This window comes from Rhinolophus ferrumequinum, chromosome 9, assembly GCF_004115265.2.
Source record: "Rhinolophus ferrumequinum isolate MPI-CBG mRhiFer1 chromosome 9, mRhiFer1_v1.p, whole genome shotgun sequence".
NCBI lineage: Eukaryota > Metazoa > Chordata > Mammalia > Chiroptera > Rhinolophidae > Rhinolophus > Rhinolophus ferrumequinum.
Genome location: NC_046292.1, coordinates 30,542,795 through 30,680,916, shown reverse-complemented (window position 1 = coordinate 30,680,916; position 138,122 = coordinate 30,542,795). Strand labels below are relative to the sequence as shown.

The 138,122-nt window shown below is 49.7% G+C and overlaps 7 protein-coding genes and 1 long non-coding RNA gene across 17 annotated transcripts; 4 read left to right on the top strand and 4 right to left on the bottom strand.

The window, feature by feature from the left end:
- Positions 1-7,186: 7,186 nt before the first annotated feature.
- HYI (hydroxypyruvate isomerase (putative)) lies at positions 7,187-13,082 on the top strand. Of its 3 annotated transcripts, none has more exons than XM_033114399.1 (8): positions 7,187-7,437; positions 7,515-7,626; positions 8,655-8,769; positions 8,980-9,058; positions 9,148-9,197; positions 9,300-9,369; positions 9,455-9,626; positions 13,030-13,082. In XM_033114399.1, the coding sequence occupies exons 1-7, from the start codon at positions 7,239-7,241 to the stop codon at positions 9,583-9,585; spliced, it is 756 nt and encodes a 251-aa protein (XP_032970290.1). In that variant the 5' UTR covers positions 7,187-7,238; the 3' UTR covers positions 9,586-9,626; positions 13,030-13,082. The 3 variants fall into 3 exon arrangements, with proteins under 3 accessions (XP_032970290.1, XP_032970289.1, XP_032970288.1); XM_033114398.1 differs by lacking the exon at positions 13,030-13,082 and adding an exon at positions 9,732-9,881 and having other exon boundaries at positions 7,188-7,437; XM_033114397.1 differs by lacking the exon at positions 13,030-13,082 and adding an exon at positions 9,732-9,888 and having other exon boundaries at positions 7,190-7,437; positions 9,492-9,626.
- SZT2 (SZT2 subunit of KICSTOR complex) lies at positions 10,581-59,998 on the bottom strand. 3 transcript variants are annotated; one of them, XM_033114390.1, is made up of 72 exons: positions 59,887-59,998; positions 50,996-51,121; positions 50,514-50,687; positions 50,046-50,216; positions 45,941-46,072; positions 45,069-45,210; positions 44,547-44,653; positions 40,706-40,916; positions 40,342-40,512; positions 39,666-39,900; positions 39,355-39,484; positions 38,434-38,576; positions 38,032-38,184; positions 37,775-37,889; positions 37,367-37,584; positions 37,051-37,266; positions 36,582-36,660; positions 36,246-36,340; positions 35,809-35,977; positions 35,513-35,627; positions 35,297-35,410; positions 34,909-35,079; positions 34,647-34,738; positions 34,284-34,407; positions 33,999-34,178; positions 33,454-33,658; positions 33,072-33,187; positions 32,723-32,969; positions 31,681-31,822; positions 31,435-31,527; positions 31,199-31,277; positions 30,804-31,097; positions 30,490-30,631; positions 30,215-30,322; positions 30,064-30,127; positions 29,638-29,823; positions 29,106-29,273; positions 28,931-29,018; positions 28,721-28,792; positions 28,337-28,538; positions 27,414-27,513; positions 26,565-26,694; positions 24,591-24,743; positions 24,408-24,510; positions 24,213-24,318; positions 24,013-24,124; positions 23,265-23,383; positions 22,988-23,152; positions 22,627-22,711; positions 22,312-22,476; positions 22,057-22,224; positions 21,542-21,681; positions 20,939-21,105; positions 20,729-20,826; positions 20,507-20,639; positions 20,255-20,385; positions 20,024-20,124; positions 19,774-19,950; positions 19,308-19,575; positions 19,142-19,221; positions 18,931-19,056; positions 18,605-18,804; positions 16,722-16,812; positions 16,406-16,486; positions 16,252-16,326; positions 13,776-13,989; positions 13,254-13,407; positions 12,991-13,113; positions 12,480-12,885; positions 12,236-12,352; positions 10,855-10,923; positions 10,581-10,757 (listed from the first exon to the last, which is right to left on the bottom strand). In XM_033114390.1, exons 1-72 carry the CDS (start codon positions 59,911-59,913, stop codon positions 10,614-10,616), a joined length of 10,317 nt encoding a protein of 3,438 aa, XP_032970281.1. In that variant the 5' UTR covers positions 59,914-59,998; the 3' UTR covers positions 10,581-10,613. The 3 variants fall into 3 exon arrangements, with proteins under 3 accessions (XP_032970281.1, XP_032970282.1, XP_032970283.1); XM_033114391.1 differs by lacking the exons at positions 50,046-50,216; positions 50,514-50,687; positions 50,996-51,121; positions 59,887-59,998 and adding an exon at positions 48,755-49,208 and having other exon boundaries at positions 10,614-10,757; XM_033114392.1 differs by lacking the exons at positions 40,706-40,916; positions 44,547-44,653; positions 45,069-45,210; ... (3 more) ...; positions 50,996-51,121; positions 59,887-59,998 and adding an exon at positions 39,987-40,056 and having other exon boundaries at positions 10,614-10,757; positions 40,342-40,356.
- A 24-nt stretch (positions 59,999-60,022) lies between these two features.
- On the top strand, positions 60,023-64,970 carry MED8 (mediator complex subunit 8). The gene is made up of 7 exons (XM_033114400.1): positions 60,023-60,123; positions 61,480-61,598; positions 62,277-62,421; positions 62,716-62,856; positions 63,049-63,130; positions 63,491-63,739; positions 64,590-64,970. Exons 1-7 carry the CDS (start codon positions 60,118-60,120, stop codon positions 64,652-64,654), a joined length of 807 nt encoding a protein of 268 aa, XP_032970291.1. The 5' UTR covers positions 60,023-60,117; the 3' UTR covers positions 64,655-64,970.
- Positions 64,971-76,963: 11,993 nt separating this feature from the next.
- On the top strand, positions 76,964-81,997 carry ELOVL1 (ELOVL fatty acid elongase 1). 2 transcript variants are annotated; one of them, XM_033114394.1, is made up of 8 exons: positions 76,964-77,096; positions 79,787-79,846; positions 80,027-80,217; positions 80,397-80,477; positions 80,613-80,669; positions 80,760-80,865; positions 80,953-81,089; positions 81,262-81,997. In XM_033114394.1, the coding sequence occupies exons 2-8, from the start codon at positions 79,801-79,803 to the stop codon at positions 81,481-81,483; spliced, it is 840 nt and encodes a 279-aa protein (XP_032970285.1). In that variant the 5' UTR covers positions 76,964-77,096; positions 79,787-79,800; the 3' UTR covers positions 81,484-81,997. The 2 variants fall into 2 exon arrangements, with proteins under 2 accessions (XP_032970285.1, XP_032970287.1); XM_033114396.1 differs by lacking the exon at positions 76,964-77,096 and adding an exon at positions 78,975-79,074 and having other exon boundaries at positions 81,262-81,483.
- Positions 81,998-82,172: 175 nt separating this feature from the next.
- Positions 82,173-86,168, bottom strand: CDC20 (cell division cycle 20). The gene is made up of 11 exons (XM_033114393.1): positions 86,034-86,168; positions 85,697-85,930; positions 85,434-85,582; positions 85,248-85,344; positions 84,938-85,066; positions 84,643-84,839; positions 84,445-84,539; positions 84,068-84,296; positions 83,779-83,904; positions 82,763-82,880; positions 82,173-82,424 (listed from the first exon to the last, which is right to left on the bottom strand). Exons 2-11 carry the CDS (start codon positions 85,875-85,877, stop codon positions 82,246-82,248), a joined length of 1,500 nt encoding a protein of 499 aa, XP_032970284.1. The 5' UTR covers positions 85,878-85,930; positions 86,034-86,168; the 3' UTR covers positions 82,173-82,245.
- Positions 86,169-91,001: 4,833 nt separating this feature from the next.
- On the bottom strand, positions 91,002-103,830 carry MPL (MPL proto-oncogene, thrombopoietin receptor). Of its 5 annotated transcripts, none has more exons than XM_033114736.1 (12): positions 103,709-103,830; positions 103,428-103,560; positions 102,961-103,139; positions 102,192-102,490; positions 101,641-101,803; positions 101,259-101,385; positions 97,249-97,430; positions 96,945-97,123; positions 94,399-94,558; positions 94,106-94,202; positions 91,752-91,839; positions 91,002-91,543 (listed from the first exon to the last, which is right to left on the bottom strand). In XM_033114736.1, the coding sequence occupies exons 1-12, from the start codon at positions 103,785-103,787 to the stop codon at positions 91,256-91,258; spliced, it is 1,974 nt and encodes a 657-aa protein (XP_032970627.1). In that variant the 5' UTR covers positions 103,788-103,830; the 3' UTR covers positions 91,002-91,255. The 5 variants fall into 5 exon arrangements, with proteins under 5 accessions (XP_032970627.1, XP_032970629.1, XP_032970626.1 ...); XM_033114738.1 differs by having other exon boundaries at positions 96,945-97,087; XM_033114735.1 differs by having other exon boundaries at positions 103,428-103,593; positions 103,709-103,798.
- Positions 94,347-133,835, top strand: LOC117027228 (uncharacterized). The gene is made up of 3 exons (XR_004423885.1): positions 94,347-94,456; positions 95,447-95,506; positions 133,606-133,835. It is a non-coding gene; the product is annotated as an uncharacterized LOC117027228 (long non-coding RNA).
- On the bottom strand, positions 115,037-132,871 carry TIE1 (tyrosine kinase with immunoglobulin like and EGF like domains 1). Its single transcript, XM_033114734.1, has 23 exons — positions 132,723-132,871; positions 129,741-130,058; positions 129,514-129,624; positions 127,944-128,099; positions 127,650-127,781; positions 127,353-127,493; positions 127,003-127,131; positions 126,056-126,201; positions 125,668-125,812; positions 124,381-124,536; positions 124,063-124,200; positions 123,569-123,865; positions 122,812-123,102; positions 122,290-122,480; positions 119,847-120,057; positions 119,585-119,695; positions 119,184-119,374; positions 118,063-118,176; positions 117,887-117,957; positions 116,838-116,878; positions 116,656-116,752; positions 116,473-116,572; positions 115,037-115,507 (listed from the first exon to the last, which is right to left on the bottom strand). The coding sequence occupies exons 1-23, from the start codon at positions 132,778-132,780 to the stop codon at positions 115,436-115,438; spliced, it is 3,417 nt and encodes a 1,138-aa protein (XP_032970625.1). The 5' UTR covers positions 132,781-132,871; the 3' UTR covers positions 115,037-115,435.
- Positions 133,836-138,122: the final 4,287 nt, after the last annotated feature.

Genomic DNA, 138,122 nt, shown 5'->3' with positions numbered 1-138,122 from the left:
TTCTGTAGTCAGGTTTACTGAAATTTTTCAAAATTCCAAATGTAAAAATAAAAAGTTTGAATATTCACACGCTCACCCTTTGAGTTATACATACACCGGTTGTATTTAACTAAGTTTAAAGTTTGCATGTGGATGGGTGTGTAATTAGTTAACACTCCATTAGTTAAGACTGCAAGAGCCTTCTTGTGTCACTAACAGCATGCCTATATAAGGAAGGGGCACAAGAAGAGTTTCTGGATGCCATCCAACCACTCAGTAATAGAATAGAAACTAAAGATAAAGTGCCAGTTCTAGGCACCTCCTTTTAAAGATAAGGGTGTATTACACAGAACGGCAAATATTATATTCTTCCAAGAATGTAGATGATCGCTCATGCAAGCACAAATTTCGTAAAGTGATTCAGTACTGTTTGGTATAATGATGTTATTCAATATACTGTACGTGTGAAATGATTCTGTTTAAATGTGCTGAAATTTTAGTTACAGAGTGTTAATGTAGATGTATCACAGATATTCCTTTATACATGCTTGAATACAATAGAAACCTATGAAAGAAAAGTTTCACCAAAGATTCAGTTTCCTTTTTGGCACAGTTACGAGCTCTCATGAATCCATGTGATATGGACTATTACTGGTAAAACTGAGTAAAGTAGGAAAGTTAAATTCTGAAGCCTTAGAAATGCAGGCTCAATGGCTCAAAAAAAAAAAAAGATAGAGTGACACCTGAATGTTGATATTCTTAAATCGAGGCAGCTGTAACTGAACACATGGTTGGACGTGAAAATATATAACATGATATATAAAATCTGATTTGAACATGCTGTACAAAAGTGATAAAAAGACCGGTAGCTCAAAAAAGAAAGTTAAATAGAAATGAAGATGCTCTTGTATTAGAACAAGGTAGGAAAGACTTAATGAAAATTGGATGAAATAAAAAACATCAGCATAAACTCATGACTTTAAAACATAAAGATTCCCTCTTAGACACTGAAATCCCTAAGTTGCTGTGGGGTCATCCAGCATATCATTACAAGCTAGATGAAATTATATAAATTCATGAAATGATATAAGTACATAGCCCCAGTGCCCAGGGTTCAGTTTTCTAAATTGTATTTTTACCAAGAGAACCAAGCGTTTCTTGAAATGTGCATAATGCTGGATCTTGGAATGGGAAAAGCAAGTTAGTTCTGGGACATCTTATTTTTGGAACAAGTTAAGATGAAGCAAGGAAGGCCAGCTGGTTGGTTCCCTTACGGAAGTTCCAAGGGCTGAACACAATGCTTCTCTCGGTTTTCTTTGCCACTGCATTCGTACATTAGTTTTATTCTCTCTGGCTGACTGTCCCCACGAGGTATGGTTCTATTAAGAAGGAGAAGAGGGAAGAGATGTTGGGTAGGGAACTTACAATATCTATAACAGGTACCATAGTTGGTCCAGCTTGAGTCACGTGCCCACTCCTTGACCAATCACTGGCTCCGAAGAGACAATCTTATAAAATGGCAGCACTCATTTATACCTTATTAAGGTGAAGAAGTGGTGAAAGTGATATAGTTTCCCCAAACAAGGGAAATGTTTCCAGGAAAAGAGACCCTCTATTACTTATCTATTGCTGCTAACAAATTACCGCAAAACTCGGTAGCTTGAAACAACAAACATTTACTATTGAAGAGTTTCTATAGGTCAGGAATCTGGGTGTGGCTTAGCTGTTTCTGACTCAAACCTTGTCTGTCACAAGGCTGCAATCCAGGTGCTGGCCAGGGTACAATCATCTTGAGATTGAATAGGAGTACATCTGCTTCCAGGCTCACTGACATGGCTGCTGGCGAGCCGCAGGTCCTTGCTGGCTGTTGGCCAGAAACATCAGCTCCTTGACACGTAGGTCTTAGAACAGGGCAGGCAGCTCACAATATGGCAGTTGGTTTTTCTCAGAGCAAGTGAGTGAAAGAGTGAGAGAGGGCACCCAAGAGAGAAGCCACAACATTTCTGTAGCCTAATCTCTGAGGTGACATTGTATCACTTTTGCTGTATTCTATTTGTGAGAAGTGAGTCACTAGGTCCAGTTGACATTCGAAGGGAGGGGGCATGAAAAGCAGGAGGTAGAGGTCATTGGGGACCATTTTACAGGCTGCCTACCATAGGTTCTGAGCAGGTAATATAACAAAAGATCGCTACACTGAGCAGGAACGCGTGGAATCTAAAAAGTGGTAATTACAGCTTAATACAAACAAGCTGAGTCTGTAGAAAATCCTTGAGATTATGATGATACTACAATGAGGACGTTATAAAATGTGATAACAGGTGGTGGTAATGCATACAGAAGGTTAAAAAATTTTTATTTAATATGTAACAGATACAAAATATATGTTAATATATGTAAGATATAAAGAATAGTGATAAAATGAAAATACATGACCACACCAATTAGTGTAAGAGAAAGGGGAAGACCATTACTTTTGAAGTTTCCAATATTACCCCCATCTTTTCCCTTCCAGAGGTCACCATCATCCTGAATTTTGTGATCATCATTCACTTGCTCTTCTTCCTAGTTTTACCACAGATATTTGTATCTTTCAAACATCTTACACAAGATAGTTTGATTTTCCCTGCTTTTGACTTAATATAAGTGGAATCACACTGTATGTATTTCTCTGTGATTTGCTTCTTTCACTCTAGATTACGTTTCTGAGATTTATCCATTTGATGTGTTCACACTGATGTTTTCAATTTGATCCAAACTTCACTAAGCTCTTTGTATATTACTCTAATACAAGAGCAAACTCAATTTTATCATTTGAGCCACCAACTTTCTCTTCACTTTTATATAAAACGTATGGCTATACTCCAACTCATCTATATATAATTTGGGTTAGTTCCACATTTTTGTTATATAAATAGTGCTGCTATGAACATTGCCGAACCTTTTCCTGGTACACTTGTGCAAAAGTTTCTCCAGGGAATATACCTAGGAAAGGAACTGCTGGATCAAAGGTGTATGAATGTTCAACTTTTAAGAGAGAATGTCATATTGTTTTCCAAAGTGGTTGTAGTGATTTACACTTCTATCACCAATAAATAAATGTTCTAGTTGTTTCTAATCCTAAATTTGATATTGTCTGAGTTAAAAAATTTTGCCAATCTGGAATTTCACTGAGGTTTTGATTTGCATTTCACATGTGAGTTATTATTATTATTATTTTTTACCACATTGGCAAATGCAATCCAGTGATCAAATGAGACTCTGAACTCCACACTCACGTGGTAGCCATTATCCGAGTAACTATTTGCAAATTATTGCTACCTTAACTGTCATACTTGTACAGATTTTTTGGTTAAGAGTTAAATGCAAAGAATCAAGATTTGTAATAACCTAGTGTAACGCCTATGTTGCAAAGTGTCATAAGGTAGACAGTCAAATGGTAAGTAAAGAAAATAATTTTCATGGGCATTGTTCTCCTTTTGTATTTATTTTGATATATTAAGTGAAAGTATGGGAAGGGAATTAAGGGGAAAAGTGAATCATGCACATCTAGTTTATACACCCTCTCTCCTGCCCTAAAGGGTATACAAGTAAAGAAGGAGTGGACCATTGGGGGTCGGACAAATTTTGTTCATGGTACAAACCCCAGCAAATGGTGGTGCTTTTGAAGTTTTAAATAGAATTTGCATAGAGATTTACAGTGAAGTATTAAAGGAATTACTTCCCTTAGATGTTACTCTGTATGGTCAACATTGGATTGTAAACACGCTGAAGTTGGGATTGATTAAATTGTTAAATTTAGTAAGATCACATCCTGATTGGACGACATCCAAGAAACATGCTCTAGGACAAGTCAAAGTTCCAAGTATAATGCCAGCTGCAAACAGGCAAGAAATCAGGTGATCTATATGTAATAGCTGGTGGTGGCCTGTTCCTAGAGGCGGAGCTGGAGAAATAGGACATGCCAAGCACTTGGATAAACTATGAGGGCAGCCTGGCCCCCAGGTGTCTGAGTTTGCCTGCCTTGGGATGGAGGCTAGCAGTGACAACAGTGAAAGCTTGGGTGCTCCTGATGACGGAATTTGATCTTTCTTCTATCAAAGCTAGCACAGAAAATAGACCAAGATGAGTTCTATTCATGTATTATTGAAGTATAAACTTACAAGGTTTTTGAAAAGCAATTTAGTGCAGCCATGAAGAATTTAAACATGTTTCTATTTTTTGACCATGTAATTCCAACCTTAGGAATCTGCCCAATGAGGGGTGAGGGAGGGGAGTGAGAAATGGGACCGGACCAGGAGGAAAGAGAGAGAAAGAGAAATGGAGGAAAGGGAAGTGAGTTTGTGCACGTGTGCGCCCACATGCAAGGAGCGGTGTGGACGGGTGTGGGTAGGTGGCAGTGGTGGCAGCTGTGGTGGTGGGCTCCCATCCCACCTCCCCCTGAATCCCCCTCTTCCTCCACAGCCCTCTACACTCATTCTCTTGCCAACTCTAGCCCCAGCTTCAGGAGGGTGTGTGGGGGTGGACAGCATGCTGAACCGCCTCACATCACCAAGAGCTCGTAGTTAACTTCAACATTGTAGTTGGGTCTGACATTTTCTTTCAACATCGCGAACTAACTTGTTTATAATCCATTATAATCTTATGGGACCACTGTCATATATGTGGTCCCTCATTGACTAAACATCGTTATGTGGCACATGACTGTAACAGACCTTGAGCAGGCAAACACTGTAATGGACATCTCTACAAAAGGAACCGAAGAAACCGATGCAGAAATGGGATTGAGAGGTGCATTCAAGTGTTTTTGTTGTGCATCCACACACACTGAAAAAACCCTAATGTCCTTCAACACAGTAGTACGATAAGTTCTGGGCTGTCCAGGTGTGGAACAATAAGCAGCTAATGTAATGACTTTGAAGAATATTGAAGAACACAAGCATAAAAATTAAGGACACCTCGGCTAAAACTGGAGTCAGGAAGGCCTGTCGAGAAAACTCTCACCCCCTACCACTCATTGTCAATTATTCCAAATAGGAAAAGACATACCTTGCATCTCCAACAGGAAGGTGTATCTACGTTACTACCCTAGCAGGAGGAAGATTTTCTTCTTGCCCAGCAACAAGCCCAGCCAGTGAGAAATGCCACAACTCCGCCAATGAGAAGTCATGGCCACCCTGAACTCTTTCTTTCAATGAACTTTCATTTTTCTTTTGCTAGTGACTTTTGTCAACTGAAGGTCGTCATCACCAATTCAACACCAACAGGAGTCCCCAATTTGGGGTGTGGTAAGGGAAGAGAGTATTCAATGAAAACAGTTCAATCATGAAACAGCACAGCTCTGAGCTAGCTCAGGTGTTACAACTCTGGTGTTGCAACTCAACAGGGTAAAAAGCAACCTTCAAGGGAAACTGAAAGCATATTCCAGGGAAACAGAGGGGAAGATGGTTTATACAGAGAAGAGTTCCTGCCCCCAGACCCTGATTGGTCCGTTCCCATGGAAATGAGGACTCTAATTCCTCACCGTTTGATTGGTCCAAAAAGCAAGACCTGATTGAACAGAACAGAGCCATTCTGATTGGTCAGTAAAGATGCAAATGAGACTATAGCTACACAGCTCCAATTGGATGGAGAAAATCTCAGTTCTATTGGTTGAATTTCGATCCTAGGAGCTTTCTTATGAGGGTTGACTCATGTAGGAACATAGCGCAGGTTTCATAGTGGGGTCTGTGCAATTTCCCTGAGGTGCAGCGTGCTCTGCTTGTGAATTTGAGCCCAATTAGCTAAGAAGAGTCCTTTTTGGCAGGTATATTCTTCTTGGAGTCAACACTTCCTTGTCCCACCCTCTTTTCTATAAAAGCCTTCCATCTTGTAAAACTCCTCCGGGTATCTCTGCTTGCCAGATGAGATGTTGCCTGATTCATGAAACTTTTTTTTTTTTAATAAATTTTATTGGGGAACAGTGTGTTTCTCCAGGGTCCATCAGCTCCAAGTAGTTGTCCTTCAATCTAGTTGTGGAGGGCGCAGCTCAGCTCCAAGTCCAGTTGCCCTTTTCAATCTTTAGTCGCAGGGGGCACAGCCCACAATCCCATGCGGGGATTGAACTGGCAAAATTGCTGTTGAGAGCTTGTGCTCTAACCAACTGAGCCTTCTGGCTCCCCTACTGGCAGCTCATCGGCAGCTCACAGCAGCTCAGCAGTAGCTCGTGGTCTTCAAACTAGTTGTGGAGGACACAGCTCATGGGCCCATGTGGGAATAGAACCAGCAACCCTGTTGTTCAGAGCTCCTGCTCTAACCAACTGAGCCATCCAGGGCCCTCATGAATCTTTTAATAAAGCCAATTAGTTCCATATATATATATATATATATATATATATATATATATTTAGTTGAATTTTATGTTTTAGAACAGGGAAATGCTCACAAAATAATATGAAATGAAAAGCAGGCCATAAAACTGCATATACAGTATAATTAGAATTTTCTAAGAAAAAACCCTGCACATTTATTTGTTAATCTGTAAGGGAAAGTTAACGGGTGAATGGTGTGATAACTGTTGGTTTAAATGTTCTTTACTTGGTCATACAGCTTTCAAATATTCCATGATGAATGGGTGCTATTTTTATAAAAATACTAAGTATTTGTTAAAGTCCCATTCGTTCATTTTAACTGGGCCTTGGAGGCAGGCCAGCTCTTTCTTGCCACCCCAACCTCAGCCAAAAGCGTGCCTGGGCTCCCCACCTTCTTCCTGCTTACACCAGGGATAAACTGTCCTTGCTTGGCCCTCTCGCTTCTCCTGGAGCTTCCCTTTCTCCTCGTTTGAAATACAGAGGGTGCCAAAAAGATGTATACACATTTTAAGAAAGGAAAAAACTATTAAAATCATAATACTTAATATATACTGATAACAAAAGATGAATACAAGTGACCATTTGATGCCTGCAATTACAAGAGGTACTCAAAGTGGTTACCATCAATGTAATTTTAATAGTTTTTTCCTTTCTTAAAATGTGTATACATTTTTTGGCACTCTCTGTATTTCACTTTTCTGGACTGTCCACAGTTTTTACAACATGTTGCTTTTCTAACCAAAAAAGGCCCGCAGAGAGCTCCTGGCCTGACTCGCAGCCCCAGCGCGCCCCCAACCGGGGGACCCGGGCCTGGCTCCTCCGCAAGCGCCCCGCGCGCCCTCCCCGGCTCCCCGCCCGCTTCCGCCTTCCGGCCGCTTTGGACTCTGAACTCACCCTCGCTCTTACTGGGCCATGGCTCCGCTGCGCTTCTCGGCCAATGTGTCGTGGCTGTTCCCCGAACTCCCCGGCCTCCCCGCGCGGCTCCGGGCTGCGGGCAAGTCGGGCTTCAAGGCCGCCGAAATCGGCTGGCCTTACGCTGAGACGCCCGAGGCGCTAGCGCGCGCGGCGCGAGAAGCAGGGCTACAGCTGGTGCTGATCAATACGCCCCCCGGTGCGCCATGGGGGCCCGGCCAGGGAGCTGGGGAGCCAGGAGCCCTAGCCGGGGGCTGAGGTCCATTCTCTCCGCAGGAGACCGAGAGAAGGGGGAAAATGGGCTGGGGGCCGTTCCCGGGAAGCAGGCGGCCTTCCGAGAGGGGCTGGAGCAGGCTGTGCTGTACGCCAAGGCTCTGGACTGTCCCAGGTATCTTATTCTGTCCTCCTCCCCATCTATGACCCAAGACCCTGCCGCACGTGGTTTGGGGTCTGGGAGAAGAAGACACCAGGTGTTGAGAGGCTCAGTGTCTGAGCGCATTGGCCCTTCTTCACCCCTGCAGTCGCGGTCCTGGTGTATTTTGTGTTGTATGTTATTATCAGTTGGCAACTCTTTCATGCTCCTCTCCTGCTGGGAGCTCAGTCTGACCAGGGAGATAACAAAGTAAACATAAACGGTGGAGGGATCCATTTGAGGACCGGTCAATTCACTGTGGTGGTGGGAGCGGAGCAGGTACCTGTCTGGGATCGGAGACAGCTTCCTACAGGTGTACTGGTGTTGAACTGGGTTTTGAGGAGTGGACATTTGTTTGATGTAAGGAGCATTCCAGGCAGGGATGCAATGGCCAGAGGCAGGAAGAGGGTTGGTGTGTTCAGCAGAGATCATGAGACTGGAGAGGTAGCTTGTCCAGGTTGGATGTGGCCTGAGAAAGATCAGGTGGTGACGGCAGAAGGTGGAAGCTCAAAGTGGGGCTGATTGAATGTCAAATCCTGCAGAGCAAATAGACTGAGAAGGAACTGGCAACAAGCGGTCATTATTGGGGGGGTGGGGGGGCAGAAATCAGATGGGAAGAAGCTAAGACAGATATAAGAAGCAGAGACAAGCAGCATGGAATTCTTGAGAAGGGTAAAGGTCAAAATAATTTCTGAAAGGAGAGACAGGCATGTTTATCGGCTGAGGACTGGGGCCACGGGAAAGGAGAGGTTGCAAGTACAGGAGGGACTAAGTGAGGGACAGGTCTGTGAGGCAGGTGAGGTCTCAGAAGGGCTGTGGGAAAGGGCTTGGCCTCAGGCTGCCACACGGAGTGTCTGAGGGTGTTCGGGGGCCTGCGCGTCAGGGCCAGGTGGTATGGACTAGAGATCTGGGGGGTGGGAGGGCTGGCATGGTCGGAGGACAGCTGCAAGGAGGTGCTTCTGTGATGGACTCCACGGCCCACTCCAGTCCCATTTCCCCCACAGGATTCACCTGATGGCCGGCCGAGTACCCCAGGGTGCTGATCGAGCAGCAGTCAGGGGTGAAATGGAGACAGTTTTTCTGGATAACCTGAGACATGCAGCTGAGGTTTTGGCTCGGGTAAGATGGCAGTGAAAACACGCATACTGACACAAACGTGTGTCTGAGCGTGTGCAGAGGGGTTACACAGTGTGGAGAGCAGTGAGGCACAAGGCTGGCCTCTGGCCCAGGTCAGAGGGACTGGGGAGGGGCTTGACCAGTGGCTGAAAGGTGGGTGACAAACCTGGGGAGAAGAGCTCTGTTCTATTCATGGATCCAACCTGGTGCTAGGAGAACCTCGTGGGACTGCTGGAGCCCATCAACACCCGCATCACTGACCCCCAGTACTTCCTGGATACGCCCCGGCAGGGTAGGACCCTTGGCCTGGTGCCGCCTCCTGTCTCGTTGATTCTTGTGCTTTCCTTGAGTGTCACGGCCCCCTCCTGTTTTCCTTCCCAGCGGCGGCCATCTTACAGAAGGTTGGAAGACCCAACCTCCAGTTACAAATGGTAAGTGGAAGAAAGGGAGTGCCTCCCAGAGGGCCCTTGTTCTCCAAACCTGGGAAGAATGGTGGGGCCTGAGGGTTCTCTGACTAGTAATCTCTGTCCCAGGACATATACCACTGGCAGATCATGGATGGGAACCTGACAGGAAACATCCGGGAGTTCCTGCCCCTCGTTGGTGAGGGTCCCTTTCTTTGCTCCTTCCTTGTCTGCTGTCCTCCCACTCTTCCAACCCCCTACATCTGTCCCTCCGGCCTTCGCAGGAGCCTGGGCCCCACATCTGCCCATATCTGTCCCCAGGGCATGTGCAGGTGGCACAGGTGCCAGGCCGGGGGGATCCTGGCAGCCCTGGGGAGCTCAACTTCCCCTATCTATTCCAACTGCTGGAAGATGAAGGCTACAAAGGCTTCGTAGGCTGCGAGTACCAGCCTCAAGGTGAGGGGTGGGCCCTGGGCGGAGGGAGCACTGGAGGGGCAGGTATCGGACAGGAGCTGTTTTCCTCCTCATGGGTTGAGATGCCACTGCCTCCCTCCCCCTCAGGAGACACAGTGGAGAGCTTGAGTTGGCTACGCTCCTACTGGGATAGGCGGGGCCACCCACAGGCTGGCCAGTGAGGTCCTGCCCTCCGTCCACGTGCTTTTTGGGGAGTGAGTTGAGCATCCCGAGTCTCTGAATTAAAGACAACCTCTTAACATTTTCCTATGTGTATGTTATTGGGAGAGGGGTGACACACAGTGTCTAACACTTCAGTTTCTCTGGGTCACTTCCCTCCTGTTGAGAAGGGACACCGCTCATGCTCAAGTCCTCCAGTTTGTGTCAGTGTTGCTATGGAGATGGGAGAGCTTTCAGCCCACCTCCTCATGTATAAATGAGACACCAGGGGTCCGAGAATAAAGGGATTTGCCCATTGTCACTGGTGCTGCAAAGGTAGAGCTGGGATTGGAACCAAGGTATCTTAGCTCAGTGGCAATGTCCAGCAGTGATGTCCCAGTGGGAAATGAAGACCAGAGAGCTCAACATGGGAGGCGGGTGGCTGACAGCAATCAAAGACTTGGAGGCAGGATTCAGGCACAGGAACTCTCGGGTGAGTGCTTGCCGCCTCGTGCGAATTGCTGGGACTCCATTAGGTGAGTGGGAAGGAGGAGTCCCCTTCTGGAAAGGTCCAGGATCCTAAGAGGAGATGGGCACCTCAGCGAGTTCACCTCACCCCCTGGAGCTCTGGGTTGGTCAGAAGCTGTGAGTGTTTTGGGAGGGCGGCCCCTACTGCCAGGCTAGGGCTACAGAGCCCCCATCCCAGATATATTCACAAAGCTTCTGTGTGTGGGTTTGCACTGGGGCACAGGAAGGCTGGTCAGTCTGCTTCAAGTGGGCAGTCTTAGAGGTCCATGATTCGAGGAACAGTCACATTCAGTAGTCCATTCCTCAGAGGAGACGGGTCCAGAGGGTGAAACAGGCTGTGTTGATGACGGACTCAAGGTGGTGGTAGGTGGACACCAGCTGGGCAGGGGGGCTCTCGCTGTCCTGGGGCTGTACTGGGAAGGGCTCTCGGAAAACCACTGTCAGAGACTGGGGGGAATATAGTCGGGGTACAGTGGTAAGAGGTGGAGCATTTGGGGTACAGCCCCCCACTGATACAAAGCCCCTCACCTCACCCAGTTCTTACCGTCTTTCCCAAGTGGGAATCCAAAAACACAAGAACAAAACAGTCAGTGAACTTCTGATTCAGCACAACCTGTGCAAAAGACAAAAGTGAGATGGGGAGTGAGGTGTGTGTGACCTAAGGAGGCAAAGACCCTCCCTGACAGCATCCTGGAAGTGGGACCAGTCTGAGGAAGGCCTGCTTCCATCACCACACCTGACCTCACCTGCTCTCGTCACCCAGAACCTCATCTCCAAATTGAACCTCGGTTCTCATCCTCCCCGGCAGCCAGTCGAGCCTCGTCAGAATGAAGCTGGGGGGCTCGACTGGAAGGTTCCTGAAGTCATCTATGTAGAGGCTCCGCACAAAGCTGGCACTGAAGCCCAGCAATGAAGGGGAGTTCTCATCCTCGACACGACCCCTCTTTGCTTCCTCTCCTGTCCAGATCTTGTATCTCTCTGACCTCCCCTGGGACCGTGCTCTCATGTTTGTCCCTAACACTCAGCTTTGCAATCTATCCCTTGGGTGATTTTCACTGGCGGGGCCGCAGTGACCCACCTATTCATATAGATACACCTCTCTCCTGAGTGCCAATCCCCAGTGTCCACGTAAACGTAGACTGTGGTCCTAGAAGGTCCTTATGGTCTCAGACTTACCACCCTTCCCAAGCCCACACGTGCTTCAGCCTTCCCACCAGCTCTTGGAGGCCCCATCTGCTCACAGTCCACTCTACTGCAGCCTTACCCTCAAGAACCTCCACTTGTCTGGACAACCCGTCTGAACACCTTGAAACTAATCTTCCCCACAAGCACTAGGCTGCAGGACAACTATTTCTTCTGAAGTCTTCTCTTGAATGTCTCCTTTCCTGGACCACTACTCTCACTGGGCCCATTTCTCTAGTCTCTTAATCCCCATGTATGGGCCCACCCCCATAGTTTTCTCTCTACCTGTCCTTCCGAGCTGTGCTTTCAACTACTAATGCGTACACCAGTCACCTGGGGATCTGGCTCTGAGTCAGGGGGTCTGGAGTGGGGCCTGAGAGTGCATTTCGGTGCTGCTGGTGTGAGGGCCACACTTTGGGTAACGAGGCTTGAAAGCCCAAGAGGTCCTTTCTGGGGCTGCAGCCTCCAAGACCAACCATTGATGAGGTTCCAGAGCTTGGCCCTCAGGGTCTCTAGCCAAAGCCGCTGAAGGCAGAGCTCTGGGTTGTCCTTAGGGAATCACATGCGTGGCTCGACGCTCAGGGCTCACAGGGTTTTATGTGTATCTGCATCCCATCCAATCTAGGCCTCTCCCAGAGCAGAGCTTGTTTGGTCAGGCTGGAGCTCCTTGAGGGGACACCTGTCGCTCTCTGATGAGGATTTCCGCTAAGTCTACCCTTTCTGAGGAGGGTCAGGGGACTTACCAGGTACTGAGTTCCCAAATCTGGGCTCTGGAAATGGCGACAGCTCTGAGGAAAGCGGCTTAGGAGAACCTTGATCAGACTCTGATACCAGGAGACGGTCATAGACAGGAAGCAGTCCTGGGGGAGGGTTGACAGGCCTGCATCTGCTGTCCCAGAGCCACTTCTGAGACCCTTGCACCCTTCACCTGGCTGCCCATGGAATTCCTAACAACATCCCAGCCTCTCTTGGAATCCACAGCCTTACCAGCTGCGGGTCGATGTCCCCAATTGACTTGGCATGGACTGCTTCTAGGAGCTCTTCCAGCTCGGCCAGGGCCAGGCGCCCCCCAAGCCGCAGCCGATCAGGCCCTGGTGGCTCCAGTAAGAAGAGGCGCTTCCACAGGGTGTCCCGGCGGCAGTGACCTCCCGCTAGCCGTACCAGTTGAGCCAGCCGTGCCCGGGCCACGCCCACCTCTGCAGCCAGCGGGGGGAACAGAGGAGTTGGTCCGGGGGCCACACCAATCCCCGAAGCCTCCCTAGGGCTACCAGCTGAGCTCCCAGGAGCCTCTGGCTCAGGGGACAGTCTGGGCGGCTTCCGGAACCGGCGCAGGTCAGCAGTGAGTCTGGGGAAGAGCTCTCGTTGGCTGGTAAGCACCACGAAGAACTGCAGCCTGCGGTGGGGAGGGGACAAGAGTGTGGTGGCTGCAGGAGGAGACACACAGCAAGGGCAGGGGCCAGGGGGCAACAGGCACGTTCAAGGTGGGGGATGTGCTGACCGTAGAATATGCCGCTCTGCCTCTCCTTGTTCTTCAAAGGGTGCAGCACAGTGACAGACAAGCAGAGACACATCAAAGTCATCCTGGTGACGAAGGCCCTCAGAGTCCAGGTAGGAGCCCGAGCTGTGTGGTGGGGATGAGATGTCAACCCTGAGATGCTAATAAAGCCAACCTCACCCAAGAAAACACGGGTCTCCCTACTGCGAGGACAGCGCTGACCACAGTTACATCAGGGTGCGTGCAGATGTCCCCGTCCGCCTTACCTGTGCCAGGCCGACACCAGGGCGTATTCATTATGTTCTGGGCCCCCTGGCCGGGCCATCCGCAATGGCTTCATGTGGTAGGAGCTGGCATGGTCAGCCACGTAGTTGTACAGCTGGTGGGCAGCAATGAGTGGTGTGGGGAGCTCCAGTGTCCCTAAGGGGCAAGTTACAGGAGACAATGAGCCTGGGATAGGCACACTTATCTGGGGGGTTGAGCGGTGAAGAGTCCTGAAGGCTCTGCCTTTCTGGGGAGCTCCTGAGATCCTGTGGAACATTGAGATGGGACAAAGTGGCTCAGGACAGACAGAGGGCAGGGTACACAAAATCTAAACTGATATGAAACAGACTGTGAAGAAGTTAAGACAGAGACATGGGGACAGGGTCCAAATGCTATGAGGCGATTAACAATATTGGATGGAGAGACGAGGTCTGGCCCTGGGAAGTGGTCCCAGTGGCCATGGCCTGGAGACAGCTTGTGGCCTGTTCTTTTTCAGGTTCACTGGCTTGCCCTTGGGCACTGACCTTGGTAAATGTGATTGCGGCCGAAGTGGGGCCCATCAGGGTGGTGAGCCAAGAAGTGCCGCAGGAAGGTGGTGAGGTGATAGCCGTGCCTCAGCACCAGATGGGCGCCCAGCACGTGTTGGTGCACGAGACGCAGGTGGAAGTCATAGCTGAATGAATGCACGTGCATCAGGTCCCGCACCTTGTCACACTCCTCCGTGAACAGCATGGACAGCTGGGGAGGCGGAGAGGCTGAGTTAGGAGGTGCTGGTACAGGCTGCCCAGCACTCCCATTTCCCTCCCTCTCGCATGGGAAAAGACAGCTCAAAATTCACCCTGTTGCTGGGGCCTCCCCTCTGCCAGACGAGCCTCTGGGAAGCCCTCCTCACTATCTTCTCTTTTTTATACTGTACTGTAACTCTGTTTACATGAAACTGACCCCTTGAGAAGATGGGCCTTTTTACTCCGTATTCCAGATTCCACTAAAGTCTGGCACAGATTCACTGATGCAACAAGTCCTTGAGTGCCTGCCTGGTACTGTTCTAGGTGCTGGGGATATATATATCCTTCCCTCAAGGAGCTTACATCCAAGTAGTGGGGAGATGAGACAATAAACATTAGGTAGTACATAAGGACAGAGCATGCAAGAAGTGGTGTTATGGAAAAATCCAGTAGTAAAGCAGTTGCTGTTTTAAACAGGTGGTCGGGGTAGGCAGATGTGTATTTACTATCAGGAAGTTTTTCCTTGCCCCTTCCCTTCTCTCCAGCTTTATTTTCCCATCAAACTGCGTGCTCTTCCCACGTACATCACATGTTCTCTCTACACTTTTGTACGTCCTATTTCTTTGCCTGGGATGCTGTGCTCCCTGATCCCCAAACCTGGCTAACTCCTCGTTCATAAAGCTTCATCTGGGACATTCTGCCAAGGTTAGGCCAGGGTGCGCCTCCTCTAACTGATCTGCGAATGAATGGATAAATGAACCGTTGATGCAGGAAGAAAGGAAGGAACAGATGGAGCTGATGCTTCTCTTGGTGAAAATCACCATTACTGAAAGTGTGTTAACAACTGGATCTGTGGTGCTAGAATGGCAGAATCTACATGACCATTTCCTGGGGGACATTGGGCCTAGGAGTTAATAGGAAAGGAAATAAAACTGTAGAAGAAGCGATAGCCTAGGAGTCCGAGTAGCTGCATGACCTTGGGTAAGTCACTCTCTGATTCAGTTTCCTTATCTAACATGGAGATGAAGTAAAGATCTTCATAAAGTTAGAGGCAGGGTAATAAACTGCAGTAACCAAGGATGAGCCTCAGAGTCAGAGAGCCAGTACTGGCCCCCCGAATAGCTGTGTGTCCTGAGGCAAATTCCTGATCGGCGAGGCACCTGTTTCCTGATCTGTACAGCAGGAGTAAAACTCCTCTTCACTTAGTGTATACACTAAGCACTTCATAAACAACAGCAGTAATACAGCAATCCAGAATTCTAAGTAGGGTTAGAGATTAGGTAAGTAGGAGCAGAGAGAGCCAAGCTGGATGGGGATCAGGGGGAAGAGAAGCCAAAAGGACTTCAGAAAGCTCAAAAGAATAATGGGGGTAGGTCCTTCCTGCAAATGCTACAGCCACGCATGGAAAAAGGACCTGCCTATCCATAGCTCCCTTCTGAACACTCTGGCCCGAGGAGGTTCCTGCATATAGTCACCCAGCTTTTCTGGATCACATTCTCCTGTGATGACTGGATTAGGTGTCCATACCCAAGTCAAAGACAACCAGCTGACCAGACATGAGAGGAGTCTGCTGTCTGGACTGGATGGCGACAGACAAGGCCCAGGCAGATCCTGGTCTCTCAGAAACTACGTGTGAGGCACAAAGAGGTGACAGACCCTCACATGACGCGTGCGACAACCTGACGGAGCTGAACTCACTCAAGTACAGCGGGCTTCAGGTCCCTGACCTCACTCGACCCTCTCACTCATTCTGAGCATCCGGAGTGCCTGGCCCTCACGGGGTACAGAGGCATAAATAACGACTAAGGGACAGGTACGCCACGTGGGTGGGAACTCTAGTCCACGTTCTAAGTGTTAGTGACTACACTGACAATGCCAGGCTGTCTCCAGCTCTAGATTAGGCCAGGAATGCCCATGGCACCGACGTACCCATGTGTCAGATTACCCGCTATGCTCAGATGTCCTCACTATCTAACCATCTATGGTTCTGGATGGACCACAGTGCTAGGCTACTCTCAGTACCAGAATGACCCCAGGCCAGACCAGCCACTTGTGATGGGTGGGCTGCCTTCTGCTCTCTTGCTACAGCTGAATACAGCTCTGGACCACCTGCAGAGAGACTGGTGGATGGTCCAGTCACCAGAATGACCCCTGACCTAGCCAGCCACAGCACCAGCTCGCCCCTGGGCCAGATTGCCTATGCACTGCTTTTACTGGTCACAGCACCCTGGGGATGGACTTACTATGCCTGAGAGCCCACATTCCTTTCACATACCTGAGAGTTGACGGCTTGCCCCATGGGGATCCGGGAACACTCCAGAGCAAACTGCTTGACACAGAAGTAACAGCCCTGGAGAGAGGGTGAAAATGAGGGCAGGAGTGCACTGACAGGGTACTGGCTGTCCGCACTCAGTACCCCTCCTGCTCACCTGGAAAGTCAGCTCCATGAGGATGATGCCCCCGGGCAGTGCCCGCTGCAGGTGGTATGTGGTGACTGGAGAGCCAGTGCTCTGAAGAAAGGAAAAAGATGGGTTCAGAGGCAAGGGTTGGGGGTTCCCCGGCCTCGGGCCAGCAGGGAAGTCCCTTGGGTCATTGACTTTAATGGTGTCAGGCTGGGATCAACAACGTCAGTCAACACCCAGGCTCACTGACCTCAGGAGCTGGGGAAGTAATTCAGGCTTAATGACACTGGTGTCTGGGGCATCATTGAATCACTGTCGGGGAAGGTACATGATGACGTGTTACCTTGGGGCTCCCATCAGTCTTGGTTTTAGGGCAGGAGAAGGAGCCCCGACCCTCTGTTCCAAGGATAGCCATGGCCCGCAGCCGGCTGGTGCTGCAGGAAAGGAAGAGGGACAAGAGGATGAGGCAGGCCAGTGGGATGAAGGATTATGGCGATCAGACTCACCATCTGTTTCACGTGGAATTGTTTTGGAGGAGACAGGACTGGAGAGGGCAAGAACCTGCCCGGGGTACCACACTGCAGGCCAGGCCTAGACTGCGGGGCAGGGCTTTCTATACAGCAGCTGCTGCTCTAAGGGGACGTGGGAGCAGTGCTCAGTGGGGAGGCCTCTCTCTACCATGAGAGCATGAGGGTAGGGCCAGAGAGGCTGCTGAAACTATGGGGGACACCCATGAGGGGATGGAGGTGTTGGCTTACAGGGGGGCAGCAGGAGAGGGTGAGAGGAGAGAGGGTGATGTATGTCTGAGGTTTCATTAGGAAAGTTCAAGGACATGCTTGATTCCCTGGTTAGGGACTTTTCTCTGAAAGGGAAAGGAGGTTCTCTCCTGACTGGGGAACGGCACTTTCAGCATTCCACAGGCCTCCTGGTTCATTTCTCAACTCAGAGGCAAGGAGAGAAGAGAAGCAGCGAAGGTACCGTGAACAGGACAAAACAAAGGGCCAGCGGGAACAACTCGTTACACTTAGGGGGTATAACCCGCCAGGACTCTTGCTGGAGGGGGTCTAAGCCTCTGGTGAGACAAAATGTCCCATTTACTCCTCAATGAAATAGGGGTAAGACCTAACTAGTGATTGGTGATGGTTAAAGACTGGTGACAGAGAAAGGCCTGACTTTAAATTTTGCTCTAGAGACATGTTTTAATCTAAGGTGTTTTTTGTTTTAAAAAGAATTCAGATTTCTGAGAAGACCATAACTGAATGGAAAGTAAGCAAACGAAAGTCTCTGAGAAAAGCTCCGACAGCTGGGACCTGGCTGCCATGGGCAGCAAGCGGGGCAGCTCCTCGGGATGGGGGTACAGGCCTGTCCTCTCTTCCTGAGGCCTGGAAAAGATGGAGAGGCCTGCGCGGTGCAGAGCTGGCCACGAAAACACTAAGGAATCAGAATTGGCTTTCTGGGCCAAGGTGTTGTCTTGAGTAAGGAAGTACAATTACATTTACTAGCTTAAAAAGGCATCAAACTAAAAATAGAGAGAAGGGAGAAAATAAACTCACAAATCCAGAGACATGAAAGGAACTCTGTGTAACGTGAACAGATACTTTCCCATCAGGCATTGGGAAGAGGCTGGGAACACAGAATCTGGAGGCTCATATTTGAGAAGAGAGTAGAGCAGGGCCACACAACTGAGAATTTGAGATTTGATACAGGAGGAAAAGGTGGTTGTGGACTTGTCACTGAGCTCTGGGGAGATGGAAGGTGGTGACAGAGGGGCTGCCTACTTTCCAAGACTCAGACCTGTCACTACTGGCCAGTGAGTGAACATGACCAAGAGGCCAGAGGACAGTGATGCAAGTAGGCCCAGTGCAGGGCTCCTTGGCGAGAAAGACACCTAACCTCAGCGAGGAAAAGACTTCCTGGGCCAGGAACCGTGTCAAATCTCAGGAGGGGTCAGTGGGGTGATCAGGACAGCAATGATAAAGAGCCAGGGCCAGAGGCTTGGGTGTGTGTACCAGATCCACGTGTGGACTGTGGATGTAAGACGTACGTGGGCACGAGCTCTGTGAGAAGGGACACAGATCTGTGAGTTCCACAAGATGTGCGTGAAGGCTGCACGGAAGTGTCTAAGATCCTCACGTGTGTGTGCTGGCCTAGTGGGATGAACGTGCCCAAGGCCTGAGCTGTCCACGTGGGACCCATGTGAAGACAGGAAGGGCAGTGGGGCCTCACCTGCGGGCGGGCGAGGGCGGCCGCAGTGGCACCAGCGCAAAGCCCATGCTCTGCAGATACTGCACGTACTGCTGCAGGAAAGCCAGGCTCAGCTCCTTCAGCCAGGGCTCCTCACGGGCACCTGGCGGAGGCACATCCAGCGACTCACAGCTTGTGGGGGCCTCCCGGCTCCCAGACCCTGACTCAGGGCGATGGCGCCGCTGTGGGAGTGGAGAATAAGGCAGGCTCTACCCACTGTCAACCACCCGACTGGGGGTGGAGGAACTGAGGTCACTGTGGGGTAAAGGGAAGCCCCAGGGGAGACACCCAGGAGTCCTGGGCCTCACCTGCCCCTCAGGCGGCCCACAGGTCTCCGGGGGCCCATGCAGCCAGGCAGCTGGGTCGAAGAGCAGGGCTGTGGCACAGTAATGCACCAGGCGGGATGACTGCTTCAGGGTCTCCAGCTCCCCAGCCTGGGGAAACGGGGCGGTGAACACTAGAGCTGCTCAGGGAAGGGTCCCAGGACACCCCTGGAGGGTGCAGGTTTGGGCCACTCACACTGACGGGCATGCTGGCTGGGGCGGAACGCTGCTGCCAGGTCACAAACAGGTTCTCCATCTTCATCTGGCGCTCCAGCTCTGGGGTTAGAGGCATTAGCAGTGGCCCCCACGACCTGCCAGACTCACAGATCGCCCCTGCCCACTGTCCGGCCCAGTGTCCTCACCTCTGCGCTCTGTCATCTTGATCTCCAGGAACTGCTGTCCATGGTAGGTGACGGGATCGGGAGGTCTGGGCACAGGGCCGAGTGAGGAGCTGGGACGGGCAGCTGTGATATCCCTCAGGGCCTCATCGAAGGGGAAGGTGTCCAGGGGAAGGGGACCCCCACCCCGAGAAGACCCACTCAACCGGCCTTGCTCACGGCTCAGAGGGGGGCTGGCACTCCGGATGAGGGTCTCTGCTTCCATGGTTGGCAGCAGAAATGGGTTTGGCTCCTGAGAGAGATGGAGCCTCACAATGGGTTCATGGCCTTTGCCCTCAGATCTGTCCCACCCCATGGCCTCCTCTTAGACTCTCCCTCCCCACTACCTCTGCCCTCAGTCTGTCCCCTCTTCCCTGCTTCAGGGCTGGTACTTCCTTAAACTGACCCCTCAGCAGCCAGAATTAGAGGAGGGATCCTGAGCAGCAGGCACCTTTTCATCCCGCACTGGGAAGTCCAACTGGCCATAATGATGGAAGAGTCCAAGCTTCTGGCTGAGGAGGCAGAAGATGAGATGGGCGCGTGCGTTCTGCCACTGCACGAGGCGAACCAGTGCTCGGCCCAATGCTGCCCCCAGGTCTGGAGCCCAGTTGTAAGTCAGCAGCTGTAGCTAGGAGTCAGGGGTCAGGGTCAGTGAGATCACAGAACCCCTTCTCCCACCCAGCCTCTGGCCCCACATCTACCTTCTTGTCCACGACCTCTAACAGCAAGAACCTCTGCCGTGAAGCATTTCGCCCTGAGCTCCCGTCACCTCCTGGCTCGAAGCGCTGCAGGGCTTTGGCAGCTACAGGGTGGGGGACAGGAACAATGGGGTCTAGAGGCAGATTCCCCCTCAATTCCACCCTGGCCTTGCAGCGTCAGAGGCTATCCCATCAGTCCCTCTAAACCCAGCCTTCCCTAGGCCATGCCCTCACCCTGCTGGGTTGGTCTCCTCCACTGCAAGAAGTTCCTTCCCAGAAGCAGCAGATGCCGCTCAGCTGCTGGGCGGGGAGTTGGGCCCAGTTGTCCAAGTGAACAAGGACTGAAGATGTCTGGCTCTGCACCCCTAGCGGGAGGGAGGGACACACAGAAAGCACACTATCTATGGCCCCATCCACTGGCCATCACTTCCCTGGGTCTAAGCCTCCACCGCTACTAGCTCAGCCTTCACGAGACCCCAAACTCACAAATGCTGCTCAAAGATGCGGACACTAGTGTCTCCAGCCATTGAGGTGACCAGATTGGTGAACTCAGACAAGATGGATGGAAGGAGGAAGCGGGACACCACGTAGGTGGAGCTCCTGGACACGGAGGCACACCCTGGATCCAGGGCAGAGAAGTCACAGTGAGGCTCCGGGATGGGGCCCAGGCCACGGGGTTCGTGATGGGAGATGGGGGCTGGGTCTCACCAATTTGAATCATGAACTCCATCCAGCACTGAATAACGTGAGCAAATACAGGCTGCAGGGTCCCCACCTCGCCCTCCTCTAGCTGCATGGTCCGGCGTCTGAAGACACAGCAGCAGTAAGAACCTTGCATCCATACATGTGTGTTTACACAAACTCAATACCCATCCGTGACTTCACACCTCACCTCCATGACACAGTACACATACATACCTTTGTCTCTGGGCTCCAGAATCTGGGCCTGGTACCCGCTCAGTTCCACCAGGAGTCCGAACATTCTCAGTTTTGTGACGCCTCCGGCCCCGAGTGTCTTCTGGCCGATCCAAGACAATGTCATCAGTTGTTTTGGGGGAACCCAAGTCCCCAGATTCTGTTTTACTCTGGGGGCAATGCAATGAGTGAGAAGGGGTTATTGGAAAGGGGGAGGGGGTAGAGGATGGAGGCATCATGGAAGGGTAAGAAGAGTCCAGAGGACTGGGAAGCCCGGGTTCAGGCCCTGGCTTCACGGGGGGCTTAGCAGCCTTGCGCAGGCTACTCAACGTTCCTGAGCCCCGGATGCCTCCCTGGTAAAAGCCCTGCTTGTCCTGCAGGCTGTGAGGATCTGACAAGAAAAGTGGAGGTGAAGGCACTTATACGCTGAGGCTCTCTCTGTATCACTGAGAACTTGCCACCTTCTGCAAATACCTACCCAAGGGACAGAGTAGTTTTACTTAACAGGTGATCTGAGGCAAGGCCTATCGGGGAGTTTAGGGGGAGCTGGGAGGCAGGCAAGAAAGTAGATGTCAGCTTCACCACTTCCTCCCGTTCTCCCATTACCAGCATATCCCAGAAGCTACGCCGGCCAGCTTTGCTGGGGGGAGTCACAGGCTCCCCAGGGCCAAGGCCAGGGCCAGGGGGAAAGGTGCTGGCGCGGCCTGCAGGGCTCTTGGTTTCCAATGACCCGCTCCTGAGACTTCCTGTGGGCCAGACATTACAGACTCCCGTCACTAGCCATCAATCCCCATTCCAGACAACCTAGCCCAATGCTGCTATGGCAGTGACTTACCACTTACTTCTCCTGTTAGTGAATGACGGTATACGTCAGTGATAGTACATGGCTGCTTGTGTTTGTGTGAAGTGAGTTCCTGATGAGAGTCCCCTCTCTAAGCAGGTAACCCTAAGCATGCATACGCTTCTGCCAGTGTATCTATCACCTTGCTGATGCAGGCAAGGGAATGGACACTGTGAGTGTGTATTTCAGATAGGGCCTCTGTGAGGTCTTCCCCCATATTGCACCCTTACCTGAAACACCATCTTGCCTGGATCTGTGATGTTCTCTGGCCCCCACATACCTGGGGACGTGTCCTCTGTGCATAACGAGGCTGGCAGCAGCCGCAGCTCCATGATGGCATCAGCCAGGGCCTGACGAGCTGCTCCTCGGAGTTTCTCCTCCAGCTGCACAATACTGATGTTCCCCTTTTCCCACACATCCAGGCGAAGCCGTGGGGCTCCACTCTGAGCTGAAGGAAAGAAGGGGGGTCACTGGAGGGTGCCCCTAGTTCCCACAACACTAACTGAACCCCCTTCCTCTGACCAAGCTGCCCCACCTGAAAAACGGTCCGGCACGACTGAGCAGCGGGTGACCTGGGTCAGCTGTTCAAATTCTTCCTCTTGCGTTAGGTCTGGGGGCCCCGGATAAGAGGGGGACCATGATGCCAGTGAGATGGGGGCTCCTTCCTCATCCACAAAAGCTAGAGTGATGCAGGCAACTCCTGGGTAGAAATCCACAGGAAGACTCAGGTCTGGGACTTCCAGACACCCCCTTCCTCTCCCCCAGGTCCCCCTCAGCTGTAAGGCTGGGCAAGGCCGTTTCAGCCACGAGCCAGGAAAGGCACCAGCCCTCGCAGTGCCGTACACTGTACCTTTGCCCCCAGTGCCCTGTCCACCAGGCTTGTTATACAAGTAGATGTCCAAGTCGGGGAGGCTGCCCTGTGGTGGGAGTGGATGCTGGGAGAGAACAGCCACAGAGCATTAAGACGAGGCAAATGGAGAAAAGCCATCAGGGAACGGGTGTCCACAGTGGGGAATGGGGGACAGGCACACACAGGAACACAGCAAGACACAGGTAGGTAATAAAGGTGTGTGTGGAGGGCATGAGTGTACAGTGTGTGGGCAAAGGTACATATGGGGCATCTGCAGAAAACAGTTACACAGTAAGGGGGTGTGTGTGTGGAGCAGGGAGGCCGGGTGCACGTGGGTGTACAGAGGTAGGTGAAATCTCACCTGGAAGTGGTTCCGGCTGTTGCTGTCTGTGTATTTGGGAGAGTGCAGGAAGATGAGCAGGTTCTGCCGCAGGTACCAGGCCAGGGCAGGAAGCCAGGGCCTGCAGGAGGTGGGGAGGGCCAGATGCAGCACCTCTGAGGGCAGACTTCCGGGAGGCTGGATGAACTGCAGAGAGTGGGAAGGGGAGTCGGAGCTGAATGAGCAGGTCCTGTTTGAGACTGTCCCTACGCCTGTGGCTTTGCCATGGACGGATGCTGGAGTGTGGGAGGGAGCTGACCTCCACATCAGCTGGTGTCAGCTTGCAGTTCCGAACAAGCATGACCGTGATGACGTCCAGTGTGGCCTCATCCAGGCGCCGACGCAGAACCCGCACTAGTTCGTCTGTGATCTCGGGACCTCGACACAGACATGGTAGGAAGGTAGAGACACTGGCCAAGGATCCAGCTACCCCAAACCAGCCCTTAAACCCCAGGCTCAAACATTCTCTCACACACTAGAGCAGCCAGCACTGGGTTCTAGTTCTGCTAAACTGCTCACCGTGTGACTGTGGACAAGTGAATCTTACCTCTCAAAGCCGCAGTGCCCTCAGCCATAAAATGGGAATAACAGCAGCTGCCTCCTATGTAACAATCTTAGCCCAAGACCTAGTACACATTAACTGAGCCGTAAGTATCAGCTGGAAAATCCAGTTGCCTAACAGACACCTTACACTTAACCCATCTCAAATCGAACCTATCATCTTTACCCCAAACCCACCTCTGGTACCCAGCCAGTGGGACCACCATCTATGCACATACTCATCCAGGCTAGATACCTGAGTATCAACTTTAGTGACTTCTCTTCTCCAAGCTGCATTCCAATCAGCTATAGGCCTTACCCCCTGGGCGCGCCTTCCCACCCAGCTCCTACTTGAGGGAAGCCCAGAGCATAGCATGACCTGGAGTAGGAAGGCTCCAAGAGAAGTACCAGAGGATTCTGGAAACTCATCTGGTCACTCTCCTACCCCCGGCCCCTACAATCCTCACCTGCCTGCCCTACGCCATGCACCAGCAGCTGGATATGTCTGTCCACCTGGCCCACCGGGCGAGCAGCGTCTGAACTGCGGCTAGAAGCCATGTCCAGGGGAGAACGAGGACCCTGCAGGGAAACTGTGGTCAGGGCCCAACACCAGGGAGTGAAGTCTGAGGGAGTACGCACAGGCATCGGGGAGCAGGAGGATACATGCCGAGGCTTCCTCAGAGTAGATGGGCTCCTGGCTTCGGGACAGAGCTAGGGAGGGGGGCAGAGTATCGCCTTCCCATGGCCGCTCACTGCAGGATGTCTCCAGGAGCCTGCGAAAGAGTGGCAAGGTCTTTGGACGTACCTCCTCCCGGGCCATCCTTAACCCGAGCTTTATCCCGTCTTCCCTGGGCCCACATACCGAAGATAGTACACAGCCTTTGTGGCTCGCTCCTGGTAAACAAACATATTCTTCCGGTTCACCACGGAGAAGGCATTGAGCACAGAGCGCAGGGCCTGGATGGCTGCGGGAGCAATGAAGGCTCAGGAAACTTCCTTCTCCAGATCCCCCTCCACACTCCACCCGACTCGTGCCATCACACACCCCGAGAGACGCCCATGCTGGGCCCCATTTTGAGGCGTGAATGGACTCGAATCACGGTTCCCCACACAATGTCACAAGAGAAATGGCCAGGGACAAACTGCATTGTGGCTGCCAGGTACCCTCGGGGTGCACAGCTCTCATCAGCAGCATAATCTGATGGGGGAAGAGAGACAGCAGATCAGAAACAGGACACAGCCCTCTGCCCTCACGGACTTCTCACCTGTGAACTGGCCTACTCATCCTCATTCCCCTGGCTCCTCAGCCCTGCCTATTATCCTGTAGGGGAAAAACGGTCATTTTGGGTAACAAGGCAGGACCATGCTCTTGGAAGGCAAGTCGTAGCACAAGGTTTTCAGAACTATCTCTGAGATGTAGCAAAGGAACTAAGTAAGAATAAGTGTCAGGAAAGGCAAAGCATGAGAAAATCCTGAAGATATTGCCAAGACACTGATCCTGTCACAATATACATCATCATATATATACCCCATCTGTTGGGAGTTACAACAATAACCCCTTAAACCAAAAGGTATAACGGCTTACATGCACCCACTGTAGAGTGCGGAAACTACGTCCTGTGATTTGGAGGACAGCTATCCCAAAGAATCCAAAGGTAGCATGGCGGTATGCAAGCACCCACAGCCACACTCCAATGCCTTGGTCAACCCTTTCCAGGTGTACAGGTTGACAAGAAACCTTCCAGTTGTCTAACGGTGGCATTTTGGTTTCCCAGAGAAGCTGCTAACAGATGTGAGCAGCGTATAGGAAACCCAAGAGGCTGCAGAGTCTGGAATGGAATGCTGGTTGCTAAGGGTTTCAGTGAAAACACATGGAGACTAAAATGAGGAAGGGCTGTGTCTGGGTTCTGACTGGTCTTACATCTCAGGCTGCTGAAAGTCATTGTAAAGAAAAAGTGCCTGGCTGTCCTAGCTCATACTCAATTTGCAGAAGATGCCATCAAAACCCCAGAAGCCCACTAATTATGGGACTTCTGCTTTGATATGGAATACATCCCTGGATGTGCTGAGAGAGGCACTGTTTGGAGCTGTCAGGAACGTTCACCTACAGACTTGCTGAGAATGTTAAAATTAAGGAGTGGTCTGATTTTACTTTTAAACCAGAAGGGAGAACTGCAAAGGAATGGCATGATTTGGCTTTCCTCTATGAGTTGGGGTAAGAGGTCATCCGGGGTGAGAGAAGGGAGCAGAAGTGTGGGGACTTTAATTACCATCTCGAGGAGATCACCATGTTTCCTAACCATGACCAGAAATCTCAGAAATCCCAACGGGGTCCTCTGCCTGCCTGTCTGAAGAGACAGCCAATCACATGGCAAATCCTCCTAGTGGGCATCAGGTTCCCCTCTGGTCTTCTCTCACCTATGAACTGGCCTACTCGTCCACCCAGCTCCCCTTCGGGCCTGTCTATCACCCTGCAGAGGAAAGATGGTCACTTTGGAAAACAAGGCTGGGCCAGGCAGAGGCATGAGCTAAGGAAGACGGTCACAGCTGGTGCCCCTTCCATGACGTCTCCTATATTCTTCAACCTCTCCCTCTCTACTGGATCTTTCGATGTGGAACACAAATGTGCTCAAGTCTTACCTTATTTTACAATTCCTGCCTTGCCCTCCATTTCCTTTAGTTCCTGCCATATCTATTTTTGTCTCTCCCTTCACTGCCAAGCCACTAGAAAGAGCAGCTTTGCTCTGCCCCACCTATCTAACATCCTTTTACTTTTTAATTTCCTCTGACGTGCATTTCCATCTCTCCACTGAAAGTACGTTCACTAAAGTCACTGATGAAGTTGAAACAGCCAAATCCAATGATCCTTTTGTGTCCTCTCCTCTTTGCTTTCCCTGTATTACTTGCCACTGATGACAAAGTAATGGTGACTCTCCCCCCAGCTTCTCACCAGAGTCTTTGATAAAAGAAAGGGCAACAGCACCCCCTTGGTGAGGGAGGCTGCTGGGTGGGACCTCACCATCACTGGGCAGTGGTGCCCGCTGACGGGAGTGGAAGGGGGTCTCGCTGCGCCACAGATCTTCTTCACTCTCGGCCACGAGGAGAGAATTACACACGTGAGTGTCGTGAAGGTCCTGAAGGAGCAGCCGCTGGGAGAAGGAGGAGCAAGGTATCAGGGACCTGGAATATTTCCTCACAAATTGGTGGTGGTGGTGAGAGGCGATCAAAGGCCAGAGAGAATGCCCGTTATCACTGGGGTCAGAGGTCAAAAAGAGCCTCAGTAATCACTGGGAGGTCTGAGAGACCGTGTCTGACAGTCACTGGGCTCAGGGCTCTGAGCGGTGAACCACTTAGGAACTCTCGTCTCTCCTCTTTGCCAGAATCTGCTCACCATCCTTCAGGTCTCAGCTTAAAAATCACTTCTTCTAAGAAGCTCTCCCTGACACTTCAGGTGGTCAGATCCTGTTATATGCTCTCACAGCAGTCTCTACTTTTCCTCTGTAGAAGTCTTCACAATTGAAATCAAAATAATTTGCGTGATTTAGTTGTTTAATGTCTATCTCCTGCACTCGACACAAGCTCCAGAGTCAGGGTTTCCCTCTGTCTCGTTCACCATTATATACCTAATGCCAGCACAGTGCAATGAGAGGGAACACCTCATAGTTCCTGGGAAGGTATGAGAAGAACCCACAGTGCTGGGGGTGGGTTAGGGAGAATTCCCTAGTTTGTGGGGAGTGACAAATAATAGCATCCCAGTAACTTCAGGGTCAAAGAAAATGTAGAGGATGGAAATGTAGAGTTCCTAGAAACTCCTTCCTCATCTGGACTGTGCCCCATGCCTAGACAGCCCTGCCCTGCTGTCCCTTACCTGGTTGACCTCCCTGCAGATCTCCCCAACTCGCCGCACCAGGAGCTGTTGCAGATGGCGACACTCAGCGCCTGGCCCCCCGTCCTCTCGAATCAGGCTCCTAGGAAGGAGGAATAGATCAGATACAGAACTGCAGTGGGGAGGGAGTTGGAGGAGGTCATGAGAGCGGTAGCCAGGAGGAAGCATGGAAAGGAAGTAGGACTAGACAAAGGGGAGTAAATACGATGGGAAGTGGGAAAGAAGAAATTCTCAGTAGCAATTCTGGAAGCCTAGGCTCCATGCTTGGCTCTCCAGCCTCCATGTGGGCACTGCACTGAGGCTTCCATCATGCAGTTCACCTTTTTATTCTCAGATCTTCTTATCAGACTGGTGGTCTTCCCTTCTCTCAACCCCACCCCACCCCTGAGATAGAGCACTATTTAACCAGATGCCTGGGTATGAACCCCGGCTTTGCTACTTTCTAACTGTGACCTCGGCAAAGTACTTACCTTACCTGTGCCTGAGTTTCCTCATTCATCCCATAAGGATAATAATACTTTGTAGGGCAGTTATATCGATTACATGAGCTGATCCAGGTATAAGTGCCTGCCACCTATACGTAAGTATTTATTAAATAGTGCCCATTATTCCTTATTTTTATATATCAGCTTCTGAAGCGGCACTGAACTGCAGATGTCCTTAACGCTCAGCTAGACACCAAAAGCCCCATCAGCTTTTTAAGTCCTTTAGGTTAGTAGAGTGACATGCCTTGCTACAACCAGTGGGAAGTGTTCAGGAGCCCCCAACCTTAGAATACAAGTCAGACCCCAACCCAAACCTTCAGTCCCATGTTCTACTTTTTAATAACATTCAAGAAGGGTGTTGTGGAACAAGGGAAGCTAAGCTAACATCAGTCGGGATGCAGGGCCCTGGCTTCTACGTACCGTGCGTGTGCACACACTTCCACACGATCCTGCAGGATCCGTACGATGAGCCAGAAGTCAGGCAGGCAGGGTCTAGGGAGGCCTGGGAGCGAGGGCTGTGGAGGTGCCGGCCCAGGCGGGGTCCGCAATGTGAAGGGGGCCTTCTCACCCAGGGTCTCATTGGGACCTTCACTGTCTGAGCCACTGCTGCCACCATCATAACCTGTGTCAAATGTGCTGAAGTTCAACTCCGTCCTTAGGTTCATCTGAGCCTCCAAGTGCATCAGGGTCAATGGGCTCCTCCAGGTTAGTCCCTTCGGATGCCCCCTGCCCAGGCCTTTCGCTGTGCAGTACTAAGTACACTTCCCATCAGCTCAGAGTCCTTCACCCCTTGCCCCAATTTACCTAGGTGGTCTGAGTCCACACTGCCTTGACTGGACATGAGGCTTAGTCCCCGGCTGGGCCCAGGCTGGCTTCCTGGGAAGAGAAGAGAAATAAATGCCTGGAGTTTCTCTCATTCCCACTTAGGACCACCCTCCAAAAATGGAAGCAGGGCCAGGGATGTACAAGTCCCGGGTCTTGGCCCCAGACCTTGCTGCCCAAGTCCTCTCTTACCTCCTGGTGGCAGGCTGGGAAGACTGATGAGGGAGGGGCCCTCAGAATCCTCTGGGGAGCCAGGGGCTTGGGGGCTGGCTGTCAGGGCCTGAAGGGAGGAAGTCACGACTGAGTACAGGCCCCACACACCCACCACCACCCCTGCCATTTCCAGGTCAGCCCAGGAAAGACTCACCTCCCCTTCGGTGGCTTCAGCCCTGTCCTCATGACTGTGCCAAGCCCAGGCCGCTGAAGGGGGTACCTCATGGGACCCATCCGGCTGTTGGCCAACTGCCACAAAGAAGAAGCCACTGTCAGGGTCCTCCAGAAGTACATGGCCAGGGAGGTGAAGCCGGCGGAACTCCTGGGGAGCAGGAGCCAAGGTCACAATTTAGGCAGGAGCAGCTCTCCTTATTTGTGGGACCCCATACTCCCTCATCAGGCCCTATCAACTACCTCATAAAGCAGACCCCAGCATCCCCACTGCTGAGGTTTGGTAAGGTTCTGTGACTTGCCTAAGGTTCAACGGGCCAGTGGCAGGTCTGGGAACTGGGTCTCTTCCCACTTAGCTGGGCTGCCAGGCATGGCGTGAGGGACAATGTGCTGAAGAGCTGGGCAGGAGGATAATTTTAGGGACCCAAACCAAGAGAGGGCCTTCCAGTTCTGTATCTGGAGTCCAGGGAAGGATAGCCCCAAGAGGCCCAGGAAGTATTCTAAGAGAAGCATACCTCCTTGAACTGTGTGAGGGAACGCTCTGGCCCAAACACAAAACTCAGTGGCAGAGTTTGGCGAAGGCACGTGGAGCGTCCAGGAGAGCTGTGGATGTGGGCGGCCGCACGGTGCAGGGCAGGGCTCTGGGGGATGCCCCCTCTTCGGAGTGCCCCCACCATCTCGTCCTCCAGCAGCCAGCGGATCTACAGTCAGAGGGCAATCCAGGAAGTGGCAAAGGGCACTTCCATTGCTGACTGGGGCATCACCTCCCTGCTAGACTAGAAGATACTAGAAAATAGTAGGCCTCACAGACTCGGCCTCACAGGTCTCACTTCGATCTCAGAATAAAGGGGGTGCCGCCGTACCTCACTGATATGATGGAAAGGGTATCAGGTACAGTGTTGAGGGGCTGTCACTCAGATTGGGGTAGGGCAGGCCCTTACCTCACTCATGGTGGTCTCGATAGCCAGTCTGTGGGGTGTGGCCAAACTGGACAATCCTGGGTGCCTAATTGGAAGAAAGGTTTAGACACTGGTTTCCAGAAAATAAAACTGAGGTGGGGCAAGGAACTCTGACAGGGAGAAAAGAAAATACCTATCTTCTTCCGGGGGTGGCAGTGGGGGCCCCAGGCCATCATCCGACCTTAAAGATGATGGTTGCCCTGGAGATCTTGGGAATGAAGCACTGCTCTCAGATGTTGACCTGAATAGAGTAGAAGCAAAGGTCAGCTAACCTCCTGCTAAGACCTCCTCAGCACTCCTTTCTTAGAATACTTCAGGTGCCCTTAGTCCCAAAGTGCCCCTAGATTCCTTAATGGTCCCCCTACCCCAAAAAGGCCCCAGGTCCCCCCACCAAACTTGCTGCCACACCGGTGGTGCTGAGGGTCCGAGGTTGGGGGGAGCTCCACTTCCAGCGGCAAGGTCAGCACAAAGACATCCAAAGTGACACTGAGGTCCCTCAGGGGCACTCGGCCCCCAATGGGGGGGCCCTCCAGACTAGAAAGCACCTGGCCTGGGACAGGGGAAAAGTTAGGGGTTGCTGGAGGCCCCGGGACAAGCATAGATTCCAAGTTCTCAGTGCTAAAGAGTTACACACATAGACTCTCCCCCACCCCCAGACAGGTAGGCAGGCAGGCAGGCTGTACTGGGCCCTGTGGCCCTCCCCTGGGCACCCCCAAACTCACCCAGGCAGGTGGGCAGGCTGCACACAGGTACTGAGCTGTGCTGCCCACGCAGCCGCACAGAGCACGTGAGGTGCAGGAAGAGCGGCGGCAGGTCATGCACGAGGCTCTCAGGTCCCGTAGGGGAATCGCCCCCGAGGACACTGAAGGAGTCTTCGTCAGGGTTCACCGTGTCTGCGTCTGACAGCGAGGCAGAGTCCAGGCCCGCAGGCCCCATGTCTGGCTCACGGCTCTCTCGGTATTCCACCTCCAGCTCTGGGTCACTCTCAGTGACCACACAGCAGGCAGATGTGTCTCCTAGACACATGTGGCGTGGTCAGTGGGAGAGGTGGGCAGTAAAGGCTCCTGAATCCTGGCTTGAAGCAGCCTTCTCCACCTCTAGCCACTTGCCCACACACCTTCTTCTCCCATGAGCTCAGCCTCTGAAAACTCCAGGTCACTGACTTTTCTGTCTATTGTGTCCCGGGGGCCCTCATCCTGGGCAAAAAAAAAAGAGACAGCTTGATTCAAGGCAGGACAAGAGCCACATCCAAGCCTCAGGGAACCAAGAGTCAAGAGGATCCAGGTGGGCCAAGAGGGACCTCTAGGGCTACAGGTTGGGGGAAGGAGGGAGGAAAGGATAAAAGCCGCTCACCTCTCGCCTGCTGGATGGAGGGCAATAGAAGAAGTAGTGGGGATTGGAGGGCACTGTGCGGAAGTGGAGACCACTGATTTCCAGAAACTTCTCCTGTTTGGGGGTTAGAAGGAGGCTACGTCACTCACTCCTCAGAACACTGCTACCCTAGAATAGACATCTCTACATACCCTCAACCCAGGAGAGAATATTGCCCCCCTGTGCAGGCAGGACTCTACCCCCTTACACCCTCACCAAGCTTCTTACCTGGATGAGGCTATGAAGGACATCATGTGCCTCTCCTCTGAGCTGGCAGACGTCTGTCAGAGAGATCTCCAGGCCAGGGTCCGGGTTGCCAGGGACACGGGTGCTTTGAAACTCAGGTTCGCTTAGGTCTTCGGTCTCTATGCTGAGTTGTTGGGGAGTGGGGGTGTTGAAGTGTTACAAACCACTAAGTCCTAGAGGAGCCTGCTCCCCAACTGGGAGCAGCACACACCTGTCTGTCTTTGTCTCTAGGAAGGGTGCTTAGGACAGTGGAAGAGGCAAGGAGAACCAATCCACCCACTTGGGCTCGAACCTCCGTGTTTCTTAAGGCAGAACATTTTTGTGAAACAGAGGAAGGAGTAAGGTTGACTCCCAGTTTTCTGACTTGGACCACTGGGTGGAGGGTATCATTCACCGTGGATGGGGAACACAGGTGGAGAAACAAGACTGGGTGGGAAGAAAATGCATTCATTTGGGAGACATGAAAGGTGGGGGATTTAGAGCTCCAGAGAGGAAACTGGGCTGGAGTTTGGATCTGGGCATCATCAGCACTCAAATCTCTGCCTCTTCTGTTTCCCCAACGCCACATACTGCAGACACCAGACACACAGCTGTCTGCCTGCTTGCTTTCCTCCCTCCCTCCCGCAGCAGGGACATGCTGGGCCCTCAGGTGAGCTGGGGACTCTGCAGTGGGCAAAAGTACAGTTTTTGCCTCACATATTAGTTCGGGGGATCACTCCTATTACATGAATGTCCTCAGAACAAGCTTCTACTTTCACTGATGGCAAACGGCAACTCCCTACGCCAACCCAGCACAATACTTCATAGCAGAACAGAAGAGACGGGGAAAGCCAGGAGGGAGACAGCTCCCCATGCCAAATGAGAGAAAGAAGTCGGGGCAGGAGGCAGGAAGCCAGCCACAAAGCACTACTGCCCTCTCTGGTGCTCGGATGCTACCTTGCAGGGCCCTTCCCTGGGGTCAGACGACCCCCGTTTATGTGGACTCTGTGTGCCCCCTTCTGCGTTATTCCGGGACAATCCTAACCTGGACTCGGAAGCCAGGACAGCTCGTTCCCGAGGCTCGGGGCCCTCCTCAATGCTGCTGCTGAAGGGCCCAGGGCTGAGAGGACCCGGGCTTGGGGGTGCGTGAGGCAAACCCCGAATGTGTCCACACAGTGCGAGGAGAAAAGGGGTGATGTCTACTTCTTGCAGTAGCTCCTCACAGGCATCCACCGCCATCAGCAAGTCCTGGGAGGTCACGCTCTGTGCTTGCTGCAAACTCCGGAACAGGCCTGACAGAAGTGGAAAGGGCCACAAGGGTCAAGCTCTGGCACGGCCTCCCCATTCCCAGTCCCCAGGGTCCCCATGTCTCCTCCCTGTGGCCCCCCGCTCACCACGGACGTAGCATCGCTGAGCGTGCTCCTGCAGCAAGGCACAATGGTTGGCTGCCTCCTTGGACCTGGGCTCCCTCCAGGCTGAGGAGGGGGAGGGCTGGTCGAGGAACTGAGTCCTAGGAATGAGGGAGCTTGGCCACCTTCCCTGTGACACCTCACTCAACATCCACCCACAATCCAGTGGATTGTCCACAGGTCCCCACTGAATGTATTCACGGCCCAGCAAGCTCAGCTGATTTGCTGAAGGAAGCCCAGCAAGGAGCTGGCAGGACACGGCTACGCAGCTGAGTTCCTGCCATTGACCATCAACCTGTCTGTCCACACCCAAGTGTGTACCTGAGCCCTCGCTGGGGGACCCTGGGTCAACAATGAGGGAACTCACTGGAAGATGAGGTCTCGGGGCGCCTGAGGAGGCTGTATGCCAACCATTTGCTCCCTCAGCGCTTCCAGGGCACAGCTGTAGATGAAGACAGGACACCGGGTTCGGGGCCCATCTGCACCCTCTGTCTGTGGAGCCTGACGCCCAGTGTAAGCCTGTAAGTCCTGACGGAAGGGTGGGCTCAGCTCTCCAGGATTCTGGGCACTGTCTGTGGGAAGAGGTGTCACATGATCTTCAGGCCCTCTACAGGTTCTCATTCCCGCTTCTATGTAACTAAGAGTCAGAAGTTTTGGGGCGGCTGGATGGCTCAGTTGGTTAGAACACGATCTCTCAACAAGGGTGCCGGTTCAATTCCCACATGGGATGGTGGGCTACGCCCTCTGCAACTAAAGATTAAAAGCGGCGACTCGACTTGGAGCTGAGCTGTGCCCTCCACAACAAGACTGAAGGACAACGACTTGGAGCTGATTGGGCCCTGGAGAAACACATTGTTCCCCAATATTCCCTAATAAAATTAAAAAAAAAAAAAAAAGAATCAGCAGCCTTACCACCGGCTGGGGTGACACTGAGGATGGGGACCTGGGTCTTTGTAGCCCTGACCCCAGTTCCTCCCAGATCTTTCTGGCTGGAGGCCCCACTCCAATCTCCAAACTTAGGCTTTGTCCCCTCTTGAGAGGGTCCCTCTTGAGAGGGTCCCTCCAGGCCATAGACAGCCAGATGCTGGACATCTGAAGAGAAAAAGAAAGACATAAATCAGAGCTGCCTGGTGACCCAGTGAGGGAGCTCAGGGGTGCGTATCTGAAGGACTAATGAAGAAGGTCTGTGGTTGGTACCTGAGAAGGTGGCGGGGAGGAAAGTCAGAAACACATGCTGGGGGGTCATAAGCCTCGCATAGCAGCGCCACTGAATGGGCTGGCCCGAGATGAGAGGCTTGAGAGTTTCAGGAGGGCCTGCACTCTGTAAGAGAGAAGCACAATTAGAGCAATCAATCTATAAAGGACCATCCAACCCCTGCTCCCTTCCTCCACCCTAGAGGGTATATAGTTTGCAAGATCCAGAGCAAAAGGAAACAACAGTATTCTGTCTTTGGCAGATGGCCTTTAGCATCCCGTGATGGAAAAAGCTGGGGTATGAGTATGTGATGATGGAAGGAGGTCAGTATGAAAACGGACTCAAGGAGATGAATCAGTGCTGACCAAGGTAGGAAGAGCCGAGTCTCCAGTCGCCTGAGTGCTGACTGACTGATCCTTCAGGATCCCATGGACCTCCTCTGGTGGCCTCTCTGGACCTACAATGGGGGTAGAGATGGGTGGAAGAGGGCAGGGCCAGCAGAGAGGCAGGGCTCTGAGGTGAAGAGAGGGGGAGACCAAAACCCAAAGACAGAAACCACCCTGTGGGGAGGGGGTGAAAAGGGGCTGGGCTAGAATCTGGTGTTAGGAAAAGAGGTGGGGCGCTCACCTGGACTGTGGTAGGTCCGCCGCAGCACCTCACTCAAGAAGGTGGCCTGGTCGGCTGTGCTCAGCGGGATCTCCCGGTCACTCAGCTCCTGCCCCAGGCAGCTGTGCAGCAGGCACAGCACCATGTCGTTGGCGGGACAGGGCCCCTCGGCGAGAGGGGCGCCCTCTGGCTCTGCCCGACACACACTCCGCTCAGCACCGAGAGCCTCCTGCTGCCCAGTGCCTGGCTCAGCCCTGACCGCACAGCCCCTCCCTCCTTCAGCCGGCAAGCCTCTTCCACCCCCATCACTCCTTTGCTGGTGAGCTGACTCATCTGCTCTTGGCGCTCTAATATGCCTGGGCTCACTGGCCCTCTAGCTGTGGGGCAAGTGGGTACAAAGTTCACCCACCTCTGGAAAGCAGAAGGAAGAACATCTGGAGCTGCTGGCACTGAGGCAACAGTCCCATTAGGTCAAAATGGAAAGGGATCTCATGGACACAGGTGTCTCCTCGCCGGTCTAATCCTAGGAGAGAGGGAAGGAAGACAGGAAACCACTTTTCGGTCTGTGGCTGCCTTCTCACCCCCCACTCGCCTGCTCCATCCCAGGGAACATTTCCCCACTGACCATCAGAGACCCTCGGTTCCGGGGACAGGGGACCCCATTCTTTGCTTTGGCACAGCTGTATCAGGTATTCAAAGCTCAGCAGGGAGCCTATGCAGGCAGCATCCCGAGGGTGAAGCTAAGGGAGGAAAAGCAGAAGTCAAAGGTCAGCCCTTCCGAGCCGAGACGCTGGCCTCTGGCTCTCAAGGAAGCCCACACAGCCAGACATTCAGAGGGATCCGGCAGCCCACTGGCTGTGGTACTCCCCAAGGGATGGCACCCAGCCTGGTAAGGGGTGGGGGACTTCTGAGGTCACTCACAGCTCGAGGGATCTCAGAGTATGTCAAGTCCTGGAGGTGCTTCCAGCTCTCGGGGCCGGGTCCTACGCGCCCATACTGTGGCTCCACCCACACCTCGGTGACCAGATTGAGCTCCGAGTCTCCCTCCAGGGCCTCCACCTCCACGTCGTTGTCATCATCTGTTGAGAAGCTAAAGGAGGAATGGCCCTGAGCCTGGGAGAGAGGAGAGTCCAATCCACAACCTCATGGCAGGACTCAGTCCAAGGAAGCAGGAAGGCAGTGGACACCAAGGACAGCCACAAGCTGCACGTGGCCTTTCTAGACCTGTGCCTGCCTGAAGCATCTGAAAACACCGCCCCCGCGACTCCCTCGGGTATGGGAGACAAAACTTCAGGGGACAAGCAGGGAGAAGGGTGAACATGCAGAGAGATGGCTGTCCGAGAGGGGCCAGAGCTCACCTGTCCTTGGTGGAGGTGGAGTGTGGGGGGAAGAGGACATACTGCACAACGCACGTGTGCCTCTCTTCCACGGCAGCCTGCCCTGGAGGCTCGTTCTGAGGGGAGAGCAGGAGATCCTGGGCAACCCCAGCCCAGAAGGAGACCTGGCCCTGCCCAGCTCTGGCCCTCAGAGCTTTAGTCCCCTCGCCACACCGTCCTGGGACGGGCCTCAGGCCTCGGTTCCTGTGGCCACAGGGACCCTGTGAGGCAGTTTCCAATAGTCCCCACCCACCTCAGAGGCAAGTGTGCCTGGGATGATGGACCTTGGTAGGAGGTGTCACGAGGGATGGCACTTACCTGAATTGGAAGTTCCAGTACCATGTTGATGATTCCTTCCCCGCTGCAGGCGAAGTGGAACCCTTCAGAAAGTCGGACTCTGAAGCCCCATAAAGGTGGGAGAGGGGCAGAATGAGGTGGGGGAGAGACACTCAGAGCACACACCCTTGCCCTCCACGCCACTTCTGTACCCACCTTCCAGCAGCCATCCAGGCAGACCTGTGCCCTGATGGCCCTGCTCAGACTATTGGTCCCTCAGGTATAACAGGTCCAATTAGGACCAGAGGCCAAAATGAGTAAGGAAGAGGAGGAGGGGACGGTGGTGGCATGTGCTGCTGTGTTCTGGACACTTTGCATAACTACAGCAGCACAGAGACTGGGGCTTAGAGAGGGGCCATGTCTGGCTTGGGCTTTCTGCCAGTGTCCAAACCCAGAATCTACACTAGTTCTCTTCCTGCCCCAGGTTGCCCGGCGGGCTCAGGGGACATACTCAGTAAGGATGGAGAGCAGCTGGGCAATAGCGCTGAGTGGCAGTGCGGGGGCCAGTCCTGATGGGACACTCCAGAGCCAGCGTTGATGGTAGAGGTAGCGAGACAGCGACGCCAGGCTAGAAGAGGCTGAGCGGCCTGACACCAAGGGCAGTGGCCCTGGTGGCTCCAGTGTAAGCAAGAAAGGTGCCCGGTAGTCCAGGGGTAGCTTCTCATACCTGGGAAACAGGGGCGACTCCCAGTTGATTGCTACTCAAACCCAGCTAAGCCACAGGCCTCCCACGTGCTCCTGGCCCCAACCCCACCCTCTGTACCCACCTGATGAGTAGCTTGTCCAATGGCTTATGTAGGACCACAAGGCAGGGCCGGTCAGACAGGGCCTGTTGTGGCCCCAACATGGGGGGGGACTTGGAGGGAGAGTTGCCCCCACCAACACCCCCTAGCCCTTTTCGTTTCACTTTGGGTGTTAGCTCCTTGCTTTGTACTCGGTGGGGGAAACGCAGCCGCAGAATCTCTTCCCGCAAGTCCGACACAATCTGAGGGGAAAATGTGATCAGATCCCTCTACTACTATCTCCTACAGATCTGGAAGAACGGGCCCCCATACAAGGTTTCTTAATCTGGGAGCTCCTCTCTCTACTGGCCCTGGCCCTGTGGGTTTGGGGAGGAAGGAGCCCATCTATACTCCAGGCTCCCTGGGCTAGGAGTCAGTCAGGGCCCAGCTCACCTTGTGCCGAGCCTGTGCTGGCGTGCCAATGGGGAAACCCAGGCGAAGAACCATGCACGGGGCCTTGGAGATGATGCGGACCATGTAGAAGGAGGAGGGGGGCTGGTTTGGAGCACTGAGGAGAAATGGGAGTCAGTGCGCGGGCCTAGGTTGCAAGTCAGTGAGTTTAGGAGCAAGTAGGGACGAGGTCTGAGGTTAGAGGAGGAGACATGGGATGCGGTGGCAGGAAAGGAGTGAGGGGACACCACTTCACCCACCTGGACAGCAGCTTCACATAGGAATAGCCCTCCACTAGCACGAAGCTGCTCCAGTCCCGAAGCAGAGAGGTCAGCGAGGAGTGTGAGATCCTGCACTGGACAGTGCTGTAGCGCCCATTGCTACCCGGGGTGTGCAAGTGCTTGGGGATCGGTCTGGGAAGAGGGGTGCACGTTGAGGTCAGACCTCCCAGCCCCAATCTTGGGGGTATAGAACAGATTGCTACCTCTCATCTAGGCCCTGTCTGAGGATATGGGGATGAATGAGCAGGAAGACTAGGGAAGGGTCACAGGTTTTCTTGGCCAAGGTTGGTAAGGGCTCATCTGCTGCTCCCCTTCCCTACCACCCCCTGCCACCTCACCCCTGCTCCTCCATCACAACTGGGGCCCGAGAAGGATACCCACGTGTCGTGTTCCAGGATTAGCACGAGGCGATGCATGTGTAGCCAACGCTGCCATGAATTCGCATCCATGGACAGCACTGGCTTCCAGTAGGCAGCAAACTGGGCATGGGATGAGTCAGACCCACTGTGCTGAAGAGAGAGCACCTGGGGACAGGAGGTACAGGAGCATTTGTGGAGAACCAGGGTATCACCTCCAACAGCACACAGAACCACAGGGATCGGGGTCAGAGATGGCAGGGGTTTAAAGCTAAAGGAACTCACAGCCCAGCCTGGGACAGAGGCAAAAGCTGCCGCCAATACTAAAGCTAGATTAGGGTAAATGAGCCCAGGAACAGACGGTGTAGCCTTTTAAAGCTGAATCCAGGCAAAAGATGGGACTTGCCATGCTTCTATCACTGACTGTAGAAGTTAAGCTGCAGAGGGATGGCAGGACCTCAGATGAGGTCCCTGCTCATTAGCATAAGCTCCCTGCCTGGCAATGCTAGGCTGACAGGCGGGCGCCAAGTGTGAAGAAAGCACAGGACAAAGGAAGCTATGGTTTTCAGGAAGTGCACAGTTCACGGTGGTTGGCAGTGGTGGGAAATGGGTGAAGGTGTGGAGAGGGTGGCGGCCAGAGTATGCCAGGGGAGAGGGGGTGAGGGGTCTTGCAGGAGGCTGGGATACCACCTAGACATCCTGCAAGTCTTTACCTCTGACCCCTGTGGTCTGCTGAGCACAGCCACAGCCTCTCTCTACAGATCCTTCTCTTCCCCTGGGGGCTTGGAAGGAGGGCGGGGAATTGCTCTCAGAGCTCAAGAGTTCTAATTTAGGTGCCTCAGACTTGAGTGGGAAGGAAAAAGGTGGTGGTTCTGGGCTCCAGTGCCATGTCAGTCCAAGTCCGGGTGGGCATGGAATGCGGATAAGGAGCGTCAGAGCCACTCACCGGGGTGGTGGAGCCAGGAGGGATGTAGAAGAGTGGCACTCCGCTCTTGGTGCTATCCGGAAGCGTGAAATGTTCTGGGACTGAAGAGAAGGACTGAAGGTGGGCTAGCATCTGGTCCGTCTGGTTAATGCTGTGGGACAGAGCCAAACCCTGAGCCACACCTGACTCTGGTGGGTACAAGCCCCAAGGGGACAGGAGACCCTGGACATAAGCCTGGTCCTCAGAGTGACTCTCTCCAGCTCCCAGCTTCGCACATCTGTCCCTCCACACAATAAATGGGGCATCACTGACTGAGCGGTGACCTCACTCACCTCTGCAATGTGTTCCAGAACCGCCGGATAACGTGTGTACGATACAACGAGCGAATGGGTTGCCTTAGTGCACAGGACACATCGTGCAGGATGTCATAGCCACCTTCCATCGTCACTTCCACCCGTGTTCCTCGAGGGCCCTCCGGCTCCAGGGGCCAGGGTGCCACAGCCACATATTCGATACGCATGTTGTGTTTCCACAGCAGCACCAGCTTCACCTCCAGCTGGGACCCTCCTTCAGGGGAAGCAGGAGGGCTAGTTAGGGAAACAGGCAGAGGACTCCGGGCCTGGGACTGAGTCCTATCCGAATCCCCCACCTACCTCATGGAACTCTAGCCTGGCCAAAGGTTCCAAGCATGGTTCCATAGATTTCAGGCCCACAGCCTGCCAACTGACACAAACAGAATTTTGCAGTAATCTGAAACAAAGCCAAGTAGTTCAGGACCCCAACAGCACCCTCAGGGAACTCACTTTGGGCAAAAGGAGATGGAATCGAGCAGCGAACCGCTAAGAAAGCTAAGCCCTGAAGGCAACTCAGAACCTGCTTGTTTCAAATGACAAGGAGAATCTTTCACTGTGACACTTGCGTGTGTGTCCTCTGCTTTGTTCCACTGCGTGTGTCCACACGCAAAGTCTGAGAGACCTGTGGGATACAGCAGAGCCTAGTGACCCTTACCTTTGGCCAGCGTGACCTCTCGGACGCTGTAGCCCTCTCGAAGCCGCACAGACACGGTGCTGACCAAGTCGGCTGGCACCTCCTTCTCCGTGTGCTTCTTCCGTCGCAGAGCCAAGGCAGGGTTGCTGCTGGCGGAGACCAAGTGCTCGTTAAACAGGCGGTGCTGAGAGCCTAGTGAGGGTGGGGGAGGGGACATGGTTACCTGTTAGCTGACAGAGACACAGGGGAAGGGGCCACACTGAAATCATGGGGACAGAACAGTGCCAGAGTGTCAGCCCGTTATACTTGCAGTCCCCCCAGGGACCCAAACCCTAGCCCATTCTACACTGCCCAGTTCCCACAACCACCCCAGTCTGCCTCTCACCACAATAATATTCAGGGTTCAAGGCTTCCCCACTGCGCAGGAAGGAGTAGAGGAGAAATGCCCGGTGGTAGACGGTCAGACCCAGGTTGCCTGGCTCGGGCTCGGGACAAGTGGACAGGTAGGAGCCAAATGTTGCCATTGCGATGAACTTCATCAATTCCACATTGGGCACGTGGCCAAAACTGCAGTCATAAGAGTACACTCCTCCCACCTGGAGAAAGGGAGCAATTGGAGACCTCACTCCCAAAGTGGCATGGGAGAAGGGAGTACAAAGAGAGGAAGAGACTGGGTAGCCCCTGCACCACAGAGTGGGAAGTGGGCCAGCGTTCTCCCAGGACAGACCACTGCTCTACAACTTTCCTTCCCTACCTCTTCTGTCTGAAGCCTGTGCCATCTGGTCACATCCTTCTTCCTCAACATCAAACACCAGCTTGTTCCCGTTCACTAAAGATTTTGGCAACTGGTTCACTGGCTTCCTATCGTCATCCTGACAGCCTTCAGTGTCTCTTTAACAAAGTGCTTCTCAAATTTAGGGTGCATACAAAACACCCAGGGATTTTGTTAAAATGCAGTAGGCCTGGGGTGGGGCCTGAGATTCTGCATTTCTACCAAGTGCCCTGGTGATGCTAATGCTGGTCTCTGGACCATATTTTGAACACCAAGCTGTAGATCAGAGATTGGCAAACTATATATAACCTGTAGGCCAAATTTAGCCCATCAGCTATTTTTATAAATAAAGTTTTATTGGAACACAGCCATGCTCATTTATTTTCATATTATCTATGGCTGCTTTCACACTACAAGAGCAGAGCTGAGTAGCTGTGACAACCATATGGCCCACAAAGCTTAAAAAACTCTCTAGCTGGCCCTTTACAGAAAATGTTTGCAGACCTACTCTAGATGATTCATTCAATTCTCTGGTTCCTTAACCCTCATCTCTAGAAACTTGCTCTATTCCACTCACCTGCCTGCTGGCTACATGCTGGCCCTTGGCTCTGCCTGGAACTACAGTATTCCCCTTGTCCGTGGTTTTACTTTCCATGGTTAAAGTTACTCATGATCAATCATGGCCCGAAAATATTAAATGGAATATTCCAGAAATAAATTATTCTGAAGTTTTAAAATTGCGTGCCATTCTGAGTAGAGTGATGAAATATGGGCACCATCTTGCTCCATCCCGCCCAGGACGTGAATCATCCCTTTGTCCAGTGTCTCCATGCTACATATACTCCCTCCCGTGAGTCACTTAGTAGCTGTCTTGGTTATCAGATCAATTGTCACAGTATCACAGTGCTTGGTTCGAGTAACCCTTATTTTATTTAATAATGGCCCCAAAGTGCGAGAGTAGTGATGCTGGCAATTCGGACATGGCCAAGAGAGGCTGTACAGTGCTTCCTTTAAGTGAAAAGGTATATATGTGTATGCACAGAAAAAAATAGTATATATAGGGTTCAGTTCTGTCTACGGTTTCAGTTATCCATTGGGGATCTTGGAATGTATCCCCTGCAGATAAAGGGGAACTGCTATACTTCACCTTTGCAATTTAAATGGCCACATCCCACTGATTACATACAATCTTATCGCTTTAGGTTCTTTCCATCCTCCTTCTCCTGCTGCTCCTGACCTTATTAAGACTGCCAGGCCTTCAACCTCTGCTCTCTCCAAGTCTACCAGCAGTCTCCTCACTGTCCTTTCTCAACCCAGCCTGGGCCCTGTATTCAAGCAACTTCATAAACATCATTCTCAACTCCCTGGCCCTCTTCACTTTTCCCTGCTTCCACCTCAAAACCCCAACTAGGATGACAACCTTTACACCTGGTTCCCAATGAGATCCCATTGGACCTCAAATAGAGAAAACTGCACAGTTGGGTACATTGGTACTACATACGCCACCCAACCCAACTCGTCCTTCAATGCTATCCTCAATCCTGTGCCTTCCTCCCAACTCTGTCCTGCCTCCCTTACAGGACTCATCCTCACCTTTTCCTTCAAAGAGAAATCACAGGCCCTTGGTAGAATGTGTCTACCTCTTCACTTCTATCCTTCTAGTCTCAAAGAAAGATGTGACACTATCCTGTTCCAAAGAGTCCCTCAATCTGTTTCTTAAGCTAACACCCTCCTGTCAATTTAGGGACTTTATTCCATCAGGCTTCCTTTTCTTTCCCCTGTTTTCAAACTGTGCTTCACCATGGCTCCTTAGAACCATGCTTAAGTCTGTCTCCAGCTTAAGGAACAAAACAGAAAAACACCCCTCTCCTTCCACCCTGTATTTCCCTTCGGCTACCATTCTCTCTCGCTCCCTACTTGATCTGAACAGCCAAATTCCTTGTGTCAACACTTCTCTCTACTTCCTTCTCGTCTATCCACTCGTCGGTCCATTGCAATCTTTCCCCTCACCACCTCTTCACCAACATGGCCTGAAAAAGATCCCCGTGACCTCCTAATCACCAAATCCAAAGGGCACTTTTCATTCCTCATTTCACATAATCCTTCTGCTACATCTCACACTGTTAACTCCTCCTTTCTTCCCAAAACTCTGAATTCTCTGACACCAGAATCTCTTGGTTCTTGTCTGATTATTTCCCTTCATTCTATGCTGGGCCCTCTTCACAGGAGACCTTTAAACATTAGTGTTCCCCAGGGTTCTTCAGCGACCCTCATCTCTTCTCATTTACCATCTGTAGGCTGACAAATCCTAACTCTCTCTCAACTATGCTGTCTCCTGAGTATCAGATATGCATATCCAACTGCCAACTGCTATGAACAGCAGCCATTTATCAAGTAATTATGCACTGCGTTAAGCACATTAAATGCATCCTCTCACCTAGTAAGGTAGATACTACCATAATCTCCATCTACATATGAATCCAACCAAGAAGTGATGTGCCGTGTCACACAGCTAATAAGCTGGAGCCAGGATTCAGGCTAGGCAAGCCTGACTCCAAAGGCAATGTTCTTAACTGCTATCCTGTTGACCCATCAACCACAACACGCATACACCTAGATTCGTCATCGGGTCCTCGCTATGCTCATCCCAAGTGCTTCTCTTCCTGTTTGCTCTGCCAGCTACTCAGTCAGCACTGAGGTCAGAAACCTGGACACATCCTGAACTCTTCTTTCTTCCTCACCCCTCACACCCTGCTAATCATAAGTCATGTTGACTCTACCTCTTCATTTTCTCAATCCTAGCCCCTTCTCTTTTACCCTAAATCTCCTAATTTAAGCACTAATCCTCTCACCAGACCACTGCAATTAATAGCCTCCCTGCCTTCATTCCTGCCCTTTACTCAGCATCGAGTGGCCTTTATAAAACATAAACCCAACTAGCGACTTTCCTTCTATTTATCCTCATCACCCACAGAATTATGCTGCAACTCCTTAATAGAGCAGAACCAGCTTTTCATGCTCTGGCCTATGGCCAGCCTTGTTTCCCACAGCTCTTTGCCTTCTACCCTGCAGTCCATCACTCCAAATTGGCTGTGGTTACCTGAATATGCCACTTCCCTACTTTGCATAAGCTAGTTTGAACTGGGTTTACAAACGAAACATTAATAACTAATCTAACGAGGGAGGTGGGATTTGAACTGACTGCCAGATTTCCAATTCTGCATTCTTTTTTACTATAACACACTGTCTCCCACCTCGTAAGGAAAGGACAAAGACGAGAGTGCTGTCTTCTCACTGCCACCTACCCTATTCTAGACATGACACCTCTCCCACCACATACATATTATTCTGCTATTGGTTTTTCCTGGGAAATCATTGCCTCAAGAAAATAACTAGCCCTACCCACCTTGTGAGATGCCGCACTTCCCTCTCCCCCTTCCTAAAAAGTCCTCACCTGCACAAAGGAACAGGCCACAGTGCCACTGCGAAGCTGGTTCAGCAGGGTCTCACAGACAGCAACATCAGGGACACTGGTCACCCCATCCGTAATCACAATGATACCTGGAGCAGGAAACATCAGACTCACACCCAGGGACACTGACCGGTCAAAGCACAGGGAGGCACTCAGTTATGGGGCCCCGAAGACCTCAGTGTCTGCCCACCAAGGTGCTTTATAAGCCTCAAGCACCTCTCCGCTCCCCTTCCCTCCTGCTTCTTCCTCTTGCGGGCTGGATCCATCTCCTCCTAAGTGATGGCCTTAGCGCTCTACTCCTTCCCACTAGGGCCCTTGATGATTGTCAGAGCTGGGGGTACTTGACATACACACTTACCTCTTACAAACAAGGAAACAGATCCTCTTCCCTGGGGACCACTGACCCCCTGGAGCCTCTATCGTTGCTGATAATGGCCCCACAACAACCCCCTGCCCCCCAAGTCCTCCTATTTCCCCAATCCCACCAACAGTCCTTCTACTGACCTGCACTAGAGTTTGAGGGGAGCAACTGCAGCGCCAAGATGCCCTGACGAATCATACTGACCAGCCCAAGATCAGCTGTCACCATGGAGACTCCCACTTTCCGGCCTGGAGGCTCCCCCAAGTCTGGGGACTGATCCTCTGCCTGGCACAAGTTACAGAAAAGACAGAATGGGACAGATGACATTGCCCAATCCACAGCAAAGCAGGAATTCACAGCCTAGCAATGCCAAGGCCAGACAGGCCTAATCCTGTGAGGACCCCAGCCCCCTGACTACGCAGCCGAACACCGCCTGTGCTCTGTCCCCCAGTGTGTGTTCAGACACTGACCCTCCGACAGGCAGGAAGTCCGGTACCAGATGAAGCACTAGATTGTACTGGAGCAGGGCTTCCCTACCTTTTGCCAATAGCGCCCCTTTTCCAGATTTTTCCATTGCCATTATGATGTATTTTATACATCAATGAAATTATGTCTGCAGACATATAGAGCTGCCACTTGCTGGTACTTCCAGGGAATCGAAAAGCATGACAGGGTGTATCCTAGTGAACCCAAGCAGCTTTGTCCCTGATTGTATAAAATCCTGACTAGAGATCAAAACCACCCATGATCACCTTGCCAGATCCATTGGGGGAGAAGATCCAGGACTAAAATAACCACATGCAAATGGCCTTCACATTTTCTCCCAGCGAGACTCTGTGTCTTGAGGAGAGTGTCCGAACCCTTCCCCAACTAGCACTTCTACCCCTGGCTCACTCTGTCTCCTCTGGCTCTTAGCTCTTTTTCCTGCCCTTTCCCCCGTTTTCCCTCTGTATTGGGCTTGTCCCTTAAAAGCTTCTCTTTCTAAGTGGTCCTACCCACTTTCTCCCCCACGTACCTGGCTCTGGGGGTCCGACTGCTGCTGCAGCATGGTGGCCACTTTATCCTCAAAGAGACAGAGCTGCTCATATACCTGCTGCAGGAACACTTCCCGCTGGGAAGGGTCCAAAAGGCAGCCCTGGACCAGCACCTGAGAAGTACAAGGGAAAGAGCAAGACACGAAGGTCAGGGCGACACTGGGCAGTGCCCCTCTGCTCTCCGTTTATTCTCCACAGCTCCCTCTAGGTGATTCTCACTTCCTACCCACGCAGGACCTGAGGCTGGCCAATTCCACAGCCAGTTCCTCCCTCATCAGATCATCTACTTCATCCATCCTCAACCCAGGCCCACCGTACCCCTGCTCAGGGCCCCCAGGTCATCAGTCACCCTAATCTGGGTTCACAACCTTCCTCGGCTCATGGTCCTCCACACTGGGTTCCCCATGTGCCCACATGGGGGCGCCATCACGTCTTCCAGTTCCTTCCATCTTAGGCTACCAGTTGTCTATAAGCTGCCCGACCTCAGCCCGGCAAAGCCTTTTTCATTCTCATACGCTTTTCCTCTTGTTGATTTCTGAGCACTGCACTCAGAGGCTGTCTGGAACTTTTCTCTTTTTTAAGCTCAAAATCCTCTTACTCCTCCAGTGAATACTCCTTCCTTCCCTTTACTCTCAGTGATAACCCCCCTCCTCTTCACAGAGAAAGGAAACCAGTCAACAGGAACTCCCCGCTAACCCTAACCCTGCGGGTATACTACTCTCCAAACCACAGAAAACACCCTCAGTGTTTGCTCGATATTTAAATCTGTGTTCTTGTGCCTCCTCTGAGGCTCTGAAGAAAAGATTCCTCATCCTCCTCTTTTTCCCTAAAGCGAATCTCTCCTTCTAGTCTTGGACCTTTTGTCTCTAATATATTCATTCCCTCTCCATGGGATTCCTTTCCTTCTACTTCCACCATAAATAAGTGTCCCCATCCTAACAATGCTACACAGGCCTGGTGGCCCTTGTGGTGACCCTCGGGATCTCTCCTCTCTCTCTCTATCAGACTCGCACAACCTGTCGCACACGTCCACTTCTCTCTAACCCCCACCTCCTGTGCAACGCTACTTCTTCACTCCCTATTCAGAACTAGGGGAGGGGTGAGCACAGGCAGACGAGAGGTGGGGGGACTCTGTACCACTCTACAGGCTGGACCCTGAGAAGCAAGACAGAATCAGAGGAATAGTAGGGACTGAGGCTATAAAAAAAGAAAGACGTTCATAGCTGTATTGCTTTGTTTTTTTAATTAGTTTCAGGTGTACAAAACAATGCGATAGACATTTCCCCCCTCATAACTCCCCTCCCCCAATCTATTGCTCCTCTGACATCATATATATCGATTACAATTCCATTGACTCTATTCCCTATGCTATACTCCATATCCTGTGATTATATATATTACAGTTGACATACAGTATCATTCAGCTTCAGCTTCAGGTGTACAGTGCAGAGGTCAAGCATCTACACCGTCCATGAAGTGGTCTCCCTAGTAAGACATGTGCCCATCGGATACCCAACAAAATCTTTACAACATTATTGGTTATAGTCCCCACACTGCCTTTCATACCCCGCGGCAATAGTGTAGTTACCAATTCATGCTGTCTAATCCCTTCCCCTTCTCCCTCATCGACACCCCCCACCCTTCTAGCAACCACAGTTTTTCTTCTATATCTCTGAGACTATTTCTGTTTACTTTATAGCTGTATTGTTTAGAAGAGTAAAATTTGGTCAACCCAAGGGTTTAACAATAAGGGTTTGGCTAAAAACATAATAATAAAATGCGATAAAGTCAAGCAGCCATTAAAAGTCATGCTTGCAAAGAATATTTAGTGACATGAAAAACACCCATATTACACATTTAAAAAGCAGGAAGTAAAACTGTGTCTGGAATGAGTCTGATTTTTCTCCTCTTTTTGGATGAGTGATGGTAGTAAGGGAGGATAAACAGACTCAAAGACGAGAAGGAAATTCCATAAAATGTTAATAGTAGTTATTTCTGGGTGATATGCATATTATGGGTGAGTCTTTTTTTTCTTTTATGTATTTTCAAATCTCCTTCAATGGACATGTATTATAAATGTGATTTAACTGTTTTTTTTCTTTTAAAGAGCAGGAAGATACATCTTAAGGGAGCTATAGAGATAGCGAGGAAGCTGGCTCAGGGCTGACAAGTGGCCCTGGGGGCTTACCTAAGTCCTCTTCCCTCCACAGCTGCTGTCCTTCTTCAGACCTGTCTCCTCTCCTATGCTGTAATATTCTATTCTCCCTAATCTACAATTTATCCCCTAATCTATTGTCCTCAAAGGCCACAAACAAGTGTGAGCTTCCTAATGTACAAATCTGATCCTGTTACCATCCGCTTAAAACCTTCAAAGGTTTCCCTGCCACCTATGGCTAATAGCTCTCATAGCTAACATGTGCATTGTTTTCTATGTGGTAGGCACTGTTTTAAGTGCTTGACATGTATTAATTCAATCACCATATAATACTGCTACTGTTAATATCCCCATTTTGGAGAAAAGCACAGACATACAAAGACATTAAATAAATTGCGTAAGGGCACACTGCCAGTAAGTGATAAAGTAAACACAGACAATGTGATTCCAGATCCAGAGCTCTTCACCACAACACTAAACTCCCTGACAGAATAGAGTACAAGTTCTCAGCCATGACATTCAAGGCCTTTCATAATCCTGCCCCCACTTACCTCTCGAGTCTCTTCTTTATCACTCCCCCACCCCACCACATTCAAACTTGACTGTGTCAAACTGAATAACATGCAATTCCCTAGAATACCTGTGACTGAGCAGTTTCACAGCTCTGTCTTTGGATTTGCCAGCCCCTCTTCCTGGAAAGTCCGTTTCCCTGTCTTTGAATGGTTACCTTCAATTCTTCCTTCAAGACATAGTGCAAACCCCCTTTGTCACAAAGTCTTTCCTGTCTCTGCCCCAGGGGTGGCTACGCCCTCTCGGTGCTCCCACAGCACCTGAGTCATTAAGTTATCAGTGCCCTTATCATGTTCAACTGAAATTACCTCCTTCAGTATCAGTCTCCCCCATTAAACTCTCAACTCCTCCCATCAGTATAGGGACAGTGTCCGATTCATTTGTGTCTCCAGGATCTAGCCCAGGCCTGGCAGAGATCGGGCTCCAGTAAGTGTTTGCCAAACCAAACCAAGTGTTGAGTGATTACCTAATACCCACGCTTTCTCTGCCTTGGCTATCAGCACCTACAAAGCCTGGTCTCTGGGGACGGAGCCCACAGCCGGCAGTCCTCCCAGCTGCACTAGAAGAGCACTTTAATCCAGAGCAGAGGGCTGGGATCCAGGCGTGGGATCCAGAGTTGCCTTGTTGTGTATTTCAGACTCTCAGATGCTGTTCCTTGCATCCCTGTCTCTCAAAGTCAGTTTGATAGCCAAGGTGACAACGTAGCCATCAGGGACAGTTTCAGGGTGAAGCCCCTACCAATGAGTTGAGGGTGACTAAGAGCATGTGAGGGGAAACTGGGCCAGGCTTAGCTAAGCCAATAACAGATATTCCAGTAACAGACTTGGCCATTTTCCAAAAGGAGTGTCTTGTGATAGCCAGCTTGGGTGTTAGATAAGCCCTGTATCATCTGTACGGTCAGCATTATGCCTGACACTTCACAGGGCCCTCAGAGAAAATGACCCACCTCTGTCCTGGGAAGAAATTATGTTTCTGGGTATTTCTTATATTTTAAAATCATAAAACTATTCCTAGAGACCATCTTCGGGAGGTGGTACCAGGAGATAGGACACCAATAAACCTTCTGATGGAGGAGGGGCGAAACAGAGAAAGTAGACATTCAGTGGCCAGAACAAGAAACTTACAGGAGGGAGAGAGACATTTGTCCAATCAATGCTAACGGACCTACAGCATATGGGAAGGCTCTTTGAGACCAGAGGAACTGATTCTTTTCAAGAGGAAAGACACACAGAGATGACTGGGAAACAGTTTCAAGAAGCCAGCAAGCTGGGGACTTTGGGCACAGGCAGTAGAGATGGGATAGTCAGAGGACTATCAGAAATGAGGTCTTGGGGTACAAACCAGGAGAAAGGATACAATACCTGGTGGGACTGCAGACCGATGATTGAGGAGTAGGCCTGGATAGTTACGTAGATCTCAGGCTGGAAGTCGATGGAAGATCCAGGCACTCGGAAGGGCCGAAGCAGCCCGCCTAGGCAGCGGGAGAGGGCATGGAAAACTTCATCAAACAAGATCTCCCCTGTGGAATCATCCTGAGGGCAATGCAGACAAAGATCTCTTAAGGGTAAGCAAAGGCAGCCCTAAGCAGATGGCAGAAACAAGCAGCTTCCGTGGGTCAGTGGGACTCTTATCTTCAGGTTGATCACACCCCCAAATACAGTGCCATAGATGGAAAGGGACCTGTCTTAAAACACCCCTCATTCCTTTACAGCCTGTCTCCTTTTCTACAATGATAGACTGGAATCATTTTTCACGTCTTCCAGGCCTCTCCGTCTCCTCCTCACCCACACCACACCCTTTCTTCCCACCGTCTCGCCCCAGCCCCTTACCACAATGCCAGTAGACGGGCTAAGGTCCAGCTCAATGACAAACCGATACTGCCACGCCAGGAAGGTGACTCGGGTGGAAGGTACGAGGAGGAATGGCCTGGGGACCACTGGTTCATCTGGCTGCCACCCAGGGGGCAGGACACTAAGGACTTCCAACTCTTGCTCAGACTGAAGCTGACAATTAGGATGAAGAGAAAAGGAAAGGGTCAGGGAAGGGTCACCCTTTTCTTTCCAGGACCTGAACTTCTATCTCCAAAATGACACACCGTTGGCTCCACTTTCCGCAACCCAACCAAACACTCTTCTATCTGGAAAATCATTGAATCAAATTTCCCCTGTGGAATCACCTTTTGGGCCCAGTCACTTGCCCCTCCTAGAATCAGAGCCCTCAGACTCAGTCTCCCCTCCCGTCTCTTTCCAGTACCGTCTTAGGAAACAGATCTGAGCCAGCCCCTCGCATCCTGTATGTCTCTGGGCCTCACCAACATCTCCTGGGGTGTGGCCTGCACAGTTTGATGCAGGTGATTGAGGAACCAAGCCAGGCGAACATTTCGGGAGATTCGATAATCCTTTTTCATCAACAAGAACACCTGCCCAGCTTCTTCCACCTGGGGACAAAGAGGCATGAACAAATTTATAAAAATTCACTGAGTTCCTAGTACACATACATCGCTGTGCAAGCAACTTGACCAGGGAGCTCGCCATCCATAAGTAAGAGGCAAGGCAGCAGAGGTGAAACGGTTACCTCCACCTCCAAGCAAGGTGTTCCCCAGGATTCAATTCTCAGCTCCCTGCTCCTGTTCCCCCTGTAGATCTCTATGTAGATGTAGATGAAGTGGCCTTTACATATTATCAAACGTTTACGTGAGTTTACACATTATCAAGTGTTTATGTGAGTTTCTCCAATAAACTACAATAAGTTCCGTGAGGGCAAGGATTGTATCTTGTTCCATTTTTGTGTCCCTGTGCTTGGCACATTGTTTAAAATAGAGCAGACATCACTAATGCCAGAGTGCCTCCTAATCACCCTTGACAATGGCAGGACTAAAGGAATCTGCACTGGGTGAATGGCACACCTGCTGAATATCTCAAAGTCAAACTTCTGTGGGTTGTAATCTCCCACCCCCGCACTTGTCAGTTATCAACACTAGTTCTTTCCCTCCATTGCCTCATGGGCAGTCGGTTCAACAACGTCCTGACACATCAGCTCCCTTGCCCATGTCCCTGTCCTTCCACGACATTAAGCCCTGACGAATCTTAGCTCAGGGTGAGGTCGACATTCTCCCTTATTCATACACATAGCAAGCCAGCTGCACTTTGACAAAAAGAAACTTGCCACCTCTAGCAGGCCTTTACCAGTCCTTTTACTTCTCCCCGGCCAGCAACCTTTCCTATTCCCCTCAGAAGGTTTTCCAATCCCTCAACTCTCACAGCCCCAGCAGGTAAAAACACCTACTGTTTCACAGAGAAAATAAGGGTCAGCTGCTCTGAACTCCCCAATGTTTCTTCCTAAGTAATCCTTATCTGTAACATTCCTTTACTCCCTTATATTTGCCTCAGAGGAAAACATTACTCTCTTCCTGTTCTAGACAAATTGCAAATTTCTCCCCTGGTGTCCCTGACTAGTAAGGAGGAAAATGCCAGGCTGTGAGGATTGAAGACAGAGTGGTAGAAGAGAAACGAACAGAAGTCAATGACTGCCTGTTGAGAAACGTGGTGTTGAAAGGAAGTAAGTTTTCCCCCCCCCAAAGATGAGGAAATATGCATGGAGAACAGATTGAAATAGCCCTGGAAAAGCAATAATATAAGGTGCCTAATGTCAGAGAAGAATGAGGCGAGCAGAGATGCAATGACTGAAAATGAAGAAAGTCTTTCTTCTTCTCCAAAACAGAAGGTAAGCATAGAAAGATATAGAAACAGATACTGGGAAATGGCAGGGATGAAAGCAGAAGGCCAGAAGAGGAAAGGAACTCATATTTATTGAGCACCTAAAGTATATTCAATAGTACAAGTATATTCAAGGTTAAGTGCACGAATTTCAGAGTCAGAGCCTAAGTTGGAATCCCAATTTAGGCACTGGTTAGCTAGCTGTGAGATTGTAGAAAAGGCATTTAACCTCTTTAAACCTCAGTGTTCTCATCTGTAAAATGGAGATGATAATACCAATTTAATAGTGCTGTCATGTGGACTAAGTGAAATCATGCATATGAGGTGCTCAGCAGTGCCTGGCACTTAGTAAGAATACAATAAAATGTTACTGCTGGTTATTAGCAGACGCACAACACTGGGGTCTTTACATAGGTAGGCTCATTTATTCTTCACATAAAACATTTAACAGAAGAAAACCAAGGACCAAAAAGGTGAAGTGACTTAACATGATTAATAGGTATAGGGACAGAAGTCAAACCCAGGCCTGGTAAGCTGCAAAGCCCATTTACCGAGAGTGATAAATGGATAAAACTCGGGACTTGAGAACAGAAAAGATTGAAAGTGGTCACAGGAAGGAACATGATGGGAAGTTCACACGTAGAAAGGATACTCTGACATAATCAGAAAGACAAAGAAACAATTCACACAATGATATGATGTGGTTCAATATTATTGTGTTATGTCTCTACATCTTCAAAGATCACACTTTGGGAAATCCTAGTCTCTATTCTACTGCTTCCATTCACTGGGCTGAGGCAGGCAGGCCCTGGCTAGGATTTTAGCTTTTATCCTAAAAATTAGGTCTAGCTACTGAACTCTTTTTTTCTTTTTTTAGCAGTAATATGGCTACATTTTAAAAACTTCCCTCTGGCTACCATGTGATTCAGAAAGATCCCCTACTGACCAGGGGAAATGATAGTGGCCTAGACCAGACCTACTCTAAGTAGCTATTCTGTGAGCTATTTGAGACTGGTCCCCGACACGAGGAGTTGTGCTAGAACGTAAAACCACCACTTTCATTGAGAAAATCTTGTAATGAAGAAACAAACAAACAAACAAATGTCAGCTTGAACTAACCTTTAAGACAAGTGACCTTAGCTGCATTTTAAGTCACCTTTAGAATAAGACAGGTAAGAACTGGTGTTTAATTGGAAGTGAGGAGGAAAGTAACAAAAAGGTGTCAAGGACAACTAAGGTAGCATCGGAAGCCAGTTGTGGCAGAATGAGTTCCAGGTTAGCTAAAAAAAATTGATATAGTTATTTACCATCATTTCTAACCACCAACCACCAACCCCCTCCAAAGTTCCCATAAAATTATAGTCTTATTGTCAAGCTCCTAAAAACAGAAAAGGAGTCTATTGGCAAAGAAGGAAAGGGCAGCAATTACTTGCCATTTCTCTGGTCCAGGGTCTCAGGGTGGGATACTCATAAACCAGGCAACCTCTCCCTCGGGACTGACTGAGCTGGTGTGGGTGGGATATTAGTGACCGCTCTTATCTGTGAGCTGACTATGCTGGATCCCTAGCAAGGTTCTTATCTAAAAAAGGATAGGTTGGGGCTCAGAGTATTATCAGAACAGGAAGGATATCCCAATTTAGCAGTCCTTTCTGGTTTTCACTCTATCCCTGGCGCCTAGTGCGGTGCCTGACACATAGGATACTCAATACAATTTTAACAAACACCGTGTTTCCCCGAAAATAAGACCTAGCCAGACAATCAGCCCTAACGCGTCTTTTGGAGCAATAATTAATATAAGACCCAGCCTTATTTTACTATAATGTAAGATCGGGTCTTATATAACATAAGACTCAGTCTTGTATTAATTTTTGCTCCAAAAGATGCATTAGAGCTGATTGTCTGGCTAGGTCTTATTTTGGGGGAAACACAATAAATGAATTCACTATACTCGTATGTTATAAGCAAAGCAAACTCAAGATTTAAAACTAATCATAATCAGTACAATTGTCCTCAGGGTACGATCATCTTAACACTTGTCTGGACACTATGTTCCTTTTCTTCTTTGATGGTTAATAAGGACTTTTTTCAAATGCCAGCCTATTTCAGGTATGCAAGGAAACACCAAGGAGGAGTTTGGGCCCATATTCAGCCAGGGTTAAAGGGCAGAGAGCACATGTCCACAGGTCAACAACATAAGCATAGTTGGAGACACTTGGTCACTCTATCTTCTAGGACTTAATCTTGGCAATTCTGGGTATCATGAATAAATCTTTCCATGATTCCCTGCACTGTTAGGTACCCCTGCTGGGCATTCACAAAACAGTCCACAGTTCTTCATAGCTGCCATTACAGTTTATAATAAAGGATTTGTGTACTTTTTAATGCTTGTTTCCCCTATAAATCTAGAATCTCTAGGGAGGTAGGGGCTGTGTCTGTATGTTGTTCTTTGCTGTATCCCTAGCAATTAGCACAGTACCAAGACACACTAGGTGTTCAAATATTTGTTGAAATACATGAAAGGGAAATTGCTCTCACAATCAATTTCTTACTATTTATTCTTAATTTTTCACTTTTATCAACATCTGCTCTTTGTTGTTCAAGAGTTTCCATCCTTCCTCAGCCACTTTATGGAAAAACTAACTCATTCTATTGTTTGGATTTTTCCTTTGCTTCCATGAAAGTTTTTTTTTTTGTTTGTTTGTTTTTTAACCAGTTTTTCACTAGTATGTTCTTTTCTAGTATTATCTTCTTTTTTGCTGTTCTTGGAATTTGGGTGGGGGGTTCTGGTGTGGGTTCTAATAGATTTGTTTTGAAAGAAATTGTGATTTGATAGCTCAGACTCTGGGCTCGAGCTTTAAGTTCCTCCTCTATGAAATACTACTATCTACCCCAATGGTGTAAGTATAATTGTAATATCAGTATAACAAGTAAACCATCAATCAGTTGCTTCTCTGAGTCTATCAAACATCTGATGACAGCCTCCAGTCTTGTTTCTCCATAATAAACACCTCCACCTTCTTTAAGTATGTCTCAAATGGCATGGCTTCAAATTTCATTATATCATATGCCTCTGAATAAACTCCGACTGGTCTACTTTTCAACTTAAAACGAGGAGGCCAGAATGGACCCAGGTGAGGTCACAGATTCAGTCTCCTAGGTTCCATTTACTTTTTTGGAAGCTTTACCATACTGTTGACTTGGGAAACCTCTATGACTTTCCTACTTGTGCTGTTGTTAAGACATATCCCCCATTCTGTCCTCATACAGCTGGCTTTTTGGGACATACAATTATTCAATTAGTCCTATTACATTGGATAAATTCAGTCTATTATTCTATTATGAAGCTTAGAGGGCTGTTTTCTCGTCTAGTAAACCTCTTTCCAGCTTGATTTCCCTGCTAATGTGATCAGGGTGCCATTAAGTCCTCATCCAAGTCCAAAGAGGACAAAGGCAAGGTGAGCGCGCACTCGTTCCTCAGCCAACAAACTTATGGAGAGCCTGCTACATGCTAGCACTGGGCTGGATTCTAAAGATACAACGGAAAGCCAAAATTGGCATTCTCTGCTCTCACAAAATTTTCACCCATGGAGAAAAATATTAATCAAGTAATCACTCTCATTATTGTATTATTACAAACTGAGTACGCACATCAAAGGATAAGAATGTGGTTCTATGATAGTGTGGAACCAAGTAACATGATCTAGGCTAGAGTCTTAGGAGAAAGTAACGCTGACAGTTGCGCAGGGAGGGTGTGCTAAGTGAGGAGGAAAAGGGGGATAAACCAGCTGGATGCTATAGACGAGCACTGTGCTATTAGAAAACTTTCTTCAGGTTATTAGCTAGTAGGCTGCTTAATTATACAACTGTACATCTTCCATTTCTCCATCTTATCTCAAAGGTTATTTTGAATGATGGACTGGCTATCCAAGGCCACGCTGAAGTCTAGTTCATCAATCAGTTCTTATAGAATCTACTCTCTTGATACTAGGAACATTTGCCTAACTCGAGCTTGCTCACAACATTCCCCCTTATACCTGATGCTTCAACAACAACAACCACGTTTTCAAATCATCATCTCTAAGTTATCTTCACATTCAAGATGTAATTTATCAAAACCATTAGACTTCAGAATTAATTTAACCGGCTAGAATGGTATTTTTCAAAGTGTGCTCTAAGGACCAGCTGCATCAGAATTACCTGGGGTGCTTATTAAAATGCAGATTCCCGGGCACCACCCCAGACAAACTGAATTAGCGTTGAGAGGGCTCAGGACTCTGCATTTAACAAACTCCCCAAGTGATTCTGCCACTTTAATGTTTGAGAATCCCTGAATTAGTTGTATTCTCACAGCATCCACACTCATAGGGAGCTTCAAGTCCCTAATCTTTAATCCCCGAGTCTGAGCTACATGACTCTTGTAGTCTGGCAAAGAGAGAGCAAGGGTTTGGAGTTAAGAGAACTGGAATCAAATGTGGTTCTACTACTTGCTATCTAGGTGAGTTTGGACAAGTTACGTAAGTTTTCCAGGCCTCAGTTTCTTTATTGATAACATGCAGATGTCTACTTCAAAAGGATGTTATTGCAATTAAACAGGAGAGTCAGAACAATCATAGAGGAAGCCTATCATTCTTTGGGTCATTTACTGAGGCCTACATACATACCAGTTATAACAAGATGAATAAAACATCATCAGGTGCTGTGCTGCATACCATGTATTCCAGCCTCACGGAAACATCCCCATCTCATTTATTTGTTATTTTTTGAACCTGTCCCTTTGTGGTTAAGGTATAAATTATGTTTTGAGGCTTTTCCAACCCTTGTGCTGCTTTCTGTTAACAGAGACCCACGAAATAATGTAGATTTCTCCATCTTGAACTGTCTTAAGCCTCCTTACCACTATTCATATGCCAAAGTCTTGAAACTCTAGCACGGCCTCAACCTGAACCTTCTTCTCCAGCCTCTCTCACCCATTACCCCTGAAGTATAGTCCCTAGGAGCAAACACTGGTTCTGCTGCTTATTAGTGAAGTTACTTAAACTCTCTGTGCCTTAGTTTCCTCATCTGTGAAATAAAGATACTAACAGTATCCATTTCATGCGGATTTGAGGACTATTAGATGATTATTTGGTAAGCACTCTGTGTTAGCTATTCTCATTGCCACACTGCAACCATACTAGAAGCTGCTTCCTCTCAGTTCTCTAAAGGGTCTAAGCTCCTTCTCATCTCAGGATTTACACTACTCACTCTGCCTCTTCTCATAGCCAACTTCTACTCATTCTTCAGGCTTAAATGTCATTCCTCTCTAGCAGCTTCCTGATCCACCCTGCCTCCACCACTTCTTAATAAAGTAGGTTAAGAGCCCCTGTTAAACACTCATTCACTCTGTATTTTTCCTTTGCAGCACTTATCATAACTTGATGTTTGTTTACTCCCTTAAAATAGGGAAGGTGTCAGTCTTACACTGCTCCGCATCCTCCCTGATAATTAGCACAATTCTGAGTCCATAGTAGCACTCATAAATATTTTAAGTATTTGATGAATGAATGATTTCTTAAATCTGACTATGCCCAATCTTTCTCTCTTGAGATTGTAACAAACTCTAAAAGTCAGTCACTTTTCTGCCCAGGGGCAGAAGAACTCTTTACTCCCTTCACCTTGTGCCATAAAATTTTCAGAAATACAAATCAAAAAATTAAGAAATGCTTAGCTTTTACCTGAATGAGACCCCCAGGTGCATGTGTCTTGGCTCCAAGTTACTTTAGATCTGTAATGTTCAATGTATTCGGTATCCCCTACCACATGGGGCCACTGAGGACTGAAATGGTGCTTGTCTAAAATAAGATGTGCTGCAATATAAAATACCTACTGGATTTTAAAGACATGATACAAAACAAAGAATGTTAAATGTCTTATAATTTTAAAATATTTACTACATGTTGAAATTGTAATATTTTGGAAATACGGGGTTAAATGAATGCATTACTAAAATCTTCACCTATTTCTTTTTATCTTTTTGAATGTGGCTACTAGAAAATTTACATATATGGCACACATTCAACTTCTATTGGGTAGTGCTGTTTTAGACTATCTGCCTATAAGGCATGTTTTATTTCCCCGCAAAATACCTGTATTTCCCCCATTTGAATCCATAGCAAAACATAACTCCAAATGGTTTTTTTCAATACTGATATTTCTGATGCATGGGCTATTCTACCATCCCTGTTTTAAATAAGGCATAGTTTCTTACTTTATCTTGGGCCTCGTCATATCAAATCCCAATGAACTGGAGGTTTACTATCCCACACTTACTTTCTTATTTACATTACAAACATTATGGTTAAGAACACAAGGTCTGGAGCCAGGCCTCCCCGTTTTGGAGTCCTGGCTCTACTACTTACTAGCTGTATCTTTATTGCTCTGAATCTCTGTGTGCCTCAGTTTCCACACCTGAAAAATGGGGATGATAATCGTGCCTACTTCATAGGGTTGAGCACATTAGTTGGTATTGGTGAAGTGCTTAGAATGGTACTTGGTACGCTGTAAGCATTCAATAAGTAATAACTACTAGTTGTGTCATTATATACATCCCTCACCCTTCCCACCTATTCACATATTCTCTTGTAATACTGGACACCTCTCCTAGTGATGTTGTTCCTTCCAAATCTCAGGGATATTATGCTCAGAACTTCCAACTCCAAAACTCTGCTACTCCCCAGCTGAGTAGCACTTAGGTAAGGTACTTAACCTCTTTCACTTTTCAGTTTCCTTATCTGTAAATGAGAAATGCTACTGCCACCTTCCTTGCACAAGTACGAATAACACAATGTATATGAAATTCCTTGCGTGGTCCTTAGCACCTGATGGATAAGTCACATGCGTTTTCTGGTTTAACACATGCGATCCTCACAACGCACCGTAAGACAGGTATTTTATGAAGAAGGAAACAGGATCTGGGAAGTCAAGGCTTGCCCAAGTTGCACAGATAGCTAAATAGCAGCGCCAATATTGGAACGAGGTTTCACTCTGGGTCAAAAATTTTTCAGGAAACCAAAGCTGCTTTCCCACAGCATGAGCGCTAGAACTAAATTAATTCATGCTGTTTATGGGATTACAATGTTTGGAGAAATGCAGAAACCGGCCAAGTATATATTGCCCTGTTGCCCGCTGAAACTGCAACAGAAAAATCAAAATACAGTTTTTGTTAATATCATTATTATTAGGTCAAAGAACCCGACAGCCCTAGAGTCGGCGACGTGGATGAAGTTTCAGTAAACAAAACAAAGCGACGAGTTTTTCCTCAAACCCCCCGAAGAAACTGCGGACCACGAGGAGGTTCAATTGTCGGGCCTTAGAAGCTGGGCCGGTCCCCGGCCCAGACGACACGTCCAGGTCGCCCCCAGACCCGGAGGAGGCCACGGCAGCGCGCGGCCGCCGTACCCTCCCCCTCGGATCTCGGGAACCAGCGCTGCGCCCGCCCGCCCCTCACCTCCGGCTCCGGGCGCTCCGAGGCCATCACACAGCCCTCCCGCGCCGGCCCAGGCCAGAGAAGATGTTCCACTCGTGACCCCTGACCCGGCTACCTCGCACCCCGCAGTAGCCGGAAGTGAACGGGCGGGCCGCGTTCTGAGCTCTCTGATTGGTGGACGAAGCCCTGTCAGAGTGACTCGCGACTTGGAAACCGGTAGAGGAGGTCGTTGCGGCCGCTACTGCTGCCGCTATGCAGGTGAGAGCCCGGTCGGGACTATGGATCGCCAGCTAACTTCGAGTAACGGGGCCGAGAGTGAGCCAGCCGAAGAGAGATGCAGTTGGGGCTGAGAGGAAGGGGCAGAGCCCGCGGCTGATGGATGGGGAAAGTGGGGTGAGGGACGAGGCCTACTGGACAGGGAGAGGCGGAGCTGAGAGATGGGGTGGGAGCCCCGCTGACAGGAGACAGAGACTGCGGCTAAGTCGAGAGGGAGAAGGCAGCACTGACTTGCTGGGGGGTGGGGAAGGATCAGGTTGTAATTGGGGAAGGTTGAGATTCAACCCAAGGAAGATAGCTTAAGAAAGTGGCCGGTTGGCTCAGGACCCGGCCTAGGCTGTTGGACGCTGCTGGATGCAGACATAAGAGGGCATCTGTAATTGGAGAGAAGCCCGAGGGGTGACGGAAATGTGGTGCCGCGGGGGCCAAAAGCCAAGTTAATGAATCTGAGGCCGTGGGTAGAATCCAGGATCAAGGCTCCTGCCCTACACATTGGCTGGCGTGTTTGCAAGACGCTTTCCCAGCCTGTGCCTGTAGTCAAGGGTGAAGAAATGAAGTAAAACTGGAGACCATAGATGGAAAGGAATTGCTTTGCAGACACCCCAGCATTTACAATTGTTTAGTGCTTAGGACGTATGCATTTTTTTGTCTGTCATTTGTCATTTAGTTTCTCACGCCTGGTAGTTGGTCAGTAAGTGTTTATAGGTTGACTAAGTTGGTGAAAGGGGCACAAGAATACTGGCACAGAGGTAAAGTGAGTGCAGATTAATTTCGCAAGGAGGAGGTTGAAACATCAAATGCTGAGGGCAAATGAAGAGTGAGAGAGAGAGAGAGAGAGAGAGAGAGTGTGTGTGTGTGTGTGTGGTGCAAGGCCCTATTCTGAGAAACTTTCATGTGTAGGTAGATTTCCCAGAGATTGTGTGCCATTGACAAGAACAGCCAGGCTCACAAGGCAGGTTCTAGGACAGAGGAGTACATATGCTGCAGAGGTACACAAAAGATAATAAACCCAGGTATTAGGTCTGGTGAAAATTTCTCAACGAGAGACAATAGAGTGTACCTAATCCAGAGAAAAGACAGGCATGGATTAGGACGTGATGAGAGAAAGAATCAGTTGGTAGGAGGAATTGAGGTCAGGTGAATGGGTTGAAAGGTCTAAAGGTTGATGCTCTCTGTAACCCAAATACCAAAGATAGAAAACGACGTGGCTCTCGTATGCCAGTGAGATCTTATGTCACTTGACTAGTGTTGCACACTGTCACCCTGGCTTTCCAGCCTTCTTCTGTATGTGTCATATTTACACCCATTTGGATAACCAACGTGTTCCTATTGGTGCAGAGAGAGGAGAAGCAGCTTGAGGCATCATTAGATGCACTGCTGAGTCAAGTAGCCGATCTAAAGAACTCACTGGGGAGTTTCATTTACAAGCTGGAGAACGAGTATGACCGGCTGACCTGGTAAGGGTTGCCAGGGCAATCTGGGGAGGACTCCATGGGTGGCAGGGCAGGCCTCCTGGTGGATGGGATATCTCCAATGATGTAACCATTTATCAATTTGCAAACATCTTTTGATTTGGAAAGAGCTGGCTTTCCCAACATTTAACAAATGAAGTTTAGCTTAGGGCCTCCATGGCAAGGAAGTAGAGAAATGCCCAGTTTCCCAACCTAGGTTCTTCCTAGCTTTTGATTCTCGCCCTTTGACTTCTCTGGGAAGAGGTCCTCCCTTAGTGTGTCCTCCCACTGCAGTAGGCATACAGTGGTCATACTGGATCTTCTACCACAGATGTTGCTGAGTCTTTTAGGTACAACCTATTCTGGAAGTATGGATCCTATTTCCAGGCCAGAAAGGAGGCTTTTACTCAGTTTCTGAATTTTCAGTGGTAACAGTGTAGCCATGGTTCCTATTTTACCACTGTTCCTCACCCCATTCAAATAATGAGCTGCCTTTTTTCTCCATCTGTGTCAGAAACTGAAAGCGTGTCCCTCTTTCCTAACCCCACAATCCCTGTAAGCCAGTCTGGTTCCCACCCAGTCCAGCCATGGGCTGTCTTTTTGGGGTAAGTCCAAGTATTCCTAATCTGAAAGACCCCCTTCGAGGCTACTTGGAACATTCTGACATCTTCTTACCACCACCAGGCCCTCTGTCCTGGACAGCTTTGCCTTGCTGTCTGGACAGTTGAACACTCTGAACAAGGTCTTGAAGCATGAAAAGACACCACTGTTCCGTAACCAGGTCATCATTCCACTGGTGTTGTCCCCAGACCGTGATGAAGATCTCATGGTAAGAGGAGGAGAAGGGTGCAACTTGGGAAATTAAATTCTTTGATGACCTAGAGCACAATTGTTGGTTGGTTATTCTGGAAGTTCTGAATGTGGTGTAGTGTGTGGCAATAAAAAGCGTGTGGCAATAAAAAGTGTCGGCTGAATTTTGGTCTCCTAGGAAGCTAAATATTGTAAGTCTTAAGCTGTGTTTTCCCTGAAAATGCACTGTTTGCCTGTGGCAAGAACTATATATCAGGCCAAACTGAATCTTCTTGGAGTGCATAGAAGGATCAATAAAATCTGTGTTTTACAGCGGCAGACTGAAGGACGAGTGCCTGTTTTCAGCCATGAGGTGGTCCCCGACCATCTGAGAACCAAGCCTGACCCTGAGGTTGAAGAGCAAGAGAAGCAACTGACAACAGATGCTGCCCGCATTGGTGCTGATGCAGCTCAGGTTGGACTGAGTCACTGTCCTGCTGCCCCCATTCCCCAAGTCCCATCATGAGAAGCTAGGCATTACCATTGCTGTCTGGTAGGGATGTATAGTTGTTACACGTAAGTTGCCCCTAGAAGAGCACAAGGAAAAAACTTCCCCGCATAATTTCTTGCTTGCCCTAATCTCTGAACCAATTTATGTGTGTTACAGAAGCAGATCCAGAGCTTGAATAAAATGTGCTCAAACCTTCTAGAGAAAATCAGCAAAGAGGAACGAGAATCAGAGAGTGGAGGTACGGAGGGATCAGTGGCAAAGTGGAGAAGGAAAGAAGGATAAGATCAGTGTTATAGGAATAGTGGTTTTGGTAAGAAAGATGTAAGAATGAACTGCTCAGGAAAGGGTTACATCCATTCTGTTAGCCTTTTGTATTTAAGACCAGCCCTGGAGCAGGTGGAGGAAATGGGCAAAATGAAAATGGAGAATCCTGAGCTAGTCGTGAGGGTCCTCTGGCTCTTCCTCTGGGCTGCCAGGGAGCCTAGAGGCTGCTGACGTCAGACCTGCAAGCCCTGGTACTCAGACTAGTCTTCCTGCTGCTAGGTTCAGTCCAGGGCCAGAGGCATACCTCAGGGTCCTCACCTACCTTTTTCTTCAGGTCTCCGGCCGAACAAGCAGACCTTTAACCCTGCAGACACCAATGCTTTGGTGGCAGCTGTTGCCTTTGGGAAAGGGCTATCTAATTGGAGACCTTCAGGCAGCAGTGGACCTGGCCAGGCAGGCCAGCCAGGAACTGGGACAATCCTTGCAGGAGCCTCAGGATTACAGCAGGTGCAGATGACAGGAGCTCCAAGCCAGCAGCAGTCAATGCTCAGTGGGGTACAAATGGCCCAAGCAGGTCAACCAGGTAAGGTGGCAGGGATTGAGATGGTGGCAGAACTTAAGCAGGGAAGGGGGAATAAGCTGAATTGTCTGAGCCTCCAGCATCCCCAGAGCTGGAGAATTTCTCCTATTCTCTTAGACTGTGACCCAGAAAATGATTTTTAGGGGTAAAATCTCATTTGAGACTCTTAACAAACACCAGAGAATGAGCAACAATTTTGAATTGCAGAAACTGCTCTGGCCTTCCACCCCCATTGCAGACCTCTGTCTCAGCTACCCTTCTGTCCTATTTACTCTGGATAGTAGGTGTGTTGTCCGGGTCTTTTCTTAGAGAAACCAATGGTCAGAATTTAATTAAAACTATGTGGGAGGTGGGTTGGAAATTGACAAGCGGGCAAGTTTCCCAGTGCTACCTGTATCCTTTTCTTTGTATCCTGTCTCTCCTGCTCACTTTTAATAATGACGAGAATAGTCTGGAGGAGTTCAGATGCAAATAGCTAGAAGAGATATTTTCTTCCAAGCTGTCTAGGAAAAGGGACAATTAAAATAAGAGAGCACATATTCTTTTACCTGTGACAATAAATGGGGGTCACACAGGTTTTGCTGTCTTTTCCAGGAATAGATGAGCAGGAGACTGACCCTCCCACTACCCACCCCCCCCATCCACCCCCTTCCCATCAGCCCTTTCTTCCTCGACACCTTTAGGAAGAGAGCTGGTGAGGAACCACATCACTGATGTTTGTCACCCAGGGGCAGATGCCACAGAGATTCTGAGATGATGGAGGGGTGGCAGAAGGAAACCTGAGAGACCACGTTTCTGATTTATCGTGCCACTCTTCCCATGCTTCAGGTGTCTTTCTTCATGTTCCTTTTAGGGAAAATGCCGAGTGGAATAAAAACCAACATCAAGTCAGCTTCAATGCATCCCTACCAGCGGTGAGTGTGGCCGGCGCCCTCCACTCCCAGGTGCTCTTTGCAGAGTCGGGCAGTGAAATTGCCTTTTGCCCAAAGCTGACCTAGATGGGTACAATAAAAAACATGGGCTTTCAGCCACAGACAAATCCCAGCTCACCACTGACGAGCTGTGTGACCTTGGGCAAGTGACCTAATCTTTCTGAGCCTGTTTTCTTATTTGTAAATGATGATGACACCTATACCTCCTAAGGTTTTTGTGAGGATTGAAATAAGAAAATGAATGTAAAACACTTAGCACAGTATATGAAATAATGGGTATTCAATAAATGATAGTTTCTACAGCCACTTCTCCCCGCTGTCCTCCTTAATCTTCAATCCAGAACTGACCCTGATCTGATACTGCTGCATGTCAGTGGTGAGTTGATGGACACAAGATCATGGACCACTCTGTTCTGTTTGAAACCCTGTGCTTATTTTGTGCTGCCAGAAACTATGGCAGCCTCTGTGTCCTGAGAGGCACACTCTCTGCAGGCCCTCCTGCCCAGGTGCCATCCTGGCCATCTCTCCACGCCGTGGGCGACGAGGCTTTTGGGCTAGGATAAACTGTCTACCTGTAACCCTGGTGAAGCTTGGGCCTGCTCTGCTCTCCATCCTCAGAAGCCAATTCAGCTCTTACCTGGGAAACAGTCACAAAGTCTCCTGTCCTTTCCCCCACCCTGTACAGATGGAGGAAACTGTCGAAGACCCAGTAGGTGGGGGCTTCTCAGGAAGTGGCTCTATCGGGCAGGACTGTGTGGAAAGGGTTTATCTTAGCATATGAAAAAGCCCCTTCCCTGGACTCATTTTTCTTACGTTGGAGGGTGAGGTGGATTTCATCTCACACCATCTTTCATCAGGGTTTAGTTATTCTGCTCATATGCCTAGTTCCTGGACTCCAGCCAGGACGGATTTCCTCCAGTCCACAGAGCCTGTGGCTCAAATAAGTGCCAGATTGATGGTGGGAAGGGGCAGCTGTCCGTACTCTGCCTGCTTGTGTAAAGCTTAAGAGCAGAGTGAGTTTGGGTCTCCAGCCTAAGCTGCCTCCCTCAGCATTCCTTTGTGGTTGAGGGCAGGGGTTGTCAGCAGAAGTGGACCAAAGGGTTTCTCTGAATAAAGTTATTGAAATTTTGATGGTCGTTGTGTCAGGCTTATCTCACAGCAATTTATGAGAAAGCTCTATAGGGGTCAGAGATCATGTATCAGAGACTTTCAAGGTTGCTACAAGGCAGTTCTAATTTGCTCTCCATAAAAAGTTTTCTTATCTTGGATTAGCTTTGATCTAAAAGTCCTGAGAGGTATGAGGACGACCTGCTCACACCTTCCAGCTGCCTTTTTTCTGTTCTCTTTGGTCACACGCTAGTACTTTGGCATCTGTTCAGTGCCAGGCAGAATTCTGCCAGGCTGTGGCAGTAAAGGACGGGAAAAGTGGTCTGAGATGTCACATCCATTTCTGTTCCATCAGGACATGCAATGGTACCCAGAAAGCACAGTGACCATCATGCACAACAGCTCCGGGCGTCCTGTCATCAGCTCTGAGGCAATGCCAGACCTTTCCCCCATTTCAGCAGTTCTGCTTTACTGCTGTCAGTTCATTCAGGTGTTCTTTATCTTCTGATCAAGTCCCTTCCTACTGGTGATGTCAAAGCTGTCATGTTGCCTAGGGATCAAGCTGTGCTTCGCTAAAATCTCTGGAGCATCTGTTAGCAACTGCTATTCTTTATTCCACCGAAAGATGCCTTCCTCTTAAAAGGCACCAAACCCAAGTTTCTTTGTTGTCCAAGGTTAATACTGATTTCATTCCCACCATATTATTTGAAATGGATTCCTTGTCCTCCAGGAATGGAAGTGTCCTCCTGCCCCAATGTAGGACCTGCCCTACAGCTTGTGCCTGTAAGCAAACACTCCTTATTCTGCACGCCTCGCATGTATATTCTTTACTCTGGAAGCACATGCTGTCATTTCCAAGCCCACCCTCCACCCCCAAATCCTCTGGAACACACAACCCGGTAATCGCCTCAGTGGAGAGTATGTATCTCCTATCCCTAACCCTCATTCCCTCAGAAGAGAATATTACGGAGTTTCCTTTGATGAAGAAGACGTGACCTGCTTACTTGCTCAGATTTAGGATTTGCAAAAGATAGCTTGCTTGCCCCACTCTGGTAATGGTCTTCCGTTTCTGACTACTCTGTTTTGCCTGGGAACTGCTTTCTCCTACTCTTGGGGCCCCTGAAGGATGAGATTAGGCTGTTGTCTTCCAGGTTTATGTCTTGGATGGAGAAGGAAGCATCGGCTGTGAAATCTCGAGATCTTGCTACAGAGTTCATCCCGCTGAAGGCGGCAGCTTACTGAATCAGTGTCTGTGTGACACCCATTGCCTAGCACCTTTCCCTCTCCAGCTCTGCCCCGAGGCCAGGATTGGGATATCATTGTTGAACCTCCCTTTGCTCATTGCCACAGTCGCCCCATTTTCTTCTCTTTCTGGTCTTGCTTTCCTACCTAGCTAACTTAACTTCAGTTAACCTTGTACTTTCTTGGGAAACAGCCAAGATAGATCGGTTGTAGCTAAGTGCTCCTTCCAACTCAATAATGGGTCCTGGCATTAGGACTGAGCTGGAGGGGGGTGTATTGCCCACCTCCTGTCCTGCTGCTGGAGAAAAGAAGCTGAACTCGGCAGGAATGCCCTAGTGCAAGGCTGGTCCCTTTTCCCACCCCCTTCTCACCTCCCCCAGGCAGCTGGGAACAACCTCTCCCTTTGTCTGAGCTTCTTGTACAGAATAATCCTCCTTATGGACAATGTATTCTCTGTGTCCTGTGGACATAGGAGCCATGTGAGCTGATCCCAGCACCAGGCAGGACGGAGGCTGAATCCTTCCAATGCCCACCCTGGGTCAACTTCTGATTACTGTCTAGAGAAACTACTAAAGGATGTACATTTTCTTCCATTTGCTTCAGATTTGGGAAGATAGCCTATGGAAGTTGAGCGACAGGCTAGGAGTAGGGCCAGAGACTTTGGTCCCTTTTTGATTCAGTCCTGAGGGTTCGCCGTGCGTAACTGGAGGCTTGATGTGGCTCTGGCTTGACAGCCTTGAATACACAGGGGCTGACATTTGGAAGGGATTTGCCACCTTGTAGATGGGGCTTTCTAATTGGAACAGAAGGCAGACCCTCCATCTGACAGGGCCATAGCACCCCATTGCTTCAACATGTGTTCTGTCCCACAAGGCAAACTTCCTCTCTCCTTCCCTTTAACTTCTCTCTCTTGTTCTTGAGCTCCTGTATGTCACTGTGGCAGATCCTAGATCCCTATTGTGGTCTCTTGATGGGTTCACATGCTCTCAGCATGTCACCTACCATTTGGACATGGCATCTTCCACAAGTGCATCATGGACAAGGCGCCTGACTTCCCTGGGCCTCCATTTTTCCACCTGGGTGATCCCAGTGATCCTTCCTAGCTCCAAAGTCTCCAACAACGATTCTTTTTTCTTTTCCTCACTGTATGACTGTGTTATATAAAATAGGGCAAGTTTTTCCTAGATCAGTCCCCAAATCCCTCGAACCTCTACAGACTGTTTTTAAATTTCCCTCTCTGTCACCTGCAACTTAGCATACCAACATCCTTCTAGAGCACCACCCTAAAGTTGTTTTCCAGCTTGCACTAGTTCTGTAGTGAAAAGTCATCTGAGCGGTGGTAAGTTACCACAGAGATACATGTGTTGTATATCAGACGTCACTTTTCCACTCTCAGGCATCCCTCTCTCTCCCATGCGTAAGATATATGTGCAGAGAGACTCCTCCAGTACAAGCAGTAAATTATACTTCTTCCATGTGATGAGAACCTTCCCTGCTGAATCAATCCAAAGAGCCCTGGCTACTCCCCTTCCTACTTTCCCTCTGCCATTCCACTCCCTTCCCTCCTCTCACGCAAATGTCCCTCGTTGTTGGTCATTTTGATTATTCTTCTCTTGCCCACACCCCACATGGAGACCATCTTTGTTCTTTTTACTAATTTACCTGGGCTTCACTCATTTTCATGGCCCTGGTTGTTGCCCTTTTAGTGTCTCTTCCATATTAATCTTTCTTGACCCCACATCCCCAATCACTGACTCACAGCCATGCTCTTGAAATAAAGAGTCTGCAATTACTGTCTCTTCCACACGTCCCATTCACTCCTCCACCTGCAGTGGGCTTCTCCTTCTACCATTCCTCTGGAACTACTCTGTTATTAACCTAAGGGCTAAATCCAGGTTTGTTTTTTCAATCCTCGTCTTATTTGATCTCCACAGTGTTTAACGGTGCTGACCATTTCCTTCTCAATTTTCCCCTCAATAGGAGAAGGAATGGCTCCTATTTCTGTGACCATTCCTTCTCTGTAGTGTTTGGCCTTATGTCCCTCTGCTTGCTTCTCGAATGTTGTCACTTTCCAGGACTGTCTTGAACCCTCTTTTCTTCCTATTCTTCCTGCTGTCTGTGATCACCACTTTTAGGTACATGACTCAGTTTTATTTTCAGCCTAGACCGCTTTTGCTGAGCTGCAGATGACTTTTGGGCATCTCTACTCATATGATCCACAGGTACCTCAGGTCTAAATCCAATCATCCTTCCCTCCAACCGTGTTTTTCTTCGAGTTTTCGTCAGTGTGACCTAAGCCAGGTCTATGGAAGCCACTCTAAACTCTTCCTCCTCCACGTCCCCAGCCCCCATACCCAATCAGATACCAAAGTCTGTCAATTCTCTCTTCCCAATATTCATCCATTCTGCCCTGCAGTTTAAGGCCTGGGCCTCTTACCATGGAAATACGATTCAGACCCCCTGTCTCCAGCCTTGCCCGCTCCAGGTCACCCCCACATGGCTGCCACATAGCTCTTTCTAAACTTCAGGCCTGACTACGTTACTCCCTTCATTAAAATCCTTTTGAGAGTTCCCATGTTTCTCAAACAGGTCCACATACCTGGCAGGTTGGTAGGGGCAGTGCCAGGCATACTGAGAGGATAAAATCATCCTGGACCATCCATTTTACTTGAGAGTAAATAATTTAAAATAGAGAATGCAAAATTATCATTCCTGCATTATTGAGAGAAAATAGACTTCAAGAATTTCTACTATAGACATGCATTGCTTAATGACAAGGATATATGCTAAGAACTGTGTCATTAGGTGATTTTGTTGTGCAAACGTCATAGAGTGCACTTACACAAACCTAGATGGTACAGCCTACTACACAGCTGGACTGTATGGTACAGCCTTTTGCTCCTAGACTACAAACCTATATAACATGTTACTGTACTAAATATGGTAGGCAATTGTAATAGAATGGTAAGTATTTGTGTATCTAAACACAGGAAAGATACAGTAAAAATACAGTATAAAAGATAAAAAATGGTACACTTGCACAGGGCATTTACCATGAATGCAGAAGTGGGATTTGCTGAGTCAATGAATGAGTGGTGAGTGAAAGTGAAGGCTTAGGACACCCCACAGCTGTAGATTTTGTAAACACTGTACACCAGTACCACCACAAACATTTGAGTAATGCATTGCACTATGACATTATGACAGCTACGACATCACTAGGCGATAGGAATTTTTCAGCTCCATTCTAATCTTATGGGACCATCACTGTACACATGGTCTGTCATCAACCAAGACTTTGTTATGTGGTGCATGACTGTAGTCTGAAGGGCTTCAGACTAAGCCACCGGATTCCCTGGGAATATTTATTTACTTTTTTCTTTCCCTTTGTTGTTGTTGTTGTTTTGCCATTACATTACTTCACTAGAAAAGTTTGAAAAACACCTCAAATTTCCTGGAAAGGCAAATAAGAGTCTGTGTGATCTAGCCCCCTGATTTCTTCACCTGACTTCTATGTTGTCCTGCCACCCAAATTATTCCTAAGCTATACAAACTGCCTGAAGTTTCCTGAATGTAACAGGCCTCCATTCCTTTATTCCCACTGGTCCCTCTACTTGGAACACTTTGCCTCATCATTCTGTCTGATGAATACCCAGTCATCCTTCAAAATTCAGCTCACAAGTCACTCCCCTGGGAAGGTTTCCAGTCTGTTCTCATCTCAGTGCCACTCCCACCAGGTAAGGTCAGTGACCTCCTCTTTTATGCTCCACATTTGTACTTTGTACAAACTGGCTCTTGCTGCCCTTTATTGTCCCCCAAGTTCAAGTTCCCTAAACTGTTAGGATTTGAATCCCAGTTCTTCCACCTGAGAGTTGTGTGATCCTGGGTAAGATAACGTGTGTGTCTGGCATACTACAGCATCCGGCCCATCATAAACACTATAAATGGTCACTGTTATTATTATTACTTAGTTGATTTTAGAGAGATAGTATAAGGTAGCATTTGAGTTACAAGAGCAGGTTCTAGTGTCAGACTGCCTGGGTTCAGGTCCGAGCTGTGCCACTTACTATGTGCCTTTAGGCAAGTTATTTACTTCTCTGTGCCTCAGATTATCACCCTCCTTGAGGAGGATGTTAATAGTGGCTACTTCATAGGACTGCTGTGAAGTTTAAATAGATTAACATGTACCAAGTGCTCAGAATAGTGCCTGACGATAGTAGAAGCGCAATAAATATTACCTATCTTCAAGGTAGTGTGTAGGATGCTACTCTCAGTAATTGTTGCTTAAATCCGTGATCGATCAACATCTCTCAGGAGGTAACCGCGTCCCCCCTCTGCAGCCTCTCGATGCTCACATGTTAGGAGCGTGGCCTCAGGAAACACCCTCTGTGCCCATTTCATCCCCCACAGTGTCTGCTTTGTTCCTAGGCACTGACACATGTTTACACCATCTTGCTTGATATGATAAGTCACTTTTGAATCTAATTTTGTGAATTTTCTTTCTCCCACTTGGACGTCACCTATACTCTTCCATTAAAGCCCAGTTTGGTCTATTAAATTGTGTGCTTTTCATTTGAGATCAAATGACAAGCTCCCTCACCTGAAATGCTCTTTTTCATCCCTCCGATACTCTTATCTGTTCCAAGGCCAAAGCAGCTAAGTACTTGGTTCCCTACTCTGCCTACATCCTGTCCCGAAAGGGGGCCTGCCCCACTCGTAGAGCTCTCCGTGCAGCTGTGATCATTCTCTCCTTGATTGTCCTTACTTACTAGGTCGGGGCTCAGGCCTTCATGGGTGGCTGTGTATAATTCACTGGGTATCACAAACCAGAGCTCCACGCAGGCCTCTTCCCTTCACACTCACCACCGGTCCTTGAGGCCTTGTTCTGTCAAGGCAAACTCCACTGTTCTTACCACTAAACTATAAGTACTCTCACCTCTAGCCATGAAGAAATACCTGGGGCTCAGGTGTTGTTTCACACCTCCATGGCTTGCGCGTGCTCTACCCTCTACTTGGGATGTCTGCCCTCTTCGTCCGGCTGCAACCCCCTTGTTCACCCACTGAACAACTCATGCTTCCGGTTCAGGTGTTACCTTCTCCTGTAAAGTCTGTACTAGCTCCTCTCCTGTACATGACGTTCTTGAATTATACCTCTCCTGTACCTTCTACACACCTCCATTACAGTACGTGTAATGCCATTGCAGTTTATTTACTTACAAGTTCAAATCCTGACCAGGACACTTATCTGTTGTGTGGCCTTAGGCAAGTTACTTCACTTCCAAGCATTTGTTTCCACCTCTGTAATGTCGGATTATAGATAGCATTGACCTCAAAGGCTACATTCAACTGAGCATATTTAAAATAAATTTAAATCTTAATTTTCTACAGGATAAAGTCCAAGCTTCTTAGAAGGGTGTATGAGACTCTTCAGGCATATAGTCAGCCCTCAAATGCTGACTACTATTTCCCTCTTCCTCTACTCCCCTGAGCAATCTCATTTCTATTGAGTGGTATATAGACTGTTTTGATTGCAACACGTTACAATTAAACTAGCGTAACCAAAAACAGGGTACCCAGTTGATTTGTGTTATGCAGACATGGAGTGAAAAGTGACTGGCTCTACGCGGGCTCAGGGGCTCCAATGTTGTCTAAACTCTGCATTTCTCTACTCTTATTTTTTAAAATTTTATTGGGGGACAGTGTGTTTTTCCAGGGCACATCAGTTCCAAGTCATTGTCCTTCAATCTAGTTGTGGAGGGCGCAGCTCAGCTCCAAGTCCAGCTGCTGTTTTCAGTCTTTAGTTGCAGGGGGCACAGCCCACCATCCCATGTGGGAATTGAACAGGCAACCTTGTTTGTTAAGAGCTCGCACTGTAACCAACTGAGCCATCCCGCTGCCCCTGCATTTCTCTACTTTTGAGCAGTATAGCTCACCTTGTGGAAGAACTCTGATTGTTCTTGCCTGGATTCTGTGCCATCAGAATACCACGATTAATGGACAAGTGGGGCGGGGCAGGAAATCCTTAGAGGAAATGAAAGCAGGGGAATGGGAAAGTGTCTGAATACAACCCAAACTAGAGCTACCGTGGTCCACTTTGTATGGTTTCTTCTGTACAGAAAATCCTTGTGTTCTTTTCTTGAGCCCCATCCTTTTTCCTAAACTTATAGTACTGTGTCTCAAATTGCCTGCTGAATGTCGTACCTTGAACTTAGGATGTCAAAACTGCATTCCTTTCCTTCATCCTGCTTTACCTGCTTAACTTTGCAGTCAATTCTGGGTCCTCTTTCTGTTCTATCCCCTCTTCTTTCTTCTCACTCCCATTGCTCTAGGTCAGGCCTTCACTGCATCACACCTGTGCCTCTCAGCTGGTCTCTCAGTTGGTCTCCCTTCCTTTTTCCTCTTGATAATATAGCTTACTGTCGCCAAGTTTATCTTTGTAACAATGGGGACCATACCAACCCCTTTCTTAAAAATCTTCAGGGACACCCCCAATACAAATGAAACTCCTCATTCTTTCATTCAAAATGCTTCATGATATGGAGCCAACTTACTTTTTAACCTTCCTTCTGTCACATGTGGGCTTTTCATTCACCCAATCCGTTAGCCCAACGGAATCACTTGCAGTTCCCTACACCTGTCCTGTGCTTTTCCTCCATTCATCCTTTCGTCCACACTTTCTTTTCAGCCTGGAACACCTATGTTACTTCCACCTTACTTGCTATGTGACCTTGAGAAAAATCCTTTACCTTTTCTTATTCCATGCTTTTCATCTGGTAAGTGGTGATAATAGTACTTACCTTGCCGGATTAAACCATGAGATCGTATGGAAAGCAACTGGCCCCAGGCTTGCCAGAGAAAGTATTGACTACTAAGCTACGTTTCCTCTTTCCCCCTTTTGGCCCTTATCTTCCAGATCTTGCTAACTCTCTTTCCTCCATCTTGATAACCTCCCCTGATTTGTCCACTAACCAAAAGCCTCCCTTTTTCTCTCTCCAGAGCTCTTCCTGCAGTTTCTTTCGTTCACTTCAGCAAACACTGAACGATAACCACTCTTATCTCTGGCATTGGCTACCCACTCTTATCTCTGACCTCTCAGGAGTCCAGGCAAACCCCCAAATTCTGGATGATATGATAAGTGTTTGCATACAGTCTCCCTTCTGACAACCGGATGTTTTCCCAGCTTCAGTTTCTTCAGCCAAGGTCTCAGCCTTAGGCAGAAGATACCAGCTAGCTGGCTAAGGCCCAGGGACATGCAGAATGATTAACTGACAAATCCTTCACCCTCATCTTCACTTGCCTGTCCTCGTGGACTCAGCCCTCCTTTCACCTCCACTGTGCGAGCACTGTGTAGAAAGTGCCCTTTGTCCTTTGCAGGATGGGGATGGGGGAAGCTTGACACAGCCCCTAGAAGGCTGCTTCCATCTCTACCTGCCACTCCTGATGTCCCTCAGCCTAGACCCTCAGTTCCTGTTGTTCTTAGCCGATTCCATGTCTGCTGTACTCTGTTCCCCCCACGGATCCCCCTGCTCATTCACTCACAAACAGGCATACCTTATCCACTTTTCACCCATTACCATTCCTGCTGCTTTGATCCCCCTTTCCTTTAATTTTTCTGCTGAAACGTATAAAACCTCAAATAATTATGGGAATAGAGTTGTTAGCGCTGATACAGGTGGTGGTTTTCAGACTAAACCCTTGGAGAAAGTAAATCAGTGCCTTCTGGGGAAAGAGGATGGAGAAAGGCCCATTAGAGAGCAGTGAGTGAGGAATGAGTCAGACAGGGTGGGACGTGGAGGAAGTTGTCACCTCATTTCCTGTTAATCAGAAAAACTCCATACAGGAGGGGGCATTTTAGCTGTAGGACCAGATATTCTTTTGCCGCAACACTGGACCTTCATCCTTCTCCAGACTGTGAGTTCCTGGATCCCTCCAGTTTCACCAGTTTATCAGCCTGCCCCTCGTGTGGGGAGCCTTCACGGAACCCTCTGACCTGGTTCAAGGCCTTCCACCACTTCCCTGCAGGTCCGAAATGGTTCCATTTCCTCCCAGTCCCTCTTCTTTTCCACACATTTCAGTCTGTGAGGAATTCTCCTTAGTCAAAGGCTAATCCTTCCAGTGTGCATGCTGGAGCCCATTGTTTCCTTCCACACAGCACATAAACACACTTAAGCCTCTTCCCATTAAAACAACCATTAGAATCAATCTGGAGGTGAGAGCCAAGCATTGATACTTTAAAAGCTCCCCAGGTAATTCTAGTGTGCAGCCAGGGCTGAAAAAGATAAACAATAAAATCCAAACCATGGCATACAGGGATCTTCATAAACTGACTCCTGCCTGTGTTTCCTGCCTTTACCTATATGCCCTCCGAGCTGGAGCCACACCAGACTACCTAGAGCTCTCCAAACCTGCAACATGTCAAGATGCTATGCCTTCACACACTTCCTTCCTTCTGCCTGGAATGCCTTTCCCTGCTTTCTAGAAGCTGTCCTTTAATGCTCAACTTAGGTGTCATTTCTGTGAAGCCTTCAAGAACAAACCCCCACCTTGGGGTAAGGTGCCGTCCACCCCCGTGCTTCCATAACCCTCTGGTTTTATCTCTATGGGAATACTCAACACATGCTACTCTAATTGTTCATTTATATGTCTGTCTTCTCCACTAGACCATGTTTTACAGGAACTCCATGGCCATGGGGGTGCCGTTTGCTAGGACCTGGGCCTAGGTGGTCTATAGCAAATATTTGAAGATGCTTTCTGCCAGGACTGGGACAAGAACAAAGAGAAGTGAGTCTTTAGGCGTGTTCATTCATGTAGCCAACCAACACTTACTGAGGGCTTGCAATGTCATTTGCCATGTGGTACAGGTGGGTACATGGATAGTTGATGAGTGTGTTCAGGTGGGGAAGCTGGATAGACGTGTGTGTGTGTGTGTGTGTGTGTGTGTGTGTGTGTTTTCTCCAGCTGACTCATGGAAATCTCCATAGTGTCTGCCTCCCTCTCCATTCCCATCAGTTTCCAAAGCTTCTTAGGCCAGGCTGTCTGTCTCACTGGTTTCCCTGCAATGCCCTCTTCATACTGGCTGCCAGAGGAAAGTGATTCAGCTAGATGGCAAACCCCATAGAGGGACAGCTCTGCTGTGTTCATTGATGTGTCACCAGTACTTAACACAGTCTTGCACATGGTAGGTGGTCAATAAATATTTGATGACTATTTGAAAATACAAATCTGATTGTAGCCTCAAAAAAATCTTCTGTTTCTCCTCTGCTTCCAGAATAAAATCAAACTGCCCCCGTTTGGCCTTCAAGACCTACTACATTCAGCCACAGCTAGCTTCACTTCCCTTTTACCCTTTCACTACCTTGAGGGCCAGTGTACACTGTGATTCATTCACTGTATCTGCCCCAGGCCATTTTATTTTCCCACCTCCATGCCAGAAATTCTCTCAGCTCCTCCTAATGCTAGGGCTCATCCAGGTTTATGGGCTCGTAGAGAGGTCTTCCATGCCCAGCCGCTCCCTCGGACAGAGACCTCTCTGCTACTCCTGCCCATCTCTACGGTCTCACCCTCCCAAGAAGGGGCTCTTTTGAGGGAAGGGCTAAATCTTGGAACTTTTCCCAGGGTCCTAAGTTGGGTGGGCCTGCCACAAACAGAAGATGTGTTGGCTGTGCTGGATTAATCACCAGAGGACCCAGAATGAGGTCATCCAGGGGCTGAATGTCAGGGAGAAGCAGGGTGCAACTCCGGCGGCCCGGGCCAGGCCGCGCCACCTGACAGCGGCAGGCTGAGAGATGCGGAGGGAAGGGGTGGGGAGTCCAGGCTGGGCGTGCTTCCTGCCCCGGGATCAGACGGCCCGCCCCTGCTCCCGCCCCTCCCGCAGAGCCCAGTCGGGGACCAACGGCCCCTCCTGCCTCAGCCCGAGGCCCAATCAGCAGGCACCCCCCCACCCGGCCCGCCCCCTCCCCCTCTGGTGACAGAAAGTCGGCCCAGCAGATGAGGAAGTGGCAGGCAGGCTGGCCCTGGGGACTTCTCTCTGGCCCTGTACCCTCCGAGCCCTCCATTGCTGCCCGCCTGGCACCCGACTGGTGAGTCTGGACTGTCCTGGGCGGGCGCTCCATTTGCCCGGGCCCCCTGCCTGGCTGGCTCGGCCCAGCCCTGCCCTCTCGTGCCCAGGCTGTGGGCGAGGCTGTTCCTGGGGAGAGTGGGTGGGAGGTCCCAGCTCTGGGGCTGGGCCTCTCCGACAACCTCCCTCCCGTCCCGGCCCCCATTTACTCAAACCTAGGCCTTCCTCTACCACCTCCTGGTCTTACCCTTCTCCTTTCTTGTCCCCGCCCTCCTCTCCTCTTCCCTCCCCTCCCTTCCCTTCTCTTCCCTCCTCCTTTCCCCTCCCCCTTTCTTTGCCTGTCTCCTCTTCCCTTCCATCCATCTTAAAGGAAGGAAGGACGGGACTGAGTTCCCCTACCGGAGACACACCCAGATTCTCTAGCTCTGAGAGAGGTCCTTTCCAGAAGCCTTGAGCCACTCCTGACCTCCAGGGTGCATGCGTGTATGCATGTGTGTGGTGAACTTGGGGGTGGTGGTTGAGAGAGATAACAAGCTGGCAAACTCACGTGGGTCAGGGAGGAACTGTGTGTTAAAGCGCATGCTATGCCTTGCGGGGGGTAGGCCCCACCACAGAATAGGCAACCCACAATGATTGTGAATGAATGAATGAATGAATGAATGAATGAATGAATGATGGTTGTCATCTGAGAAAAGAGATCTGTATGTAGGACCAAGGGCAGGTGTGTGTCTGCATGTGGTATGGGTGATTTTATATTCATTCCCCTCTAAGTGGGCTGTCTGAGTTTATGATGTGTCCACATTTATCTATGACTCACATATGTGTGAGTAAACCTGTGTGTGAGCATCAGCATTTGCCTGGGACCTGTAAGGGAGGATGTGTGAGTGTCTCAGGTGTGTTCGTCAGTGTGAATGTAGTTTGGAGCAAGTCTGAGTTATTAGAAACTACGCATGTCAGAGTCCGTGGAAGCTTGTTTGGGTGGTGTGTCAGAGGAGGGTAGTGACTGCCAGCAGGTGTGTGGGCTCTGTGTACATATGTGTGCTAGCCACTGGTGAGTGTGTCATTGGGTGGGGGTGGGGAGGAGAGAGCTGTGTGACGGCGTGTGTGGATGGGAGGACTTGGGCCTAACCGTGATGGGGCACTTGGGGGTTGACAGAGCGCCTGGGGAACATCTGTGAGATACGTACCCAGTGATTGTGTGTGAGGCGCGTGTGTACAGCCTCCGTGGATGTCAGGCATGTTCTTCAGTCGGTACCTGCACAGGTTGTTCTCTGAATAGAAGGAACCTGGCTGACTAGAGTCCAGACAGCTCACAGAGCATCTGCTGCCCTGGCTGTTCAGGGACTGCCTTGTCCCTCTGGGACTGCCTCAGAGCCCCAGGCTCCCTTCCAGCCAGCTTTTGTCTCCCTGGGAGCCGCTGTGAGCCCTCCCCCTGGCCCTCCCCCGACATTCCTTCAGGCTCTGAGGGGGAGAGGGCCCAGCTCATTAGACCCCTCCCTGAGGGAGGGGAAGATTCCTGAGACCTCCCCCACTCCCCCACCTCCTCACATGCCACTGGCTTCCCTGCCCCTCCCTGAGAGAGAAGGGTAATTGTACCCATTCTGAAGTAGGACAAACTGAGAATTTATGGCTAGATTAGGAGAAGATGCTGGGTGTGGGTTTTCTGCAGTTCCTTGGGGTCAAGGTTTGGGCTGGGGCTGGAGCCCCCGGAGGTTGTGGCTCAAAACCTAGAACCTTAGCCCATCTGGCTGGTCTGTGGTGGGTGGGTGGTTGAGTATGGCTTTACTTGGCTTTCTCAATCCTCGTGGGTCCTGCTCCTCCAGGCACTGACCTGTGGCCTGGACCCACCCTCCACCCCATGTGCAGTGCAGCGGGGGTGGTTGGAGGGCGGAGCTGCTGCCAGATCTAGTCAGACAGGTGGAGCCACTGGGGCAGGAGTCTCAAAGAGCCAGGCTCCCAGAGACGAAGGGTGAGAGGAGAGCACCGGAGAGGAGACAGAGGTGAGAGCCCAGGAGGAGTGTCCCAGTAGAGGAGGGGAGGAAGGGGCAGGAGGGACCCGGAGGTGAGAGTCCTGGAAGGGACTGTAGGGGCCGAGAAGTGAGAGTCCCAGCAGAGGGGAAGAGGGACCCTGGGGAAAGGAGAGTCCTGGAAGGGACAGGAAGGACTGGGAGTGAGAGTCCCTGAAGGGACAGTCCCAGGAGATGAGCATCCTAAAATGGGACAGGAGAGGTTGAAGGAGAGGATCCCTGGAGAGAAGAAGGACCCAGAGCTGGAGAATTGAGACTTTGGTGAGGAAAGGAGAGAAGTGGTTCATTGTGGAGGTGATGAGCTCCCTGTTGGTGAGAGCATAAGACTTTCCAGAAAGAGACCGAAATTGAAGAGTTCTCTCGTGGAGGAAGAAGGGAGGGGAGGTTGTGAAGTAAAAATCTCCAGAGAAGAGCAGAGAGTGAGGAGAGGAGAGGAAGGTGTGGAGAGGAAGGGCGGAACAGCCCTTCCCAGGCAGGCAGGATGTGTGGGAAGCAGATGCCCCCGCCAAATTGCCTCCTCCTGCCCCTGGTCCCCAGCAATTCCTTCCTCTCACGGTTAGTGTCCTTTTTTGCCATGAAGCATCTGCAGTTGTCTTGTCTGGTCTGTGTCCTGTCTGTGGGTCAGGGCTGGGATGGCGGAGGCACAGTCAGCCCCGGCTGACACCCACCCTTCCTACCTCCCCAGAGTCTTTAGCCAGGATGGAGGCTGTTGTGAATTTGTACCAGGAGATGATGAAGTACGGAGGTAAGATGCTGTGCACCTGCCCTTCCTCCTACCCTGAGATCCCTGACTCTAGGGCTGTCTCCTAATGGAGAGTCCCTATACACCCCTTGACCCTTTGTGACCTGACCTCTTATCTGTACACCTGGTGGGGATCCTTTGAACCCTGTGGCCCCTCCTGACTCCTTTAACACTTATTCACAGATTCCCGGATCCAGAGCTACCCTCTGATGGGGTCACCCCTGCTAATGACCTCCATCCTCCTGACTTACGTGTACTTCGTTCTCTCACTTGGGCCTCGCATCATGGCCAATCGGAAGCCCTTCCAGCTGCGTGGCTTCATGGTTGTCTACAACTTCTCACTGGTGGCACTGTCCCTCTACATTGTCTATGAGGTGGGCCCCTGGGGTGCCTAGGCTTTAATTCCTGTTGGCAGGAAAAGGGGCAGGCCTAGATCTGGAGCATGGCATCTTCCTCCCAGAGAGGCTCAGCTCCATCTCTTCAACTAGAAAACGGGAGGGATTGGGGTTGTGGGGGAGAGAACTCTGGTGGTCTAATTCACATCCCTTCCTAGTTCCTGATGTCTGGCTGGCTAAGTAGTTACACCTGGCGCTGTGACCCTGTGGATTTTTCCAACAACCCGGAGGCACTGAGGGTAAGTAGGGGCAGGGGCTAGGTCATAAGCAACCTGGGGACAGGAGCAGGTTGGGTGTGACCTGTGCTCATGGGCCAGTTTAGGGAGGCTCTTGGAGTAGTGTGGGGGTTCTAAGGCTGCACTGACTTTTTGCAGATGGTTCGAGTGGCTTGGCTCTTCCTCTTCTCCAAGTTCATTGAGTTGATGGACACGGTGAGATTATATGAAATGTGAGAACTTGGGGTGGGGAGGCAGGAGTGAGAGGCCCTGGCTCTGAAACCCCTTTGCCCACCCTTCTCTCAGGTGATCTTTATTCTCCGGAAAAAAGATGGACAGGTGACCTTCCTACATGTCTTTCACCACTCAGTGCTTCCCTGGAGCTGGTGGTGGGGGATAAGAATTGCCCCAGGTGAGTGGTGCAGTCCACTGGGAGAAGAGGGGCAGGCACCGGAAGCAGAGGCTCGTCTCTCCTGACCCTGTTCATTGCCCCTCACAGGAGGAATGGGCTCTTTCCATGCCATGATAAACTCCTCTGTGCATGTCATCATGTACTTGTACTATGGATTGTCTGCCCTCGGCCCTGTGGCTCAACCCTACCTTTGGTGGAAAAAGCACATGACAGCCATCCAGCTGGTGAGGGGCCTGGACCTGGCCTATAACCATTACCCCAACATTCCTAGTCTGGATCCTTTATCCAACCTCTCATCTTTGACCCTATCCTACCCACTCAACATTCAGTCTTGCTCTACCCCCGCCCCCCTTCCTTCCAGTCTTATTCCCTCTGACCTTTGCCTTTCTGTCCTAGATCCAGTTCGTCCTGGTCTCGCTGCACATCTCCCAGTACTACTTCATGCCCAGCTGTAACTACCAGTACCCTGTCATCATCCACCTCATCTGGATGTACGGCACCATCTTCTTCATGCTCTTCTCCAATTTCTGGTATCATTCTTACACCAAAGGCAAACGGCTGCCTCGTTCAGTTCAGCAAAATGGAGTTCCAGGTACCACCAAAGTCAAGGCCAACTGAGAAACATGCTCTAGCTAGGCGCCCACCTAAGTGCCTCAGGACTGCACCTTGGGCAGCATCTGTCATCGTCCTCCCCGCCTACACCTGTGACCAGGGCTTCTGTGGTCAGGACTGAGCAGGGGACAGGCCCTCCCCTCCCCACAGCTGGTACAGGGACCACTGCTTCCGTTCCTCACCCACTCCTCCAGGCCAGCCCCAGGGACGTGGCCTGATTGCCCTCTGCCAGTCCAGAGCTGGGGGCTGAAAGGGCTGGACACTTACTTCCCCCTCCCTGCCTTAAACTTGGGAGAGGAGCACTCAGGGCTGGCCCCCACCAGGGTCCTGTGGCCTTTTTCCTCACAATGAAGAGGTCAGCAATAATCTGTCACTGTGGACCCAGGCTCCCTCCTTTTCCACCCCACAGCAAAGCAGGAGCTTCTTTGGCCAAAGGTCAGAGGGGGTGGGAGGCCTGGGAATACAGCCTGTGAAGGCTACTCACTCACTATGTCTTTATTAAAAGTGACAGAGGACACCACTGAGGCTGTGTGTGTACGTGCATGAATGGAGGAGGTGGGGTACAAAGCCTGCTAGCTCTGTCTACAAACAGGAGGGATGGTCAAGGCTCCCACAGGATGAACGTTTCTAGCTCTTTGATCACAGAGAGGAGCCTCTTGGGAAGGCCACTGGGACAGAGGTCACACAAGGATAAGAGGGAGACGTGACTTTATTAGAAAAATTTAAAAAAAAAAAAAAGCAAACAAAACTGAGGTGATGAGTCGGTCCTCAGCGGATGCCTTGATGGATGAGGCTGCTTTTGGCTGCGCTGGCCTTCTCCCGCTCCCGCCGCCGGGCAGGGTCCAACTCAAAGCAGCGCCATAGCCGTAGGGTCTCATCTGCTGCTGCTGATGCGACCGTGGCCCCATCTGGACTCATGGTCAGACTTAGGACCCGGGCCGTGTGACCTGGGACATGAGGGAAAAAGTGAGAGCAGCACACATGAATGTAGATGTACTATACAGCACTCCAATTTTGAGGGCCACCTACCTTTTTTGGTTTTTGCTTTTATAACAACTTTGAGATAATTCAATAATTCACATACCATAAAATTTTTCTTTTAAAATGTACAATTCATTGATTTTTAGTATATTCACAAAGTTGTGCAACCATCACAATAATTCCAGAGCACTTTCATCATTCCATAAAGAAAGTCACTCCTCCTTTGTCACTTCTGGATATTTCATATAAATAGTCATACAAGATGTAGCCTTTTTGTGTCTGGCTTCTGTCATTTAGCACCTACCTTTGAGTTCAGCCACCTTAGCCATGGTTGGGTACTTCCAAATAACCAGCTGGTTCTGGGCAAAGCCATGGCCTGAGATGAGTTCCTTGTAGTGGGAAGACCAGAGGATGGAGCACACCTGTGGAGAGGGGTTGGTTGGGCACGACAGAGCCAACATTACTCAAATCAGAACTAAGTCCATTCTAGTGGTAGGCACCCTGCCAGGAGCTACGGACTCAGACTTCAATGATCATATCCTTTTGAGAGTTACAACTGTTGTCCATTTCACAAATGAGGAATCGAGCAAAAGGAAGATCAGCAAGTTGCCTGAGATCACATGCAAGTTAGTAGGTGACAAAGGCAGAATTTGAATTCTGGCTCCAAAGCCCCAATGCAGAATGAAGGATGCATGGGGGCATGGGGGCGGGGTAAGGAGAGGAAGCTGGAGTGGTTGCAGAGACCAACCAGCAAGAGCCTCAAATTCTAACGGATTTGGATTATATGCTATAGGTGATGGGGAGCCATCGCAGGATTTAAGGACAATAAAAGATCACTCAGACCATAGTATATAGGACAGATAGGAGGAGATAAGAATGCAGAGACCAGTGCAGTGGGCTTCCGCTGGGAAGAGGATGAGTCTGAAGGGAGGGGACACATATAAATGATATTCTGAGGTAAAACTGACATATCTTGGTGACTCGGTGAGGAGGATGAAAGATTCTAGAAGCTTCTTCAGATTTCTGAATAGGTTCTGTCTCAAACAATATAAGAGTAGGAGGAGGAATACATTTCAGGGAGGCAAGGGGAAATAACAAGTTTAATTTGGGAGATATTAGGGTGGTACCATCTATAGGACATGGGATTGGTGATAAGCCACATGATATTGGAAATATGGTTCTGGAGAGCCGATTTAAAAGTGTGGAAATCATCAGGGTACAGAGTTAGGAAAGCCACTGGAGGGGACATTATGGCACAGGAAGACTAGAAAGACTAAGACTACATCTGGGGGTAAGAGGCTGTAATAGGGAAAAGACTACCTGGGAGTGGGCATCCACAGCATTCAGACAGGCCCCAGAGCAGACATTCCAGATGCGAATGTGTCGATCACTGGTGCCCCCTCCAGTTGCCAGGATATTGGACTGCCAGGGACACCAAGCTACAGCCTAGATGGGATTAAATGGGGGGGCAGGGGGGTCAGCAGGCACCAGACAAGGAGCTACAGCGGTCACAGATAACTCAGTCCAATCCCGCCATCCCCTCGCCCCATAGTATTTCCCAGGTTCTGGGTAGGGGTCTGCAGAGGCCCCAGCCCAGCCCCATTCTCACCTTGACAGCCCCTTGATGTTGGGTGAATGTCTGCAGGGGAACCCAGCCACCCTCTCCAGGGGCACTAGGCCACACATTGACCAAGTTATCATTGCCACCACTGGCCAAATGTCGTCCATCTGGGGCCCAGCGCAGCCCACACACTTCCTGGCTGTGACCGCTCAGTGTGGCCACATGGTGGTCTGCTACGCGAACATCATGGTGATGGATGTGGCCAGAGCGTGAGCCACTGCAAGAAGGAAGAAGGGAATCAGGTTCTATGGCAGCACTAAATGCCACCAGCAGGCCAGAGCTGCTTCAGTTCAGAGGTGTACAGTCTGGGAAGAGTGGGCAAAGATTATAGCCTGATTTTACAACAGACTAGCAAAACCACTGACCTGGACAGGATATAGCTATTCCAACATAGGGAGCCCACTCGGGCAGAATGACTGGTCATGTTTCGAAGCCGCTTCTGCTGTTGCACATCCCATAGCTAGAGAGAGAGAGAGAGGACCACTATGATCAGAGATTGGGCTTTGGCATTAACATCCTCCTGCTGGGGGACAATAGAGCTGTAGCACAGGGACAAGTCTCACCTGCACCTCAGCACTGCTGGTGCCCACAGCCAGGTAGTTTCCCTCTTTGATCCAGGACACAGAAGATACATAGTCCCCGGGCTGCTCCATCTGCAGCAGCTGCAGGATGTCACCAGAGCTAGCGCTCCACAAGTACACACTGTTGTCCAAAGCCACAGCCAATACATTCCCAGAGCTCCAATCCACCAGGTTGAGGTCTGCCAGAGGGGCAAAGAGAAGAGCACGAGCTTCCTCGTTTGCCTGGGCCCAGGCCCTCTTTTCTCCATTCACCCAGCAAGGAGCAGGCTGCACTTACAGTAGTCATTACGGATTTCAGGGGCATCCAAGATACGGTCTGGCAGGGAAGGAATGTAACGGCAGGTCTTCCGGGTGGAGCCAGGCGTGGCCTTCTGGCTATAGAGGACTTTCAGTCTGTTCTGGTAACCTGTGGCAACGGAGTGAGTCTAGACACTGAAGAAATGACACCTCTCCCGGTCCCTAGCCTGGAAAGCCAGGTAAACACTTCCTCTCTCCCAGTCTTGGGTGGGAAGAGCAGACAGCCATCTCAACTCAGCCCTGGTTTGGGCTGACACCTCTCTCCAAAAGCCAAAAACTTCAGGTCTTACCCTCTGGGACTTTTTGTGGTTTTCCACTGAGCCGAAGGATCTTGGCTTCCTCCACATCAAAACCATTCAGGTTCAAAGCCCAGGCTTTCTGATGTTCCTGGCACACAAGGATGGTGGTGAGGCCGGATGACATTATGCAAAGTACACAGACGGATCCCAAGCCTTAAGTCCCTCTGGGACACATACCTTCTTAGTGGGCGTCTGGCTGTTTTCAGAGTGGTTCTCTTTGCTCAGGAGGAAGTTGGCCACTTCCATCTGGGAAGCACTGCGATGGGGGATATAGCGGTCACCGCCAGGTTTGTTGGGAGTGGTCTGAACCTTGGAGCTGGATTTGCCTGGTGCAGGGAGAGGGAAGCCAGATAGTCTGACAAGGTTCCCGAGGGAGGGGGCATGGAGGCTGCTCTCAGCCGTTCCCTCTCCCTCCCCATGTCCGTCCACACCCCACTAACCGGGAGTTCGGCCAGGGGTCCTGCCGGCGCTGTGGGATCGGTTGGCGGCCCGCATGGGTGAGGGGCCCGGCCCCGAGGCTTCCTTAGCTTTGCGCTGCCAGCGCGCCGGGGGTGCATTGGGGATGGGTGTGTCCAGCTGCAGCAGCGACTGCAGGTCACTCTCGAACACGAACTGCGCCATGGGAGCCGAGAGTCTGGGAGGGAAGGGTCCTTGGAGGGGGTTCCTGCCGAACCCTGGAGGAAGACAGGCGATTGGGCTCTGGGAAGGCCGGCCACACAGTCAGGGCCACACCAGCGACAGCCTCTCTCAGCCCGGCACCTCCGGCCACAGTCCCACCTCGGCTGGGTCCAGACGCCTCACACCGTCAGCTCCAAGCAGGTTCCGATCCCGAACCGGCCCTACAAATGCCGGCCTACGCTTCTTGAACTCTCCGCTCTGAGTACTCATTGGTTCTTTCAAAACCCAACCGTCGCAACAGTCGCCCTCTCCCATTGGCCTCTATGGCACTGGGGGCGGGTCTTCCGGGGCAAGTCACAGATCTCACGAGAATCCAGCTGTGGAGCGTGATTTGAAGGGTAAGAGAGAGGCGTAAGGCGGGTCCCAGAGAACTCGTGTCTGAAAGCGAGAGGGAGGGACATGGAGCATCGGGGGCGGGGCCTGCGCTGCCTCCGCCTTCCTGAGTCGCTTCCATTCATTTCTCCGGTTCGCCTGACCCGCCCTTCGCACTTAAAGCCGTGTTTGTGGATCGTATTTACGATACTTAAGTGCAGAACTCGGTGGAGCGACCTAAATAAAGCACTTGAGCCGTTTAGAGAAAGGAAAAGCAGCGGGCGGCCGGCCGGCGGGCAAGGGTGAGACGGGGGAAAGGGCTGAGAAATTTAGGAACAGAAAGGCCAGAGCTAGTAGTTAGGGTGCATCTGCTATTTGCTTGGTGCCTGTAGCAACACTGCTAGGAAGGAAGTACATAGTACATGTGTTTGTCTTTAAAATCTGTTTTGTTTGTTGTTGTTTTACAAAGAGGGAAAATGAGGCCGAAAGAGAGGTGAATTCCTTATAGTCAAGAAAAAGGATCAGGTGTCAGGAATTTTAGAGACCCACTAGTTTAATCTGTAGTGGCACCCTCCCCATCCTGGCAAAATATTTTACAGATGAAGAAGCAGAGGCCGCGGGGAAGGGGTTTGCCTGAGGTCACACAAATTGGGAATCCAGGTCTGACTCCCATTCTATCCAGTGCTCTAATAATGACTTGAATGAACTGTGTGAATAAGCTTAGAATTGAAGCAGCAATAATAATAATGGGTACTATTTACTGGCTATCTGCTAATAACTGTGTTTAAACAGTTTACATACATTATTGAGTTTAATCCTTACTCCGTTTAGGCGGACAGACACTATCCTTTTATAGGAAAAGAAACTGGGAAAGAAGTTAGAAACTTGCCCAGAGGCACACAGCCAGTAATAATAAGTAGTGAACTCTGATGATAGAGAAAAATCTGGGGCCCTTAGCCCAAATTTAATGTTGGTATTATCTTTGATTTTGAAGTGTTTATGTTCTCTATTTCCAATTACCTAGGAAAACAAGGAGTTGGATGTCCTAGGGTTTTAAATGGGGAGTCCTTGAACCCCAGAGAACATAGAAAATGCAGTTTAGAGTCTGACTAATCATGGCCTTAAATGTTAAGCTAAGGAGTTTGGACCTTATCTGCTAGGCCTTATAGAGTCAGCACGAGTTTCTGTGTAGGGAAGGGCCAAACAAAACGTGCCTGAGGGTGGGACATGGCAAGCAGTTTGCAGCTACTTGGGTATGGGTTAACTGCAGACAAAAAAGGATAGGGTAAATACGGGTATAACCTTAGGGAATTCATACATTTTAGAATAATGAAAGAAGCCAGATTATACTGACATGGACCTTGAAATGGGAGGAATTCTAATACGTACAATGATCAAGGAGGATGCTCACAGAAGAGGTCAGCTTTGGCCATTGAGACACAAATCATCAGTGACCTTGGAGAGTGTGGGATCAGGAGAGTGGGTGCTCGGGTTCCATTTGAAAGGGTTGCAGGAAGAAGAGTGGGGAGAATGTGGAGGCAGCAAGCACAAGCTACTTGTGTGAGAAATCTGGGAGTGAGAAAGGGTCAGTGCATGGGAACTTGAGGGAATACTAGCATCAAGAGGCCTGTGCCTATTTGAAGGTGAAAGCAAAAGAGTCAGGGGAAGTGAAAGAGGCCAGGCAAGGGCCAGCTGATAGAACAAGGGGCCAGGGTACTTCCCCAGGAAGAAATGGGATAGAAAACACAGGGAGCTTTTCCAATTCAGGAAAGAAAGATCATTTCCCCTTAGGCTGGAGAGAAGGAGAACAAGGCTTTAGAGATGGATAATTAGAGGGTGAGGAGCTGGTTAGATGGGAACTCCCCCCTGAAGGACTTGAATCTAGGGAGGTAAAGGGCATGGAAGGAATAAAATATAGGTGATATTCAGGGGGTGGGACAACTTAATTGGGCCAACAATAAAAATAGCTCAATAAACACTGAGTATTTACTATATGATTGGCATTGTGTTAACACTTTTAATCCTCACATAGGGAAACAGTGGAAGAGAAAGAAATCAGGAGTGAGATGAATAGGAATATTGATCTGGAGGCAACATATAGGTTGAGACTGGAGAGAGATAAAGAGAGAGACTGGAGGCAGAGCTATTAATTAGAAGGCTATAGTAGTACCGTGTTTCCCCGAAAATAAGACCCAGCTGGACAATCAGCTCTAATGTGTCTTTTGGAGCTAAAATTAATATATTATATTATATTAGACCCGGTCTTATTTTACTATAAATAAATATTAATTTTTGCTCCAAAAGACACATTAGAATTGATTGTCCAGCTAGGTCTTATTTTCGGGGAAACAGTAGTTCAGTGGAGATGGAGAGGGAATTTTGGAAGTAGAAGTGATCAGGACATGATGGCTGAGTGGGTATAAAGGTGAGAGGTTCAGCGGTTTGGGTTTCAATCCATCGAGTCCCTACGTACGCGTAGAGTCAGAGCCTTAAAGATGACTGGGGAAGGAATTATGGGGAAAAATGAGTGTACTAGATGTCATCCATTTGTCCCATTCAGACCTACCTTTCATCCTTCTCTACCCTGCCCTGTACCCTGTGAGGCTGATTCATTGGGCCTGCATCAGTGGATTCCCTTAGGCTCTGTCTTTATTTTGGCTTCCACCAATGGGAAGATATTTTGAAATGTGTCTCCCCAAAATTCACATGTCTAATTCCTAAGCACCAATACTTCAGAGTGTGACCTGATTTGGAAATAGGTTATTGCAGATGTAATTAGTTAACATGAGGTCATTTGGGTGGGTCCTTATCCAATGACTGGTGTCTTTATAAAATGGGGAAATTTAGGCACAGACATACACAGGGAGAACACCATATGAAGATGAAGGCAGAGATAAGGGTGACGCTTCTACCAAGCCAAGGACCACCAAAGATTACCAGGAAACCACCAGAATCTAGGGAGGAGACATGGAACAGATTCTTCCTCACAGCCCTCAGAAGGAACCAACCCTGCTGACACCTTGAGCTCCTAGCCTCCAGAACTGTGAGACAATAAATTTCTGTTGTTTAAGCTACCAAAGTTGTGGTAATTTGTTATGTCAGCACTAGTAAACTAATATAGAGATCAGAGGATGGGAGAATAGTGAGCTTGAGCTATTTATTCCCCTGGCTCTCTCCCTGCCACAACCTCCCAGGTTGGCTGTATCTCTCTGTCTAAGGCCACGGCTCCTGCCAGATAGCCCTCTCTACAGCTACTATCTCCAGATCTAGTAACCACTCTCTCCCCTCACCCCTTAAGGCCTAGGGGTGGAACCAGCTCCCAGCTGGTGTTAGCCCTGGGGTACTGCACTATTCCATCATGGTTTTCCTAAATCCTGCCTCATCTTTAGAAATATGCCCTTTATTAAATTCTCATCAAGATACCTAGTTTGAGGGGCCTGCCCGGTGGCTCAGGTGGTTAGAGCTCCGTGCTCCTAACTCTGAAGGCTGCTGGTTCAATTCCCACATGGGCCAGTGGGCTCTCAACCACAAGGTTGCCAGTTCAATCCCTCAAGTCCCGCAAGGGATGGTGGGCTGCGCCCCCTGCAACTAGCAATGGCAACTGGACCTGGAGCTGAGCTGCGCCCTCCACAACTAAGATTGAAAGGACAACAACTTGACTTGGAAAAAAAGTCCTGGAAGTACACACTGTTCCCCAATTAAAAAAAAAAAAATACCTAGTTTGAGTGTGCCATGGATTTCTGCCAAAATACAGTAGGTATGTTTAGAGCCAGCAGAAAAACAAAAACTAAACAAAACATTTGTTTGAGAATTTGAATGGGTCAGGGGAATCCATAGCCAGAACGGCCTGAGCACATTTACTGCTGCATATGAGTTGCTTAGAGGATGAGGAAGGTTAGCATGAAGTTAAGGTGGTGTATCCAGAAAGATTTCATTCATTTAGAAAACATTTATTGAAGGCCTACTACCATGCACCAAGCATTACTCTAGGTGTCGGGCGAGGGGGGTGCAGGGGGGGGGTAAAGACAAATCACGGCCCTTGCCCTCAAGGAACTCACAATCTAGTAGCAGGAGACAGACATGTAAACCGTTACTTGCATAAGGCATCGCAGGTGCTATGGTTGAAGTCTGGGCTGGAGACAAGAACTTTGGAGTGGTTGGCATAGAATAAAGGCAACGAGAATGGATGGGATTGGAGACTGTGTTAAGAATGGACTCTTGAGGGACTGTAATAATTAAGGAGTAGAAGAGATGCCAGGATAAGAGAATAGAAAGGAATAATTATGATCAGACATATTAAACACTATGTCCTAGGCACTGTGCCTTATTTAGATTATCTCACTGAATCCTTTTCACAACACTGTAGGGTTCTATTAACCCTGTTTTACGGATGAGAAACTAAGGCTCAAATGTTTTATTTGACCACAGCTAGTAAGTGGGATGACAGGAATTGAATCCAGCGCTGACCCCAGAGTTTATGCTCTTAATTACTGGTATACTTGCAGAGGCAGGAGCAGAGGCAGGAGAAATGGCGATGTTATGGAAGCCGAGGTAGGAGAGAATTTAAAGGAGAAACAGGCAGTCACCATGACAAATGCCACAGAGAGATCAAATAAATGGAGGGTTAACAAGATCCTATTGGATCTTGCAATTAGGAAAGTTTGAGGTGAACAATGCCTAAGCAGATTCATTAGCGAAATGATAGGAGGGGAATTAATGGAAGTAGTCCGAAGAGCAAATCACAAGTGGGAGCAAATCACAAGTGGGAGCAAATCACAAGTGGGAATTCCTTCTTTTCAAGGAATTTGGCATTAACGAGGAGAGAGAAAGAAGGTGGAAGTTAGAGGAGCTTAGTCAAATGATCCTTGTCTGAGGAAAGAGCAGCAGGACTGAAAAATCAGTGTTGTGAAGCCCAGCTGTGATGGTCAAGAAGGGGGATGGAAGAGAGGTCTGAGATATTTATAGTGTGGGGATGGGGTGGGGTGGGAAGAGAGGCCAGGAAGAAAGGTCTAGAGGGTTTGGATCTGTCCAGGGTACTGGGAGTGAGGGGCCTGCCAACAGGTCAGTGGTAAGTAGGAGTGGTTGGCAATGTGAGTGGTACAGTAGGACCCTGACTCAGCCATGGGTGGGCACACAGACAGGGGCATGGTCCCCAGGCAAGAGTGCTGCAATCCTCGGTAGTCCATCTGGGTCTGGGAAGAACATAGGGGCAAGGGAGTCTTCTCTGAGGACTTAGGTAGAATTTCAAGGAGGCTGGGTTCCACTTCCTCACAGGCATCTGAGACTGCAGCCTTGGGCTGGGAGAGAGGGGAGGGAAAGAGGTCTGGATTAGAGCAGGTCCTATAGGAGAAGGACCTGGATTGTGCAGGAATGAGGGTTTGGCTAGGGGTAAGGCCCAGGAATGGAATTCTGGAGGGCCAGGGCCTTGAAAATGTTTTGTTGTGGGGGCAAGGATCCAGCTCCGGGTAGGGCTAGTGGTGGGTAGTAGGGAAGGAGTGCACTCACCGGACTCAGAGCTGCAGTATCCCTAAGGTACTGGCCTACGACCCGGTGTAGGTCCGGAAGTGAGGGCCACAGGGCATGCCTCAGGCTCCTTGGGGAGAAGGTAGAGAAGGAGACTGAGTCATGAGAGTGAGTTGGGAGGGAGAACACTGGGGTGGGGTAGTGGGGGAGGCAGTGAAGTGGGCAAATAAAGCTTAGAGAGGTAAGAGTGCAGTCAAGACAATAAAATAAGATAGAGTTGCATAGGTGAAAAGGAAACCTCAGCTGGGGGAGGGAAGTCAGTGTTGGAGAGGTTCAAAAAAGGCGTGGTACAGAGTGTCCTCAAACATTCTTGCTTTGGGCTCTTTGCCCTTTCTTTTCTCTCTGGAACACTCGACTTATTTCCTCACTTCATTTGGTCTCTGCTCAAATGCCATTCTGACAGAGAGGCCTTCCCTGACTACCCTGTCTAAAATAGTACCATCTCCCTTCCGCATCACTCTCTATCTCATGCTCTGCTTTATTTTTCTTTATAGCGCTTGACTTATTGTATATTCATTTTTTGTCTCTTTCACTCCACTAGAATGTGAGCCCCATGAGAGCAAAGAATTTGCCTAATTGCCTACTCTTGTACCACCAGGGTATAGAACAGTGTCTGGCTCATGATAGGTGAAGAAATTAGCTGAATGAATGAATGAATGAGCCAGTGGGGCTTATTATTAAGTTACTAGGGAAGGTGATCTATCTGGGAAGAGTATGGATTAAGGTATGCTGGCGGAACTGCCAATTCTTTAGGTTCATATTTCCACATGGAGGGACTTTAGCTGGACAACATTTCAGGCCTCTTCTGTGACCTCACTCATGTCTCTCCAGGGGAGGAGGAGTAACATCTGGTAATTCAGGGAAAAGAAACTGAATATGTCTGGTTCAGCAGCACCACCTCCTTATTTCCCCGGCTTTTTTGTTGGATCTAGCTACCTGCATAGAGGCTACATTCCAGTCTGCTTATATACATGAGCAGATTAAAAGTTCCAAGACAGGCATGTTCACAGAGAAATGAGAACCCAGAACAGAGGCATCTAACCTAGCCATGGGCCATCAAAAGAAGCTGCCTGGAGGAGCTGCCTTCTGAGCTGAGTCTCCAAGAATCAAGAGATGTTACCAATTAAAGGACTGAGGTGGTATGGATTCTATCCTTTCTGTTTATAACATCCAATGACATTTCTCCTCAGTCTTAGACTTCCCACATAAATGAGTCATTTATTAATAAAGTTTATTTAAAGGCATGCTATTTGGCAGGCACTGTCTTGAGGATTTAAAGATGACCAAGTAAGGAATAGGAACACACATAAAGAAATAAATCTAGGGGTACCTCGGTTTTCAAACATCTCTGTTGATGAACATTGCAGTTTACAAAGGCCGTAAATTTTATGGATCCATGGTATCATTAGATAGTAAAATTCATGCTAAATTTACAGTCTTAAGGGTTGATGTTAAAGGTCTGGAACGGATTAATCCATTTTGCACTACTTGCTAGGGGGAAACTGTGCCTCGGGTTTTGAACGTTTCAGAACTTGAACGGTCTTCCGGAATGGATTACGTTTGAAAACCAAGGTACCACTGTACAGTGAAATGCTACTGGTACTGTGACAGAAGTCTGTACAGAGGCACAAAGAGAGTAGCCAACAGGGGAGGGTTAGGAAAGGTTTCCCAGGAGTTGAAGAAAATTATTTAAAGGAAAATGGGTATTAGTCATTCAGGGAGGATATTCCTGATAGAGAGGACATTATGTGCGAAGGCACTGAGAAGTAAAACCACTTGACTCCGGGAGGAAATCAACAACAGTCTGGCAAGGTGGATGCACGGCGTGGGAAAGGAGGGAATTTTGCGGAGCCTTGCTGATCATTCTAGAATCTGGACTGTCCTGGGGAGCTAATAGTGAGATTTAAGGAGGTGAGTGATAAATTAATGTGTGCGTCTTAGATTTTTCTGGTGACTGAGCGAGGCTAGATTAGAGGGGAACGAGGCTGTGTTTCAGCCAGTCAGGTAGTGTACGGGTAGAGAAAAGGGGCCATTTTTTGAGCGGGGTTTAGGAGGTGGAAGGACCTGACCAGACTAGACTGGATAGGGAGGAGTGAGGTGCCTAAATGTGTCGGCCTTGCTACTGAGATGAGGAGCCAAGGCTGTTTGAGGTGTCCAGTCTAGTGGGCACGTGAGAGTGTAAGGAGATGGTGCGGCCCCCAGGAAGCGGCTGAAGCCAAGGTGTGGACCTGAGGTTGTCTAGAGACCAAGTGTCAGAGAGAGAGCTTGGCATGCTTGTTTAGAGGCCTCCAGCTCCGCCCTGGCTACCGCCGTCTCCCGCCTGACCAGAGTGGTACCTGTAGTGCGCGAGAAACTGCCACCTCAGCAGCAGCAGGCCCAGGAGGGCGCTGAGGCCCAGCATTAGGAGCAGAGCGGTCACCAAGGAGATCCAGGCTATGGGACAAAAACAGTCAGACCTCGGCCGCCCACTGCCCGCGTTCCGCCCCGGGGTGCGGCCGACCCTCGCCATCCCCGGACCGCGCGTACGACTGCGCAGCCGCAGACCGGTGCGCTCGGAGCCCCGCCCCTCCGCACCGGCGTGCCTCCGGTCGCTCAGCCGCAGACCGCCTCTACCCGGGCCGGCTCTCACCTGTGTCGGAGGCGGTCTCCACCCTAACTGGGTCTGACCAAGTGCTCCAGGGGCCTTGGTAGGTGGGACCGTGGAGCCTGGCGCGCAGCTGTAAACGGTAGCGGGAGCGCGGGCGTAGCTCCAGGATCTCTCCCTGGGCCCCAAGAGGTGGCTCCAGTACCTGCAGAGAAGCGAGCGGGTGGTCAGGCTCCCAGGGCCCGTGGGAGGGCTTCGATAGACGGGCATCTGTTGGACCAAAATCCTACCGCTCTGGATCCCAGGGGTTCTCCCCAAAGATCCTCCCTGACAGACTACGCATCATGGCGGAAACTTGGAATGTCGAACGCAGAGAGCCTCCCCCTGAGCGGCCTCGCCCTGTTCGAGGCATGTTCAGCCCCGAGAGAAACGCTCACTGACACCCAGACCTCATCTGCACTGTGACCTGCTCATCCTGATACAAATACATACGACACACCCCGACAGAGATCCCGGTGCACTCACACGACCAGGACACACAGACATCTTTCCAGAAGCCAGAACTCCAGGTCCGGCGATGAAAACCCCAGACACAATCAGATACTCAAGGCCACAAAGGCCATTTGCAAATGACACACATTCAGCAGCGGATTCCAGAATTGTGCTAGGTGCTGGGGGTACAAGGACAGATTCCAAGCAGAGGGACCAAGCATCGTTTGTACAAGCAAGGAGGCTTTATTAATTTAATAATTTAACAAGCACCTATGAACTGCTTGTGATATGCCAAGCATTGGGCTAGGCACTAAGGAAAAAGGTAAATAAAACATGGTCTCTCACCATTCTAAAGAGGAAGACATACAAACAAGTAAATAATTATAAGAAATTAGTGCTATATTAATGAGGTAAGTAAGGTATCAGGGACCTGAAAAGCATTTAGTGCTGCCTGAGTTGCTTGGTTGGGGGCTACAGAATAGGTTAGTGTGCAAAGAGCATGGGTGGGTAGGCTTGGTGGTCGAAGATGAGGCTAAGGCAGTGGTAGTAGCGATCTGAGGACTGTTAGTACAACAAACTCAACTTATTTGTTGATTAACAGGGGGAAGAGACAAGGGAAAAGGAAGAAGAGTCAAGGAGGATTCCATGCTTGGGTAACTGGGTGAGTGGTTGTGCCATTGTCAGAGACAGGGAACAGAGAAATAAGTTTGAGGAAGAAACACTGTATGGTTCCATTTTATTAAGTTTAACAACAGTCAAAACTTAGTGGTAATGTTGAAATAGTGGTTACCTTGGAAGGGAGGTACGTGACTATAGGGGGCATGAGGAGGTTCTGGGGTGCTATAAATAACCTATATCTTGATCTGAATAATGGTGACATGGGTGTATACACATGTACAAATTAATCAACGGTATACTTACAATTTGCGCACTTTACTGTAGATGCGTTAAGGTTTGAATATATAGTAGTCCCCCTTTAACTGCAGTTTTGCTTTCCACCGCTCAGTTACTTGTGGTCAATCACGAAAATATTAAGTGGAAAATTACAGAAATATATAATTCGTAAGTTTTAAATTGTGTGCTATGCTGAGTAGCATGATGAGCACTCACGTCAGTCCATTCCATCCTACCTGGACAATGACTCATCCCTTTGTCCTCTCTGTTAGTCACTCAGTAGCTGTCTCAGGTATCAGATTGACTGTCAAGGTATCATGGTGCTTGTTTTCAAGTAACTCTCATTTTACTTAATAATGGCCCCAAAGTGCAAGAGTAGTGATGCTGGCAATTTGGATGTGCCAAAGGGAACCCATATAGTACATGTATGTGTGGGAAAAAACATAGTATACATAGGGTTCAATACTATCCATGGTTTCAGAAATCCACTGGGGGTCTTGGGATGTATCACCCACAGATAAGGGAGGACTGCTGTATTGAGTCTAAAATGCCCCTGGGGTTTTTAGGTAGAGCTATCTGGTAAGAAGTTGTATGTACTGTATATGTGGTAAGTGAGAATAAAAGTAGAGAAAGAAACTAAGATTTAACTAATGCATATGTGTACCTTCTATCTGCCAAGTAGTATGCTAGATATTTATAAAATTAATTTTTACTGTAACTCTGCTGATTTTACCAATGAGGAAATTGGAACTTCAAAAGTTTAGGTAATTTTCCTATGGTATAGAAGTTCCTTGCCTTATGGGAAGTTTGGGATGGTTAATGTATGGTCGTTAGAACCATGGAGTTGAAACACTCACCTAGGGAGAGCATATATATTTATCTAAAGGAGAAAAGAATCTAGGATGGGACTATGGGAAGCACAACATATTAGGGAAGAGTGGAATAGGAGAAGCCAAGAAAGATGAGTTAGAAGGTTTGTCACAGAGGTGGTATGAGAATCAGGAGAGACTGATATCCCAAAGGCAAAGGAAAGAGAACATTTTAAATGGGAGTAGTCAGCAGTGTCAGATGCCAAAGAGGGGTTAAGATACCCATTGAATCAGATAAACATAGGTATGCAAGCCCAGACATGGACACACAGACACCTTCACCCCTCATAACACCCTATGTGGTGAGGTCTGTGGGCGTTTGTTTCTTGACCTTACCTTCCAGTCTTGATGGCCTTCTCCTATGTATCGGAGCTGATAGCAGGTCTCTTGGGCTGCCCAGGATGATGGGTGCTGCCATTCCAATTCCAGCTGCCCACTGGAGACCTCACTCCAGTGCAAGTTTGGAGTGGGGATAAGCACTACAGGGATGTCATCAGGGACTGGCCTAAGCCCTTCTGTGCATGAGACATCATGCCACCAGGGCCATGGATCAGAACTGTCTGAGTTGGTGATTCTGAGCATGGGGTGAGATGCAGTAGGGGAGGAACTGTGTGGGAGGAGAAGGGAAGAAAGTTCTTACCAGCCTGGTGGATCCAGAAAGGGGAGCCCAGGTAGCTGTGAAAAGCACCCTGGGCTGTGGTCACCTCCACAAGGATGTGAATAACACTGTCATTTCGTGACTTGAAGTGGCAGCGGGAGAACTGGGAGGGCTGTAATCCTGGATTTTTCTCCTCCTCTTCACACTTTTCCCAGATGGGGTCCCTAAGAATCAGCCCATAGAGTCACTGAATCAGGCCTGCCTCAGAGACCGATACTCCCCACCCCCCAGGGGCTGCAAGGATTATAATCTAACTCCTCTCTTGGATGGGCCTCCAGGACTTTCTCTCTGTGTTCATGCCATAATGCTTTATTTTCTGAAGTTTGTTTTGGTGTCCAGCCTTTTCCTCTTAACGAAGGAGCTAGATGATACATAAAAATAGCACAGGCTACAGGGTTCAGGTTTGGCTTATTGGTACCGTGTTCCCCCGAAAATAAGACCTAGCCGGACCATCAGCTCTAATATGTCTTTTGGAGCAAAAATTAACATAAGACCCAGTATTATATTATATTACCTGGTCTTATAGTAAAATAAGACCGACTCTTATATTAATTTTTGGTCTAGAAGACACATTAGAGCTGGTGGCCCGGCTAGGTCTTATTTTCGGGGGAACGTGGTATATAAATCCAGGCAAATTACTTGATTTCTCTCTTCCCCAGTTTCCTCATTTATAAAATGGGTTAATAATACCTACTTCTTGGGATTGTTTCAAAGATTAAAGAGACTTCATCTTTCTGCAGGAAAACATTCTTATGTTTTTAATCTGTTCTCATACAGCAGCCCTCTTAGTCACTCCTATATTTTATTTTACTATTAGATTATTACAACAGGCTTCTAACCGGCTTTCCTGCCTCAATTTTTGCCTCTCCCTTCAATCTGTTCTCCACACAGCTGCCAGAATTTGCTTCTAAAATGTTGATCTGATAATGTCTAGAATATATCACAAATGTGTCCCTTTATTTTGATCTTGACCGCTGCCACATTAGATGGAGCCACCATTATCTCTTGCCTGGATTGAGGCAAATTTCTAACTGCCGATCCTGCTTCTACTCTTACCACTTTCTAATGTCACAGAGAAACATATCTTTTTAAACTGTAAATCATATCATGCCGCTCTTCTGCTTAAAATCCTTTAACAGCTCCCCATCCCACCTGGAATAAAATCCAAACTCAAATCCAGGGCTTAGAGGTCTCCATATGATTTAGTTCCTCCCTACCTCACCGTTTTCATCTCCTGCAATTCTCACATCAATTTACCATCCTTCATCCAAGCAGGCCTTCTTTCTGTGCTACAACTATGCCAAACGCACTGTCTTTGCACTTAACCTTGCTCTGGATTGCTGTGACTCTATATTTTCTCCCCACGTAGGTCTCAGCTTACCCGTCACCTCCTGGCTGAGGCTTTCTCTAACCCTTCACTCTAAATTAGCACCGCCCATCCTCCCACTTAGTCTCTATCATATAAGCTTTTCCCTTTGTTTCTTGTTTGTTGCCCCATCCTTTCACCCCTTTAAAATGCAAACCCTCAACAATGCTGGAGCCTTTTCTGTTTTATTTGTCATTCTATCCCCAGTGCCTGGCACACAGTCACCTTTGACAATTATTTATTGAACAAATGAATTGTGTCTCCTTCCTGATTATGTCCCATAAATGGCTAGCTATTACTGAAGTTATTTATCATTTTATGTATTTACGTGTATATGTTTACTCATTTATTCAACAAATAATTGATACTATGTGCCAGGCCCTGTGCATGCACAGAGGAATAATCTCCAGGGAGCTCTCATTTCAGTGGGAGAGGCAGAAAAATAACTAGACGGTATTTTTCTATGATGGGCATCAGCGGTTCGGGAGTATCAAGGAGGATCACCCAACCCAGACTGGGAGGGCCAGAGAATACTTCCTGGACAGGCAGTGCTTAGACTGAGTCTCAGACTATAAATAGGAGGCACAGGGGACAAACAGGCACCCCAGGCACATGCTTGGGCACAGATAAGAGATATGGGGCTGTGGGGGAAATTCTGAGTGGTGCAGAATGCTTTTAGCACAAAGGGCCTGGTGGTGAGTCGGGAATGTGAGACAGCAGATCAAGGTCTCGGATGATCCTGTGGCCTTTCTGAGGGGTTGGAACTTAATCTTGTAGTAATTATGGAGACATTTAAAGATTTTAAACAGGGAATTGTCAAAATTAGCTTTGTACTTTGAGAAGATCACTCCAACTTCAGCTTGTAAGAAAGGATTGGTGAGGGTGGACTAGAAGGAGAGAAATCCATTAGGACACTTAATGCTTTTCCACATGCAAAGTGATAAGGATCTGAAAAAAGGGCTGTGGCAGTGCGGGTAGAGGGAAATCGATGGATTCGAGGGCTATTGGAGAAGTAGAAATGACAAGGCTGTTTCTGATTGGGTCTGGAGGTATAGAAATGGCAGAAGTCCAGGGTGATTTCCATGTTTCAATCCTGGAAAACTGCGTTGATGGTAGGATGGAGGACAATAAGAGGAGGAGCCGGTAGAGGAAATAACGACTTCCTGTTTGCCACCCTTTAATCATTGAAGGCACCGCTTATACTATGGAAATCTGTGCAGTTATTAAACAGAATGAGTCACATTTTTGTAATGATCTCCAAGACATATTTTTAAGTAACAAAGTAAGTTAACAAACCATATATGTGTACATATGTATATGTATATATAGTGATCCCATTTATATTGAAAACTAAATATGTATAGACATACATATAAATGCATAGAAAAACTGGAAGAATACATTAAAACTGTGAATAGTGGTTTTTTTTCACTATTCATTCTTTCAGTAATTTTTTTACTGAGCACCTGCTATGTTCCAGGCACTATGGTAGGTGAGAATATGTTGGTTAGTAAAAACAGACATTGACTTTGCTCTCATGGATCATGTATAGTCGAGATTAGCCTTTTTCAACTGGAATTCTGGGAGAAAATTTTATTATTACTCATTTAAATAATCACGTAAACTATAAATGTAAAATTGTAACTATGACAAGTCCTTAAGAATGAGAGGTACATGGTACAACAAAGATGTGTAGTAGTGCTATTGGAAGGTCAGGGGAGGGTTCCCTGAGGAGGTAACATTTGCGTTGAGATCTGAAGGGTGAGCAGAAGTTAAGTAAAGACAAGAGGGTTGGGTAAACAGCATGTGCAGAGGCAGGAGGGAATGTGGCAGGTAAGAGGGAACTAGAGAAGGCCCATACTGGAGAGCAAAGGGCAGCATAGTGTAGGACAAGGCTGAAGGCATAGGTGGGGGCTGAGTATTTCAGGACTTTATAAGGCCATGATAGAGTTCTTTTTCTTTATCCTAAGATCAGTGGAAAGCTATTAAAAAGTTTTAAGCAGGGAGTGTTGTGTTCATTTTCGCACTTTTAAAAGATTACTCCAGCTCCTATGTGGAGAATGATTTGGAAGATTCAAGAGGTGATCAGTTAATGAGCATTCTCAGTGGCCCGAGTGACAGATGATGATGGCCCATGCTGGGATAATGGTGAACAAAGTGGGGCAGATGCCAGACATGTGTGTTAGGAAAATCAGCAAGCTTGGTTATAGATTGGATATGGTGGGGACGACAGAGCTGGGAGGTGTTCGGTGGAAATTCTTGAAGACCAGGCGCAGTTTTGATTGGATTTGATAGAGAGTGGAAAGTTACAGTGGAGGGGAACGTTTGAGTTTAACAAAGGTCACTCTGTCAACAGCATGGAGGATACATTGGAGGCGAATAGGAATATAGGCTGTTGCAGTGGTCCAGGTGACATGATGAAAGCTAAACTGAACCAAGGCATTCCCGGTGGGAATGGAGAGAGGTTGAGGGGATAAAACACCCACTGGAGGATGAGAGCCTGGAGGCCATTTGGTTTTGGGACAGGGAGGGGAGTGAAGAGGACCAAGAACAATCTCTCCCCTCTTTCTTCAATAGTGTGTCTCTCTCCCATGACATCAAGCTCAATCAGTAGTTCAGCTCTCACCTGTTTCTGGGGCAGCACCGTGGCCTGCTGTGATAGAAGAAGCCTTGGGAGCTAGCATGGTCCTGTCGCTGCCACTCACAGGTAACGTTCTTCAAGTCCCGGGTAAAGCACTGCAGTCCAATTTCCACTGAAGTCAGAGAAGGAAGTCCCATCAGGACCCACAGGCTCCTACTCTCTAGGGTATCCAGATCACCTTTACACACGTAACTTGGAACATTTATTCCTATTCGTTGTTTTCTCTCTGAACATAGTTCCCTCTGTCCAGTGGTAAGTCCGAGGCCATCAGGAACGACCATGGTTATCAGAGCTGCCATGTCCAGCCCAGTCCTCCCTAGAGGTCTTCCTATTTCCTTCTTATCTCCCTATTCCTTTATTGACTCACCTGCATCCTCAGGCAGGTCCGTGGTTACAGGGAGGGACCAGGGTCCCCAGGAGCCACGCAGGGACACCCCATCAGGTTGGCTGCGCAGCTGGAGCCGGTAGGAGTTCCCAGGCTGGAGCCCTGAGATGAGGCAGCTTCCATCCATCACTGTCAGAGATGGAGCCTTGGGAGAAGAATCTCAGCCTCAGGATCTAGCTCTGTCTCTCAGCCCAGACAGTCTCCATCTCTTATATTTGAAGCCCCACAGCATACCTGTGGAGAGACTCTTAGTTCCTTACGGGATAGATCTGTTCACAGACTGGGGATCAGGTTGGTGGATTTCAGGTAGTGTTCAGGGGTTTTTAGGAAAATTCCCATTAATTTGCAGGCCTGAAGCTCTCAATTTTGTCAATGTGAATGACCCTAAGTGAGAGATCCCTAAATAGACATGGTTCCTGAGGACTAATCAGAACTTGTACTAACTCCCCAAGGACCAATCCCATCTGGAACTCCCACAGTATGGCCTGTCTTTTCTAGGAGATAGGAGATGGGGCACAAGAAGGGTAGGATACTTCTCTAGTTGGGGAGGTCTGCTCTGGTCCATCCTGTTGGGACATCATGGGCTGAGCACATGCAGGCTCGTCCAGAGCTGGGGCTAGGTTTGGCCTCTGCAGAGCTGGGCAGCAGGTTTCAGTGGACAGCAGCTGCATGACTGTGGTACCAGTGGAGTTCCTGGGATCCTTGGGGCCATAGCGGAGTTGGTGCCTCAGGAAATCACTGATTTCGGGAGCTGGGGCCTCCCAGCTGATCTGAAGCTCCCCTGGCTGGCTCCCGCTCATGGCCTTGATGATACTGGGCGGAGCTGGCAGGCCTGAGGGTAAGACCTCTCTGAGTGCCACAGTCTATGGCTCCCTTCACGGACTGAAGAGAGGGGTGAGGAGGGCAGGACAGGGAGGCTCCTTATCCGGTCCTCCTTTCCTCATGAGAACAGTGACCTCATGGCAGGTTAGCTAGACTCAGCGCTCCTCAAGAGCAGGGATCTCTTTTTGTCTCCATGTCCTGTCACCTAGCACAGTGCCTGGCACACACTCTGTGACTGTTGAATGAGTGTGTAAATGAATAGGTTAGTGATGGGAGGACCAGGGTGTCTCTGAGGTGAAATGAAGTCTAGCTCTGGATGCCAAGGCTGGAAGGAATGATAAGGGGGTCTTGAGGTGCCTTTGGGGCCTAGTAATGGCGGGCATCCATGTTGTCCTGCAAGAGCACAGAGCAGTCTGACTCTAGGGTTTAGATCGAGGGCAGCAAATAGAGGGGCCGGGGTGAACGGCGGAGGGCGCTTACCCACACTGTCCACAAAGAGCACCCGCTGGCTCAGGTTCTGGTTCAGGAATGTGTTCTTCACCCAGAGGTGCAGTGGAAAGAAGAGGCGAACTTCATCCTGGGCTGGAAACTGGCACACATATCGGGTTCCAAAGGGGGCCACACTCTGTGAACTCAGGGGGCAGGCACGGGGCTCCTCCCTGTGGGCACAGGAGAAGTCCATCCTACCTACGGCCACCATGCCCAGCCCTCAGGACCCAGGAGGGCCCAAGCCCTCCTTCTATTTCCATTACTGCCTTTTTTTCTCAGTGCCTGGGATAGGCCTTGAGCTGGGTTTCTCCAAAGCACATCTATTCATTAAGTGGCTACGTAGGGCAGGTACTTGGAGTACTTGTCTGGTAGGCCAAAGGCAGGGAAGCTACTGGGGTGGGGCTCAGCTGAGACAAGGACAGGACAGATCGGGGTGTGGGGCACAGCCCAGCACATACCCTGGGTAGGCATACAGCAGCTGGTATATTCCACTGGGTGCTGCCTCTTCCTCATCCCAGAAGCAAGTGAGGTCCTCAAATGTTCGAGTAAAACAGTTCAGGGTCTCTGAGTCCGAGGCCAACAAGGAGGCATCTGAGGAACAGCTGGTGAGTTGAGCTCTGGGTCCTTCCAGGCATGTTTATGGGCAAGAGTAGGGGACCAGTGGGACCCTCCTACCTTGCACCCTTCCCAGGACTCCCTCTTCTGAGTATAGGTGATCTCCACCCTCCACACACCTCACCTTGGTTGGTGACTTGTGCCAGGTTTTGGGGGTCCAGGAGGAGGCAGGAGGTGACCACCAAGAGGCCCCAGGAGGGCATCTTCTCCGGCACTATGTGCCTGCCTTAGCCCATCCTCCCTTCAGGAAGCCGGGCCCCAATCCCCTCCCGGGCCAGCCCCTCAGGTTCCTGTCAGATACAGCCCCACGTCCTGTCCCTGTCTCTGCCCCTGTGGGGCCCATCCAGACCACACTGGGGCCAGGGGCCAGAGGAGGGGGAGTGGGACAGGGCAGGAGGCTAGAAGGAATTTGAAAGAGAGGATACAGGCCTTGGTGGGAGGGAGATGGGGCTTATATTTTTGACCGTGTACCAAAAGGAGACTAAGCCTCTGTGTGTGTCTATGCCAACTATCGTAGAAGGGTACATTATCAACAAGAATAGCACCATTTGCTGAGAGCACTTACTATGCTGCTATGTGTTAAGCACTTTGTATCTATTGACTCAACTAATCCTTACAATATAGTCTTATTATTCCCATTATAGCGATGAGGAAACTGAGATGCAGAGAAGTTAAATATTTATCTCAGATCACATCCCTACTAAGAGGTAAAGCTTAGGAACCCAAGTGCTTGACAACCATGCAATGCTCCTGGAAGGGGTAACCTGCCACGAAATGACCTTCTGCCTCACACCCATGATAAAATGGTGGCCATTTCAACTTTAATAGGTTTTGGGACTTTGTATACAAATGAACACATTCTCCCTGGAACGGGACATGCCCTCTCCATTGTGGGTAGCTCAATAGCTGCCTCTAATCCTTTGCTACTCAGAGTGTGATCTGTACCAGCAACAAAAGTATTACCTGGGAGCTTGTTGGAAATACATAATCTTAGGCCCTGCCCCAGATGTACTAAAACAGAATCTACATTTTACCAAAATCCCTAAATAATTTGAATACATATTAAAGTTAAAGAAACACTGGTCTTCAGTACTTTTATCTGGTTGCCTCAGAATCAGGGGCTGGTTGTCTCAGCTCATCAGCTCGTGCTCATCTTCTTCACATTAGTGTCAGAATAGTGGCTATGACCCCTTGCCTGAAGCCCAGGCCTCCTCCTGGGAGTGCTGTAACTGTGGGTGGCTTTTATGCCAACGCTCAGGAGCTTTGACTCTTGCTGGGTGGGGGGATGCGTGCTGCATAAATTCCCACACTTATCCCCCTGGCCTCTGCCGGAGCTCTTACTGCTGGCTCTACAGACTAGGTGTCCTCAATATCACCTTTTTCTCTTCCTCCTGAATTGATGTTACTAACAGAGAAAATTATGGGAGGTGGGAGGAGGGAGGAAATGGAAATCCTTCAGCCCTCCTGTGAGGTCTTAGTTTCTCTGGCATTGTTTCTCTGCAAGAAGTCCCTGAGCCAGGTTTGTCCTGATCTTTGTTCTGCTTTCAGGTTACAAGGACCAGCTTCCTCTGCCCAATGGGGATGACTTTGGGTCCCTCTCCCAGCCCCCAACCAGGGCCCAACCAACCTCTGTCAGGTCAAATGAAAAAGGAACCACAGCTTGAATGTTCATATAGGCCCATGGCTTTGATGCTATGTATATGCTGAGGACTTAAAATTAATATTTCCAACTTCCCCCCAGGTTCACGATTTGGATCACCAACTGCCTACTTGGCATTTCCGTTTGCATGTCTAATGCGCATCTTATATACTCAAGACGGCCAAAATAAAAGTCTGTTTCCCACCCCTAGACCTGTTTTTTTCCTTCTCTAGTTTTACCCACCTCTGTAAATGGCACCACCATCTACTCCACTGTTCAAACCAAAACCCTCAGTACTCCTTGGTTCCTATCTTTCTCTTATTCTATATTCAATCAGATATCTTTTCAAAATGTACCCTGAATCTGAACACGTTTTACCACGTCCACTCCTCCCATTCCAGTTCAAGTCTGGGTTGCGGCAGTCGCCTCCTGACTGCCTCCACTCTTACGCCACGTCAGTCCATCCTTCACATAACAACGTGATACGTTTCAAGTGCAAATCAGATTTCTTCACTCCCTTGCTTAAAATTCTCTGATGATTTCCTACCACACTTAGGATAAAATCCAGACACCTCCGAATGGCACACAAGCTCCTGCCTGACCTAGCCCCACCCCACTGAAATCTCATCTCCTATCACTGGCCTCGTCACTCTGGACCAGCCGCAATAACCTCACTGTGCCTGTCATCTTACTCCTTATCATTCTCAACCTTTCTGCAACCTTTGATATTCTTCTCCTTCCTTGGGTTCCACAGTGTATCGCATTCTCCCCATTTCCTCTTATTCCTGTAACATTTCCTCCCAGTTTCTTTCTTCTCTTTCTCCGTGATCTCATGGTTTCAATTCCACCTACATAGCAGTAACTCCCAAGTCTTTAACTCTCTTGAACTTAAAATTCTCAGTTACTTTTTGGACATCTCTCTTTGTTGTTCCATAGGGACTTCAACTCACCAATTCCCAAACAGAACTATTGCTGTAATAACTCCAATGCACCCTTTTGGATCGTCTCTTCCTATGTTTGCCTCTCATCATTGGCCACCTGGACATCTAAGCCTGAAGCCTGACAGTTATCATGAAATCTTCATTCTCCTTCCACCCTTGCATCTGAGTTTTACCAAATCCTGTGACTTCTGCAAGGAGGCAGTACAATAGTGGTTCAGGGTGCAGAGCCCACAAGACAAGAGGCTTATATCTCTGACTGTCGGCAAGTTGACATGAGGGCTTTCTGCTCCTGCATGGAAAAAGGTCCAGCTACCTGTCCTTGTCATTTCCCCATTTTTCTCTGCTTCCACACAACTGGGAAGAGGTGCCTTCCCCAGTCCTTTACGTCTTTAGAATATCGAGCAGGAAGTGGAATAGGCCTTCGGGGAAGGAAACCATTTAGGTTTACCTCCTCTTTGGCCGGAGAGTCCAGTAGGCTCCTTAAGGTCCAGCCCAGGTCAGCAGGTCTGGGCTTTCCTGTTGGGATGTAAGGTTGAAGCCTTGGCTTATAAGGTAAAAGCCCGTTTCTGATCTCTGTGCAGCCATTGCTGAGAGAACTCAAGAGGTTGCTGGATGAGCATTGGCTCAGGTAGAAGCTGCTGTTAAACTACTCTCTGAGGGTTGGGTGGGGGAGGAGGAGTCTTGTTTTGTAGCATTGGCTGCTTCTTGTGGTGTAAATACCCCACCATGGCCAATTTCAAGCTACTAACATGATGTCGCTGAACAGTGATTGGGAAGAGAATTGGCTCTCATGAGCCTGTAACTGTCTCTCTCTTTTCCCAGATTTCTAACACCTGCATTTTTATCCGGTCAGAAAGTCCCAAATAGGTAGCTCCAGGCACTTGGAGTCCTATCTCCCCATCTCTTCCCACATTGCCAAACTTCTCTCCAAAATGGTTTTCCATTTATACCTCTAGCAGTGTGTGAGAGCACTGTATTTTCCCCACACCTTTGTCAGTGTTGTTTCAAGCTTGCCATTCTGATAGTTGACAGATAGTATCTCCTTACTCAGTGCTTTTCCTGAACCTCAAATTTGCCTTTATTCTTTCTCTGCTTAAAACCCTTTCATGGGTCCACATGATCCTTTGAACCAAATCTCATCTCTTAATGCTGAAACACAAGCTTTCATACCTTTCGTCTTCCCATTTTTGGAGTCTCTCGCTCATTATGCTCCCTTCACTACTTCCCAAACCCAGCCCCCATCCTGCCACAGAGCCTTGTTTGCTTGCTTCCCCAGGCACAGAACCCTCCAAACGCTTAGCCTGCTGGAACTTTCTTTGTGATTCAAGATCTGTCCCCAGGTCACTATTTCTTGAGGAGTCTTATTATTATCTCCCAACTATTGTAATTGGGGCGGGGTTATTTGTAATTGGGGCGGGGGGGGGCGGGGGGGAAGCTGATTTAAAAAGAGCAGTGCAATTTCAGAGGCTTCCTAGCTCTTTTGTGATCAGAAAGATCTTGGTGAGCCTTTGGGCATGGCCTTGATAGGAAGGCATTAGAGAAATAAATCTGCTGAATATGATGGGAATTCTGGCATGTTCTGTGCTAACTCCAGAGATAAAGGAGGAGGGCTAGTAAGTGAAAGACAGCAACCCAAGGAGAAGAAAGCTACACCAGTGACAAATTCCAGTAGAAGGACTGTCTGAGGAAAATTTTTAAAACCGTGATGCCTACTCCTCAGTTTTAAGTTTACACCCTATTCTGTGAATGCTTAGCTTCCTTATAGTACCCTCAGACATTCGGTAAAGGTGTCCTACACACAAAACCTGATATTCATGGTGGTTTGGGGACAAAGAGAGAAATACCTTCCCCAATACCTGTGGAGTCAAGAGAGGATTGCAGCCATGGAAAGTTAGTGACCTAATGATCAAGAATTTAGCAAGAGCAGGATTCAGATTGAGCGGTGATCGGTGATCTGATCGTGAGGGTGTGAAACCTTGCAGAGTCCTAGTGAAAACAGAGGAGGGCGTGGACTTCCCTGAGAATGTGGAATAAGGACTGAGTTCTAATTGGATATCAATGGAAAAGGTGACTCCAAAAGGTCTGCCTTGAGGACATTTAGGTTGCATGCATACAACCTGTCATTCTTCTGAGTCCCCTAAAATGTTGTGCTTCTGTTGGGGTGCTATCATACGTAAACAGCCATGCTATGCCTCCACCTTAGCTAGACAAGATGCAAACCCTGCCATGTGGGGACTGGCGTCTTCACTCACTCCTCCTGGGTAAAAGTTGGGTGGGAGTGGGCCTCCCTCTTCCTCCCTGATTCATTATCCTACCAGCTACCATGAATGAACACGTGATATTTGCCAGCACTGTGCTAACACACGTCTTATTTAATCACACAACGATTCTGTTAGATGTCCTTTTCCTTACATTATAGAAGGGAAAATAGAGGCTGAGATGGATTAAATGAGTTGTCTCAAGTCCTTATTAAGGAGCAGAGCTGAGATTTGAATTCAGGTCTGTTTGACTCTGAAGTCTGTTCTTTTAACCACTACATGTACACCTCTTAATAAGAGTTCTGATTCCTGCATTTTATTCATTTATTTACTATTATATGCCTGGTACAGGGCCTGGTGCGAGTGTCTCCCACAGTATGAGGCTGAGTTCAAAATAGGCATCAGGAGAGGCTTAATTCAAGTAAATGGGAAAAGGACCAGTAGATGCTCAGGAGGGACCCCAAGCGAGAGAGCTGCAGTGGACCCAATTTGGTCAGCCGTCTATCTTCCATCCTTTGAGAGACATCCTGGTTCCTGAGCTGCCTTTGCTGAGCTGCCAGGCTCTCTGACCCCTGAATCCATGTTTCCTGCGGAGGAAACATGAGGTCAGCCTATTACAGCCATACTCTCGTTGGCCTGCCCCACCCCAGTAGAGGGCCCAGGGTTAGATAAGGGGATGCACAGCCCATGGGAGGAGCCTGAGCTGGCCAGAGGGCCATGCAGGAAATCAGTCTTTCCTTGGGGGCCAAGAGGGGATGACTCAGGGCTGGACTGGTGGGAGTTCCGTTTTTGTGGCCAGGACGGGCTGCTGTGCGGCTCCTTGGATAATGTGGTCAGGTTCCCCTTCCCTAGCTGCCTGCCTAATGAGGCTTTGAGAGGTGTGTCTTGGTCTTTCCTCTTCCCTTTTCTATCATGTCTCTGGAAAGAAGTTTGTGCTGCTGGACTGGTGTCTTGCTGCAACCGCTGCCCAACCTCAGCCACCCCCTGTGTGTATATAGCTGTAGAGAGAAGCAGTGAGAATTGAAGCTAGACAGGTGTGGGGCAGGTGAGGCTGAGTATCTAGGTGCTCAGTACCTGCAGTTTGTTGCATTTGTAGTGGGGCTTTGGGTGCTATGGGATGACAGTGGAAATGTGGGGATCTTCTGTTGGAGGAGGATGCCCTTGGGGCCTGCCCTTCGCCCAGGACCTGGCATGCAGTATGAGAGCGGTGTATTTGTATTGAATTTGGTAGTTGTATTGTACCCCAGTGTGACCCCTTGTCACTGTGTCAGAGAAGCAGCATAGCATTATGGCTAAGAAGGGACACTGAAGTCAGAATATCTAAGTTTGAATCCCAGCTCTGCCATTTACTAGTTGTCAGACTTTGGCTAAGTTACTTAACCTCTCTGAGCTTGTTTTCTCTTCTGTAAAACAGGGATGATAATAATAGTACCTATCAAATATGTACAAAGTGCTTGGCAGACCGGCTGGCAATTAAGTGCCATGTAAGTGTTAGCTGTTTTTGTGCTTTTAGCGACTGGCGTCTCCGTCAGCCCAGTCATCTAAACAGAAGCTTGACAGTCATCCTAGACTCTGCCCTTTCCTTCCGCTCCTATATTCAACCTCTGTCCATTCTTTCCCCCATGTGTTTCTTCCAGTTCACCACCATGCCATCATTTCTCACATGTACTGCTGGAATAGCTTCTCACTGATCTCCTGCCTTCACTCTTTGTCTTTCTTTAATAGCTTTATTGAGATATAATTCACCCACTTAAAGTGTACAATTCAGTGGTTTTTAGTATATTCACAGATATACGCAACCACAGTCAATTTTTAGACCTTTTTTATCACCTCAAAAGAAATCCATGTCTTTTAGCTCTTGCTCTCCTATCCCCCAACTTCCTTCCAACCCTTCGCAGCCACTAATCTACTTTCTATCTCTATAGATTTGCCTATTCTGGACATTTCATATAAATGAAATACAAATATAACATGTAGGCATTTGTGACTAGCTTCTTTCACTTAGCATGGTATTTTCAATGTTCATGTGTGGTATAGTGTGTAGCAATACTTCATTTCCTTTTAATGACTGAATATACCACATTTTGTTTACCCATTCATCAACTGATAGACATTTGGGTTATTCCCACTTTTTAATATCATGAACAATGCTGCTATAAACATTTGTGGCCAAGTTTTTGTGTGGACACATGTTTTCATTTCTCTTGGTTATATACCTAGGAGTGGAATTGCTGGGTCTTATGGGAACTCTGTGTTTAATTGAGGAACTGCCAGACTGTTTTCCAAACAGGGTGCACAATTTTACGTTCCCACCAGCGGTGTATGAGGCTTCTGCTTTCTCCTTCTAACACTTGTTATTATCTGACTTTTTGATTATAGCCATCCTAGTGGGTGTGAAGTTGTATCTCCTTGTGGTTTTGACTTGCATTTCCCTGATGACTAATCCATGTCACATGAACATCTTTTCATGTGGTTATTGGCCATTTGTACATCTTCTTTGGAGAAATGATTTATTCAGATCCTTTACTCATTTAAGAATTGGGTTATTTGTTTCTTTATTATTGAATTGTAAGACTTCCTTATGTATTTTAGATACAAGTCCCTTATCAGATATGTGATTTGCAAATATTTTCTCCCATTCTGTGGGTTATCTTTTCACCTTCTCGGTAGTGTCCTTTGATGCACAAAAGTTTTCAATTTTGATAAAGTCCAATTTATCTGTTTTTTATTTTGTTATTTGTACTTTGATGTCATATCTAAGAATCCATTATCAAACCTGAAGTGATGAAAATTTACCCCTATGTTCTTTTTTAAGGGTTTTATCATTTTTGATCTTACATTTAGGTCTTTCATCCTAGTTTTGAGTTAACTTTGTATTTAGTGTTTGGGTAGAGATCCAACTTCATTCTTTTGCATTTGACTATTCAATTGTTCCAGCATCATTTGTTGAAGACTATTCTTTTCCCATTGAATGGTCTTGGCACCTTTGTTGAAAATTAGTTGACCATAGACACATGGGTTTATTTCTGGACTCTCTATTCTATCCTATTGATTTATTTATCCTTATGTCAGTACCACACTATCTTGATTTTTGTTGCTTTCTGGTTAGTTTTGAAATTGGGAAGTGTGAGTCTGCAAACTTTGTTCTTCTTTTTCACAATCGTTTTGGATATCTAGGTCCCTCGCAATTCCATATGGATTTTAGAATCAGCTTGTCAATTTCTACAAAGAATCCACTTGGGATTCTGATAAGGATTTCATTGAATCTGTAGATCAGTTTGGGAAGTATTATCACCTAAATCTTCCAATTCATGAACATGAGATGCTTTTGCATTTATTTAGATCTGCTTTAATTTCTTTCAATGATGTTTTGTAGTTTTCAGAGTATAAGTTTTGCATTATTCGTTAAATTTATTCCTAAGTATTTTATTCTTTTTAATGCTATAAGTGGAGTTGTTTTCTTATTTTCATTTTCAAATTCTTCATTGCAAGTGTTTAGAAGAAAACTGCTTTTTTTAAAGTTGGTTTCAGGTGCACAAAACACTGTAATAGTTAAACATTTATCATTTATATCCCTCACACAGTGTCAACCCCCCTCCCCCATCCACTACCCCTCTGACATCGCACAGAGCCATTACATTTCCACTGTCTCTATTCCTGATGCTGTAGTCCACTTCTTGTAACTATATACATAACATACAAACTTGTAGTTGACATTCATTATTGTTCCGCTTCAGCTTCAGATGTACAGTGCAGTGATCAGGCATCTACATCGTCCCTGAGGTGGTCTCCCTAACAAGACAAGCGTCCATCAGATACCCTACAAAATCTTTGCAACATTATTGATTACATTCCCCAAATTGACTTTCGTATCCCCATGGCAAGCCTGTAGCTACCAATTGTGCTTTCTAATCCCCTCACCTCCCCCTTATTCCCACTCTCCCTCCCATCTAGGAACCTCAGTTTTTTCGCTTATATCTCCGAGACTGTTTCTAATTAGTTCATTCATTTATTCTTTTCTTTCGATTCCACATATAAGTGAGATCATATGGTATTTGTCTTTCTCTGTCTGACTTATTTCACTTAACATAATGTTTTCTAGGTCCCGCCATGAAAACTGCTTTTTGAATATTGATCTTGTGTCCTGCAATCTTGCTGAATTCATTAGTTCTAATAGTTTTTTAGTGGATTCCTTAGGATTTTGTATATACATAATCATGTTATCTGAAAATATAGTTTTACTTCTTCCTTTCCAGTCTGGGCTGTTTTCTTTTCGTGTCCAAGTGCCCTGGCTAGAAGCTCCAGTACAGTGTTGAATAGAAATGGGGAAAACAGGCATTCTTGTCTTGTTTCTGATCTTAGGGTAAAAGCATTCACTTTTTCACTACTATGACGTTCACTGTGGGTTTTTGTTAAATGTCCTGTATCAAGTCAATGAAGTTTCCTTCTATTCCTACTTATGTTTAATCATGAAAGAGTGTTGGATTTTGTAAAATGCTTTTTTGATGTCTATTGAGATGATTATGTAGTTTTTGTTTAGTTTTGCTGTTGGTTTGTATTACATTTATTGACTTTTGGATGTTAAACCAACCTGGTATTTCTGGGATAAATTCCACTTGATTATGGTATATAATCTTTTTTATATGCTGCTAGATTCTGTTTGATAGTATTTTCTTGAGAATTTTTGTTTGTGTATTCATAAGATAATTGGTCTGTAGTTTTCTTTTCTTGTGATGTCTTTTTCTGCTCCAAGTATCAGGGTAATATTGACCTTACAGAATAAACTGAGAACTATTCTCTCCTATTCTTTGGAAGAGTTTGTGAAGAATTTGTATTTACTCTTATTTAAATGTAGAATTTACCAGTGAAGCCATCTGGGCATGGGCTTTTGTTGTTGGTTTTGTTGTTGCTGTTGTTTTTTAATTACTAATTTAATCTCTTTACTTGTTATAAGTCTATTCAGATTGCATATTTTTTCTTTAGTCAATTTCAGTCGTTCCTTTCTTTCTAGGAATGTGTCCATTTCATCTAACGTGTGTAATTTACGGGCATACTCCTCACCTTCACTTGCGTTCCTCTATAATCCAGTCTCCACACAGTAGTCACAGTGACCTTTTAAAAATGCAAATCTGATCATGACACACCCCTGTGCCCAGCTCTTCCATGGCTGCTCTCTGCCCTTAGGATAGAGATCCATATCCTTAATGCTGCTGTAAGGTCCAGCATGAGCTGGGTTCATTACCCTCGCGGAGCTGGGTTCATTACCCTTGTGGAGCTGGGTTCATTACCGTCACACAGCTGTGTTATTATTCCTTTGTTCCAGACGTATGGAAATCTTTGCAGCTCCTGAACATACCATGTCACAGGTGCTATTTCCTCTGCCAGGAGCTTTTCCTCTGGCGAGCCCCCACTTCTTCACGGCCCAGATTAAAAGGTCACTTTCTCTGGAAAAGCTTCCTGACTCCATCTCCTTTCTATGTGTTACCCAGGTCCCCTCTCTCTCTTATAGCATACACTTCTATTTTATTATTTGTTTACATATCTGTCACCCCACAGGGGCGTCTTTGTTTATATATTGGTCCCCATCAGGGACAACGTTTTAATCCCATCATGGACCTGGCAACAACCCTGTAGTGGATCTGAAATGACGTTTCTTTTTAGCAAATCCCATCTCTCTCATCCTACACAGCCTCCCATTTACTCCAGTTAATTCCCTCTTAAATTCAGCCCCACACACCAAAGTCTTGAGGCAGCTATTACTAACCCCATGTTTCAGAGAAGTTAAGTGACTTGACCAAGGTCACACAGAGAGTAAGTGATATAGCAGGGGCTTGAACATGGATCTGTGTGAATGCAGAATGTGTGCTCTTAACTACAATGCCATACCATGTTATGTATTCTTCGATTCTATCTTATTCACTGAAAAAAATGTGTGAAGCAAGACAAGTGTTTCCTAAGGACCAGTGGGAGAGAAATCAGAGGCCAGACAAACCCAAAGGATAGGCAAACCTGAAGGCCATACAGCATGGGGTAGGACATGGGACTGGCTTTCAGGACGGGGAGCACCTCCCAGCACACCAGGAGACCCTGAGGAAGGCAAAAGAATCTTGCCAGGTTGGCCGAATATGGGAGTGACCTCTGCCTTCCTCAGTGGGTACCCACAAGCTGGGCAGTAAAGTGCCTACCAAGCCAGGAAAGGCCATGCTGAGACTTAAGGAAAAGTAGGAGCTCATGACAGGCCAGATCTGTCTGGTGCTGAGGTGGCAGTTTGAGCTGAGGCTGGGCTACAGCTGATCCTGGTATGACTGTTTGGACAGAGCAAAGAATGCTAGGCTGGCAGCTACCTGGAGATATGGGCAGACATGTTGGTGATGGGGCTGGAGAGTATGGAAGAGACCAGAGGACATCTGGGCTTTTCGTTATGACAGAAATGGGCTGGTGCAGATGTAAAATGGCTCTACCAGAACATCTCCCATTATGGAGAGGCACCCCCAACACAGGGATTTTGCCTGTAACAGTAATAGGCACAGCGTTTCTTTTCCTGGAAAGTCCAGTTTCTCTGTCTCTGGTTCAACTTTTCCCTGGGATTGGCAGAGTAAAAGGCACACATTGGATGGAGCTCCTGAGAGCATTTATTTCTTCTGATTATGAGCCGGGAGGAGGGAGTAGCTGAACAGGGCATGTTAGTGGTGTGAGTGCTGGCTTGGGGGGAGGAGCAGAAGTCGGGGTTTGAGTATGGGCAGTAGAAGAGGAGCACATATGTGGAGCAGCTGAATTAGAAGGAAGGATGTGAAGGTAGCTGTAAGAGTAACTGCAGGAAGCATGGGAACAACTGCCAAGAAGAAAGACCCAATTCCCCATAGCCCACCCCATCCCCGGATCTCCTCTTTTCTTCCTTAAGTTAAAAAAAATTCCTTGAGGCAGCTCAGGTCAGAGGCTACAAGGATCAGAAGTCACAGATTGGAGAGCAGTTTGCTCTGGCCAGCAGAGCCTGGTTCTGGCTGGACGGCGGCTCAGGCCTCCTCAGCTGTAGCGTCGATGCCTGCGTAAGTGAAGTTCTCGAACAGCGACATGTTCACATAGGCCTGGGGAGCAGAGCAAGATTTAGTGGGGGCTAGGGAGGAAGGTAACTAGAGCCTGCAGGTCCTTGACTTCCATGTGGTTGGGGTATCTGAAGAGACACTGATTTGTTCTGGGGACTCAGGATGGTCCCATGGCCAAGGGACAGCTCAGAACAGCAAGGGCATCAGACCACAGTTGGAGGCCCCGGTGCGAGGCCCCTGACACAACTGTTAGATAGGAAGTTTCTCATGTACTCATCCAATGAATTGTTTGCTTACTCATTCATTCACTTACTCATCTATTTATAAAACTATTTTTAATGATTTATCCATTTATGTGGTTATTTGATCATTCCTTCATTCTTAAGATAGTTTACTAATTCCTGTAGCTATTTAGTCATTAATTCATATGAATGACTCTTTTTGCATTTACAAATGCATTACATTTATTTTGACATATGTCTTCATGTACATTTATTTGATAATTCATTTATTCACATGGTTATTAGATTCAGCTATTTAATTGTGTTTATTCATATGATCATATCATGTGATTGTATCATCCATCCACTAATTCTATTCATTCATTCATTCATTGAGTTACTGTACCATCCATCCATCCATCATCCATTTGCTTAGTTGACCACTCAGACACTGCACTCTGGCTCTGTGCCAGGTGAGGAAAGATGTCCCTGATGAGAATGGGCTGATGGCCTCAGCAGAGGACGACAGGCAAGCAGTCTGGGACCTGGGACCTGGCACCTCGGGAGGGATTTCTGCTGGGGTTAGCAGTGGCCTTGGAAAAGTTTAGAAGGCCTAATGTCCAATCCACTGAGAGCTGGAAAGGTGGGCTGCATCCTGGGTCCCGGCCTAGCTGTGGTGGCAACTAGTGGTGGGGAGAGGGACCCAGCGGCTACCGCTGGCTCTTACAAGAGGGCAGTCCTGTGAGCCTAGGAAGTCCCACTCCTCATTCCCTCCAGTCTCCTCACCTTCCTGGCTTCCAGCATTCGGCCCAGCTGCACCGCGATCTGGGCAAAGGGGGGTCGCTCGTATGGACGGTCCCGCCAGCACTGCCGCATCAGCTCGTACCTGCAGAAAGGGCATTGCTGAGATGAGTGGTCAGGGCCAACTGGATTGATGGGGTCGCAGGGTTCAAGGCTGAAGTGACTCACACTTCGTCATCACAGTTACGAGGCTGCTCCATGCGGTAGCCCTGAGGCAGCTTCTCATAGAGCTCAGCACAGGTCATGCCACAGTAGGGTGTGCCCCCTGCAGGAGGGGACAAAGCTCTTCAGCCCAGGGCCCCAGAGGGGGAAGGTGGGGGCACCCTGGGGAATGGGGGTCGGGGACTCACCAAGGCTCACGATCTCCCAGAGGAGGACCCCAAAGGACCAGCTGAAATGAGGAGGGTGCACTGAGGGCCCAGCAGTTGAGTGTCTACCTACCCCAGGGGTGCAGCCCATCCCAGCCCCTGCGTGTCTACTCTGCAAGTATCAGCCTTGGCCAGCTGTTGTCTCTACTCCACTGAAACCCAGGCATTGATCATTTAATGTATACATTTAACCTGCACACCAGCCCTATTATATACGTACGATCATTATCCCCATTTTATAGAAGGAGACACTGAGGCACTGAGAGGTTAGCTAGCTTACCCAAGGTCACATAGCTAGTAAGTATGAAAGCTAGGATTCCAAACCTGGCAATCGGACTCCAAAGCCCTTGCTCTTAACTGCCTCTGTGCATGTGAGAGTCAGGTGAGGCCAGGGTGGGAGTCCTAGCAGGGGGAGGGAATTAGGGGTTTTGGGAGCAGACGCAGGAAGTGAGTGAGCGGTGGTCAGGGGGGCAATCGTGTGGTAGGCAGGCCAGGCCAAAGGGCTTGGGACAAATAGGCAGAGCCAGGGCTGGGCAGGCTAGAGAGAGGGGCAGGCGTGTGTCAAGACGGTTGTCTGGGGGTGAGGAGCACAGAGAAGGACTCTTGGGGGTCATGTTCTGGTTAGGTCCTCATGTGGGGATGACCCTGCCCTTCAGAGAGGAAGGTGAGAGCATTCCTTGAATGATCGCTCCATCCACCTGGGCATTACTCACCAGAACCCCAAGACTTCTCCACGGCATCCCCCAGTCTCTTAGACAAACCCTGCCCTAAACTACCCCTACCCCAGTCCTACCCCTGGAACGCCTTCTAAGATAAAGCTTCCTTCCAGCTGGCTCCCCTACCTTCCCACTACGATGCTAAGTATCACCAAGGTGTAGCCAAGACACACCTGTGTCGTAGCCGGAACACACCCTAGGGACCTCTAAGTCCTGCCTTGGACCACCTGAGACATGTTGGGATGTGTCCTAGTTATGCCTGTGTGCATCTTTGGGGGACCAAACCCTCTTGCCCCTTCTCACCCCCACACTCACACGTCACTCTTGGTGGTATAGACGCTGTAGTTCAGAGACTCAATGGCCATCCAACGTACGGGGAGACGCCCCTGGGAGAGAGTAGGTTTGAGGGGTTGGGTGAGGAGAAAGGGCCCGTGAGGTGGTTCCGGGAAGCAGGGCCAGGGATGGAACCTGAGGGGAGGCCTGGGCCTTACCATTGTCTTCTTCACATAAACTTCCTCCCCCCGAGAAAGGCCAAAGTCAGCAATCTTGGAGGCCAGATTCTCTCCGACCAGCACATTTCGGGCAGCCAGGTCCCTGTGGATGAACTGCAGGCATGGTCAGAAGTCAGCGAAGACTGGGGAGAAGCGAGCCCAGGACTCCTGGGCCAGGGACGGGTCTGACCCCACTCCACGGCCAGTCCCAGTCTTCGTGGCCACCCTCCGTGCCTTTAGTAGCCCCTGACTCTTCTTCCCACCCACCCAGGCCTCCTGCTGGGTCAGCCACTCCTGTGTAAGAAAAATCATCCCTTCCTTGCTGTGATCCAACCACGGCCAAGCTCAGGTGTATCCCTCTTCCTGGGAAAATGGTGGGCTTTTTCCCCTGGTGACCTCATGGTACCTTCCCCTTTGCATTCTCCTTACCCCCTTCTCTCCCAACCTCTTCTTTTCCCTCATTGATGAGAATGGGGAAGGCCCTTCTGTTGCCCAGAGTGACCCTTTCCCTTGAGTTCCAAGTTCTTCCTACTTGGCCCTCCACTTTTTTCAGAGACCTCTTTCCATCAACCCTTCCCTCTGTGCTAACCCCCCTCCCCACTTTTAAAATTACTCAAAACTTGACTACCTTTAAAATGCCTTTCCTTAGTCTCATGTTCCCCTACTGCTGCTGTCCCTCTCTCCTTTCATTCAGGCAGGGTGTCTTTGCCCTTGGGCTCGGGCCTCCATTTTCTGCTCTTCCCTTTACCCTCTTCTGGTGGGTCTCACGTACTCCCTCACCATTAGTGTCCCATCTGTAGGGTGACAGCTTCCAGATTGTAGTCTCCAGCCCAGCCGTCTCTCTAGGGGGGGTTTAGGCTAGCATCTACAACTGCTAACTCAACACCTCCACCAAGATGTCCCTTGGATGCTTCAAACACAATACCTCCTCCATACCTGCTTCTTGTCCTGTGCTCTCACCCGCCCACCCAAGCCAGCACCTCACGGTCATGTCCCTCTCTCGAGTTCTCAATCCCACGTCCGATCAGAGCCGCTGATTTTATCTCCTGAGGACAGTCCAGTGGTCTCCCTTCTTCCCTCTAGCACACCTTCCTTCCCTGCACTCACACACTCACACACACCTGCTTTTCACTCAGGTACTGCATGCCATTGGCAGCGTCACTGGCAAAACGCAGCAGCTGCCGGGAGCTGAGGGTGGAGGCCGTTCCATGTTCTCGGGCAAAAGCTGGGTCCGTTTCTAGGACCCGGCTCTTCCGCAGAAAATCTAGCAGGTTCCCATAGGGGGCATATTCGATAGCGATATACAAGTAACCTGCGAGGTGGGGAGATACATGGTGGTTCATATACAAGGCAACCTGGTAGCAGCAGGTACCCAATGGTAGACAGGGAGCCTGAAGCATGAAGGAGAATCAATAGTGCTGTTTAGGTAACCTGAGGCTCCCTGCGAGCTACTGATGTGGAGGAGGGGACGGCTGATGACGGGCGTGTCAAAGAAGGGGTAGGTGATGAGTTGGGGGCTCACCTCGGTTCTCACAGGCTCCCAAGAGGTTGATGATATTGGGGTGATGCCCCAATTTGCATAGAACTTCCAGTTCTCCCGCAAAGTCACGATGGTCATTTTCAGAGGCATACTCTGTGTAAAGAATCCAGTATCATTTTTGTCCGAAATAATTCTGGAGAAAGGGTATGGGCTGGTAAGGACTGGGGTCAGTTACTGGAGGGAGCCAGGTGGGGCCTGGGATCTATGCGACAAAGGAGAGGGTTAGGGGTCAGTCCCAGTGGACCTTTCAGCATCTTGATGGCTGCATTCATTTTGAGCCCGTCCTTCTTGATCATGGCCCGGATAACCTGGCCGAAGTTCCCCTCTCCGATGAGGTCCTCAAAGGTGATGTCCTCCCATTCCAGCACTGGGTAACTCAGGGGCTCGGGCTGTGGTTTTGGTCGCCGGGTGAGTGTCAAGGTGCCTGAGCTGAACTGCAGGATGGTCTCCTCGCCCTTCACAGGAAAGGACAAGTGGGCAGAAAGTTCACACAAGAGACATGGTTCCGGGAAGCAAGAGGCACAGATAGGCAGACAAAGAGTAGTTAGACACATGGACAGAGACCGAGACAGAGGCAGCCTGGTGGTCAGCTGGGGACAGACGTACAGATAGAGGGCTCATACTGAGACAGAATCATAGGAGATGGAGCCATGGGTGGGCCGTCTGGTGGATGGATGTTCACGGACGGAGGCTGCAGCCTGGGGGTCAGGTGTGTGGGGCTATGGAAGAACAAGGATTGGGCAAAGTCGCTAGAAGCCAGGACATGAGTCAATGGGAGGATCAGATTTCTAACATTTAAAACAGAAAAGAACTGGAACGAGCTGTGATGGGAAGTAGTGAGCTGATCCTACAACCAGGCTTTTTGGTCACCAGGGATGTTCTAGAAAGGATTCCAGAAAATGGGCAGTGGGTTAGGGTTTGTTTACTGAGCACCTACTGCATGCCAAGCCCAGAGCTGCTGGATGCCAGTGGCGGGGTTTTCTTCTCCACAGCAGCAGAAGCAGAGATTACCACCGTCCACTCACTTGGCGTCCGTACATAGTTCTAAAACCACCCTGGGGCCTGACGATAGAAAGATCTTAACAAAGAGGAGTGTCCACTCCCCCAACTGAGTAGGAGCTGGGCCTACTTGGGCAGGGCTAATGGAAGGAAAAGGAAACAGTGGAACAGGACAAGGGAGCTGCCACTATGAGAACTGGAAGAAGGGTTAAGATAGTCCTAATGGTGGGGCTCCCTAAGTGAGCCAGAACCCCACTTCATGGGGAAGGGCTGGGGACACGGGTCACATGGATTTGCCTGAGACACGGACGGCTGAAGGCACACACCAGCACGCACATGTGTGTTCTAGTGGAGGCACTATATGCAGGTGCATCAATGCAGAGGTCCACACAGATGTGAGCGCATGGAGGAGCCCATGTAGAGGGAGACGTGTGTCAGGGACACAGGGACACACCCATGGGGGTTCCCACAGGGCACGTGCACGTGCACACACACACGGCACACACGTGCACACCCACACGCAGGCACACGTAGCAGGTGTATATCTTGATATATGTCAGCATAACATATACGCTAAAGGCTGCTTCCCCACCCCCTACCCTAACATTTGTACCCATTACCCTCCCCCACCAAACAGTGGTGGCTTTCTGTAAGTGCTGACCACAGAGGGAGGGCCAACCCAGCCTGAACAAAGAAGCCAATTGAATCTCTAAAGAGAGTTTTTAAAGGCATGGCAGAGACAATAGCTGTGGACACTAGGCTTTCTATCACAAGAACCAGCCCTTGAGAGAAAAGAGGGTTTTTTTTTTGTTTGTTTTTTTTTTTGACATGCCAAAGCTTGGTTGTAAGTATCAAGAGCCCAGGCGTGAGGACCAAGGCCAGAGTTCAGGTCATCAGTTGCAACAGTGGGGAAGATCTCAGAGGAGACAGGAGCAATGGGTAGGAGAGAGAGCTGGGAGGAGCGAAAAGATGAGATCATGCAGGGCCCTGCAAGATGAGCCAGCACCCCACCCCCACCCTTCAGTAAGTAGCTCCTACAGGCTGGAGGAGCAGAGACTACTAACGGACAGAAAACTCAGACAGGTTTGCAGGAGCAATGGGTGAGGCTGCAGGCCTCAGGCAGCTCTACCGTGGTAGAAACAGCTGTATGAGGGGTGGTAGCAATGAGTCTGAGGGCCAGAGGATATGCTGCCCTCCCCAGGGTACAGGGAAGCACCCCAGAGTACTTAAATCTCCCCAAGGAGGCCCTGGGATTTGCAAGGAAGGAAGATGGGATGAGGAGCTCCCAGAATGAGTAGTCTGTTGGCAGGAGGCCACAGAGGGGCTGAGGCCATCAGCCATAGACATTGCAGATGGGAGCTGGCTCCCAGGTCCAGGAAGGCCTGTGAGGACAGGCCAGCATGAAGCCAGGCGCCCCTCCATGATGTCACCATGCTCCCTCGGCTTAGGTCACCCCCAGGGATGAGGGGGAGAATCCTGAATTGACCATGGTGAAATATGGACATAACCGAATTCTTCTGAACTGGGAATATTAAATATTTCACCACTAATATCAATGGCTCGTGGGCTGAGTTCAGTTCTAGTGAAATAAAGAAAATTATTTTATGCCCTTGAGTGTCATTGAGTCTAGCCCTTATACCTGTGATATAAACACACACACACATTTGGGGGTGGTACAGGTGACTGACCGATCCTGACTGGTAGGTGAAGGTACGTCTGCGGTGCAGGCAACTTCTGCGGATGCACACCAGGGTTAGGAGGGCAGCCAGGATGGTGAGGCACGTGGCAGACACGGAGCCCACCACAGCCAGGATCAGTTGCCGATCTAGGCCCTCTTCTGCTGCCCGGATCTCTTGGACTGGGCCCTCGCTCTGCAGCCCTAGACACATAAGATAGGCAGATCCTGGGGACACCTGGGTTACGGAACCCAGAGGCCAACATGAGATCACACAGAGGGAGAGGTCAGAGATCCCACCATCAGGGAGGCACCAGGGCTGTCAGGTCTAGGGCCAGCGGGTGACATGATTTTCCCAGCACTAGGCTAGCAGATCCTAAGAAGGGAACTGTCAGGGTCCCGAGTACCAGGGCTCGTGTCACTTGTTAATAGGGGTGTGGGATGCCCTAGCTCCAAGGCAGGGGGTCACATGGCAGGAGGGCTTACTGAGACTGACCGCAGGGCCCAGGAGTCCCCATGCACCTTGCCCTCTCACCGTTGCCCAGGGTGGACTCTTCTACCATGTTGCTCCAGTCACCGGGACCCTGGACGCTGGCCCGCACACGGAAGAGGTAGCGCGTGCTGGCATTGAGGCCGCGGACAATGGTACTTGTCTCCTCAGGCCTGTCCACATCCATCCACAGTGGGTCTCCTGAGCCCCCAGCCACCTGCATCTCCACGATGTACTTGGATATAGGCCCAGCCGGAGCCTCCGGGCACTGCCACGTCAGCTGGATCTCAGAATCTGAGAGAGCCTGGGCATGGAGGTGTCGGGGGGCGGGGGGCCCTGGGGAGATGGGGATGGGAAGGGCTTAGACAGGACCAAGTTATGGAGCTGTGGCGTCAGACGGATCTGCTTTAGGGGTGTCCCCTGCTCTGAGGACCCCAGAATGGGAGCTACTTGCCAACCTCCTCCTTTCCTCCTGGGCTGAATTCCTCTGCCTATGGCCTCCTTCACCCCTGAAATTCTGCTTCCCCTTATTCTCCTTATATCCCAAGTCTTCCTGTTGTCCCAGATCCTCCCAGTATCCTATGTCCTCCCCATGTCCCCCCATGCCCTGTGTTCCCCATTCCATGCCCTTCCTGTGTCTGCGTCCGCCTGATGCCCTAGATCCTCCTCTGCCCATTTTCCCCACATGCCCTGGGTTCTCTCTATGTCCATCCAGTCTCCCGTAACCTCCCATGTTTGTTCAGGTCTCATGAGTCCCCTGTCCTCCCCTCATTCCAAGCCCATTCCCCCTTCCAGAGCATACCACTTGGGGGCAAAAGCACGCGTGCGGGGGGCGAGGCAGGGCCCAGGAGGGTACAGTGGTAGAGCCGCACATCCAGCTGGTAGTGGGTGCCAGGCGTGAGTCCAGTCAGGAGGGCGGTACGGGCCTGGGGGGACGAGACATTCTCCCGCCGCTCCTGTCCCCGTGACCCGTCCCATAGGCGTAGCAGGAAACCATCGCCCACCAGTGGCCCAGGCGCCGAGGGTAAGGACCAGCTCAGTCGCAACCGGTCAGGGCCCTCCACATGCCAGCTATCCAGCCATGGCTGCAACAAGGGCTCTGGGGCCAGAGGTCAGGGGTCAGAATTGCCCAGTGGTACTTGGGTCTGGAAGGGACAGTGATCCCCAGGGGATAGGGCGGGACAACCTCCAGTGGGAAAGGCAAGGGACCCTGGGGTGGACAAGACATGATAACCCCTGAGTGCACGGGACAGTAGCCCCTGGGGGGACAGGAAGGGATGACTCTTGGTCTCTCACCGGGACAGTCTGTGGTCATGAGGGTGGGAGGCCCCCAGGCCCCCTCCCCACCTTCCCCTGGCCGGCTCAGCTGCACACGGACATTGTATCCTGTCTTCGGCCTCAGGTTCATTAATGTCACATTCTCACTGGGGTCCACTGGGGGTGGGGTGCACAGCATACATCATTCAGTCCCAACCTCTTCCAGAAGCTGCCATTCTCCCTCAGCCCCTCTCTTCTTACACCACTCTCCCTCCGCCTCCATTCTCCCTTTCTCCCCTTATTATTACCCCTGTCCTGCCCCAGTCCCCATCTCACCCCAGCTCTCTCCACACTCACCCACAATGGCAGACCAGGCCATGCTGTCCTGGGGCTGGTAGTGCAGGCGGACAGAGGCAATGGGTCCGTCCCCAGAGAAGGAGACCAGCGGGGACACCACGAGCTGGCGGCTCTGCTTGGCCAGGAGCCTAGGAGCAGTCAGGGGCACCGGGGGCACTGCCAGGAGACTCAGGGTAAGGCCTGGCCCAGAAAGCCTACCCAGTCCTCAGAAACATGAGAGGATTCTGTGCTTTGGCCAACAAAGACACCTGGGGTCTCGGTTTGGACCTGGGGACCTTCTGGGCTGGGAAGAGACCAAGTTCAACAGATGACCAGAGTGGCCAGGGCCCAAGGAGGACAGAGTTCTGCCCCCTGGTCAGCTTGGGGCACAAGGGTGTGGCCCTGTGATACATGTTTAAATGCTCATCTCATTCACTATTCCTGGCACCCCTATCAGGGGAGCGCTGATACCCTCATTTTACAGAGAGAGACAAGCGAGGAGGGCTGAGTAACTTGCTTAAGGTGATGGAGCTAGGAATTTACTGTCGAGTGAGGATTAGAACCCGAGCTGTGTGGGTCCAAAGCCTGGGGAGTGTGAGAAGAGAAAGGCTGGAGGTGGAGCCCAAGGCCCACATTTCTATTTCCTGGTAGTGGCAGGGGCTGCAGAGTGGTGGGAGGGGGATGGTGAACAGGTAGGAAGAGTGAGAAAGAGGAAGTGAGAGAGGTCTGGGCTTCTGTGGGGAGCGGGAGTGCTGGGAACACAGGGGAAGAGGAGCCAGGAGGTGTGACTAGCCAAGGCTTATGGTGCTGAGAAGGTGAAGGGACACCTGCACTGGGTGGGCGTGCTCTGCTCGGAGCACGCAGGCGCTGACCGCTCCCTCCTCATTCACCTGTGCGGCACCTCTGGGACACTGCGGGTCAGCCTCTAAGCTCCCCTGTCCTGGCACTGAGTGCCCTGTGGTGTGACTCGGGGGGAAGCAGCATCCCACAGGCAGAGTTAAAGGCCACTCTGTGTGTCTGTGTGGGGGGGTGGAGTGGGCAAGCATGGCCGGGCAGGAGGCTGGGTGAGGCCAGAGGGTGTCCCATTTCTGGATGACGGGATGTCCTTTCCAGATGGGACTGAGCAGTACTCCCACCCTGCCACCCCCCAGCCCAGACTTCGATGACCACATCCCTTCGTCTCTGCCAGGTGTTGGGCGTGACCTTAGATGCCCTTGCCTTTCCTGCTCCAATGCCCAGTCTGAGCAGCACTGGCTGGTGCCTACTCTGCCTGCTGTCCGTCTTCCATGGTCCCAGGACATCACTGACCTTTGACATTGACCTTGAAGCGCCGGCTATCTTGACCACCAGACGTGGAGACACGGCATTCCCAGATCCCACTGTCCCCAAGAGCCAAGCGTGGCACCTCGAACTCGGCTGTAGTCCTATCTGGCTCCACAATGGCCTTGGTGGACTAAGAGACAGAGGAAGAGGACATACCACAGACAACATACATCCATGTGGCAGATACACATCTGTCTGGACTGATGAGGGGACAGAAGCCGGGAGGCAGCCCTTCAATGATCGGTCTGACCCCCTGTGAGCTGTGGTCAGGCCAGTGGGTAGAGCTGGAAGGAAACCCTGAAGGGCCAGGGGTCTGAGGGAGCAGCTGTGAAGCTGGCAGTCATGGGTCCTGGGTCAGGGTCATGGGGCTAACCAGGAGGACGGTGCCATCTGGCTTGCGGAGCTCCATGCTGCCTCGTACGGGGAAAGGGTTCCCTGCGGCTGCACAGCTGATCCGGGGCGTCGTCTCCAAGTTGAACTCCAGTTCTGAGGCCATGTCCAGGATCTGGGGGATCCGGTCTAGGGAAAGGAAGGACACTCATCCTGGAGCTGCCACGGGGCAGACACGTGACCACCAAAGTACCCCTCATCCTGTGTCATGCATCTCAGTGGAGGCACTGCCATGTGCCCAGTCACTCAAGCCTGAAAGCCAGCAAAGTCCTGTGCAAGTCCTCGAAGACTCGCCCCAATTCTGATCAGAGGCAGAGTCTAGTTCCTGCAACCCTCACCTCCTAAGATCCTGTCAGACGGAAACTCGGGCCCTTACCAGCCTCAGCCTCGTGGCCAGAACAAGTTCAGGCCTCACTGTGGCCCTGCCTCAGCTCATTGGGGGTCCCCTGTTCCTCCCTCCACCCAGCAGCTCGAGTCCTTCTTTTTCAAACACAGATCTGACCACCGTGTGCCTCTTCAATAACTCCTTCTTGCCCTTATCATATTAAGCGCAAACTTAATTTGGCCTGCCATTCAAAGTCCCCAAAATGTGACCTCCGCTGACCACTCCCCAGGCTCCCTTTACTCCACTGTCCTGGTACCTGAGCCTTGGTCCATGCCCTTTCCCCAGCCATCTCTCTCGTCTTTCATAACCCATCTCAGATCTCGTCTCTTCCCAGAAGCCCTCTCTGACCCTCAGACTGGTCAGGGCGTCCTCTGGCCTCCCACCCACTTTGGGCTGCTGCCCATCTCTGAATGGCTGGTGTGGACTGGGTGGTGAGAACTTCCAAACCATGAGATCCCTGAGGGCAGGACTTAGAGCATGAACAGGGAGATGTGTCTGGTGAAGGTTGGCTTGTCGTGAGGGTTCTGAGACCCTTGTGTTCATACCTGACTTCTCACAGTACACTCCATGCCACCCGGAGGGGCAGACACAGCCGCTGAAGCGGTCACACGTGCCGCCATTCTGACACTGGCACTGGAGGCGGCAATCAGCCCCAAAATGACCCGGGGCACAGGCTGGGAACAGACAGGGTATGGTTAGAGAGGCACAGGTCAGGGGGCAACAAGGTCACAGCTGAGTCCTGGGTAAGGACAGGTTGGGTGGAGAGGGCAGTGGTCAGGTGAGCAGGTGACTGTGGAAGCCTTGGTGTGCAAGTCAGGGCTAGAATAAAGGGTCCAGGTCAAGCCTGTGGCCGGCTCTTTGGGTCAGGGACCACGGAGAGTGGGTTAATGCATACCTTCTTGGCACTGGCTTCCTCTCCAGCCCGATCCACAAGAACAGCCATAGGGGTCTGGGAGGCAGAAGGTGAGGCCCCGGCAGCCTCCTGTGCTTGGGCACTGCTCCTGGCAGCTCTGCCCAAAACGGCCCTCTCTGCAGGCTAGAAAGAGGGCACATGGGTATAGGGGCCTCTTTTGGGCCCCAGGGTCTGGGACCTACTTGGCACTCTCACCCTCCAAGCTCCATCCCCATGGTTTGAGGGTATTCTCTGAGTTAGGCATCCTTTCCTGCCCAGGTCCTAGCTCCCCCTCCTTACCCTGCTCGCAGCGGGTACCAGTGAATCCAGGGGGGCATACACACTCGCCGTCCTGGTCATGGCAGACACCTCCATGCAGGCAGCCTGGACATTCCTTGGTACAGCCTGGTCCCCAGCGCCCTGCCCCACAGCCTGGAGGAATACGCGTTCAGCAGCTGACCCTCAGGCACCTCGCCATTGCTGTTGAGGACTGCGGCAGCCCTGGGAACCAGGGGATCCAAGGGACCCACAGGAAGGACCCACAGGGCTCCCCGCCTCCCATACCACCCACCACCTCTGCTCTCTGCCCCTAACCCCGCACGATGAGCCGAAAGAAGGCGCTGCCCAGGGGGCTGGCTTCCAGGTAGGTGGCACTGTAGATGCCGCTTGATGACGGCTGCACGTTCGGGAGCCGCAGCAGGAACCGCCCATCCTGGGCCTCATGCCTGTCCAGGGTATAGAAGTAGGATCCTGGGGGCATAAGTGGGTCAGGGGCCTCAGCACCATGTGAGAGCTGGTGTCCCTCCCTCTGCTCACCTCTGCCCAGGTCACATCAGTGTGCACCATGCATTGTGATTGGACCTGGGGGAAGGCACCTTCAAGTGTTTGTACCCAAGCCAGAAAGCTGGGAAGCACCCTCTGTCCCTGTTCTACCAGCCACTCAGTAAATCACAGGTCCTGCTCATTCTAGCTCCTGTGGTCTCCTAAAGCATCCTCTTCTCTTCACACCTCCTGCCACCTGCCACCCAGGTCTCAGCCTCTCTGCTTCCAGTCTCCTACTTCCCCCTGCGCCCTCCACTTAGCAGCCAGTGTGTTTTTCTGCAGCAGACTCCCCTGCAGCTCCCCCTAACCTCTTCAGTCGTTCTCCACTGCCCTCAGGACCACATCCAACTCCTGCACCACTGCACAGCCCTCTGGCCTCACACCTCTCCACACCCTGCCTCCCTCCCGACATTCCTGAATTCCTGAATGGCTGGTTTCTCTTCCAGAAACAACTGCACAGTATTTCAGAGCTTCCTGCCTTTGCTCTTCTTCTTTGTCTGGCTAATTTCTATGCCTCCTTCTGGGTGCAGTTCAGATGTCATGTACTTTAGGATTTCCCCCAGGAGCCTCTGTCCCCAGGACCTGCATCCCCTAATATTAGACAAGCAGCTCTGTTCCTGCCCCACCCGCTGCTTGCCTCTGCCCAGGACCGAACAGAGACTGTAAGGAGCTCAAGTCTACCTGACTCTCCACATCCCTCGTCAGTTCAGTGGGCCTGGAGCTCAGGAGGCAAACTGCTTGGCCCAAGGGAAGGGTCTTCCTCCCTCAGGATCCGAGGGACTCAATAGGCAAGCAAAGGGCTGTGGGTCTGAGGGCTGAGGCAGGACTCTTTGGGGCCACAGAATAAACAGCTTTCTCCCATGGGGTGGCTGAATTCCCCAAGTTTGGCCAGGCCCCAGCACACATCTGGACAGATCTCCAGAAGAGGCTAGACCTTCCCTGTCTGTGCCAGGACTCTGTTACCAGTTCTCTTCCCCTTGGGGACTGCTACTCCCCGCTATGTGGGCTATGTGACAGCACCTGCTAGGTCCCAGGGGAGAGTCAAAGGTGAGGGCTTACCATGGTGCTGATTTGGGAGTGATAGGGAAGGAGGTAGCTAACCATGAGGCTGCTGGTCCTCTGGGTACAGTAGGGGGACAGCTCAGAGCTACAGATGGATGCAGGTGCTTCCCACGCACCTGGTCCAGAACAAAGAGGGCCCTGGAGATTGGCCAGGGGAGTAACAGGTGTATGAGAGTGACAGGTGTGTCAGGGGCTAAAGCTGGGGATGCCCATGGCCATGAGGAGTCCAGATGTGGGATCTATGTGTTTCTCTGCCCAACCAGCCCAGAGCCCCTCTCACCATTGCTCTTCCAGATCACATCTGTCTGCTTCTCTTTGGACACACGCGCGGAAAGCACAGCCGTGTCGCCCTTGTTCACTGTGTGTGTGACCTGGTCAGGGAGCAGGTGGGCTGCGGGGGTGGATGGAGGGTGGGGTCAGAGGTTAAGGACTGCGGGTTGGATGGAAGATGGGGTCAGAGGTCAAGGGCAGTCCTCTTCTGCCTGCTGACCTGTGGGCCAAACTCACCTCCTGGGCTGTTGTGCACGTAGAGGACGCTCGTGCGCCGGGCCCCCGCGCCGCCCACGCAGGAGAAGACGCCCACCAGATCCGAGGGCCTGGAGAAGCCGCGCAGCGTGATCCGCTGCGAGCCATTGCGGGCCAGCTGCGGGGGCGGCCAGGGCCGGGGCGTGCGTACGATGCGGTCGTCCTTCTCGAGCTGCAGAGCCGGGCCCCAGGCGTCTGTGCCCCTGCCAGCGCCGGCCTCCCCAGACACGCAGGTCAGGAAGAACCGCTGCGGCTCCGTGCGGCGCAGATCGGCCAGCAGCGTCAGGTCCGAGGCTGCGCCTGGCACGGGACAGCAATCCTCTGATCTGACGGGGTCCCCAGACTTCCCCCTCCTTCCCCTCCCCCTCCATTCCATCTCCAGGCTCTGCACTTGAGCAGGCATTTCCGTCCTCCTCCCTTCCTGCTCCTTTCCCCTTCCCGGTGCACTGGCCCCTTTCCCTCTTCATCCTAAAAGAACAAAAACAAAAACAAAGCCCCTTCTCTGGCCTGGTCCCCTCCCCTTCTCCTGCCAGATGGCTTCCCTTTGCCGCCCAGCTTTGGAAAGAATGATCTATGCTCGCTGTCTCCGTTTCCTTTTTATTGCCTGTTAGTCCCCTTTTCCCGATCTGTCTCCCAAACTGCCCTGCCAAGGGAAGTCCCTCTCCCTGCTCCCCACCACGAGGGTGCAGGCTGGGAAAGTCACGGAGATTAGAGTGCCTTGGAGGAACCCCTCCCTTTCACTCCAGAAATTCAGACATGTTTTCTGTGCTGGGGTGTAAGTCGGGAGAGGCTGCAGCCAGGTTGCTGTAGGGCAGAAAGGAAGAGATTTGCAGCCCCACGAAAGGCCAGAGACAGAGATTATAGACCAGGGCAGTCCCCAGGCCAACATGTACAGGTCGGGGGTGGGGGTGGGGGTGGGTGGGGGTGGGGGCTAGGGCTTTACCTTCCAAAGAGCTCCCTTCCTCCCCGGAAGACAGACATGGACACACCTGTCAAACTCAGGGCACCTGTGTGGGAGCGCAGAGGATGGGTACCTAACCCATCAGGTGTGCCATAGGGGATGAAGAGATGCCTTCTGGGAAATAAAGACCCGCCCAGCAGGATGGAGAGGGGAGAGAAGAATGGGGTGGGGGAGGTCAGTGATGGGAAAGGGCAGTCTAGGTGGAAGGCACAGCCTGAGTTAAGACACGGAATGAAAAGTATTTGTGGTGTGGACAGCGGGACGTCCAAGCTCCATGTTGCTAGGGCAATACAACGTGAGGTGGGAAGTGGGGAGAGACCAAGGAGAGCCAGTCGGTGAGACTCCCCTGCTCCGTGACCCCACACCCTTCGGAGCCCCTCCTTCTCTGTCCATGCCTGTTAACTGCCGCATGAGTAGTTTAAATGCCTCTTAGCTTATCCATTAATACTCTTCGACAGTCTACCATGAGTAAACCAAGCTAGCGTTTGCTGACCGCCTGCCATGTGCCGAGCACCTGATTTCCAAAGGATCCTCACACCCTTCAGTGAAGTTGATGTGTTTCCATTTACAGAGGAGGGTAATAATTGTTCTACAGCTTTCTTTGAGCAAGCTCACCTACTGCTCCCTTGGCTTTAACAATCACCACCAAGTCATTAACGCTGAGATACCCTCTCAGCTTGGGCCTGCTTGTCCGTCAGCTTTCCCCACACCTGCTCCTTTCCAGCGCTCCCTGACTCAGCGGGTGGCATCAGCCACCTGAGACACAAACTTCCGAGTCATCTCATATTCCTACTGTCATAAGTAGTGTTTATTGGAGGTCAATTGTATGCCAGGCACTTTACGTATGCTATCTCATTTTATCATCCTATCGGGGGAGGTGGGTGTTATTACCCAGATTTTATAGCCTGCGAAGGAAGGCTTAGAGAAGTAACTTGCCCAAGGTCATACAATTAGTAACTGGCAGAGCCAGGTTGTTTGACTCTAAAGTCCACACCTTTAAGCATTATGCTGGCTGCCTTAATCAGTCACAAAATTCTGCAAATTCTATTTTCTCCAAGCCTCTTGACTTTATCCCCATCTCCAAGCCTGCTCTTACCTAGCCCTCACCATTACTCACCTGGACCATCCCAAAAGCCACACCCCTCCTTTCTCAACTCGTCCTCCACAGTGATCCATCTAAGACCTTGTGATTCTAGCCTACAACCTCCCATGGCTCCCTGTTGCCCTCAGGATAAAACGCTTGCTTTGAGCTCCTTGCTTGTCACACGCTGCCCTTCCTGCTGTGTTCCCTCCAGGGACCTTCTCTCCCAGGCACTGCATGCCTCTGAGATTTGCGTCTATTGCTGGCTGCCTGGATGAAGACTGCTGCTCTTCGTGAAGTCATTTGTGACCACTTTTCATCTATTGCCCGAGGTGGAGTAAGCTGACTCCTCCTCAGTGCTCCACGGGGGCTCCTTGTGCTTGGGTTTCGCCCTCACCCCATGTCCTGTGCCGCCCACGAGGCTGTGAACCACTCAAAGGCAGCCTCTGCCTTCTCATCCTCTTTGGCCAGCACCCTGAAGGAATCAGCTACCCCTTACTCAGAAGCCCTTAACAAGTGCCAGGCGTCGTGCAAAGCCCTCTGCATGCATTACCTCCTGGAATAGTGTTGGTTCTTTAATAAATGTTTGTCAAGTGAATAACTGAATGAATGCAGCACACTGTGAGTGACAGTATGATCACTCACTGAAAACTTCACGGGACCCATAGGCCCTGCTGTTCTGGACTGATCCTAAGATCCCACACAGTTGGTGGCCGCTCCCCTCCCCTCCCTCGCCCTCCCCTCCCCTCCTCCAGTCCCCCACTGCAGTGATTTCCAGCACTTGCCTAGGTTTTCCTGGCCCTGATCCCACTTTCTCTCTGCTCAGGGTATGGCTGAAAGTGATGGCGGTGATGATAGGGTTTGCTGGGGGAGAATCAGGGCCTTGGGGGCTGGATTGGGACATAGTTCCAGGGAGACTTACCCACATGAGAAGCCAGGAAGACAATGGGGAGCAGCAAAGGGGGCCCCAGCCAGACCATGCTCCGGAGGCTGACCAGGCCAGCCAGGACAAGCGTGGCCCTCGGTCAGTGACTCTGGGTCTGGCTGCTCAGCCTGGGATAGTGTGTGTTGGTGTTGGGGAGGAAGGGGAAGTGAGGTGGCTTGGGTGGGCGGGATGGGAGGGGACAGGGTGGGAAGGACTTATCCTGTTTCTGGGCCTCTAGGCCCCTCAGTCTGATCCCCAAAAGGCTGGCGATTGGTGGGGTCAGGAAGACCCTGGAATGGGGTCCATAGAGGTGGGGAGAGGGTTGTGGTCAGGACAGACCTGGGGACTACTGGGCTGATTTTTCCATCCTCTCTTCTCCCCTTGGTCCTCAGTCTTGCCAGGGAGCAGGAGGCAGGAAAGGGAGGAAGCCAGTGGCTTCCGCCTATTGAGGAGGGCTGGGGGGAGGATATTGTTCTGGGGTCTCCCCTCCCCCTCATACACACAAAATGACCCATATGATTCCTAAAGCAGTGCCCCGGGACACAGTCACATAGGTGTCCTAGAGAGCAGTTCACGTATGTAACACGTGAATGGACACACTCAAAGGAACAAAAGAACTCACACTCGGGCCAAAAAAGGACCTTGAAGTCTATCTTGTGTAATACTCTCATTTAACAGATGGGAAAACTGAAGTCTGCAGTGCTTGAGGGCACGCTGAGGTCATGGCAAAGCTAGAACTTGAACTTCTGACTTACTTGGTCGCTCCTCACAGGCATGCGTCAAGCAGACCCAGGGAGCCATGCATTTACAGTCCTGAGCTTAAGCCACTAACAGAGACTTCAGCTCTTTGTCTGCCTGATGTCATTTTATTTTTTTACAGCAAACCCTGCCTGTCCCTGGGCGGTGCAGGAGCAGAAGTCTGCCCAGGGAGTGCACTCCCTCCTGAGGGCTGACAACAGCCTGGAGCAGTCCCAGACCCTTGGCAAAGCCTCCAAAGGCCCATGGATCTTGACTTTGCTGTGCCCCTTCATTTCTCACTGCCTTGACACCACTGGTCCCCCTGGCACCACAACTGGCAGTTTCTAGAACAGACCATAACCTGCAGGTGTGGAAAGCCTGGCAAGGTGTGAGAGTGTGTGTGTGTGTGTGTGTGTGTGTGTGTGTGTGTGTGTCCCTGGCAGGGAGCAGAGTGAGAATTCTTGGAGTCATCAGATGTCCAGGGCTTGCTGGTGAAATCTGTCGCCCTCTGGCCTGGAAAGGATGGTTGGGGTGGGGATGAGACCTGGTGCCCTCTTAGGTGACTTGGGTTTGGAAGTCTAAACCCTCCCTATGGTGCTGGAACATCTTCCTAGAGACCATTCCTGGGTGAAGGGTGGACTCTCCTTTGGATATTCTAGGCTCCAATTCACTGTCCTGGGGAAGTTGGGTCTCTGTAGCTTGGTTGAGCTGGCTTAGTCCTGGGGCTCTTCTGAAAATCCTTGAAAAGTCCCAGGAGAGGCTTTGACTCCTGGTATAGCATGGAAAAGGATCAGGGAAGACCCCCCACTCTATAGGCCTTCAGGTACCCCATCCTAGGTCTGAGGCTGGGAAGAGCTTTCTCTGGACAAGACGTAGGTGGGAGTGAGAACAGGAATGGATGTGTATGTGGTTGATGCCTTAGATTTCAGCTCATCTTGGTGCCAAGAGCTTGGAATTCAGCGTGAGACAGGAGCTGGGAAATGCCGGGGCCGTTTGTCTGGCAGAGTACACTTTTGTGGTACTTCCACCTTGGTTCTGGGAAAACCTGGAGGGCCTGATGTCATTGCAGAAATGTAGAGAGCCCTTGGGCGGCCTCCCTTCTTGAAAATGACACAGATACTGGCACAGGTGTTTTCTCTGAATGAAGTTTGAGACTCTGTGATGCCACAGCATGTTCAATGACTCCAGGCCCATCTGCCCTCCCCACTTTCAACTGAGAAACAAAGCTCAGTAGTAATGATCTGTAGGTAAATACAATGCAAACCTTGCAGAGTTTGTTTGTATACAAGGATTTGGAGAATAGAAAAATGTCCGATAAGTGTAAAAGTATGTATATTTTTACATGTGTTACATTCTGTTGCAAGTAATTTAAATAGCACCCGTTTACAAATAGCATGTTAAAATGAAATATCACTGCACAAAAAATTTTGAGTGGGTTGTGTGTACATCTGCTGTTGCAATACGAATCTTAAACCATAATGCATATCTTAAAGGCTCAGTCATCAGAAAACTATAGGTCAAAAATAATGTTAATGCAAATACATAACACAGTTCTACACATTGTAAGGTCAACCCTCAAACTCAAAACAAACTAAATGGATAACAGAGCTAAACTAAAGATAATTTATTTTTTTAAAAAAGGAAAAATAACAGCGTGACTAACTCCGCACAAGGCTGATAATTCACTGTTAAGAAAGCCGCCTTCCTGTAAATAGTGGGAATTCCAGCTGTCGGCACATGGGCACGTACAGGAGTCTTGTCAAGTTGCCAGGAGTTTCAAGGTAGTCAGTAGAGATTTAATAAATTCTACTTGCCAATTTTAGTTTCTAAATGCCAAATTTTAGTGATCTTCTATTAGAATGTTACTAGTCAAGAAGCCTATAGTTGGACCTAAAAAGGAAAGGTAATGAAATCTGTTACCATTTGCCCATAACAACTGGAAAAAGGATGTGCATTTTTGGAACTATCTGTGACCTTTGGGACAGCCTCATGTTCCACTGTGGGCTGTGGAGCTAAATAGGTCTGTGTTTGCTCAATGGTGTCAACTGTTTTGAGTCATACTGAAAATTCTTGTGTATTTTTTCGTAGCTAATCTGTAGATTTGGGGCTGCTTCTTTTGGAGAAGTAGTCTGTCTTGGTTTTGTTGGGCTGCCATAACAAAACACAAGACTGGCTGGCTTGTAAACAACATTTATTTCTCACAGTTCTGGAGGCTGGAAGTCCATGATCAGGCTGCCAGCCTGGTCGGGGCGGGAGGGCCCTCTTCCAGGTGGAAGGTCCTCACAGGGTAGGAAGGGCAGGGAGCTCTCTCAGGCCTCTTTTATGCGGGTATTAATCTTATTCATGTGACCTAATCACCTCCCAAAGGTCCTACCTCCTAGTACCATCACATTGGGCATTATAAATTTTGGGGGGACACAAACATTCAGACCATAGCAAATCCTTCTCTAGGTTAATGAAACCAAGGTGGGGACAGGCTTACAGCTTCACAGGAACCCATTTCTGTCTGTACCTGTTTTCTGAGCCCGTCCTATGTGCCAGAGCCTGTGCCACATGCCGAGGTTACAAACATGCGAAGGACAAACAGCATGCTTTGAAATATTTAGCCAAAAAGGCAGGAGCGATCCTTTCATGGCAGAAACCTGAAGACTTGAAGCTTCAGGGCACCTGTCCAAATGGAAGCCAGTGTACTTGTTGGGGGCAAGGCCCATGTTTTACTGGGGTTCCTCTTAGAGATTCAGTGTATGATTTAGTGACACACCCGGTGATGTCTGACCCGTATTGAGGTTCCTTTGGAATGATGTTTCTTTTGGGGGTTTAGGTCCCAGAACAATAGCTGCAGAAGCACAGGGAAGGACAAGACTGGAACAATGCACAACGCTGACTGTGCTTTCTTTCCTACATGTGCTAATAGTGTGGAAAAAATGATAAAATAGAAGCTGTCCTTTTCCATTTTTGAAGGGAGAGCTATAAACCACCCTCCTCAACCACCCCACTGCACACACACACGATGCCCAGCTATTGCCCGACGACAATGTGTGTGTGCCTCCTCGGTGACCGTTACACTCTTTCATAGCCTCCTGTCCCTCTCCATTGTGTAACCTTCAGCTTCCTTGCAATACCTGGTCGATGCCTCCTACTGGACAGTGAGCTCCGTGTGGGCAGGGACCACAACTACAAATGATTGGCTCTCAATAAATAGTTGGCAAAAAATAAATGTGTTTGTTGCATTGTATTATGACAGGGAAAGGCATGGGCAGGGCCTGGGTCTTCCTTGAAGGGATTTCCCAGTTTCCATCATCCCAGGAAAGGTGGTCCCCTCACAGGAATCCAGCACCGAGTAGCAGCCTGAATCAGAAGTGGCTTCATTCCTGGTGGAGACAGTTTGGGCAGATGCACTGATGGTGTGAATATTCATGGAGGTTCTATCTGGCGATTCAGGTTGGGTTGGGAAAGAAGTGAAACCAGAAGGGGAGGGGTGAACGCCTTGACTCTGAAGTATTTCTCTTGAAGAAGAGTTTCTTCTCCAGGAATAGGTTACAGGGGGAGCAAGAAATACCTGCTCCAAGGTTGAAGATAGAAGAGGTGGAGGAGCAACTTCTCAAGTCATATTGACTAATATGTGGTCATACTGTGCATGCCTACAAGGCAGCTCTTGCCACTTGTCACTTGTTTGACTTCTTTAACACCTGATCTGGTCTGTACGAGTCCACTGGTCACGCACTTGGCTATCGCAGCAACATCCAATTGCTGTGAAAGTTTCTGAGTGCTGACTCTTCGTTTTTGCCCTTGTCTCTTTGTAACAGTTCTCAGACTAGTGCTGGATCACTGGCCACATTTTGAGTAGCACTAGTCTAATGGGGTATCAGACAAAGAAGGTTGGGGCAGGGGTGGGGTGGATGGCTGAAGTGGGAGCTGAGATCTGATTTGTTTGAGAGTTCTAGCATTTCTGGGTTATGACAGAGTCTATGGCTGCGGAGTGGCAAGAAAGTGAAGGACACAGGAGATGGGGAAGGCCTACAGTGGTTTACAGGACTATGTGTAAGGATATGCTACTTCCGCCCTCCTCCACCATTCCAAACACACTGAATCTCTACATAAACATAGGCATTTAAAGACTGCGCTGGGCCTCTCCTATAGAGGCCTTCCTGATGTCCGTACCATTTGCATGTTTGCTGTAACACATCAAGACCCTTAAACTAAAATGGAATTTCATCTTTCCTACAAAGTCATTCTAAGTTCTCTTGGTGTGGTTGTGGGAAAGACAGACCTCCTCTAAAATGGCGAGAGCTAGGGCCGCAGCGCTGGCCTCCTTTGTCAGGTCTGATCAATGTGTGTCCTACCTGACCTGGGGTCTCTGTATGGGAGGACCCCAGACCATCGGAGACCTGCTGTATTTGCTTACTTGGGGCTGAGGACTGCTTTTCTCCATATTGGACCATTCCCCATCTTCCATCTGGCCTCTACCATTCTCTTCTGTGAATGGAGGTTGGGGAAGGGCAAAAGGAGGACATGGGAGAAACAGGGAGCAGCAGATCATGCTGGGAAGTAGTCAGGGGCCCGTGGGGGCAGGGCAGAGCTCACTCTTAGGGATGAGGACTGGCTGGCCAAAGCTGCACCTAGTTTGTGTTTTAGATGGTGGTGGTCCTGGGGGGGAAT

Bases quoted from the DNA above. Each gene is read 5' to 3' on its own strand.
- MED8 (XM_033114400.1), top strand. The intron at 61,599-62,276 runs GTAAGGGTTGCC...TACCACCACCAG, and splicing joins GAGTATGACCGGCTGACCTG to GCCCTCTGTCCTGGACAGCT. The intron at 62,422-62,715 runs GTAAGAGGAGGA...TGTGTTTTACAG, and splicing joins ACCGTGATGAAGATCTCATG to CGGCAGACTGAAGGACGAGT.
- MPL (XM_033114735.1), bottom strand. From the start codon at position 103,787: ATGCCCTCCTGGGGCCTCTTGGTGGTCACCTCCTGCCTCCTCCTGGAC. The intron at 103,140-103,427 runs GTATGTGCTGGG...CTGTGCCCACAG, and splicing joins CTGCTGTATGCCTACCCAGG to GGAGGAGCCCCGTGCCTGCC. The intron at 91,544-91,751 runs GTGAGTGCACTC...CCTCTCTCCCAG, and splicing joins ATACTGCAGCTCTGAGTCCG to CCCAAGGCTGCAGTCTCAGA.
- ELOVL1 (XM_033114394.1), top strand. From the start codon at position 79,801: ATGGAGGCTGTTGTGAATTTGTACCAGGAGATGATGAAGTACGGAG. The intron at 80,478-80,612 runs GTAAGTAGGGGC...GACTTTTTGCAG, and splicing joins ACAACCCGGAGGCACTGAGG to ATGGTTCGAGTGGCTTGGCT. The intron at 80,670-80,759 runs GTGAGATTATAT...CCCTTCTCTCAG, and splicing joins TCATTGAGTTGATGGACACG to GTGATCTTTATTCTCCGGAA.
- SZT2 (XM_033114390.1), bottom strand. From the start codon at position 59,913: ATGGCCTCGGAGCGCCCGGAGCCGGAG. The intron at 37,890-38,031 runs GTGGGTGAAGTG...ATTTCTCCTCAG, and splicing joins TATGTGAAGCTGCTGTCCAG to TGCTCCAAACCAGCCCCCCT. The intron at 37,267-37,366 runs GTGGGTACAGAG...CCTGTTTCCCAG, and splicing joins TTGGACAAGCTACTCATCAG to GTATGAGAAGCTACCCCTGG.
- CDC20 (XM_033114393.1), bottom strand. From the start codon at position 85,877: ATGGCGCAGTTCGTGTTCGAGAGTGACCTGCAGTCGCTGCTGCAGCTG. The intron at 83,905-84,067 runs GTGAGAATGGGG...AATCCCATCTAG, and splicing joins AACATCAAGGGGCTGTCAAG to GCTGTAGCTTGGTGTCCCTG. The intron at 82,881-83,778 runs GTAGTCTTTTCC...CCCTCTCCACAG, and splicing joins CTGTGGATGCCCACTCCCAG to GTGTGCTCCATCCTCTGGTC.
- TIE1 (XM_033114734.1), bottom strand. From the start codon at position 132,780: ATGGTCTGGCTGGGGCCCCCTTTGCTGCTCCCCATTGTCTTCCTGGCT. The intron at 127,782-127,943 runs GTTAGGGGCAGA...GTATTCCTCCAG, and splicing joins CTTTCGGCTCATCGTGCGGG to GCTGTGGGGCAGGGCGCTGG. The intron at 119,696-119,846 runs GTCCACTGGGAC...TTCTTTACACAG, and splicing joins AGCCATCAAGATGCTGAAAG to AGTATGCCTCTGAAAATGAC.
- HYI (XM_033114397.1), top strand. From the start codon at position 7,239: ATGGCTCCGCTGCGCTTCTCGGCCAATGTGTCGTGGCTGTTCCCCGAA. The intron at 8,770-8,979 runs GTAAGATGGCAG...ACCTGGTGCTAG, and splicing joins CAGCTGAGGTTTTGGCTCGG to GAGAACCTCGTGGGACTGCT. The intron at 9,198-9,299 runs GTAAGTGGAAGA...TCTCTGTCCCAG, and splicing joins CCAACCTCCAGTTACAAATG to GACATATACCACTGGCAGAT.